The sequence below is a fragment of the Hoplias malabaricus genome, chromosome 17 (genome assembly GCF_029633855.1).
Source record: "Hoplias malabaricus isolate fHopMal1 chromosome 17, fHopMal1.hap1, whole genome shotgun sequence".
Taxonomy (NCBI): Eukaryota; Metazoa; Chordata; class Actinopteri; order Characiformes; family Erythrinidae; genus Hoplias; species Hoplias malabaricus.
In genome coordinates this window covers 11,875,245-11,997,273 of record NC_089816.1, presented here as the reverse complement: position 1 = coordinate 11,997,273, position 122,029 = coordinate 11,875,245, and the positions used below count along the sequence as shown (strand labels likewise).

General features: G+C 38.2%; 11 protein-coding genes across 15 annotated transcripts in view; 6 read left to right on the top strand and 5 right to left on the bottom strand.

Annotated features, from left to right (window-relative positions):
* The first annotated feature begins 4,506 nt into the window (after positions 1–4,506).
* On the top strand, positions 4,507–9,297 carry ubxn1 (UBX domain protein 1). Its single transcript, XM_066649173.1, has 10 exons — positions 4,507–4,582; positions 5,689–5,751; positions 6,105–6,158; positions 6,242–6,360; positions 6,938–7,013; positions 7,105–7,296; positions 7,405–7,456; positions 7,550–7,672; positions 8,147–8,324; positions 8,958–9,297. Exons 2-10 carry the CDS (start codon positions 5,693–5,695, stop codon positions 8,996–8,998), a joined length of 894 nt encoding a protein of 297 aa, XP_066505270.1. The 5' UTR covers positions 4,507–4,582; positions 5,689–5,692; the 3' UTR covers positions 8,999–9,297.
* A 180-nt stretch (positions 9,298–9,477) lies between these two features.
* Positions 9,478–18,370, bottom strand: si:ch211-114c17.1 (pre-mRNA-processing factor 39). Its single transcript, XM_066649172.1, has 14 exons — positions 18,304–18,370; positions 17,246–17,484; positions 17,005–17,130; positions 16,042–16,160; positions 15,691–15,858; positions 15,152–15,338; positions 14,884–14,988; positions 13,484–13,696; positions 13,264–13,390; positions 12,562–12,833; positions 11,802–11,986; positions 11,613–11,687; positions 11,195–11,363; positions 9,478–11,055 (listed from the first exon to the last, which is right to left on the bottom strand). Exons 1-14 carry the CDS (start codon positions 18,359–18,361, stop codon positions 10,981–10,983), a joined length of 2,118 nt encoding a protein of 705 aa, XP_066505269.1. The 5' UTR covers positions 18,362–18,370; the 3' UTR covers positions 9,478–10,980.
* Positions 18,371–18,806: 436 nt separating this feature from the next.
* ganabb (glucosidase II alpha subunit b) lies at positions 18,807–31,473 on the bottom strand. 2 transcript variants are annotated; one of them, XM_066649255.1, is made up of 24 exons: positions 31,300–31,343; positions 30,268–30,369; positions 30,005–30,113; positions 29,619–29,746; positions 29,261–29,440; positions 28,205–28,277; positions 27,784–27,865; positions 26,417–26,513; positions 26,065–26,245; positions 24,952–25,105; positions 24,545–24,780; positions 24,307–24,433; positions 24,063–24,142; positions 23,781–23,921; positions 23,118–23,214; positions 22,842–22,943; positions 22,408–22,651; positions 22,141–22,205; positions 21,973–22,049; positions 21,717–21,791; positions 21,508–21,621; positions 21,218–21,330; positions 21,033–21,133; positions 18,807–20,118 (listed from the first exon to the last, which is right to left on the bottom strand). In XM_066649255.1, exons 2-24 carry the CDS (start codon positions 30,366–30,368, stop codon positions 20,012–20,014), a joined length of 2,784 nt encoding a protein of 927 aa, XP_066505352.1. In that variant the 5' UTR covers position 30,369; positions 31,300–31,343; the 3' UTR covers positions 18,807–20,011. The 2 variants fall into 2 exon arrangements, with proteins under 2 accessions (XP_066505352.1, XP_066505351.1); XM_066649254.1 differs by lacking the exon at positions 31,300–31,343 and adding an exon at positions 31,370–31,473 and having other exon boundaries at positions 18,808–20,118.
* Positions 31,474–32,524: 1,051 nt separating this feature from the next.
* Positions 32,525–36,975, bottom strand: ints5 (integrator complex subunit 5). The gene is made up of 2 exons (XM_066650067.1): positions 36,706–36,975; positions 32,525–36,003 (listed from the first exon to the last, which is right to left on the bottom strand). Exons 1-2 carry the CDS (start codon positions 36,777–36,779, stop codon positions 32,982–32,984), a joined length of 3,096 nt encoding a protein of 1,031 aa, XP_066506164.1. The 5' UTR covers positions 36,780–36,975; the 3' UTR covers positions 32,525–32,981.
* Positions 36,907–38,930, top strand: LOC136674092 (phospholipase A and acyltransferase 3-like). The gene is made up of 5 exons (XM_066649957.1): positions 36,907–37,006; positions 37,503–37,651; positions 38,002–38,110; positions 38,320–38,419; positions 38,624–38,930. Exons 1-5 carry the CDS (start codon positions 36,907–36,909, stop codon positions 38,769–38,771), a joined length of 606 nt encoding a protein of 201 aa, XP_066506054.1. The 3' UTR covers positions 38,772–38,930.
* A 1,459-nt stretch (positions 38,931–40,389) lies between these two features.
* On the top strand, positions 40,390–43,401 carry rarres3l (retinoic acid receptor responder 3-like). Of its 2 annotated transcripts, none has more exons than XM_066648613.1 (5): positions 40,390–40,487; positions 40,905–40,966; positions 41,373–41,481; positions 41,709–41,977; positions 42,478–43,401. In XM_066648613.1, exons 2-5 carry the CDS (start codon positions 40,952–40,954, stop codon positions 42,598–42,600), a joined length of 516 nt encoding a protein of 171 aa, XP_066504710.1. In that variant the 5' UTR covers positions 40,390–40,487; positions 40,905–40,951; the 3' UTR covers positions 42,601–43,401. The 2 variants fall into 2 exon arrangements, with proteins under 2 accessions (XP_066504710.1, XP_066504711.1); XM_066648614.1 differs by lacking the exon at positions 40,390–40,487 and adding an exon at positions 40,541–40,819.
* A 42-nt stretch (positions 43,402–43,443) lies between these two features.
* On the bottom strand, positions 43,444–55,346 carry scyl1 (SCY1-like, kinase-like 1). Of its 2 annotated transcripts, none has more exons than XM_066648612.1 (18): positions 55,144–55,346; positions 52,615–52,755; positions 51,791–51,913; positions 51,291–51,511; positions 50,920–51,010; positions 50,298–50,453; positions 49,792–49,950; positions 49,265–49,372; positions 49,032–49,145; positions 48,511–48,666; positions 48,052–48,240; positions 47,801–47,876; positions 47,509–47,697; positions 46,248–46,345; positions 46,024–46,104; positions 45,501–45,866; positions 45,149–45,230; positions 43,444–44,375 (listed from the first exon to the last, which is right to left on the bottom strand). In XM_066648612.1, exons 1-18 carry the CDS (start codon positions 55,249–55,251, stop codon positions 44,251–44,253), a joined length of 2,583 nt encoding a protein of 860 aa, XP_066504709.1. In that variant the 5' UTR covers positions 55,252–55,346; the 3' UTR covers positions 43,444–44,250. The 2 variants fall into 2 exon arrangements, with proteins under 2 accessions (XP_066504709.1, XP_066504708.1); XM_066648611.1 differs by having other exon boundaries at positions 43,446–44,375; positions 46,248–46,387.
* Positions 55,347–74,763: 19,417 nt separating this feature from the next.
* Positions 74,764–77,397, top strand: si:ch211-276i12.4 (uncharacterized). Its single transcript, XM_066650097.1, has 4 exons — positions 74,764–74,833; positions 74,998–75,064; positions 75,475–75,582; positions 75,728–77,397. Exons 1-4 carry the CDS (start codon positions 74,772–74,774, stop codon positions 76,424–76,426), a joined length of 936 nt encoding a protein of 311 aa, XP_066506194.1. The 5' UTR covers positions 74,764–74,771; the 3' UTR covers positions 76,427–77,397.
* Positions 77,398–78,910: 1,513 nt separating this feature from the next.
* Positions 78,911–83,522, top strand: rom1b (retinal outer segment membrane protein 1b). The gene is made up of 5 exons (XM_066649997.1): positions 78,911–79,060; positions 80,471–80,746; positions 81,408–81,562; positions 82,271–82,517; positions 83,277–83,522. The coding sequence occupies exons 1-5, from the start codon at positions 78,911–78,913 to the stop codon at positions 83,520–83,522; spliced, it is 1,074 nt and encodes a 357-aa protein (XP_066506094.1).
* Positions 83,523–85,410: 1,888 nt separating this feature from the next.
* ccdc88b (coiled-coil domain containing 88B) lies at positions 85,411–104,734 on the top strand. Its single transcript, XM_066649189.1, has 29 exons — positions 85,411–85,747; positions 86,939–87,090; positions 87,183–87,291; positions 87,973–88,042; positions 88,228–88,286; positions 88,383–88,466; positions 89,084–89,224; positions 89,827–89,969; positions 90,187–90,268; positions 90,497–90,655; positions 91,190–91,336; positions 92,606–92,789; positions 93,073–93,194; positions 94,032–94,121; positions 94,748–95,404; positions 95,609–95,788; positions 96,117–96,457; positions 96,682–96,808; positions 97,075–97,461; positions 98,720–98,881; positions 99,612–99,889; positions 100,411–100,554; positions 101,246–101,432; positions 101,934–102,079; positions 102,331–102,435; positions 102,576–102,718; positions 103,404–103,688; positions 104,193–104,267; positions 104,358–104,734. Exons 1-29 carry the CDS (start codon positions 85,688–85,690, stop codon positions 104,390–104,392), a joined length of 4,854 nt encoding a protein of 1,617 aa, XP_066505286.1. The 5' UTR covers positions 85,411–85,687; the 3' UTR covers positions 104,393–104,734.
* Positions 104,735–109,543: 4,809 nt separating this feature from the next.
* The window catches only part of macrod1 (mono-ADP ribosylhydrolase 1), an 84,939-nt gene continuing 72,453 nt past the window's right edge, over positions 109,544–122,029 (bottom strand). Inside the window, exons 6-11 of one of the 2 annotated variants that reach the window (XM_066649576.1) lie at positions 121,008–121,129; positions 119,070–119,100; positions 116,167–116,240; positions 113,308–113,389; positions 112,544–112,579; positions 109,544–111,348 (exon numbers count right to left, since the gene is read on the bottom strand). In XM_066649576.1, coding sequence (XP_066505673.1) covers positions 112,572–112,579; positions 113,308–113,389; positions 116,167–116,240; positions 119,070–119,100; positions 121,008–121,129 — 317 coding nt within the window. In that variant the 3' untranslated portion in view covers positions 109,544–111,348; positions 112,544–112,571. The remainder of the gene's footprint in view (positions 111,349–112,543; positions 112,580–113,307; positions 113,390–116,166; positions 116,241–119,069; positions 119,101–121,007; positions 121,130–122,029) is intronic. The other variant, XM_066649575.1, reaches the window with a different exon arrangement.

The window sequence follows — 122,029 nt, the reverse complement described above, 5'->3', positions numbered from 1 at the left end:
AGTCATCTAGAAAAATAGTGGGAGTGTTTCCATGTTCTTATTTGGCTTGAATAAATGCCAGATTTAACAATAAAATGTAATTGCACAAATTTTCCAAATTTGTGTATAAATAAATGATTGATTATGCAGAGTGTCATCTGAGCTTTTATATGTATTGCAGATTATTGTAAAACAATCATAAGTAAGGGGGAATTCATTTGGGGATTTTTATATTTATTTATTTATTTATGGTACCACTGATCACAGAACACAGTTTCAGGCATCAAACAAACATTCATAGAATTTCATTAGTAACTTTCTGTGTGGCCAGTTTTAGAGACATGAATCTTTTCAGACTATGGTTCCTATCACCACTACTATGAAAAATTCTGACTCAGCAAGCATTTCCAGAATGGTACGTGTGCAGTATAATACTTTTATAACACTGGGAACTTTCTTTACAATCCACAGTACCTGTTTATTTATTTATTTATTTAAAACTTTGTTTTTATTTATTATTTATTTTGGGGGTTATTTAAAAGTCTAAGAATGCAAATGCATTGTTTCAAAAGGTGGGTTTAAAGGTTTTTTAATATATTAATACAAAGCATCAAATTTCTAATACTTTTGTAATTAAGTATAGACATTGTCAACACTTTTACATCATCAGGTCCTTTACAGTGTGTATATAAATGGGCCAAAGATACTCATTACATTGTCATACATTCAAGTTACCCAGGTCTCATAACGTTACTGTATATTTTTACCAGCAATGGTAAGTACCCTTATGTTGGATTCCTCTTTTTCCCTGTGATGTTTGTGACGGTTTGCAGGTGTTTTTCTTGGTTTTCTGGAGATAAAGTCTACAGAAGATGGGGCCAAACTGGAGAAGCACAAGATGCTGTGGTGAAAAGAGCTCAGAAGGACTTTGAGCCCAGTCAGCCTCTTGCATGTGTGTAATATCCTGCCTCCATATGGCCATCAGTGGTAATACAAGTAAATGAGACTTCCACAATTCATCTGCCTTCATTTAAAAAACTAATTCTTTATTTTTCTCAAATGTGTTTTGATCTGCTTTAAGGTGAGTCAGTAAAGTCTCAGTTAACTGCTATGAGTAATGTATATGCACGTTGCAAAACACACAACTTGAGATATTCCCTGTATGACAAGAATACAAGAAGTTGATTTCTTCATTACACAGCATAATTCATCCTTGAATTAACACAGAATTTATTTATTTGGATATAATCAGCTAAATTTGATGTAACGATTGAGGTTTATTTTTTTAAACTATATAGTGGTATATAAAATCATTTAAAAACAGTTCTACTGGGTAGTGTCCAGCATTTTATCCAACTATAGAAAATATCAATTAACTTGATTTCACATAAATCCCCAGCTACATTTTATTATTTGGAGATTTAACAATTAAGAAGAATGCATGAGTTTAGCTTGCTGCTCTTAGTGACTCTCTGCAGGTAACAGTTTCTCCACTGGCACACAGAGCTCTTCCACATGGAGGAACTGTTACACCCAGCGAGCACGAGGACCACCAGGATCTGCATTTTCCGAGTTTCATTAAATTTGTCTGAAAAGAAATCAGATGAAATCACATACTTCAGAATTACTTCTTGTAATGATTTATACAAAAATCCATCAATGTGAAAATTATGATTTCTACACTTAAACAGAAGGTCATTTATTACTGTGCTTCTTTTTCTTTTCATAATGTTACTTGATCTTTGGTTTTAAGTGATAGTCAGCACACCCTCTAAACTGTTGAGGACTTTGAGTTAACGTGAACTTTACCCATTTTTCCTCCTCCCTTCCTTGAAAACAACAATAAAGCAATTACAGCTTTGGACACTTTGACCCCAGTCACAGGCTGAATCATAATTGGCACCCTGCTCCCTACATAGTGCACTACATAGGTCATGAATTTATAGTTTCTAATCCCAAACAGAGTAATAAACGTTGAAGTGCAAGCCCTCGAAAATGTATGCATGTAATTGCCTTACTCTTTCACTTGTAATTGCAATACTTTTGATTAGAAGCCATTATCTCATGACCTACATAGTGCACTACAAAGGGAGTAAATAGCTTCCTGAGTTTCAGGCAAAGTGAGCCTCAGTGTAACTAAATATTATACCTTAGAATTATGTTCAGGAAACTAAATCTTGATTCATTTAATGGACACTAATACAAAATAAATCATTGGTGAACCTCTATAACACTTCTGCAATTGTATTGTTTAAATAAAACTGATTCAGTTACTGGGGCATAGATTTAAACAATTATAGTAATATGTGCTTCAGCTAATACTGGCAGTGTCCAATAAAGATAATTATATTTAAACATATTAATACATATCAAATGTAACTAACACACAATTTATTGGTTGAAAATAGGTAGTTGCCTTTAAAAATATATATAAACAAACAGTAAAATGAAGAGTATTACCTCTGTGTTATACCTGACAGGCGGTTTGAGAAGAGTAGATCAGCGCTATGCCACTGTAGTGAGTTCTTTGCAGTCTGGTCAAACTACCTGTGGCTGGTCGTTTATTACGCTTCTGTTCAATAAGTAACACACCCTCCCACAGTGTATCCAGAATATACATCTACTTGTGTTGGGTGCAATTTATTACTTGTGGTAAGAAAAAATGTGATCCTTGGCCTTGTAGACAGTCATGTGACCTCTCAATGCTCCACCCACAAATGCATGTGAAATGCTTGTATAACTGGGCAGGATAAAGTTGCTTTCATAGCAATGGCTGATAGGTTGGACAAGCTTTAGGAAATACAAAATCTCATGCAGCCTAATGAGAAATTGTAGCCACAACACAGTTTCAGATAGACTAATATAGATTTTTACAATGTATACCATTGTTGTCTGAAGGAAGCAAGGTATCTCCTTTTTCCTGAATTTAATTTTTCATTTAAACAAATTTGCTGAGCAATAAAATGCTCCAGAATTACTTGGAGTAGCATTTCCTTACATTAATGTGCATTCATAGATAAGAATGTTTTGTCTTCTCTTGTAAAGTTATCCATTTTGAGAGACAGGCATTTGTTTGAACAACGAAGATAGATGTCTGAAAGGTTATAACTGCAAGGAGGAGCTGTTAAGAGTAAAATTATTTAATCTTGTACTCATACTAGCATGGTGATTAATCTCTCATCATTTACATAGATACAATGCATGCAATGCATGCATCTGATTTAGTCATAGATAATGCCACAATTCCTCAGTCAGAAATTCCACTAGGCTTGGAGTGCAAAGGTAAAGCACATGCTTCTTTTGAGATGTTCCTAGTCTCCCTATATCTTTTCAAACGGTTACTAATGTAACATAATTAAACAGGTCAACAGGCTTGGAATATACTGCCTTATATTGTTATCAACTAACAGATGCTGGTTTTTATATACCTTTGTGGTTAGAGAAGAGAGAGAGAGAGAGAGAGAGAGAGAGAGAGAGAGAGAGAGAGAGAGAGAAAGAGAGAGAGAGTGAGAGAGAGAGAGAGAGAGAGAAAGAGAGAGAGAGAGAGAGAGAGAAAGAGAGAGAGAGAGAGAGAGAGAGAGAGAAAGAGAGAGAGAGAGAGAAAGAGAGAGAGAGAGCGGGAAAGAGTACTTATGTGCTTACAGGGCCAGCTTTTAGACAGTTGAACAACACTAGCAGTACTTTGTGGGAAGGGGTTATTTTGACTCAAATGCAATATAATTTCTTTCAGTTAAAGCGACCTTTACCCACTTTTTATTCTGCTCTTCCTTGAACACAACAATAAAACAATTACAAGTTTAGACACTTTGACCCCTGGCAAAGTCAGCATCCACATATTCAACTACTGGTCCAGTATGAAGTCAAATAACTAATACTTGATTAATTTCATAAATGCTTAATTTACAATAATACAATAACAAAATGCAAAATTTTATACTTATATAACAACTATAATTATTTATGTTATATGCAACAGTTAAGCAGGTTTTACTCACATACTAGTAATGTTTTGGAATTCAAATATCTGATACAAATTGAGAATAATGAAATGTATCAATATATACAGATATGTTTAAAATTATATTTACATTAAATTTGATCTTTCCATACATTCTGCTCTATATAACTGTGGTTATACTGTAAAAAATACATGAAGACTATGGAAAATGACTAGAACCGGGGAAAATGTATATAAACAGATCAAAAGAAAATAAAGGAGAAACATCAAACCTTACATATTTAAGTTTATGCTCTATGTTCCTTATGGCATGAAATGAAACAAATAATTTTAAATCTTAGCTAGTAATGTGTAAAAGAATTGGGACAAACCTATCTCATGGCCCCCTACTCTATATGTTGTGCATTATGTAAGTCATAAATTACAGAAACCGCTCACTCACAGTTCAACAATCAGGACATTATTTATTTGGGCGTATAAACCATAGATTCGTGGCCTAAGTAAATAGTGTACTATGCAGGGATCATAGTGTCGATTGGGATTGAGCCACAAATGTGCTTCAATTTGTTTACCTTGTTTTTCTAGAATTGTCCAGCTGTAGCCACCGTAGAGGAGTGTGGACTGGAGACAGTGGAGCCCTGATTTGTAAGTGTATGTTATGATCATCATTGATAAAGGTATCTTTAAAATGAGCCAGAGAGTTTTATTACATACAGTACCCATGTGGTCCGCGCCTATACATTTTTATCTTTCTCTCATGCAGAATTTCATAAATATAAATTATGGTTACGTTAAAACCACCTAGCTGTTAGCCGAAGTCCATGTTGACAGCGCAGAATCTATGGGGCTGAAGTTGGCTTCTTTATCGAAATTTCCAGTCCTCCTTAAATGCTGCAGCATATACACTACAATGCTGACATCCCATAGTGCTTTTGCTGCAGCATTTAAGGTGGAACACAAGGTTCATATAAGAAGTCAAGTTCAGCGTCTTACAGAATGTACGCTTAATGTAAACCTAAAGAGCTGCTACTGTTTTGCTTCTTTTCAATTACTTGGTGACAGATTGGCCAGAAAAAAGGATATTCTTCAACACATTTTCCCTCAAGCCTCCTTCAACATTAACGTTAGCTTTTTGGTTAGCCGCCTAGCAAGGCAAAAATGTGTATATTGCTGGCTCGATCTAATATAATTAGCTACATTTTATTTGCTAGTTATAAAACCTAAGAATAATGGTAAATGATTAAATAGCACGAAGATTAAACAGTTGCGATACAAATAAAAATGATATTTAGCAGGTGCCAGAATCTCTACCCAAGTTCAGAGATCTTTATTCAAAGTAACGACACGCGGTTTGTGGGATCATGCGTAAAAACAAGCACGGCTGAGCCTTTCTGCTTTGAAACTGCAGCATTCCAAACGGGCAGACTCAGACCCCCAGCGTTTCTTACATAATAAACCTAACAAACCAATCACGTCAGCTTCAGGCCAGTGGTGGAGGAGTAGATGGAGAAAGAGGCAGGGACTAACTGCATAGATCTGCATGTATGGAATGAATGAGAATGTGTTACACTTTTAAGGCAATAGTGGATATTATTTTTAGAAATATGACGTTCTGATGAACAGAGATTGTAGATATTTAGTCAATGATTAGAGGGTACTTCATGTCATTTGCATGCCTTTATTCACTTTCAAGAAATGTCACCATCAGGGCTCAGTACATATGACTGCATTTTCTTAAAAAATATTTTCAGCACCATGGCAGAGTGCACGACATTAGAAAGCCTGTTGGAGATGGGCTTTGACAGGAACAGAGCGTAAGTAATATTTTTATGTTTCAGCAGAAATTATCACAGGTGTCTGGTTTGTGAAACTCTGAACAAAATGCTGTTTGTTAAATAAGAAATAATTGCCACATTTCTGCATCGACCAAACAAATTTTCTGACATATTAATGATTTGTTATTTTATGAACCTAGCCCCAGCCCTTAAAGACATTGCAAATCTGTAATATACATTTTTTAATGTAGCTGGATTATTTACTTGTTGAAGGAGCCCACATCTTTTAATTTTGGGACTGCTTTCAAACTTTTTTTTATATGCCCTTTCTCCTAACTGTATTTTTTCTGAATAATCATGACCAAATACACTGATATGTTTATTCCCCAAAGGGAGAAAGCTGTTGCACATACTGGCAACCAAGGCATAGAGAGAGCTATGGACTGGTAAGTCCAGTTATTTGACTGAAAGTAAGTGCCAGTAACATTGCAGGCAAGTTTGGTTTAGTTCTTACTGATTTCATTTACAGGCTAATGGAACATGAGAATGATCCAGACATAGATGAACCCTATGTTCCACCAGCAGGGAATGTTCTAGACTCATCAGAGCAACAGAGCCCATCCCTGCCTGCTACAGAGCCCACTGAATGTATGACCTTTTCCCCTTGTTCTAAAGCGTTTCATTGTTGTTAGGGGTTTTTGCTGTTAGTTTGGTTCAGTGACTTTATACCAAGTTTGGTTTTGCATTAAATGGTGCTTTAATGTCCTGCCTTTTTCTGTTTCATGCCATTTTATGTTTTTGTTGTGTCTTTTAAAGAAAAATTAGGTAGTATTTTACAATAAAAATATAGCTTTAAAATCATTGTGATTCTTCTCAGAGCTGTAACAGGAAGAACTGAGCCTTTTTCGTTGCTACTCCAGGCTCAGCAATGCAGAAACTGCACTATGTAACTTTTGGAGGAGGATAGGAACATCCTGTAATTGATTTCAGGACAGTGCTGTAAATGTGAATTACACTCCAGCTATTGGGGGAGCCCAGAAATAAAAATATAAAATCTTACCTAGTGTTCCTTTAAAAGGAATGTTGACTAAAAGTTAGTTTGGAAAGTCACATTAGTGAAATAAAAATTTTGAAAAACGGCTTAATTTCTGTAATTTTTGTAAAACTACATTACAAAGTATTCTGTTGTTGGTTTTTTTTTTCTTTCATTTTACATGAAAACCAGCTGGTGATAACGAGATGGTAGAAGAAGATAGCAGACGACCAATGACAGAAGAGGAAAGGAAAGAACAAGTTAAGAGGTTTGTATTACAGCTACATTGAGTAGGGCTGAATGTTAACATGTTTTGTTCATTTAAATGAGATAAGAATAAATTTTCCCTTTGACTCCAGACTTGAAGAGTTGATGAGGGTGAAACAGGAGGAGAGGAGAGAGAGGGAACGGCAGGAGGAGGTGGACAGGGAAAAGCAGAGAAGGAAACAAGGCCAGGAGCTACAGCAGATCCGACAAAAGCTGCAGGAGGATGAAATGAAGAAGCTGGCCGATGACCGTAGGAAAGAGAAAATGGAGGACAGACTGGCTAAGTAATACAAGCACTATAGGACATAGTCACAAAAACCTGTAATTTTCCATTTACATTTTCCATTACATTAATATTTATCTCTTCTCATATACTTATTGTTATTTTTCAGGCAGCGGGTCAAAGAAAAGATTGCTCGTGACAGAGAAGAGAGGGCACGCAAGGTATTTGCTTATGGATAGTTTTTTCTCTGCTTTGTGTTCTTACTCTTAAGATGAAAATTGTTTTCAACCACTATTTTCCATGTCTTTTCCTAGTTTGGAGGGGGATCCTCAGGTACATCCCTGTCATCTCCTACTTCTGAAACCACTTCACAGTCTCCACCTGAGAACCAGGGTCCTCCCCCTGCCAAGAAAGACTATGATGAATGTCGGATACAGGTAATGCCCCTCAACTGTCAACATTTTTAGCATTTCTTTTTTTTCTTTCTTTCAAGAATGTCAGTATTTTGTTACTAGAAATCTCCTACCTTTCAACATGCGGTATTTTATTTGTAAAACACACCAATAACTAAATAACAAGAAATGTCATGTGTGTGGTACATAGAACTTGTATTCTGCAGTGACTCACCCTGTGACTAAGTTTAGAAGAGAAATCTGAATTTAGTTGCATTAATTACTGTTATAGTCTGTCAGTTTATGGACTGCCATCTTTTTTAATATTACGGACTTCAGTTTGAATAAATGGTATTTGTAAAATCGGATGAGAAGTAAGAGTCTAGAGTGTTGTTTGTGTACAGTCACCATTGGTTTTCTAAGCTAATTGAATGGTGCATTATAATAATCAGGCTAAGAATATATTTAAAAGAATTGTCATCTTGGATTTGTAGCATTGTACCTCTCTATTCATACTAGGTGCGTCTCTTGGATGGCTCCGCACTGACAGCAGTTTTTAAAGCACAGGAGCCTCTGGCAGCAGTGAGAGTATATGTGCAAATGAATAGCTCAGAGAGTCAGGACTTCACTCTTCTCTCTCCTTACCCCCGGCGCGTCTACACAGACCTCGATATGGAAAAGCCTTTGAGTGAACTAGGTAAGAATAATTATATTTGCTTTACTGAAGCCTTGTTGGTACCCTTATATAGTAGATATGCAACAATACACTGACAAAGTATCTGTATACATTTAGGATAAATATATTTGTCAGGGCGGCACGGTGGCGCAGCAGGTAGTGTCGCAGTCACACAGCTCCAGGGGCCTGGAGGTTGTGGGTTCGATTCCTGCTCCGAGTGACTGTCTGTGAGAAGTTGGTGTGTTCTCCCTGTGTCGGCGTGGGTTTCCTCCGGGTGCTCCGGTTTCCTCCCACAGTCCAAAAACACACATTGCAGGTGGATTGGCGACTCGAAAGTGTCCGTAGGTGTGAGTGAATGTGAGTGTGTGTGTTGCCCTGTGAAGGACTGGCGTCCCCTCCAGGGTGTATTCCCGCCTTGCGCCCAATGATTCCAGGTAGGCTCTGGACCCCCCGCGACCCTAAATTGGATAAGCGGTTACAGATAATGGATGGATGGATATTTGTCAGATTTGGCCATAGATAGCCTACATGTACATGTCAATTTAATATGAACGGTTCTAGAGTCTGCTAAAGTTCAGTCCATTAACACTTGCAGGCTTTTGCTAAATTAATGACTTTTTAAATTAATGATTATCCTTTTTTTTTTTTTTTTAGGTTTGGTGCCTTCAGCTGTCCTTGTGGTTACGAAGAAGTGAAGAAGGGCTAGAGTATCCTCGTTCTTCCATCAGCAGACCATGAAGTGGATTAATCACTGGACTGATTTGATTCAATTGATCAATATCAAATTATATGGTATCTTTAAAGTAAAATCAGTAACACTGACAGCAAAAAAGTGAACTGAATACAAGAAACTGAAGGAGATCACTGTTTCTCATCTTCATTTTCACACTGCATACTTTTTTTTTTAATTTTATTTTTTTTATATGTTTGGAATAAACTTATCTGGCCTTTGGCTGTTATCGATAAATAAAAAGGCACTAAACCATATTTGGAACAAAAATATTTTCACATAATTTATTACTTATGTCCTTGGTGCTGTACATTAAAGCAGACATACATCTTTATTCAGAAAACAGAAGAAAATGAATAATTAAAATAAAAAATATTTGCTATAAAATTATAGAACACCTTATAGATACACCTGAAATTGAGTCTGATGTGCATAAATGCATGGCATGTCTATTAGAAATGAAAACATAATCCAAGTTCAAAATCTGTAAGGCCAAGACTGTAAGATTTTCTGTGATGGCTAATTACGAAAATTCATATTTAGTCCAAGTAAAATCAGGGCTGGGAGGCACGGTGGCACAATAGACGAGAGTCTGTGAGGAGCATGTTCACTCCATGTCCCTGTGGGTTTCCTCTGGGTGCTCTAGTTTCCTCCCACGATCCAAAAACACACATTGGTAGTTAGATTGGCTACTCAAAAGTCTCTACAAGTGTGAATGTGAGAGTGTGTCGCCCTGTGAAGGACTGGTGCCCCCTCCAGGGTGTGTTCCCGCCTTGCACACAGTTATTCCAGGTAGGCTCCTGACCCACCGCAACCCTGAACTGGATAAGTGGTTACACACAGTAAATGAATGAATGAAAAAATCAGCACCAGAGAAACAGGCATTTAGAAGTTTACACTGTTAAATGCCAAAGCATTTGCAGTAAACAATAACTGTAATATTGGTGAATCAGCTCAGTGAAATGTATAATATGAGGGACTTGACTAAAAAATGTATGACTGTACTCATATCCTTTTTAAATACTAATGGGTCTTTACTGTGTACATGGTATACAATGTCCACCGTTACTCTAAAAAGGTAATGCTACAATTTAGATTATTTCAATCATAGGTGAGGTATACCAAAAATCTTCATTGCACAAAGTTGACTGTGAAATGGCAGAGCAAGGGTCACATTGTACCGTTCTCTACTAGTTAAGATGATCTTAGCGCTAAGATGCATTTGGGAAGCTGGGCCATGGACGGTCAGTAATCTCTAAGGTCATTTAATCATATCCCTTCACAAAAATTATTCTCCTAGATATTCAATAAGCCAGTTTTCAGTTCGTTGTGGTTACATCATCAAGTAAAAATGGTAACGGCATATTAGTATATGAACAGATTAAGATTGGATAAACTGAAGAGAATAGCCACTTTAAAAAAGCATGGTAAAAAAATTACTATATGAAAACATCACCGTGACCAGTGCAATTCCAAATTAGTACCTTTTAAATAATACCAGTTTAAAGTAAAAAAGTTTTGTGCACATTTAGTGCCCCCTGTGGGCAAATTATAAATTAATTAGAGCGGGTTTATGTTTGGAATAGTAGTTTAAAATGTAAGGCTCAAAAATGTATAAAATAGTCATAATACAAAATACAGAGACAATATTTAAACCACTTAGCTGGTGGGCATCTAAAAGAAGAATTTAAAAAGCACAAAAAAAGAGTTTAGGGCCAGGGCAGTCATTAATGTGTGACCCAGATTTGAAAAGAGTCATTCTTCAAAGCACTGATGTGAGCTGACCTGTGAGTGAGAAAGTGCACCTTGCACTTTATATGCACCACTTACTAGTCAACAAGTCCTAGTCTAGGTCTGACTATACCAACATCCTGAGTGGCCTGTGCATTAAAAATAAACTCTGCAGCAGTACCAGATGCCTTCAGCGCTGGTTAATGATTCTCTGCTCTAACTGGGAGGGTAATATTGACTGTACTGGTTCCATGGGTTGGGGTAACCTGCATAGCCCCCATATTGCTGTTGCTGAAAAAAGACAAATGAAAATCTTACATTATTGTAATACAGAATAAAGTAATCCACCCACTGCAATGAATTATATATATATATATATATATATATATATATATTAGATATATATATATCAATATTAAAATCTACTTACCTGATACCAGTTACTATAGCCTCCATACCCACTCATGTCTCCACTCATGACCGGGGGCGGTGGTGTTGTCATAGGCATGGGGGGCATAGGAGGGACACCTTGAACAGGAGCTGCCACAGCAGAGCCATCATCCATTTTACTCATTTTCTCAGGGTCATCATTATTATCACTAGAACAACAAAAACAGTCCTTACACTAAAACAACAGCAAATTTTTGTTGATTATTATGTAGTAAAAAGCAGACCAGGACAGTTTGTTGATTTCAGGTTTTTGAATTGGGAAATTAAGCAAATGTTTGATTTTGTCCATCTAATATTTAGCTCAGGAATATTGTTTATTTGCTGTTTCTCAAATGATGTAATTTTAGGGTGAACTGAAACTAATTTCCATTGTGAAGTGAGTGTGTTATTCCTCCTACCCATTCTCTGCTTCTCGCTTTTTCCCACCAAGCTCATTCAATAATTTCTGGTGTTCTTCATAGATACTCAAAACACTGAGGAGGAGAAAATGTCATGAACTAAATTACAGTGCTCACTGATTCTGCAATTAAAAAAAAACATTTTAGATCAGGATATGGCATTGTATTAAATAATCTATTTTGACTGACCTTTGTACTGAAGTCCCAAAGTCCTCAGCGAACTCTAGGCCTCGTTGGGAAAAAAGTATTTTGGTCTTTGGTGAGAGAGGTGCAGCCAAAGCTTTGCTCACACACTGCTGTACTCCTCCTCCATTGACCCGCAAATCCCCCGATACCTCCAGCTCCAGTAGATTCAGATAGAGCTTACTGTTCTCCTGGACAGACACAGTGTTGAAAAGTACAACAGGGTGAATCTGATTAAAATTAGTGCAGATGTGAATGGAAATGATTAGGCTACATTACATTATCAGGCTTAAGTGTCTCAAACCGGATTTGTTTTTGCCTTAAATGTGGCAGAAATGTAGATATAGATCAGACACATATCCGATTCATGGGGACGTGACATGAATATGAACTGTCTGATAGGATTTCCTATTGCCTGTACACATGTGCTATATGTGCTGTCATAAACCAGCACCAGCAGTGCAGTAAAACAACAATGAAAGTTGTGAACCATCAAGATAACCAAATCTGATGTGAGCCAAAAATTGATAAGTAATGCCTGTAATGTGAATGTAGTTTTGGTGAGTTGAGATATTACTACACATCAAACAAAAACATTAGATAGAAAACTAAACTAGTAACCTTGTTCTGAAGCATTCATACCCAATACATGACTTAAATTTCTCGGAAAAACACGAGACAAACAAGAAATAAGTAAAGTAAATGTCAAACCAACAAATAAAATCTGACAGTTCATGAGATGGAATTTCCATTTTAAATTCCTTACTGGACTAAGCTCAATGGCTTCCTGTAGTACAGCACGGGCCCTAGAAGGGTTTTTGCCTAGTTTAAGAAGGAAGCGGGCCAGTTTAATGGAGAAGAAAGCATGAAGATTAGGTTTGTCTTTGTTTTGCTCTAAAGCTTCCCTCAGCAACGACTCTGCCTTGTCCAGATGCCCCACTCTTCTCTCTAGTCCTGCTCGCCGTAGGCGTACCACAGCCAGCCCAGGCATAACCTGCTCTAGAGACTCTAGAATTCGCTGGGCTTCAGAGAAATTACCTACAATAAAAAAGAATGAAATGTGGTAAAACGATTCATGAAATATTTTAAGTTTGTCAAACTCTTGCCAATGTGTTTGTAACAAATGCTTAATTCTCAGCTTATTAACAATGCCTCTCTGTAATGAACTTTTGGGATGAAAGTGTTGCCTGAAGGGTGTGTGCAATCATCCACAAGTTTGTAAAAACACTTGCGCCATCATCTAAAACCACATTTACATGTGATTGAGCAAAAAATAAATCCTTCTTTTCAAAATAAACATCATGACTTTAGCTGACATTTTGGCTAAACAAAAACCAATAAAGCCTAATTCTGATTGTAACCTGTAAACTAACACATTTCTAAGGACTTGCAGGGTGCTAGACAAGTCTTAAGCTGGTAACTGGTAAAGATGATTTTGTTCATTTTACCTACAACAGTTATTACTCACCATGTCTCTCCTCAAAATTTGACCATTGAAAGTGGAAACTGTGCTTGTACTGCAGGTGAATTTCACAAGCCCTCCGATACACACAACGTGTTTCTTCCAAACTACGTGGCTCAAGGTAATGCACATACTACAAAACACACACACACACACACAGAGATAAATATGGCGCTACAACTGAGACTCAATAAACTATTTAACTGCTAAACCTCTCCTTTCCTACCTTATCCCAAAACTCTTCATATAGTGCACAGGCAATGAGGCAGCGCTCAAACAGGATCAGCACCCTCTTGTGCCCAGCGACACCTTCCACAGGTGTCCCTTCATGGAGCTCTTGTGCTGTCTGAGCCTCAGCCATCTCCCAGTCCAGATAACTATGCCAGGCTTTGAGCTGGGTCCTGTCCAAGGGCTTCACATGGAAGTATGGCCTTTTAATCTGCGACAGAAAGAGAATATGGTTAAAATGTGTGTATGTATACAGTGGCAAAAAGCTTCAATATGATGGTACAAAAACACTTTTTTACACAGTGATAATAAGTAACACTGAACATCAGTAACAATCCAACATGTAATCATGTAATCAATATGTAAAACTATTTTTAATTAAGAACTTAAAACTGTAATCTGTAATCATACAGTTTCTAATAAATAAACTGTATGAAACTGTTTAAATACCAGTTTTTTCCAACTGAGTACAAGTATGTGTATTTTTGTGCTTGCCGATAACGATACTTGCTTAGAATTAAACAAGAATGAGCATTGCGTAAGAGTGTAGTTATTAATTAAAGCATATTTGTTTAATTAAAAACTTTATTGTTCTTTTTTTTTTTTATTTTGCATTTTCCCACATTACACCACCAATAATTTGAATTTCCCTCTGTGATCAATAAAGTATCTATCTAATATTTATTAAATTTGCGAGTGAAGAAAATAATTTTCTTTGAGAAAAACCACAAGGCAACAAAAAGTGCTCTTGCAAACAGAAAAAAATTTCCTCCCACCTTGTTCGAGGACAGTAAAGACAGTACCCCAAACTCACTCTCCCTGTGTGCGAAAGAAAGTTTCTGCGCTTGTGTTCTAACTGGGGGTCACCATACCAGACAAAATATACCCCAAAAGTCAGTGAACAGGAGACTATAAAATATTTAATATATATATTTAATACCTTCACAGAAGCACTTGAATTAAACGTATTATAGTCTTGCTTACATTCTCATGCCTTTGTGGTCGCCTATGTTAATTTACCGTAAGTAATAATAGCAGCATAATAGTAGGATTATACGTGCCTCATAGTGTGGCTGTGTTAACCAGAAATTAAGGTTTATTGAACTTGTGAAATAATTCCTGATTGCAGACATTTTGAGTTGTCTGCTCATTAGCGCAGCAACGTGCACTAGACACAGGGTATTGGATTTGGGAGTCTTGTTTGCGATTACGAGTACAAGTAAATAAACATGGTACCGATACCAGTATCTGTATTCATACATCTATATATCCATATAGTTTATATACATGTCATTTCAGGCCATAAGACTGGATTGGATTTCAGCAAATGTATGCAGACATTAAATCAATATCAATACAACATCTCTAGGGACATGATAATTCGATGTGAACTCTCACCCCATCTTCATAGTTCCATCTCTTCCTGACTTCACACTCATTCAGCTGGTATGCTACTTCTCTGCTTGCCAGAAGCAGCTCTTGCATCTTCTGCACTGCCTCTTCCTACACAGTAAAATATGAATGTCTATTACAATATATTATCTCACAATGCAGTTATTAATGTGGTCTTACACAATAACAAACACATACCATTGAAGAGTATGTGTAGACACTACTCTCAGGTAATGTAATACTGTCTTATTAGAGCCAACTGCAAGTTATTTACCGAGGTTTTGGCACTGTCATCAGTGTCCTCCTCCCCAGGTGGTCTTTCTTCTTCTTCACCAGCTGTAATATCTGAGCCTTCTTTTTTTGCCTGGTTCTGAATGTTCTTGTACTCAGCCTGGAGTTTTGTGTACTCTTCAGGACTTAACACATCATGAAGTGCATGTGAGGTTAAATGACTCTTCAGCCTGAGAGAACAGAGACAAAAATCGATCTCATATTATCCATGACAGTCTCAGTCACTGCATTTATTTTCTTAAGGACTGTGAAAGCAAAACACAAATTGTGATATTTTGGAGATCTGAATTTTGTGCTGAATTGCATGTGTTTGACAGTTTACCAATAAGGCTTTGGGTGATAAATTCAGCTGCATCTATATATGAAGGAGGGAAAAAAAGATCACAAGATATGATAGTGAGAAGAAGTATCAGCAAATTCTCACAAATCTGTAGACGGGTTTGCAATCTTATGTGTGTGTAAAACTGAACAGCTGTGCCACCAACCCCCTTAGACCCTAAGTTCAAAATGCTTTGTGCATACTTCTCATAGTGGGTGCTGTAGAGCTGAGTGGGCACTTTCATAGCTCTGTCATAGATTGAAGTCATGGCATTCAGATTTCCCTGTTCTTTCTCCCATTCAGCATAGAGGTCCCACATACGGTCTGAATGCCAATCCCAGCCTGCTGAATTCAAAGCCTCCTCAAATGTACTGGGGAAGAGAGGGGTGATGAGGTGTTTGAAAAATATATTTTCACTCACCAATAAATTGCTGCTACTACACAGAGTCTAAACAATCTGACATGCATTCCTACATTCATTATATTTTATTTCATTTTAATTTCAATTGGAAGCTCCAATCTTGCAGAAATAAAGTAGGTAAAATGTATGTTACCTTCGAATGCGTTGTATTGACTCTGGTAAATTCATGTTGAGTGTCCCAAGTAAGAGATTGATGTAATGTATCCACAAATCCACACTGAGTGGTATAACTTTTAGTCCTTTAACACACACCTACAAAATTGAACCAATAGTTAATATATATTGCAAATTTTTAAATGTAGTGATGGGCTGATGCCCATTTTTCACTGATCTAATTCAGATAAACAACCGCTAAATCAGATAGATTTTTGAAAACGTCAATGAGATGGAGTGAAATGTTTTAAAAAACATCAATTTTCAGTGAGAGCCACCACACAGACAACGACAACATTTTTTCTCACAGACTTTAGTTTCAATGGCTTCATGGTAAGATGTGGAATGGAATCTGAATCATTGACGTGTCTCTTTACTTTAGGTTTAAGCTGATTCTGGAATATGGATCAGGTTTTGGATAGCCTCTGTCTGTCTGATATCCAATGAGTGAATGAGGTCAACATTTGACACAACACAGGTTTGGATCTGACCAATTGGTATATAAATGTACACATATATTGATGCTGATGGGCACTGTGCTGCAACAGGTAGTGTCGCTGTCACATAGCTCCTGGGAACTGGGGTTGTGTGTTCGATCCCCGTTCCAGGAGAATGTCTATGAGGAGTATTGCACAGTTTCCTCTCACAGTCCAAAAGTAAAACACACACTGGCAACTCAAAAGTTGTCTAGGTGTGAATGTGTGGTTCCCTGTGATGGACTGACACCTTGTCCAGGGTGTGTCCCTGCCTTGAGCCCAGTGATTCCAGGTAGGCTCCAGACCCACTACGTCCCTGAACTTGATAAGCGGTTGCTGACAATGAAATAACTGTGATTATATACATTTTTTCTAAACTATATCAGGTACATCTTGAAGCAAGCTAATCCTAACCATTAAGTGTGTTAAATTATTCAGTCTTTCAAACACTTTACAACATTCCATACTTCCTCAGCTTTGCTGTTGTGGCCTGCTCGCCTCTCCAAGTCAGCAAACTTCTTCCAGTAGCCATAGCATAGTGGGTATCTGGCCAAGAATGCATTCAGGGCCTGTCTAGATGCAGCTATATGACCCTGCAACAATGTTTATGAAAAGGTTGTAAATCTGGGGTAGAATATAGTTTCGTTAAACATTGTGGTGCAGTGTTAATTTCACAAACTCCACTGTGTCACGATTAATGATCCTTACCTCTTGTTCACAGTACTGCAATAAATCTGTCCAGCCATTGAAATCCTGGGGGTTGTTGCTCACCACTTTCCACAGTCTATCAAAATCTACTGGAAAATCACCCTCCTCCTCTTCACATTCTACTGGATGGCCACCATAGGTGGCCGATAGGTCTGCCATTCCAGTTCTGCCTCCACCTTTGTCCTCTAAAGCCCCTAAATCTGCCTGGGTAAGGTCAGCAACCTCAGGGGCTTCAAACTCTGAAATATGGAAATTGTAAATATACAAACAACCGCATTAACACATAAAAGTCTATTCACAAGTCACTTATTACTTCTATACAAATTATATGTGCAAATATAATTATATGTGCAGTATAATTAAATGCTCCCACCCAGTGGAACCATACCCAATTCTACTCAATTGTAGAAGCAAACAAATGCTTTGTAGGAATGAAAATCTGCCAGCATCCTTTTATTATATATATTTTTTTCACGACCAAATATCAACTAACATGTTTTCTAATATTTTAAATGTTAGCTATGTTACCATGGCGAAATAGCCAGTTTGAAAATAAAAGTTTTCATTGGGCCCTATTTTACATCAACCTGTGCGTATATTAAAACAAAGCAATTCATATCAAGCCACACTGATTTTTTTTCCAGTGTAAGACTTTACACAGAAACTATGAAATCCCTTGAATCTATCACTGTCCACTAATTATAACACCCGCCTGTTACCTTTGGACAGGCAGAATTATAAAGAATTTGGCTCGTTCAGCTTTGACACGTCTACGTACGCAAATTAAACTGGTTCTACAGAAAATGACGAATTGGAAAATCTTTTTCGAATTTCCAGTGCCACCTTAAATAGGGCAGCATTTGCACCAGTTAAGGTGGAACGGAACATTCAAACAGGATTGGAGATGGCGTAGAGCCGGAAGACTAATATTCGCCGGAAAGACCCGAATTATTTCTACATACACCACAAACTAGACAAGCGACATACAACAAAATATGCACTTTATCGAACAGAGGTGCAGTAAACTAAAACTGTAAGAAAATATTTATCTGTTAAACCTGAAGCGTGTGTAAAGTGTCCGTTGTCGCTGAATTCTTCTGCACCGCCTGCCGCCATAATTAGATAACAAATGACGTCAGATAACGTTCGACAGAATTACGTCGGAACAGAAAGGATGCGTCTCAAACGGATCCTGCTTCCTACACAGTGCACTACATGTCAATTCTAACTTCTACACAAATTATGTATCAGTCAAATACAATAAAATGACCTCATCGTAGTTTATAAGATGCACTTACCACATGAGTAAAATATGTATTCCCACAATTACAGACTGTTTTCCATATATTTAAAAGAAAAAAAAAAAAACTAATTTCACCGTGCTTCAATGAGGACACCCACAGAGCATGTATTATTTGAGTGGTTGATGCAAAATGGTTAAGAACTACAGTGCACTACATATGAGTTATTCAACAGTCACTGTCCCGTAAGCAATCGTAATAAACATTTAAAAGAATCAAAGCCTTTTGAAATAATACTCGAAAAAAATACTTTACGCATTCGGTTCTCCTTTATTGTGATACACAACACTAGGAATATAAAAAAAAACGTACATCAATATATATAATGATTATAGGCTTCAAAAATCTAAGGGTTGTCGCAATATATAGCAAAATAAGGACAAAAACCGTTATTTATGACAAGGTACAATTATTTTATTCCCATCTTAAACACACAGTGATCAAATCGTTTATTCCATTATGTCAGTTTGTTGATGATGGCATGTGAGAATTACCATTTCATAAGCTTTTGAAAACAGTAAAATAAACTCCCCTACCCGAGCTCACAACTTTACTGGAGGAAAAAATAAATCTAATGCATTAACATCAGAATATAAGGCAGGAATGAACACACGCCCCATTGGTGATATTGCACCTGACCTTTAAGAGCTGGTCTGAAAAACAGCCCTAAAAACCCCTTTAAGATTTCATAATTACATATCCAAACTTGTTGCAATACTTGTAAACTTAGGACCACTGTGTAAGATGGAGGGAAAGAAGAAAGAAACAAATAAGAAGGAAACAAAAAGGTAATTATTCCCACCAAGTCAGTGGTTTAATCCCCTAAAACTATTCAAAGCCTATGGCTCATTTCAGTGTAAGCTGCCACCTTCATTAACTTATCTTTAGCCATCTATATATTGTAAATCACGTCTCTTCAAAAAAGGTGGCAATGAATGAAAATGAAAATTTCTCAGGGATGAGCCTACTTGTAGACTAAATTACAGTGCCAACAGTGAATCACCACTGGAAATTCATTTTAGTTAAGTATTAAATTTTATCTGGTTCAAAGAAAACAGCCAAATTGTTTCCAAATATGACCATGTGCTGTATTTTAAAAGGGGAATTAGAACTGGAATAATTAAGTGCATGAAACATGCTCAATTTAAGTGACTTTCAATGTCAAAAAATTGTTAGCAAATGGACCGTTACCTTCAAAATGATTTGACAACCGTACACAAAATTTCAAATTTGAAGTTCCCACTGACCCTTAATCTTAAATTATTTAATACCTGTATCTTCCAGCTTTTTTCTGCATGAACACAGTGAATGTATTCAAGGTAAAACATGATTGTGTTTTTCAGTGTAGTCTGGTGTTTGTCTAGTTTCTCTTGGTTTGTCTTAGTGAACGACACAAACCTTCAGGTCTTGTTCACTAATTTGTAGTACTTTTATTCTGCACCTACAGTCCCCTACCCCCCATGTTTTATTGCAACACTATGGTCCAATCAACTCCAGCATTCATTCCTGGTTTGCGAAGGGTAAGCACTGACATGGAGGCATCAAATTCAAACTCCACAGAGGTCTCTTTACCTGTTAGAGAGGGTGATGAAAGTGAAAAAGAGAAGGTATATAAAAGTCTTCTTGAATAATAATTTAAATTTGAAATCATTATTTTTTTACATTTCACATCATAAACAGCTAACATTAAAGCTGGACTAGGCAAGTTGTCTTTAAAACAAATTGTTAATACATTTTTTTAAAAATACATCCCGATGACAATCAGTAAATTAAATGCTATGATATAAATCTGATCACCCTGATCTCAAGGCATGTGAAAGTACACATGCATGGAATCACTTATGAAAGAGGGGGGTGCAGACACTATGGTTAACAAAGAAAAAGGACAGCAATTAAGAAAGCTTCCAATGAAACAAGGGTTGACAAAGCCAGAGGTCAAATCAGAGAAAACATAGATGTAACTGTTGGGTATTTTCTTACATGTGAATAAGACATGAACTATTAATTCATTCATTGTTTGTAACCGCTTATCCAGTTCAGGGTCATGGTGGGTCCAGAGCCTACCCTCAATCACTGAGCGCAAGGCAGGAACACAGCATTGAGGGGGTGCCAGTCCTTCACAGGGTGACACAAATTCACACGGACGAAGGACAGTTTTTGAGCTGCCAATCCACCTACCACCCAACACACAACTCCTCTCAGACAGTCACATGGAGCGGGATTTGAACCCACAACCTCCAGGTCCCTGGAGCTGTGTGACTGTGACACTACCTGCTGTGCCACTAGACATGAATTAGTTGGATGTTATTTGAAGACAAGGCATTGCCCACCTATCTGTGTGACTTAGCAAGCTGTGGCTTTCCTGTGTGTTTAGAGGAATGGCTTAGGAAGAAAGGCTGAATATAGGGGGTGGGACTTTTTCAGGTTTTTTTTTTTTTTCAATCATAATTTAATTAAAAGCAATCTGAAGACATTAAAATACATACCATTCATATGAAGAGTAACTTTGTTGGGCTTACTGGCTCCCAATATGAGAACCTTTTCAATCCAAGATTCAGTAGAGAAGATACACTCTGGACACAAATTCCTGAACAAAATGGGAAATTGTTTAAGACTTATTCACAAACTGCATTTGAAGAACTGCTCTGCAAAACAGCGTTGTGCCATATACCTGGATGTAAGAGCATTGTTGGCAAATGTTAAACTCCGGTGAATAAATTCTTTCTTTGTTTGGTAGTTAAAGGTGTGGCCATCATCTATGTAGAGTTCACCTTCAGCAGCTCTCTGGAAAAAGATGAGAAGTTTAGAGCCAGAACTCAAACAGGCTTGCATTGTCTTGTGCTACTGGTCATTTCAGTCTGGTATATTTCTTTAACATTGAGATCAATAGATGTGTAATTTTGTATTTAAATGAGTTATTGTACTACAATAAAGATAATAAAAATAGCATAAATAATTTACCTGGGTGTTGAGAGCAACATATAGGGTGTATGGGTCATTTTCCATGCATTCAGATGATCTTCGAACTCTGACCTTTCTAGGAATGATTGAGCCTCCACGTTGGAATACAGGGATCTGACAAAAGAAAAAGCAAACTATTCCTAAGTCATATACTAACTATATATTAACTAAGAGCTATATGTTGTATTTCAACGTAAATTGAGACATACAGAGCTCATAGTGACTGGGATGTAGAGGTTCTGTGCACCATTGTGTTTCTGGAATGTGTGGACATCAAACCAAACCTGGAGATCGAGATGGAAAAATATTAGTGCCAGAATAAAGAAAGCAGGCTAATACATTTAAAATGTTATGCTTCACTATAGCTTTGTCACACTGTTTTACATGTTCAAAAGTTTTTGGTGAAGTTTTGTTGTGCATTGTATCCATCGGTTATTCCTCTGAATCACTAAAATATTCCCTTACCTCCCCAAGTCCAGGCAGGTAGGCAGTAACTCCTCGTGCTCCTTCTTCAGTGACAGGGTGGACCAGCAAATCTCGTCCTTATTCAGACAAACAAATTCATTATGGAACAAGCAATTTATGAATTCCTTATCAATCTGCACTAGCCCCTTTAGAGAATGGGTAACTCACCAATCAAGAACTCATCATCCACAGAGAAAGTAGCTGTGTCCGTAGGATACTCAACCCATAGCGGCCTGATAAAAATGGAGAGGAGTAAAGAAGAGATGTAATCAGAAACAACTAGGTAAATGTTCAAATGTATTAAAAAAAAAAAATAAAATGTACAAGATTTTTTAGAGCTCATTTTCAGTTATCCACATAAACATACAGTTTCAGTTCTGGTTAAGTTTTATAGCTGAAAATAAATTCAGGCAGGAAAAACAGGCTTTCTCTGACCTCATAACAGGCTGCCCAGTCTTGTGTGCCTGGTAGAATTGCTGGTACCAGTAAGGTAAAAGAGCATAGCGCTGGCGGATGGCCTCACGGATAAGAGCTGTGTTTTCTGGGCCAAACAACCAGGGCTCTCGTCTTGGTGTGTCCAAGTGGGCATGCGCTCGGAAGAATGGCTGATACGCACCGGTCTGGTACCAACGCACCAACAATTCAGTACTTGGACTCTTAAAGAAACCACCAACGTCAGCTGTGGAAAGAGAAAAACTGATGATGTGATTGGGCAGATACACAGTGTTAATAATTAAGATCACTATAATGTGGTTACTTCAAAACACTTCACTCAAATCAATACAAAAAACACAGTCTACTTTTTTTCCTTGTAGGCTTCATGAAATCATCTTACTGAAAGGGGACAACAAGGGAGAATGGAGACTGACCTCCACAGAGAGATATGCCCACCAAGCCCAGACTTAGACACATAGGAATAGAGATCTTCAGGTGGTCCCACTCAGCTGCATTATCCCCAGTCCAGACAGCACCTGAGTAAACACACAAACGGGTCTTTTTCCTTAGTTTATTTCTACCCTTACTATTATCTAAAGCTACAAGTTAGTGATAGTGAAGCTGTTACTTTGTAAGTGCATCATGTTTTAACATAGAATAAAGAGATCGCTTCTGAGTTAATGTTTTATATATAAAATATATATATTCACCATATCTCTGTGAACCAGCAAAGAAGGCTCTGGTGAGAACAAAGGGCCTCTCTTTTCCCCCAGACCGTAGCAACAAACCATCAGCTGTGGCCATTTGCTGTTCAAAAAAAAAAAAAAAAAAATGTGCCAAAAAAAAGACTTAAAAATATATATTTGTATTAAGAAAGTTTTAATAAACGGTAAGTTAATATTAATTTATTTTTATTAGGGATGCGCCGATCCGGTATTAGAATCCCCAATGTCCCAATTTTAACAAAACGAGCTGGATCAGGCATCGGATAAATAGGCAGATCCATGAGACCGATATTTTGAATTGCACCAAAAATCTTTGTGCGACATCAGTGCTGGAACAGAGCACGCTGGCGTCTGTCTGGTGACTGCCGCTTCTGCACGTGTCTCACTCGTGTTTTTTCGTTGTGTTTATTTTAGTGACAAATAAATAGCATTTTCAGTATATTTGTGTGTTAATTTGTTATATTTTGTTAATATTTTTTGTTCGTAAGTCAATCCTTATGCCTTAAGTCTCTCCCACAAGGTGAGGTATATGGTTTATTGAGTCAACAATTGTATCTGTACTGAAAGAGTCTGATCGGAGCATCCCTATTCTTTATATCTGTACACCTCGTCCAGCATATACCCTATATGAGGCACAGTAGGCCTTACCACATAAAAGCCATAGAGATTGTGGACCTCCCTATGTTCCCATTTGCCATGCACAGCATCTTTGTACATCGTGACCTCTGGGCCATTGAACACAGATGGCTCATTCATATCATTCCATATGTACAAGTTCTCCTTTGAACCCTGGGGACAGTGTGAAAAATTCTACATTTAGAAATTTTGATATAACATAGTATTGGCACTGTTGGTCTCTCTACACAGCAATTTACTTTGTGAAAAGGGGCCCCTGTTAAAGGACACTAATGCTAAGATGAAAAGTCTTACCTCATACTGATCATATGCAAACATACTGGCCCACCAGGCTCTCATCTCTGGATTAGTGAAGTCTGGGTATCCAGAGTTGCCTTTGCGTTAGTAAAAGATTGAAAAAATATCAGAAAAGGATCATTTGGAAGATCCCAGTTACAGAATAAGGATCACTCTCTAAACAATACAGATAAATACAAATTATTCTCTAAACAAAATTTCTTTGAGTAAAAAATGCTGTATCATGCAGAAAATATTTTACCTGGCCAGCACCACCCCTCATAATCTCCACCATCTTTATTTTTGACATAAAAGTTTTTGGCACGAATCTCATTGTGGATCTTATAGCCGTTGTCCACCTTAATATGAGGGTCAACAATGGCCACCATCTACAGAGGAAAGGATTTCAGTGTGTGATCACCAGCGTCAGATTACTTTCAGGTTTACCAGTACCCTGTATCCATTTAATTAGAATAATGATAATAAAATTCATGACTAACCAATCGTCTTTTGTCCTTGATACCCTGCAGCATCACTTTGGGCTCAGGAAATTTGTGAGGGTCCCAGGTGAAGTAGCGCTTGCCATCTGTGTGCTCAATGTCCAGCCAGATAAAGTCATATGGAATGTCATGCTGATCAAAGCCTTGATCCACTGCCTTCACATCATCCTGGTCATTGTAGTTCCAGCGACACTGGTGATAAGCCAGACCAGCCAGAGGAGGGAAAGACTGGGTGCCTTGAATTTTTGGAGCAGTGAGAAATAAGGGCAGAATTAATACACAATAAAACTTTATAATTGTTACACTTAGCACTGCAGAGCATGAGAACACCCAGTCTATTACCGAGGAACCAAAATAAATTCTAGGAGTTTTGACAGGAACCACAACCTCTATGTACATTTGTATACCTGTAAGTGAGGCATACTGCTGGAACACATCAGAAGGTTTTGGTCCAAGCATGATGAAGACATCAATGATACCACTCTCAGAGATCCAACGAACATCAGTCTGAGGAGTTTCACTAGAACCCTGTACAAAGTCCAGCATCTTTCCAAACACTGTCTGTAACAAGCATGAAGAAAAACAGAAAATAAGCAGAGGTTTTTCAGAATGTGAAACATTACAATGCTAAAGAGCTTTCTGCCTTAAATTAAACAACCACCAAAGCTACATGGACTTGTGTGCTTTTCCAATTATTACAATGCTCCATTCTGAGACTCAATACTCCTGTCTATCATTTGGTTTGCACATAAAACTAAAAAGAAGAAGCAGATATACAACTGATGACGGTAGTAATTCTCCCCGTTGTTCGTCTAGACCCCCATTACACAGTACTTTAAAAGATTGCAGATGCTTCCTCCAAGACAAAAAGTAACAAATCTTTTCAACCTACTGCTAATGTAACAACACTGAACAGCTCAGCATGCATGGAAGAGAACCCTAACCGCTAATTAATTATGTTGATAATTTTGTTAGATTTCATGATAGAATTCAGATGCTTTGCCAATAGACAGAGTACTCTAAGACTGCACACCTGCAGCAACGCAACAAAGCAGCCGGTATTAATGAATTTTAAAGGAGAGCCACCAATTTGCAACAAAAGGAAGCAATGTTGGTGACGTGAGGCAATGTGGCAATAACCAATGAGAATCATGCCTGGTAGCGTCAGATTTACTCTGCCACTGTAAAATGTTGCCCTAACACTTCTGTTTTGTACATTGCGTCTTTAGAGACTTATCGAGACATAAAAGAAAAAGCTGAAACAGCAACTGTGTTTTAGCTGTAAATAAACATAGTTGTCCTCTCGCACCGGCTGCACCATCATTTCGCACTGACCGCATCAACAGAGATTGAATTTATAGGAAAGGGTTTTTCTTTTCAGCAGAAACACATCTTTTTGTGTTTGTGGTTTTAATGGGGGGCTGCCAGTGTGAACATAATGTAACTTTGGTAGCAAAACAGCTAAAAGTCATGCTGAAACATTAAGAAAACAAAGATTAAAAAGAAACTTATCCTCTTACTTTGCCAGCAGTGTTGGAGCTGATGTCCACCCAGGTCTCTGCTGCATTGAGCCAAAAGATACCCATGGTTCTCTGTGTATTATGGGCCAACATAACTGGCACAGCTCCATATAAGGCCATAGGGTTATAGAGCTCATACTGGAACACATCCAGATTATACAGCCTGTACGGTTCTCCTCCACTGTGGAAAAAGAGCTAAAGCTAAGCAACACTCATAGGCCAGAGAGAGAAAAACGAACAAACTAAATAATATGTCCACATTATAAATTATTATTGAAAAAGCATGAATGCATTTTAAAGAAACTAAATTACAATATATTTGCACATATATTGTTTTACAATGTACACTTACTCTGTAGTTTTGAGTTTAAGGTTGTCTGCATGTTCTGGAATGCCATAAACATGTTCTACTCCAGGCAAGGAAAAGTCTAAGCTAACAGATGTAGGACCTGAAGACAGAAGAGTTTTATTTATTTTTTAAAAATCTGAACAATTTACTTATGATAAAAGAGAACAACAAAATGAAATTAGGGTACAAACAAGTATGGTTGAATACAATTTAGACTGAGTACCTGCCACATTAACTTCTATTTGGAAATTATTTGAAAAATTCCATATAGTCCATACATTAGAATGGACAAAAGTATTGCACATTCATCCAGAAAAGCATTTGTAAGGTCAGACACAAGGGTGTGATGTTTGACACAAGGGTCTGGCTTAAAATCTCTGTTCTAGTTCATCCCAAAGGCGTTTGATGGGATTTAGGACAGGGCTCTGTGCAGGTCATTTAAGTTCTTTCACATCATGCAATGTCCAAAATGTCTTAGTATGCAGAAGCATTCAGAGTTCCCTTACTGGAACTAGGGAGCCTAAGCAAGCCCATGGAAAAATACCCCACAGCTTTCTCTTTCCTTCACTAAATTTGTAGATGGCAAAATGTAGTCAGGCAGGTAACAATCAGGTATTTCCACTACTTAAGAGTCTAGTGGCAGCATGCATCATCCAATGCTTGGCAAAGCAAGGCTTAGTAAAGAAGCTCATCGATGGAAACTCATGCCATGAGACTACCTTTGCATATATTTGTGATGTTAATGCCAGAGGTTTGAAAGTCTGCAGTTATTGAGTCAGCAGAGCACTGACGACTTGTATACAGCATGCCTCAGCAACCTTGTTCTGTAACTTTTACGCGGCCCACCACTCTGTTGCTGTGACTCCTAAATGCTTCCACTTATCAATAATACCACTTACAGTTGATTGTGAATTGTCTAGAAGGGGAAGATATTTTAAAAACGGATTTTTGCCACAGTGGCATCCAATTATTTTTTTTATATATTGACCCATTTGTTAATTTATGATTCCATTTACTCCAATAATAGCCGGGTGCTTGATTTTGTATACCAGTGGCAATAGGACAGAATGAAACACTTTAAATCCATGATTAGGAAGTTTGTCCCAATACTTTGGTCCATACAGTGTACATAAATACTATACAAGTTAAACAGTAAGGTGTGGTAACTTACAAAAAGCTTTTAGTAAAGTTTAGAGAAAGTGAGGTCTATGTTTACAAGTCTACATTCAATAAGACCTGTCTCTAAAACTGTCTGTAATTAATAAAAAAAAGAGAATATTGCACTTCTTTGCTGCTTTCTGGCTTTTTAATGCTGTGTATAAATTCTGAACAAAACTGGTTTTCCCATCAAACAAACTGAGCCCACGCACCGTTTGGTTTACTGTCTGTGTGCGTCTTAAACGACTCCTCCCACAAACCGTCTTCCTCTTTCTCTTTCTCTTTATCTTCTGCCTGTTGACACAGAAAATGATTAAATGGCTTGTGCATGAGTGTCAGAATAAAAGCAGGTGAAAATAATTAAATTTAAGGCAGGCAAAGAATGAGGATTCTATTGTCAATGCTGTAGTAATATGATAACAAGTAAATCAGGTCAGGGCCATTTCTCAAGCAGATTTTAATTCATATATCAAGGTAATATAAGGGTGAGAAATAGAACTGACTATTTGCAGGTATAGCAACAGTATTTTCTGAGGATCATCATTCTCTCTTTAACAAATGGCATTATAACTAAAGTGAGGACGAATACACAAGAGCTTTGTTAGTAAAATAAGTGTAATTAGAGCAACAGACCTTCTCTTCCACGTCCTGCTGTTCAGCTTCATCTATATTCTCCTTCACCTCTGCACCCTCTGGGTCTGCTTGCCTGAAAGACACAACATTGTGAGGATGAAAAGAATACATTCATGAGAGAGAGATGCCTTTTAACAGAGACTACTCTCCTGCAGTCAAGTCCCTCTTCTGCAGGAAATGTGCAGCTGTGCCTCCAGTTACTATATAAGCCTTCCCTTTCTCCTTGTTTGGGGGTGATGATGGGCCATTAAAGCATGACTAGACCAGTCAAATTACAGAACATGCTTAAAAAAAAACTACAGGAGGAAAAGCATGTAATAGCTACTACTTTAAACCTGAACCAAAAATAGCATGTTCTGAAAAGGTGCCTCAGAGAAAGGTCCAGGGCAAAGGGCAAGTAGTGTAGTTTTGGTCCAGCCCAAACTGAAACAAGGTGTGTTTGTATGAAAACGCTGTTTTGGATGGATTGGATTTTCAGACCAGTTACAGAAGGTTGAGGCATTATAAATGACATAAATGTGACCATGAAAGTAAACTCTGAGTTCAATCAATAAAGTAGAAAATACTTAAAAACATTTAACTGTAAACTGGTCATCATAACCACACCATGTAGCCTTAAGTGAACACAGTATGTCATCAGTGAGGAGTGAACATTATTCCACATTAAATTTCACATAACCACAAAGTTTTATGTTCATAGTTGTACATGACATAAAAACATCTCTCCAATCTCACACATCAATTGTTTTTATGTTATTCCCATTGTATTACTTCAGCTTTAAGCCAAACAGCACACTCATAGGGTGTGAAAATACTGCAACATTATCAGAAGTGCACTCAGTAGTCTAGACAGTAAAGTGCACGTTGGTGTGACTTGGGACACAGCATTAATTAGCCAGGTGTTGGATGAGATGCTTGTATATTATTGGTCTTTGTCTAACTTTTTGCAGTGAGTAAGTGAATGTAAATGGGACTAAAGAACAGGATGGATTATGATATACATTAATATTATGACTACATTGGGGTTTAGCAGAAGAAACTGTGGTGAATACTCACGTGTACTTGCGGTGCTGCAAGTGCTCAAAAGCTAACAGGCCACGAGAGTTGAGTGACAGAAGCACTTCAGGACCCTCCATGATGTCCAGCCTGAATGGACGAGCGCTAACTATGAGCCGTTGGCTCTCTGCCCCCAGTGACAGAACCACACCATTATCATCTTTAGACAACACTGAGAGACTGACAAACAGAAATGCAGACATTAAAATATGATTAGGCACCCAACAACATGCATATTACAAAAAAATAAATGTATTAAATAAATTAAATAAAAAAAAATAATAATAATAATACATAAATACTGTGACTAATTTCACTGCACTCTTAGCCTAAAAGCTCCAGTCTGGGTGACACTCACGGCTCAGTGGGTGGATCCCCTATCAGCACATCTGGCACCTCAAAACGTGGCTTCAAGGGTTTCAGCTCATTTATTTTCACACGAGTGATATTCCCTTGCAGCCTGTACAGTTCTAGAAGCAAATGCACCTGCCAGAATATACAGTGTTACATGTGTAAGGGCAAAATTATAAAGACGCTGAGCTGAAAACTTTTTTTTTTTTTTACATTTTACAACAGCAATCTGGCTCATAAATCAATAAAGATGTTATGTGTTATTCTCTGGCAGTCTTTTAATTCACATAAATGTGAAATTCATACAAACAGCAAACTGAGGTAACTGCAGTGCAAATTTCTACATTTTATAAAAATGAATTCATTGCTGACTGAACGCAGATTTTGACTGACCTTGTTGTTATCATTGATGAGCTGCAGGGTCAATCTAGAGTCGCTCAGCTCCAGAGTGTCTAGTAAAGCTCTGTATGGAGACTGACCAGGCTTCAGTGCCCGCTGACGCCTAATGAAAGAAAACATGAAACTTCAGCAGATGTAGCTAAATTTGTTCTAACAACAAATGCAAGAGTCTATGTTCATTAATCGTCTATCTCATTTGGTAGTGGCCCTCCGGCATGTAGAGTACTACAAACACATCAAAATTGGCCATCACTTACTTGCAGAAGGCACTCTGATTGCAGGTTTTGAAGTTCCCTCTGTCTACAGCCCAAGTGCCTCCAAGAAGCAAGGAGATGCAGAGACCCAACAGCAGCCCCATTCTAGAACAGGGGAATTAGACAAGATGTTAAAAATTGTTCATTTTTATGTGACCAATTTACAAAATATTTTTAACCATTAGAAATACCCAATATCCATCCTTTTATCCATTAGAAATAAAAAATAATTCAGGTGTAAACATTTAAGTTTTGGAATGTTACAATATTGAGTTCAGTTTGAATCATTTCTGTTAACGTAAAAGGACAACAAAGAATTTAACAATGTTCACACACAATATTTAACTCTTATTTCTCTTAAGATATTCCATAATGAGCCCTTTAAGATGAGATGTTTATTAATATTCTATATTTGAAAATAATGTTAGTACATATTCCAGTTAAATATCTACTCAAGTCAGTTTTCTGGTTTATACAGCCTAGACATAAAGAGACGTAAAGAGACAATTCACAACACAATGCCCAAAAGGAGCTAATATCCTAATGGAAATAGAACCAAATCGTCAGTGGCAAAAATATAAAACTGGCATGTGCTGAAAAATGTGCTTAATTCTGGCAAATACTTCTGATAAGAAACACTGCTGAATTAACCTCAGTTCACGAAGAAAGCTCCACAGTGTTCAGGTGTTACCGAGCGATAGAGATCAGTGACAATGAACCCCCAGGAGGAGGATGGCAGTTAAGAAACCGAAGAAAATGTGTTGTCAGTAAAAGCTGCGGTTGAGTATACGTGACTAACCGGAGCAAATAATTAGGGCTAAAGGGGAGACATTCTATGTAGAGGATATTTGGATACTCGCTGACGCCGAGCGCCAAATTATCTCTGGCTCGGTGAAGTGTTAATGACTGGTGTTAGCAACAAATCCCAAATCCGCGCATTCATCCGGCTCCTGCTTCCTCATTGTAATAAAGACCTCCAGAAAACAGCCCGCGCCTTAGAGAAAACAAAATACTCTCCAACTACACATTACTCACACTGAAGATGTAAGGAAGTACTTCTGAGAACCCTGAAATGAAATATGAATAATAACGACTTAAATCTTACCTTTCATTGAAGGCAGCAGCCATCTTGCAACGGCTGTGTGTTAAGCCCGGCCCCGGAGCTGAGACTGCTGGGTAACCTTGGATCCTCCAATCACGTCTTAACAAGCCGACTTTACTTTTCCCCAAACTCTACTGTAATTATGCATTGTAAATACAACGGAAAAAAACAGAATTGCGGCGTATCCGTGATGGTTGGCCCTAATACTGAGGTATAAGTGGACTAAAATATCAACCACATCGCATACCTCTAAGAGCCATGCACAGCTACAGCAACCAAACAATGAAATGATCCAATTGTCTAAGCTACTGGTAAAATTACATCTGTTCGTAGCTGTACAGCAGCTGGCTGTTGATATGCTACACTAAGCATTAACACATAAACACTGTTTTAAAAAACATCAATTTCAGCTTCAAAACTTAATTTTGTTTTATAATCAAAACTGAGCCATAATCGTATAGACTATGTGAATCTACATATACATTTCGGATACTTTGGTTTTTGCATCTTCTTAAATTAAACATTTTATTTTAGTAATCTTTTATTTTAGAAAATTGGTGTGGATGCCAAAAAAATTACCTGTATACTGTGCCTTGCTAATAAATAAGAGAAAGTTCTGATTTCTGAATGCTACACACCCCAGGACAGGCACTGAACAAACTGATCCGTTACCTTGAATCCGATGTTGCTTTTTCAATATTAAGAACAATGTTGATGGTAAATCCAAGAAAAATAGTTTCTAAGTGAACTAAAATAAAGTGGACAAATTAACATATTACAAATTTACAAAACAACTTGTAAATATGTAACTAAATTTGCTACAGTATATTTACAGCATACAAATATATACATTGAAAATATATTGAACTTATGATATAAAATACTGTTGATAATTGTTTAGTAAAGAGGTGATGCTCCAATATTTTTTTTTATAAAATATGTTTGTGGGGACAGTTTAGTTTGACATATTCTGATGTGATGCATTTTCTAACCTATAGTTAAAAATATGAAAGATGACAGACTTTAGAGTTTCATATGTTTAAAAAAAAATAAATAAATAAAAAAATAATAGAAAACCTTTGTTATTCTTTGGTAGTTTGCACAAATTTGACCAAGAATTAACGAAAAAAAAAAACACGGATTTTTACAAGACTTTTATTTTCCCAAAAAGGAACATCAGCATAATGGGGAAAAGTATATAGCACAATATTGTGTATTTTGTAAGTATTCAAATAATGTGTTCTAACAAAAGATTTAATATGGCTACCTCAACAACACACATTTACTAAAATAAAAATTAACCATAAGAGGTTAAAATGTTCATGGTCTAAATGTGGTACTGCCTTTAGCATGTTTTCTTTTCATGTAAATGCAAATATTCTCTCAAAGAACAATAACTAATGGACAAACAACAGCGTAACTAAAACACTGTAACTGACCATTTAGTATGCCATGACGTATTTGGTTTGAATATATAAAAATTTGACCAATTAAGAGATAAACACTAACAGTAGACTAAGAATACAAAAAAATAAAGAAATACAAATACCACCCTAATCAATCTTTTAATTTTCTCTTTTTTTTTTTTGCAATTTCTTCAGAATGCCTCCCATCGTTATATCTGAAACCTCCAACACAGGTGCCCAAGTCGGTCAATGTTCTTGTGAAGGACACTGTGGATTGGTGCAATGTAACGTGCCACATCACCATCTCGAGAGAAATCTCTGAAAAACACTCCTTTGTCCGCACTAAAGGTGAATTTCTGTGGCATAGGGCTGTTCCCACGCATGTACTCCCACACACCCAGCAATAAAAGCCTGACTTCAAATGGGGTGAGGTGAGGGAAGACCTCATGGATGTTGCTCAGCACTGGGGGCAGAAGCTGACCTTCTCCCATACAGGAAACTAGCAGGCAAGATGCCTGGAGGTGCCAGGGGGAATCTAACACTGAAGGCTCTCTTGAAGCCTCCCAGTGGGCCAACAAAGTGGCGAGGAGACCCCTTAGAACAACAGAGCAATAACAGAGAGCTGGACGCCCAGCTGCCACAACTCGAAGGAGATGAAACAACACAGGATTTGATTCAAAACAGCGGCGAACATGAATGTCGCGTTCAACCGTGGTCTTGGCATGTTCCTCAGGTGGCCATGACAGTTCTCCATTAGTTACATCTGGACAAACATTCTCTACCAGAGCTACTGCAATAACTTTGGCAGCTTCAGCATTGATTGGGGCAAGCTCATCTGAGATGGAATCACCAGCAAGATTATAGCGACCATTGCCAGAATTTGTGCCTGATCCATTACTACAGCTTCCTCCTCCACCAGAGCTGCAGCACTGAACAGTGACTGCAAGCAAAGTCTGCATGTTCTGGGCAACCTTATCTGGGTCAGACTGCAAAGGCATTTGGGGAGGTTTAAGTCCCTTTCCGATCACTCCAGCATGGAACACAGACCACACACTACCGGAGAAGTTCACCGTGGTGCCAAACTTACAGTTGATATCCAGCAGCGACACACCCAAGTCTCTGCCCAGAGTGGGTGAGGGAACTCCATCTTCACTGGGGCTTTCTTTGATACCACCAAACAAGTCTCTGTTGCCTTTGTGCAGAGCTCCTTCCACAAGTTGCTGCAACACAGCTTTGAGTGTCAAGGATGAATATCCTGCCAAGCGGGACAACAGACGCATGGAATAACCCACCGCCTCTCCACAACCCTGTCCTCCAATTTTCAGCCCCTCACCTCTCTGTCGCAAAGCTATGAAGAAGTGTGCCACTGCAGCCCGTGAAATTAGTAGCAGATGGGCCGGTGAGCAAGCTCTTGGAAGCTGGCTACAGGACAGCAGGCGAGAGGCAGCTCTGGATACCATAGTGTCTCCATGAATGAGCAGGGGACAGAAATCATGAAGGTGGCTGGATACAGCAGCTCCAACTTGGGCTGCCATTGATGAATGAGGTGAACTTCCAGCTGTGGCACCACCTGATTTAGAGTCCTCCTCTTGGCTTTGCACAGCTGTGGCGAGGTTGTTTAATAGTTGTGCTAGCTCTCTACTATTTAGGTTTTGAGTGTGGATCTGAGCAACACAACGGGCCACAGCTGCTGGAAGCAGCCCTGGGATGGAGGTTGAAAGAGGAGAGTGAAGCTGTGAGGCTAATGCAAGCTCTTCTGGGTTCCTAGCTTGGGTGAGCATCTGGCACAGGGCTTCAGTGGCTATGCTAGGGCCACCATACACAGACAGCAAGCACAGGAGCTGATGCATCCATAGATGCCTTTTCCGCTCCAGCCTGAGAGTCTCAGCACAAAGCTCTCCGACATGAGCCTGCAGTTCCTCAAGGAAAGGAATCACACGTGGCATCACAGTAGAGGAGGTTGCATGTGAATATGGTTCCTCACTTTCAGGTCTATTGTACACAAGCTTGTGGAGATGCAAAAGTAGCATTTGAAGTAGCCGATCACAGGCTTCACGTACACCATCATGCGGGGAGGGTGTGGGGCCTGAAATGATAACAGAGGCTGGTGTTGCTGTATCAGCAAGAAAACGTAGAACCCTAGATCCACCCGCAGGGCTTTGACTGATGAGGTGCACTGCCAGACCTAGCATGTTCTCTAGCTCCTCTCTGGGAAGACCCTGGAATTGAGCTTGAAGTAGGAGTAGTACAGGTGGTCGAAGAAACTCCACCAGCTCTGCTGAAACTGCCCCAAGGAGATTTGGGGAGAGGGCGGCGAGCTGGAGCAGGAATGGCACAGTGGCCCTGCGAAGATGAGGTGAGTTCTCCCAACCTGCAGTGCCTGAAGATGGTGCATTTTGTGATGGAGGAGACAAACTATCCTGGAACATCCTGAGGAGTTCTCTCTTAATGCTGTCAGAGTGCCTGGAGGCCAAATGTCCAAGGATACCCACCACAGATCCAATTTTTGGTACCCTGCTGCTTTTGTCCATTACTTGCTGCTGGGTGGCTTTTTCTCCTGAAGGATATCCATGTGTATAAAAGTCCTTAAGTCCACAGGCCAGGACTCTACTAATGATGGTCCCAGGGAAAGCAGAGCCAATGTGAGCAACCACCCAGTCAAAGTGAGGAGAGTGCTGCACAGAAGTATCCAACAACGCATCCACACATGCATCAGGGCACCAGGCCAACATTGCTGCCAGACACTGGGAGTAGCATTCCATGAGGGAACGGGTGGCTGCACATGACATCCACAACTGGAGGAGCTCGTTCAGGCTGGAGGACTGAGGGGCAGCTCTTCTCCCTGCATGCTTACTGCTGAGCTGGCCAAGTAAATCTACTGCCCAGGAAGACACAAGCGGAGCCCAAGCTTTTGGGTTAAGCTTGATAAACTCCAGCAAAACAGCATGAATCTCTTTAATCACATCCTCCAGGTTTGACACATTGCTGTTTGTCCCTCCAGCGGTGCTGCTGCTTCCGCTGTCACTCTCTGCCTCAAGATGTTGGAAAAAAGCTGCCACATACTCATCATATACACCCCTCAAGTGCTCCAGGACTGCACCTCGGCATGCTGGGACAGTACGGAGGAGACGCACAGCACAGCGTGCATGATTACGAACGCTGAGCTTACGTCCCTTAGTCTGGTCAACACCACTGATGAATGCTTTTATTTCCAAAGCAAGTTCCTGAGGGCTAGAGGAGGAGCACAAAAAAAAGACTTAACCAAGACAAAAGGGAATAGGATGGAAAATCTTTAACAATATACAGTAAAGAAAATAACTTTAAATGCAAACTGCAAAATATATTATTTTATATTTTATCACTTCTAATATAAAGAAGTTACACCACATGTGCCTGCCAAGTCCAAGTCATGTGTATGTGTAAGAAAATCAGTGGCAATCCTGTTTTCAATTCGTTGTTTAATTTCAATTAGTTGTCATGAAAGCCAACAAAATTTCATATATCCACTTATTCAGTCTATGGCCTCTAGCATTTTAGCTCTGCTCTATCAGGTTGAAGTTCAAGGAGTGTTTACTTTCAAGCCCTAATATATACCAATAAATTTAGTTAGTCCTGAAACTACATTGAATGGTATGAATATTTCCAAAAGCTGTTTTCTAATATTTCAGAAACTGAGGCAAGTTGTTCAGTTCCAGGATTTTAATTCCTCCCGGGAATTTGTTCCGACTCTCTTGTATCTAGTATTTGCCACCAAGCAGAGAGCAGAGACATCCTGGGAGTTGGAACTAAACCATGGGGAGGATATTTACCGGGAACAATCCACAGCTGGTTATGGATATTTGGTCTACTGTTTTCTGCTTTCTTCTACTATTTCTCTGCTAAAGTAGAGTCTCTGTGATGGCAGTAGTTGATGGCGTTTGATGGTTCACAGACCTGTAGTTGTTGTGACTTTGGCAGTGAGAGCTCTGCACCGCAGATACAGCGTTCCCCTCGAACACAGCAGACATCCTTCAGCACCGCTACACTAACACTACATTAATTATATAAACTACTACTACTACACGGAACTTATACTGTTATATAAATACTCCCTGTAGCGTATTAACCTTTAAATTAACCACGCAATAAACGACAATGCTAAAACAGCGGAAGATCATGCCCAAACTCTCTCTCTCTCTCTCTCACTCTTTATCACTGAGCACAATATCGCACTTCTTACTCAACATTTCCCCCTGTCGGTAAACACGCTGTCCTCGTGTTCTGATATTATTTCTGTCAGAAATGATAATTAAATAAAATTAACATATGATTACTTCTGAGAATTTTGTAGATATTATTTTGCGCCCCCCCCCCACACCCATCAAAATAATGATAGCTATAGAATAAAACAAAGGTGTCGTTAAAATAGTTTGTGGTGAAATGTTTAAGTTAAAATTAACGATTCATTTAGTTAATATCTTGCATCACAGCTAACAATATTCTGATCAATTTATGTAAACAAATTGATCTGGTATTTGTAGAAAGACTAGGCAAATACACTCGCTGTTAATTAATCACGCTGTTGCACCGCAAGGTGTAATTAGCAAAAAATAACGGACTTCCGTTTCACGCATTTTCTACTAGAGAAGGACAACCAGACAGAGTCAAAAGAATACAAAGAAAGAAAAAAAACAGATTTAAACAGTTTAAGGAGCAGTTTGAGTGCACTGTTTGTTTCTAGCCATAATCAGACTTACCCAATAACTTTCATTCAGGCTATAGTGTACATAGTAGGCTATTTGTAGAGAATAACTTTCTAATATTTGTGTTCTGGTGTCACATATCGAATTTTTCCGCTCCTAAACATAGTCCATCTGCCAAGACAAGTTTGGGCTCTGAGGTTTGGTTCTTTAATTGCACATATGAACTAAGACTAATATAAAATACATTTCCAAGAAGTCACAAAAGACTGCTACATGTTAGCTGAATAAATCCAGTAGCTCTAATGTTCAAAATAAAGACCAATTTCAGTAATTATATTCATGGATTATATACTTCAGGTGTTTGCCTGTTCTATGTTGCTGTCATGTGAAATGAGTTTTGATCTATATGCTCTCTGTTTTTACATAGTTTGAAACAGTATTTAACTTAGAGTCAGTAACATTTATAGACCAATTTCAGTGTTAATAATATATATATATATATATATATATATATATATATATATATATATATATATTTATCTTTGAGTTGGAGGTGAAGCCAGAGCCAGGTGATCCAATCGAAATCTTCAGAGGCACATACCAACATTGGGCTATTTATGTTGGAGAGGGTTATATCATTCATCTTGCACCACCTTGTAAGTTTTTAAATATAATTTTTTCTGTAACTGCTTTGTTTGAGTGTAATTGTGACCATGGGGATTAGGCTTGAAAATACTTTCCTTTTCATTTTAAACCACTCCCTTCCCCATACAGCGGCTAGGCCAGCAGAGTGGGCACTGACTATTGTCAAGATATAGGCAGAACATAACCAGTTTTCTATTTCATCTAATTTTTCTTCCCTCAGCTGAGCATGCTGAAGCTGGTGCCTGCAGTATGATGTCCATACTCTGTGACAAGGCCAAGGTGAAGAAAGAACAGCTTTGGGATGTGGCAGGCAATGACCAGTACGTCATCAACAACCTGCTTGATGACAAATACGAGCCTCGTCCCATCAGCATGCAAAAGCAAATATTTAAACTTATGAGCAGTGACCTTCCCTTTAATACAACAGACTTATTGAAAATTGATTTTGACAGACTTAAAAGAATAATTAAACATATTTTGATTAGGTTTTCAATTTCATCTCAGCTTTTCTGTGGTACTTGCAGGTACGGAAATAGTGGAGGTTGGTATCCTTCTGGGGTCTATTGGTGTATGTCTTGCTCTTTTCTTAAACTTATTTGGCTCCGGGAACAAGGAAAAGAAGAGGACACACTGAGCTTGGCGACATGGAGGAGCTGTAGGCACAATCACTAGCAAGCCTTTTAACAGGATTTAAAACCTCTATGTAATATTCAACCTGCCGTAGAAAGAACCTTACAATTAAAGTTGATTTGGTTATAATCACAATTTTAGAACTTCTTGTAATGCCACACACACACAAAAAAACTCACCTTAAAGAGATTAACAGATTTTGATAGTTTTAGTTTTCTAAAGCATTTTGGCCTTGAATTTCAAATTAGAGTAATGTTGGGTGCAACAATACTCTATATTTATATATATATATATATATATATATATATATATATATATACTCACACTCTCTCTCTCTCATATATATATATATATATATACACATACTTTTTAAATTGTTTATTATATTTAATTAATCAGATATTCATATATTTTATATTTTATGATGTATTTTTAGCTCTTGTTCAGAACCAGTTCTTAACCAGAAACAACCTTTGATATATGTAATCTGTGCTCTTTTGCTTTGTTTTGTACTTATGTTAAGTGTGTGCTTTGACAATGTTAACTATAAATAATATTGATTAAATGAACCTGACTGTGGTTGCTCGTACTTTTGCCTTTTAGTATTAGCCATTCTTTCTGTACCCTACTAATGCATGTAAGGGAAATGCTGTATTTAGGGCTTGTATTAAAGAGACTGCAGTTGTGTCCAGCACAGCTTGGAGAACAGAGACTTTTGTTTATGCTTACACAGTGATTGGGATCAAAAAAATAAAAGAGAAGGGCATTGCATTGTGGTTGAGCAAGAGGCAAAAACAGGGCACAGTAGGTTTGCTGAACCTGCCCCAAGGAGATTTGGGGAGAGGGCAGCGAGCTGGAGCAGGAAGGGCACAGTAGCCCTGTGAAGATGAGGTGAGTTCTCCCAACCTGCAGTGCCTGAAGATGGTGCATTTTGTGATGGAGGAGACAAACTATCCTGGAACATCCTGAGGAGTTCTCTCTTAATGCTGTCAGAGTGCCTGGAGGCCAAATGTCCAAGGATACCCACCACAGATCCAATTTTTGGTACCCTGCTGCTTTTGTCCATTACTTGCTGCTGGCTGTCTTTTTCTCCTGAAGGATATCCATGTGTATAAAAGTCCTTAAGTCCACAGGCCAGGACTCTACTAATGATGGTCCCAGTGTATATAGTAGGCTATTTGTACAGAATAACTTTCTAATATTTGTGTTCTGGTGTCACAGCTGGCCTTTTCCTACTTTTCTTAGTGTGGCAATTTTAAATGTATAATTTTAAATAAAATAAAACTCCATGCATTCTTCATTTTTGTGAAATTACATATTTCTCATTACAACTATTCAGACAAAAATTCAGAATTATTCATTTTTGAATAACTATATCAGGTCTAATTTTGTAGATAATGATTTGAAACAGTGTTGGCCAATTCAGTGTTATTTTACAGTGATATATTAATAAGAATTTAATAATAATTTAATTATACAGTACTATTTATGTTAAATTTAGAGCAAAAAGCTATTATTTTGTTTGTTTAATTATTGTAAATACATTATGTGTGTAAGATTAATTTTTACTTCATAAGACTATATGTTTTTCGTTAATAAAAATTAATAATCTCACAAAATGTCACTAACGCGATGGTAGTGGTCTCTTTAAGAGAGAGGGCCGCCGGGGTGACCGCACGCAGCCGCCGTCCCTGTTCTGTTTATATTCGGACCGTGAGAGACACACAGAACTACACACTCCTCTCTATTCGTCCGAGGGTAGGTGCTTCGTTATGTTGAGATTTAATGTGTTTCGTTGTGAAACAGGGGTACGGGGCTTCAGGCATTTTGTTATAAACATCATGAAGTCAGTGGATTTAGGCGGTAATAGTATTAACTCTGCGGCTTAAAACATCAAGCGCTGCCCTGCTCTGTGGAGCGCAACTGCGTAGTCGCTTCTGTTATCGTTTTTGAATCGTATTTAGTTTTAAGTAGCAGCTCCGAGGAGGAGGTTAATAGTTCGTAGTGAACACAAATAACAGTACTCCCGACTGACGTGTTTTGTATTATTTGCAAGTGTACGAGGAGAAACGATGGTCTTTTAATCTTCGGTAATTCCATACCAAATCAGATCTCTGTAGACAAGTCACTGTTAACTCAGTCTATCTGTCTGTTGTAATATATTTCTCCTAACAGGGCTCAGGAAGGAAAAGGAGAACTAAACAAACACTGACAACATCAACATGGCCCCAAACCAAGTGAGTGTCTTTCTGAATGTTTCACTGAATATCGAATTTTTCCGCTCCTAAACATAGTCCCTCTGCCAAGACAAGTTTGTGCTCTGAGGTTTGGTTCTTTAATTGCACATAGGAACTAAGACTAATATAACAGACATCTCCAAGAAGTCACAAAAGACTGCTACATGTTAGCTGAATAAATCCAGTAGCTCCAATGTTCAGAATAAAGACCAATTTCAGTAATTATATTCATGGATTATATACTTCAGGTGTTTGCCTGTTCTATGTTGCTGTCATGTGAAATGAGTTTTGATCTATATGCTCTCTGTTTCTACATGGTTTGAAACAGTATTTAACTTAGAGTCAGTAACATTTATAGACCAATTTCAGTGTTAATAATATATATATATATTTATTTATCTTTAAGTTGGAGGTGAAGCCAGAGCCAGGTGATCTAATTGAAATCTTCAGAGGCACATACCAACATTGGGCTATTTATGTTGGAGAGGGTTACATCATTCATCTTGCACCACCTTGTAAGTTTTTAAATATAATTTTTTCTGTAACTGAAAATCCTACTCGTGCTTTCCTTCTTTTCATCAGTGTGCTTTGTTTGAGTGTAATTGTGACCATGGGGATTAGACTTGAAAATACTTTCATTTTCATTTTAAGCGGCTAGGCCAGTAGAGTGGGCACTGATTATTGTCAAGATATAGGCAGAACATAACCAGTTTTCTATTTCATCTAATTTTTCTCCCCTCAGCTGAGCATGCTGAAGCTGGTGCCTGCAGTATGATGTCTGTGCTCTATGACAAGGCCAAGGTGAAGAAAGAACAGCTTTGGGATGTGGTAGGCAATGACCAGTACGTCATCAACAACCTGCTTGACGACAAATACGAGCCTCGTCCCATCAGTGTCATCCTCAGAGACGCACACAGCCTTCTCCGCCAGGAGCTGCCCTACTGTGTGTTTAGTGGCAACTGTGAACATTTTGTCACTGAATTGAGATATGGGAAGGCAGAGTCTCGACAGGTACTAAATCAGTTTGATTTGGTGTTTTCCAAATCTAGTGGGTATTGCTTCATCATAGAATCCAACTGATACTTTTGAGTATATGCCAATGGTGAGGCCTACATTTGTCTTCATATGTTTAACAGCTACATAAATTCAGTGGCTTACATTAAGCTGTCAGTTAATGCACATTTAATTGATTTTGTTTGTTTTGGCCAAAATTACATTTATAAAATTATATATACGTAATTTTGTATTTTTTAGATTTGTGGGCAAATAAGGCTAGCTGCTTTATGGAAGGTTTCATAGCTGATATTTGGGGAATCAAATTTTCCCCCAGCATATAAAATTAATTTGTAGTGTTTAGCTGACATGCAAAAGCAAATATTTATACTTATGAGCAGTGACCTTCCCTTTAATACAACATTATTGAAAATTGATTTTGACAGACTTAAAAGAATAATTAAACATATTTTGATTATGTATTCAGTTTCATCTCAGCTTTTCTGTGGTACTTGCAGGTACGGAAAGTAGTGGAGGTTGGAATAGGCATTGGTATCGCTACTGTGATTAGTGTTGGAGTTTTTGCTGCTGCATCAGCCTTTTTTGGCTCCAGGAACAAGGAAAAGAAGAGGACACACTGAGCTTGGAGACATGGAGGAGCTGTAGGCACAATCACTAGCAAGCCTTTTAACAGGATTTAAAACCTCTATGTAATATTCAACCTGCCGTAGAAAGAACCTAACAATTAAAGCTGATTTTGTTATAATCGCCATTTTATAACTTCTTGTAATGACAGACACAAAAAAAACCAAACAAATAAATATATAGACACACACAGTGGGTCTCACCTTAAAGAGATTAACAGATTTTGATAGTTTTAGTTTTCTAAAGCATTTTGGCCTTGATAAGTTACATTCAACTTCAACTTAAATTAGAGTAATGTTGGGTGCAACAGTCCAATTGTCTTAAATGTGTGTGTGTGTGTATATACGCTGATTTTTATTAATTGTTAATTAAATTGAATAACTTAACTAATCAGATATTGTATATTTTATGATGTATTTTTAGCTCTAGTCTAGAACCAGTTCTTAACCAGAAACAACCTTTGATGCGTCTGTGCTCTTTTGCTTTGTCTTGTACTTGTGTGTACTAAGTGTGTGCTTTGACAATGTTAACAATATTGATAAATTAACCTGACTCTGGTTGATTGTACTTTTGCCTTTCAGCATTAGCCATTCTTTGTGTACCCCACTAATGCATGTAAGGGAAATGCTGTATTTAGGGCTTGTATTAAAGAGACTGCAGTTGTGTCCAGCACAGCTTGGAGAACAGAGACTTTTGTTTACAGTTACACAATGATTGGGATCAAAAAAAAAAAAAAGGCGCATTGCATTGTGGTTGAGCAAGAGGCAAAAACAGGGCACCGTATGTTATTGGAGGCAAGCTCCCTTAGGCTTTATTATTTCTTAAGTTTGTATTCTCATGAGTGCATGTAATACATGATTTACCCTTCTCAATATATTGCACCAGATCATAAAAACTGACATTCAGACCAAAGGTTTTCATAAAATAATGTTTAAAAAAACAAAAAAAAACAAAAACAAAAAACGCTTAAACATCCGAATGCCCATACTAAACAGTACCAACCAAAAAGATAAAAAGGCACGAAGCAAAATTAAAAGGAACAGCACTCTCCTTGTCATTAGCCCTGCAATAGCAGACACTCTGTCATAGGTTTTTTGTACCAAGCTGATGTTCATGCAAATAGAATAATTATAAAGGTCTACTGGGGAACAGTGATCACATGTCAGGGTTTTAACTGCAGAAGCACTTGAGTATTTGTCATCCATTATATATCAACTCAGGGCCCAAGCATTCAGCATTGAGTGTATATTCAACATACACACATACCACAATATTTAGGTTGAATTATACATTTTTTAATATAAAAAAAGTCTTTGACTTCCAGTGCCATTCTCCAGCAAATGTGTCAATGCATGTGAAAAACAGATACTGTAATCAGTATAAAAAGGACCATGTTATTCTAACAGCAGAGACAATGTAAATGCCAAAGCTGAGGGTGTTGTCCATTGCTCAAACATAACTAGGTGATAGGTGCTAATGGTGTCATTTTAACCTCACCCCATTCAACAGACACTACAGCTCTAATTCCTCTGACATTTATCAAGGATCATGGAATGTTTTCTTAGGATCAAGCTCTGATAAATGACCTTCTGCCACTCCCTCAGGGCCCTAAGATGATTTGCCTCCATTCTGGATACAATCTCTTATCAGTCCAACTTGCGTACACCCAACTTGAGAGGGCCTTTGGCTGCCTTCCTCTCTGCCCGTTTGGCCTCCAGTTCTTTCCTCCTGTCCTCGCGCTTCTTCTTGGCCAATTCTGCTTTACTAAGACCTAAAATGGAGCAAAATTCATCTTTAAAAAAAATAATAAAATCTGTACCCTAAAAGCAGTAATAGCTAAATTTACTGCTTCTTTATGCAAATGTGACTAATTGCGTATGTATACGTTGTAAATAGTAATCAATTAAATACATTAGGTATATTGAGGATGACTAACATCTAGATCAAGACAAGAATATATAATATTATAGATTAGATATGCATTCCAGAGTGAAACCAAATTACATTTATTTATTTGATTTCCCTTGTCATAAAACACTGTTTATTCACACTCTACACTACACCAGCTTGCCTCCCAAATGAAGGCCACAGGGAGTCAATACCAAAAATACCTATACTTTGACTCAGAACGTGTCTAGTTAGACCATCTGAGTGTCTCTTCCCAACACAGAATAATTTTAATATTTTACATTTAAAATCTTTTTTTGTTTTGTGTTTAAAAACACTGTGGAAAGATATGTAAGTGCCTGTTTACACCAAGTGGCATTTGTATTTATCATTTATAAAAAGTGTCTTTCTTTTATTTTATCTCTTTAAAAAGCGGCAATATTTTTTTAATTTTTCTTTAAAAGTCACTACTCGATAATTTGATCAATCTGACAAATTAAAAAAATATATAATCTTCTGGTGCCTAGATTATAAAACACTTCGGTTCTTGCACAATATTAGAAGAAATCCATCTACGAATATAAAACGCAAACGCAAGCATGGAAATAACTGTGCTATTTCATAACAAACCACAGTACTTTTGGCAATGAAACTAACCCTGTTCACCATCCAAAGACTCCCAGTTCTCTTCTGTTCCCCAGTCATCCACAGCATTTGCTCCCCAGCCATCATCGGCTTTCTAGAATGAAACAACAAAGACGGTCTTGCCATACAGGTCCATCAAAGATTAAATGGCCAACAAGCAGTATTTTAGTACAAATATTAATCAGCAAAAAACTAGATAAGTTACTGGTAGCCTACAAATAATTAACATATTTCCATACTTTATTAATTTGTTTAAGTATTTTAATTGCAAATATACTGTTTTAATAAGATTGCATAGATTTTTTAAATATATTTTAACTGCCAATGAATATCAAAATCTCCATCATCATCTCTTGCTTCTCACCATATTACCAGAGCTAGTCCTCTGGGATACGCTGGAGAACAAGTCAGATGTTGTCCCTTTCCCACCTGCACTCTCCCAATTATAATCACTGGACAATCGTACAGATTCCTGTACAGAGCTGGCGCTGACACTCTTCGGGAGGGAAGCTGAGGAAGTGGAGGGTGTAGTATTCCGTGGTGTTGGTGTGAAGCTCTCTGCCAGAGCCCCATCATCTTCCCAGTCATTGCCCCAACCCTCGTCTGCAGGTGAACTCTGACCTTGTCCATCTGTGTCCTTCTCATTAGACCAACTATCGTCAGCATCCCAGCCAGAGCTGCTCCAATCAGAGCTCTGTTTTTTCATAGCTCCAGTGGAAGCCCGGCCCACCTACAACAAAATACAGGGATAAATGACGATCAAAACCTAAAAAACACCAACTGCTCTGTAGATTCCAAACTTATATCTAAATCTTAAAAAGAAAGATGATCCATTGGGGTTACACAACCATATTATCCATGTACTAATATGGGCATAGTGTACGTACACTGCTTTTTTTCTGGGTTGATGACATAGCAGACCAATCAGAGTTCCAGTCATCAGGGTCTGTCTGTGCTTTCTCAGGATCCTGAAACCACAGAAAGAAATATCAGAAAAGCATCAATATTAAAAACTTTAAAACAACACTGAACTCAAAATGAGTTCAAAATGAACACTGAAATGAAAATGAGTAACAACTGAATAATGTATATGCCAAAAGTTTTTAATCACCTCAAGGCTTCCCCAATCTTCATCATCCCACCGATCTCCAGCTGGTTCCTCTGCTTTGTCAGTAGTATTTGAGGCTTCTGATGGGTTGGAAATAGTACCTAATGTGGAAGAACTTGGTGTGTGTACTTTTGTATGTGGGTCTGATATAGGAGGAAAAAAATAATAATATTGAAGTATAAAATAGTAAAAAAAAAAAAAGACTAAAACAATTACAGAACAGTTGAAAATGTAAATATGACATACATATTAAAATCTGTAAACACTGAGCTAGTTGTGTAATAGATATTCTGTTTAAAACATTTATATCTTTGTCACAATGGCACTCGTAAAGGTCTTGATATATGAGGCAGCAATGAACAGTCAGTGCTTGAATTTGATATTTTGAAACTAGAAAAATGGTCAAATGGTGATGTCATCTTTTTTTTTTTGTAAGAGCATCACCAAAACGACAGGTTTTCAGAGATATCCCAGTATTCAGTAGTTGTTATTCAATGAAGAACAATCATTGAACAGAATACAGGTGATATGTCCAAAACTGCGTACTATTCACTATATAATGCATTATTTTGGTGTTCTACCATTTTGTAGTAGTGTCCAAATGCTTATTGGAACATTTTCAGTGCATTTAAACGACACCACAACACACAGCAAAAGTACACTAGTGCATAATAGATTCCCATAATCAACTGTATTGTTTGGTAAAATGAGGTAGTGTCTGAAATCGTTTGCCACCCTCTTGAAATCAGTTCCCTATGTATAGTAAGTAAAATATGGAACAGTCAATGGGGAACCATTTCAAAGTGTCAGGGGTCCCCAGGACACATTAAAGCACTAGGGGCTTGCAGGCTAAATTGTCCCATCGAAGAACTATTCTGGCACAAACTTTAGAAAAAAATAAGGCTGGCTCTGAAAGAATATTTTTAGAACTTCTGCTGTCAAAATGTACATGTTAACACACACGGGATTTTAATACATTCATAATTTTATGCAAATTAATCCCAATTTAGCAACAATTCCTGCCATAATTTTTTTTCCAAGTGACATGTTAGCTGTTTTATTTAGAGATGTAAACATAGTTTGCATAGTTGCTACTGTTGTTTTTAGAAGGTAGACTGCACTTTATTTGTGCTGAAATATTACTACACATCCTCCTCTCTCACACACACACAAGGTGCGAATGTAACTAGATAATCAACGTTGTTCACTTAACCTTTCTTAATCCTGTGACTGATCTGTGTATGTTCCAGAATTGCGTACTTACCTGCTGCATCTGTTGCACCTGTAACAGCTGCAGGTTGAGCAGTGGGAGCATTTCCAGCCACTAGTCCTTCACTGCCAGCGGGGGCATTGCGGATGAGTTTGGAAGTGAGAGAGGAGACGCCTGTCACTGCCCAGCCTGCCCACGTTGCTGCAGAACCACTGGCCTGTGCAGAAGCTGTCACATCCTTCTCTAAAGGGAGAGGGAAGAAGCCATATACAAACATAACTTCTAAAACAGCTACAGTTAAAGTTTGAAATATTTTTATATTATTATAATTAACTAAAAATTTTACCTATTTCAGCTAATTTGGACGGGTCATCAGAAACAGTCTCCAACTTACTCAGAAAACTTTTAATGGCTTTAAATGCCTAAAGGATGGCAGAATAGGGCATACGTCATATGTCTTTTACTCCAGTTTACATCAACTGAAATTATTATAGATGTAAATGATAGATATGTAAGTTATAATCTAGAAATTACAGCAATGCAAAATGAGAGGAACTTGTATTAGAATACTGCATAGATTGGTGAGTAGTGGGTCACCTGGTCTCTGACATTCTTGTCAGGGTCCACAGTGAGAGGGCAAAGTGTTGGCAGGATACGTGTGGCACATTCACCGACACTATAATAATGATGTGTAGCAGCAAATCCTAGAACCCCAGCTGCCCGTGATGCAGGGAATGGGTCTTTAGTGGCTCGGGAGAAGGCAGAGGTCAACACACGCTGACGCATCTGATCCAACACAGAAACACCCACAGGTAGGACAAATAATATTCTTTAAAATATCACCAGCTTTTAGGCCATTTTAATATTAATTCATAAACATTTGTTTGTTTGTGGGTGATTACAAAAATGTTTAAAACAAGCAACACTGTAACATAATTAAAAATATGATGCAATAGTATGATTCAAGTTAAGTGATTGCACTAGTCTTAGTTTGCTTAGAATTATGACAATATGTGACAGCAAACAATATTGACAGTTGGTGTTATTGACAGTTACCCCAGCATTAAGATAGGGTGCAATTTTGCCCAGGCAAACAGTGGTGTTGCAGCGGATAGGACCCTGATCGTCTCTTGACTGCAGTCTTGCAAAATGTCGCATTAACTCTTGGTTCAGGTTGCTTTCATTAAGCTTAGGAGCTAGCAGAAGCATAGACTACATGGAAGAATAAAAAAAGTATTAATAGCTGGTCAAGAATTTCACACATTCCTCTAACCCACATAAGATTCACAGCTCTTCATATTTAAACTATATGCAGTATGCCCTGATTTGACTGAACCCAAACAATAAACTTTCCAAAATGTATTTTAGCTTGAAAATGAGCTATAGCTTTCTAGGACTTAAAACTGCAAATAAACTCTAAATGACAATTTGATAACACAGTATAACTATTCCAAACAAATATTCTTAACAGCTATCATTAGGAATCCCTCTGAAAATTTAAACAGTAAATATAAACCTAACTGATATTAAATCATAAAATGATAATCCAATGAGATAATAACTGAAGAAGTAAATACCTTAACAGTTTGTTCTCTAATTGCTGGGTTTGTGTCTGTGAAACCATGGACTACATGAGGAAAGATTTGAGAATTGACTGCTGCCTCATTCAAATATTGAATAAACTGCTCCATCTGTTCAAGAAAGATATAGATGGAAAAGGCAATGAGAAACAAATGGACAGTCATTTAACAAAGCTACTGTTAAGTGCTATACACCTATGTTCACTAAGAATATGTATGACAAGTGTGACCTGCTGCAGAAGTCGTATTCGCATTGCTCGATCAGTAGAGGAGAACATCTTCACTATTACAGGGATGATTTTCTGTTGGTATTCTTCAGCAGATAAATACTTTCCCACCTTAACACAACCATAAACAGAATGTCTTGTTTGCTTGCAGGAAACACTTCAAGACACTATCATGGCATCCTAAATTACACTCATGTAACCAGTAGTGGTGCAACAGCTGCAACACCAGAGGCACTTGAACCATGGACTATTTTGCCAATGTCTAACCATAAGTGCGAGTAGCATGATTTTACTGTTACTCTTTTCAATAGCTGAATGCCCCGTAAACGAAGTGTGTGAATAAAACTGTTAATTTATGTAAACACTGTGCAGTGAGCCATAAGGTAAATATTTCTGTATGTAAACACAGACTATTAACTGATTATCACTAACATTCAGTGTCAAATCATTATTAAAAGCAAAGCAAAATCCATTTTTTTTCCTTTTTTGGTGATCGGAAAAACAAACCAAAAAGGTCCACAGCAAATTACCTTAAAAAGTGGTGTAAGGACAACAGCACCAGCATTGCCAAACTCAAAAGCTGTTAGAAGCTGAGGAAGAACTTTGTGTTTGCAAAAATCTTCAGGGAAAGAGTCCAGATTGTCACTCAGATCCTGGAAAAACTGTTGCTTCTCTGATGGCTCCTTAATCTACATGCACATATATGTAACATCATAAACACAAGCACAGGTTAATAACATGACAGCCAGATGATATACAGTAATAATAAATGCAAAAGGCAAACTGGAACAATGCCCAAACAAAAAGGTCAAAGTAGTAGGCTCTAAAAAATACACAGTACACTAAAAAAGATTAATCAATGAAATAGCGTATTAACTGATTAAGTCTAAGCTAGCCTTAGAAAATAAACCCAAGTTATTTTACCTGATCACAGATTCACAACAAGTTCATTATTAGCTCACTACTGAATAGAGCTAGCACTGTATTGCATCCTTTTAGTGAAAACTTGATATGCACACTGATGGAAAGTATCTACCTGGATCTGCTCCAAAAATAAGTTAGTCTCCACAAAGCTGTTGCTTAGAAATCCTCCAGGAGAGCAGCAATTCTGCAGGAAACGAGCTGGGTTTGGCCGAGCCTTCGGGTTTGCCCCAACCAGCTCACAATAGTGCGGTACCAGTTTTTTTGGGATCTGTCACACACAGTGGACAGACACAATTCATACAATTTGAAGTATAGCTGTTGTGTACAAATGATATAGTAAACTAAACATTGACAAAAATTGAGATACATGTTATTCAATGGACAGCCACAATATTTTTTTTTCACCAACTGGTTCCTTGTGTATCATAAAAACTGATAAACATATTTGCTTGTTGCACCTATGCTTCCTTCTTTGAGAAGTTCTGCAAGGTCAGTGCTAAAGGTCTCCCTTTAAATCTATAGCCCTAAAAGCCTGAAAAAATGTGGTATAATAACTTTTGCATAATGTTTTTATATTATTAGCCATATCAAAAAATTATTTACCCATTTATTTCTGAATGTGTATATACAAACACAAACACACACACACACCTCTTGTGGTGTATGTCCAGTATTAAAACGGTCTGCTATGTTTCAATCTGCATTGGTTTAAAGATGTTCTTGTGATACATTACCTTGCCAAGAGATCGCAGAGACGAGGCACGAGGCAAAGGTCCATTAAAAACTTCCCAAATTAGACAACCCAGTCTCCACACATCGCCTGACCTGAGTAGACACAACAAACACATGAACATACAGTTACAGAAACCATCTTCAATTATGTGTCACAATGGAAACTGGAATTTCTAAATACAGCAGGCCAGTTTTACTGGGTTAGGGTTAGGGTTAACAGCTTTTATCACCTTGAGACTGCAGAAGCATCTCAATAAATTAGATCATCAATAAGTTAATTTATTGCAGTAATTAATTTCAAAAAGCAAAACTCATCTAAAATATATATTCATTACAAACACGGTGATTGCAATATTCGTGATATTTCACTCACCACTTCTCTCCTCCACTACTGGGGCTCTCTGGGGGGTCATACTTCTCCAAGTCAGGATTCACCACTTTGGCTGGAGGTAAAGATGTGGGGTCACCCTGTTCCGAGGTCACATGATCTAACCCTCCTAGTTTCCATTCACCCGCTCGATCCACAAATATTGCCCACATTCCAAGGTTATTATGAAGAAGATGACAGTCATTCACCAAAAAACTGAGAGCTTTCTGAATAGAAAAGGTGGGATTTGAATTGAGATTGAGAGATCACATTTTTGCCAGTGGTTGTATCAGCACCAACTGTTGTGTTTTATTCACTTTATTGCTTTTGTATAACAAATAAGTCTTTACTTCAACAAAGCTAAAATTTACAAACTAGTGCATACTTATTAATATATAAAAATCAGTGAGGCACAATATTTGCGGAAAAATACAATATGTAAAAAATAATTCATTAACAAACCAATGTTGCTCTCATTCTGTAGGTTCTCCATTCCATCTACTCACCACAATTTGATGAAGGCCCCAAGAAATCTCCAGCTCCCCTGAACCATCACTCTCTGTCCTGGCTTTCAAATGTGTAGCAAGCAGAGTAACTGGCTCTGTGACTATGTACAAGCTTTTATCTGTCTGCAATGAAATCAGACGAAAAGGCAAATTTTAAAGTACCTACTTATTTTCAATGCATAATGCCCATCCCAATATTAAACAGCAATTATCTAAACCGACTGATTATTCAGTTGATCACAGACAGTGGTGGACAAAGTACACAAACCATGTACTTGAGTTAAAGTACAGATATTCAATGTAAAATATTACTCCAGTAAATGTAGAAGTCCTTGATTTAGATATCCACTTGAGTAAAAACACAAAAGTATTTACCTTCAAATGTACTTAAGCCTCAAAAGTAAAAGTACCATGATTTATTATGGTCCTAATGTCCTATTACAATTTTTATAACAAGGCTCATGCTTGATCAACACATTGTAGGCGAAAAGACTCTAGTGTCACTCTTGGTTCACTAATCTTTTAATAGAATGTCATTAATCAGTCTGACACTGATGAACACAACAAAACACAACTCCAAACCAACAAAGGTCGCTGTCTCCTGAGTAGTAAGGCAAATTTATGATTCTGTTTCAAATCTATGCTGTAGGGCACACATCGAACCCACCCACATGCCGTAGCTTTGTGAAAGACGGTGAAATAATGTTATAGGCTGCAATTGCAAGATGATGCACTGTTATTCCCATAGTATTAACTGTATTCAGTGCACCATCTACAATTCATACTTTGCTTTTTGACTCATCACAAATACATGCTCTCCTAACCTCTAGTCCATCTACATAGGACAGGATATTGGGATGCCTCAGGGTCTTCATGCGTTTGAATGCTGCTTTGGCCAGTTGCGTCTGCTCTTCGGTTCCCTGAGATACTTCATACAAAAAGACAGACACTGTCTCACCAGTTGTCTACAGAGTAAACAGACACAAAATGAAAATCAGCGGTAAAATCAAACAACTCAGAAAAAGCTTATCTTCATCATGATTCATTGATTTTCATACATTTCCACAAGTATTACAAGGATATATTTTTTTAATCACATGATAAGAGCGTGTGAGAATATGCGGCTTCAGAACAAGACATGTCACATGTGATCACATGATATGTCATGATTGGCTTTGCATGATGTTACGTTTTAAGTTTAAACACATCATATAATGATCATAAAGCAAACCCACAAATTTAGGCTTATCATAAAAGGAGTTTTAAAGCCCTGACTGCTTTCTGCATGAGGTGTGATGGGCACATACCGATCAGCCAAAACAAAACAAGTGACCTCTTTGTTTCTACACTCACTGATACAATTACAAATACGTAATTGCAGATTGCAGTCCATGTGATGCTCTGCCTATGTTGTTAGACCCCTTTCAAACTGTTCTTCAAATACTCCAGACCCCCACAGAACAGAGTTAATCAAAGTCATTCTCTAGTTGCTGACATGTATGTTTTTGCTGGTACAAATGCAAATAACAAAACTTCATAAAGTAAATACATTTAATTAATATATAATATAATGTTATTATATATATATATATATATATATATATTTTTTTTGTTTTGTTTTGTTCAATAGAAATGTACAGTTTTGTATGAATTACAAATGTTTTTAATTGCCAGATTTGGGGAGCTTGAAAATATTCTCATTTACAAAAGTGGGCACTGCATAAAATGTTTGTGAGCCACTGGACTAGTGGATGAGAAATACAACCTCTGCAGCAAAACATGATCTGCTGTCAGTACTGTATCTACAAGATGTACCTACAATGAAAGTGTTAAAACTCATACAAGCACAACACACATTAACACATTAACACATCCCCAGGTCAGTGTCACTACAGTGCTGAGAATGACTCCCCCACCAATATATAACCTGCTCTGTGGTGGTTTTTGGGGGTTTCTGACCACTGAAGAACCAAAGTGGGGTGACAATGTATACAGATCAACGCACAATCGACTACAATTTGGAACTGAAAAGACAATTTTTGTGTGAGAAATTATCCTCTATTCACTATATATAGTGAACAATTTTCAGTACACTCGCAATCCCACAGTGCGCCACACAAATGGTATTGTACAACCCTTGTACACTAGCAGATATTAGTGGATAGTGGACACACAATGCACAATGCTCTATGGTATATGATAGTGTCCGAAATCGTCACTTCCCTCTTGATTTCCGTTCCCTATAATAGTGCACTGAATAGTGAGTATAGGTGATGGTGAATAGGGACCCATTTCAGACACAGGGAAAGAGTGTAGAAACATTGAGGTCATTGTAATGCTATATCTGATTGTTGTGTATCAATTTTAAAAAGTAGCCTATATAAAGAAAAAGAAAAAAACATACAAACAAGCAAACAAAACACCACATTTTCAGGTATTAAGACAGTTGGACGTGGATGTCATTACTGATAAAATAAAACCAAAAAATCATAGTTGGCCCTCAAGGAAAATAACAATACAAAAAAGAATGTATGATGCAACCTGATGAACTAATTAAAACTACAAGCTATAATTCCTAGTTATAAATAACTCATCCTTATATGTGAGAACTCCAAACGTAACCAGTGCCTTGTTTTTGTGTAACCAAACAGACCTATGCACCATCTCTAACACTGGTTCTCTTAAGTAATCAATTGTAAATTGATGTCAATCATGACACTCTCACATAAATTACACTCTCCACAGAGGGACACCCCAGCGTTAGAGTGATTCACTGACGGATTTAATGCGGATGCTGACACGTAAAGGAAAAGGAGACGCTGAAAACGCTAGCCTTAGCCTTACAAGAGCTAGCAGCTAATTTTTCAGCCTGTGTGGACAGACTGACGTGGCGAAGATGAGGAGGCAGACGCTGGCGTTTTAATCCAAATTCCCGTTCCACATTAAATTGTGCAGCTTTCGTTCTAGCGCTTCAGGCACCGTTTAAAGTGGAAATGAAGATGTGGAATAGGTAGCTCAACAAGAATCCGACTTAAGTTACGTGGTTTCTATACACCATTATCATGGGTGCTTGAAAAGACATCATATCATATTGTGCCCTCCCCAAGAAACTTTGTGTCAAAACATCTAGACATCAGTTATTATGAAACATCTAGACATCAGTTATTATAAAACATCTAGACATCCGTGTTAACATGAAAATAACTAAGCAACATTGGTAACATGGACACTGTTTTGTGAGCTAAAGGGAGCGATAAACGGCTGAGAGCAAAACTACAGACCGAGGACGTAGGAGGCGGCCTTGAACTGACAAATCAATTTGTGTTTTTCCAAGGAGGCCGTTAAACCCTTACCTTGCGTTTTCCTCGATGTAGAGTCCATATGCCTGACTTATCTTGGCTGTCCGGTAAAATTTCGTAGTTAAAGTCTTTAACAGGATCCCTGGCAAAAAAAGACCACATCCTTCCTCGGGTTCAGTCTGCATCAAACACCGAAAGCACACCAAACACGACAGCAGAGGGAGCCCAGCGCTCCTCTTTGGCACCCCCGGTCATATTACAGGTTTGTTTAGTTTGTTTTGTTCTCATATATTTCTTTAATAATCTTTACTTCCATAAATTACTCCAAACAAATAAAATAAATAAAAAACAAATATGTATATATAATGCACAAAATATACTATAAATAACGTATTATAAAGATCGTATGATTTTCGTGGACTTTGCACATTTGCACACAGATGTACTGCACCAGCATAGACTAAGAATGGGCAGAGAAGCACAATCTTGATTCACTATGTACCTATATATATATATCAGTGGCGGATGCTGGTCTTTCAAGGAGGGGAAGCTCAATTTCGGCCTACATCATAAAATGTGTACCCTCCGTTCCTTTTCAAGAAAATGATCTGTGACCCTGTCGTACCAACAAGGGGTCATTTCCAGGGACTTGACTAGTGTCCTCTCAATGGCCAGCAGAGCTAGGCTGCTTAAACGGTCCTGGCCCATGTGAAGTGTGTCCGCCTGTGAGTGCTTTGTGACGGTGGAGGGGCTCAGGTCAGAAAGTGCAATAGAAGTCAGAAAGAGTGATAGAAGTCAGTCTCCAAACACAAGCAGCTACAAAAAACCCACCAGAAATAGAAGCTCGATTTGTCGCTAGTCGTTTTTAACAAAGAAAATCTCGCTGAGAGGTTTCGGAAAGTCTCCGGTTCAACTCAGAACAGAATGAAAATGTAATACTCCCACGGATCTTTACACCAAGGGATCGCTGATTCGCTCATTTCGCTGTCAATCAAAAAGGGATTCAGCCTCAGAAAGATCATCCAATCATTATGCAGAAGCTGAGCGTCCGGGCCAGCCGAGGCCAGCCCACTGCCCCATAGACCCCCAGAGACGCTGAGCGTCCGATGGGCGGGACAAAGCCCAGCATTTATCCAATGACTCGTCTCGTTTCACTGCACTTCGCTATTGAACTGTTTAAATCACTGTGAAGCTGCAGGAATTATTGAGAGGAAAGCCGCGTCTTTACCAGTGATAAGAAGCTGATTCTGAACAAACGTTGAGTGCGCTGTAGAGCACATTTATTTAATGACACGTACACACAACAGTATATATATATTCATAATTATAGCCATTCTACTACAGGGAGTAGTAGAATGGGTAACAATGATGCATATACAAATGGCTTATTATTGGCTACTCTAAAACTCTAATGGTGTACGTGAAAATTAATGTGCCCAGATATGGATTGGCACTCTGTGCACGAAGTGAGGTTATGTTTAGAGGAACACCATAAGTGCCCTGGCAAAATCCAGATCATAATCCAACTTCACAACTTCGGGGATGAATTGTAACTGACTGTGAGAAAGGGCTTCTTGTTCAGCATCAGTTCCTGATCCCACAAGTAACAAGTGTTTTCTAAAAACAGTATTCCAAAGTTCACCCTTGTCAGAAAAAAAACAAAAAACAAAACAAAAAACATGTACAGGTGCATCTCAATACATTAGAATAGCAACAAAAAGTTCATTTATTTCAGTAATTTAATTCAAATAGTGAAACTCATTTATTATATAGATTCATTACAAACATATTGACCTATTTCAAGTGTTTTATTTCTTTTAATGTTTATGATTATGGCTTATAGCCAATGAAAACACAATGGTCATTATCTCAGAAAATTAGAATAATCAACAAAAACACCTGCAAACGTTTCCCAAGCCTTTAAAATGGTCATCAAAAAGACTGCTTACTTGTCCAGATGTTATTGTCACCGTCTTGCTGTATCCAAGCCTATTCATTGAAAGTTGAGTGGAAAGAAAAAGTGTGGTAGAAAAAGGTGCATAAGCAACAGGGATAACCGCAGCTATGAAAATATTATCAAGAAAAGGCCATTCATAAATTTGGTGGAGATACACAAGGAGTGGACTGCTGCTGCACTCAGTGCTTCAAGAGCCACCACACACAGACGTGTCCACGACATGAGCCACAACTGTCGCATTCCTTGTGTCATGCCACTCATGACCCAGAGACAGGCTAGAAGCATCTTACCTGGGCCAAGGAGAAAAAGGACTGGACTGTTGCTCATTGTTTGAAGTCTTGTTTTCAGATTAATGTAAATTTTACATTTCATTTGGAAATCAAGTTCCCAGAGTCTGGAAGAAGAGTGGAGAGGCACACAGTCCAAGCTGCTTGAGTCTAGTGTGAGGTTTACACAATCAGTGATGGTTTTGGGGAGCCATGTCATCTCTTGTTGTTGGTCCACTGTGTTATATCAAGTCCAAGGTCAGTGTAGCTGTCCACCAGGATATTTTAGAACATTTCATGCTTCACTCTGCTGCCAAGCTTCCTGGAGATGTGGATCAAGTGCATATACTGGACATACTTTTCAGTAGGCCAACGTTTCTGTATTAAATTTTAAAAAAATTAAAAATTATCAATGTAAATCAAAATTATCCCATGGAGGTTGGGATTTGGAATCATACTCAAAATAAAAGTGGAAAATCAAATTACAGGCTGATCTAAGTTCAGTGGAAATTCTTCAAGACAAGTTAAAATGAGGCTCAGTAGTGTGTGTGGCCTCCTCGTTCCTGTATGACCTCCCTACAGCTCCTGGGCATTGCTACTGATGAGGTGGTAGAAGTTCTCCTGATGGTTGTCCTTTACAGTCAAAATTAAGGTTCAAGATGTGTAGCCCACCAAAATGAGGTTCAAGATGTGGTGCATCATGCAAAGGCAGGTTCTGCGCCAGGGCATGATGTTGTGTCATTTCAGGTGTACAAGTATGCACCTAAAGTCTTGAAGGTTTTGTGGAGGTTGATGGTCATCGTATAGAAGAAAAGGATCATTCCAAAAGTGTGGAGGAGAGCAGGTGGTATCCTTATCCACAAGGAGAACTTTGCTGTGGGTTTAGAACAGTTTCAGCCTATAAGTCTTATTAATGTGGAGGGTAAGATTTTCTTTAGTGTGATAGCGCAGAGACAGCTAACAAATTTATTGATACATCAGTACAAAAGGCAGGGGTTTCTGGCTTTGCAGGATTGGCATTTGGCTGTACAACACAAACTTACTTAGGTGCCAGACAAGGTTGATATTTAAAACATATTTTGGGGATATTCTGTTTTGCTTTAGTACAGGGGAATTTGTTAAATCATGGCAGCGATGAGAAATGGGTATAATGGCTGGATGTACAATTTCATCATTAGCATTTACTATGGCAATAAAGGTAATAATTAGGGCTAAATGAGTCGGAGGGGTTGCGTGATGGTTTTTGGCTCCCCCCAATTAGGGTATGCATGTACAACATGACAACCCTGATGACTACTGTGCCTTGCACACAGTAGCTGTTGGGGAAATTAAACAATAATCTAAGGTTGACTAGGCTTAAAGATAAACAGCAAGTTTGTCGATTATCAAAGGAAAACATGTGCAAGAAAATTTTGTGATGGAAGAAATGGTCCTTACTGTTGTGGAGAGACCAGGGAAGAATTTAGGTAGATGGTAGGACTAAAGGCTGAATTGGTGAAGGCTATTAATACAGCCTAGTAATATTATAGTTATTATTTGCCAGAGAAGTTGAAATGTTGTTTGGCTTATTGCCTTGTATTAAATGGCCGCTAACAGTTAATGATGCTCCAATCACAGTAGTACAGAGTGATAATAGTAGCAGCACCAGTCACAAAAACAGGAAGTGGATTCTGCAAACGGCAGTGCAGATAGCTAGGAGTTCAGGGATCTGAACTCCTAGAGCTAGAGCTAAGGGATGTGACTGGCCAAGTGGAAGAGCATGCCATGAGTCAGGTGATTTTGGAAAGCATTTGGTAAGGCCACATCACCAGAGAGAAGTGTGATGAAATGACTAGATTTATTTGTGTGCAGGAAGGAGGCACAGTGTGCAAGAGCAGCGTCACAGGCAAAACAAGGCCAGTGGCTTTGTTGGGAGAATCTAGAGAAGCAGGTTACATGGCAAGAGCTGTGGGCGATGGAGGCAAGTCTCATTAAGTTAGTGGTTAGGTGTAAGAACAATGGGTGATAACAGGACCCTATGTGAAGCTCTAATGGATTGGCATATGATATTTTACATCTTGTGTATGATTATGATATTGGCCCAAAATGTACTCACTTTGTATAGATTTGATCTGCTTATTATCACATCACAAAAATACTTATTTCAGTTTCTTTTCTGGGAGGCATGCTGGATCCCCAAATGAAATGTGAAATATCAGAATATATAAACATTAACATACCAACATACAGCTAATTTCAATGTATTTTAAGATTTAGTGGAATAAAGGTTTCCTGAGCGGAGAGTGAGTCAGTGTTGTGCTGAATTCTGTTCCATGGTTTCAAAGCCAGTCCAGCTGCATGTGCATGTTACTCATGCTCTCTGAAAAATCTGCCCAGCTCCACGATTATTTGCCGAGAGTTAAGTCAGTGCCCAGCCGCACACTTCATAGAATGCACAAACTTTTTTTTTTTACCTAATTTATATTCATTGTCATTTCAACATTAAATGGTGGAACTCCTTGTAAATAAATAACTGATTAAGTAGGGTTACACTATGTAGTATTTGGTTTGGGTTATAATACAATGCAAATGCTTCTTTTCTTATCTTTAATTTAGATTCACTACAGTAACCTATAAATCAAGATAATCTGTGTAAGGTTGGTGAGAGGTGTTACATTCTTCCATTGAACACAGACCCGCTGAAAAAGTATAAAATTGTCACTGGCATTTAACTTATAGTAGCTTTGTATGAATACAGTAAAGTATTTACAGTTAATGTTTGAGGTTTTCTGCATTTTCCAGCATGAAGGCAATGAGAAATTTGCCTGGTCACATCCAATCCCTTTTTATAGGGCCTCAACTTTGAGTAATTGGTCTGGAACTTGATAGTGAATATGAAGCATTTGCTTTGGTCAGAGATTCTTATGCTCCACTAAGACAGTTACTTAATGTTGTATACAGCACTTGATTTGGTAGTGCAGTGTTTCTCAGTCCTGGTCCTGAGGCCCCCTGCCCTGAACATTTTAGTATTTTACACACCGACCACAACTGGGCACAAGGAACTTTAAATTTAATTAAATCAGACATTGGAGTAGGGAAGGCAATAAACATGGTAAAAAAAAAAATGTAAAAAAAAACATGCAAATTTTAAAATTTAGTTGAAAAATATGAAGAGGCCTTTAGTGTTACATTTGTATACACAGAACCAGGAGAACTTTATGGCATATGGTTTATTCCAGCTTGTACAAAAAAAAAAAAAAAAAAAAAATACAGAATTAGTCTTTAAACTACAGAAAACTACCTTTCATAAGCAGCAACTCTTCAAAGTGTTCAACAACCTAGCATTCATATGGCATGCTTGCCACAGAAAGGAATAGTTATGTTCCATGTTTGATCATGACTCATTCTTAAGCGAAATGTAACCCGTTAAGCTGTAAACCAAGGAAACCCACCCAGGTCACTTAACCAATTTTTTTGCTTGGACCTCTTGATACAAGCTTCCCCCGGGTTTTTTTTTTTTTTTTTTTTTTAAATAAATGTCCCAGGTGGCAAAACTTATTAAAAACCTGTCATAGTATACTAGGTAAAATTTCATTTTCCTGCCTTTAAAGACAGTCTAGTTAGGCCAGTTTATCCAATAAAATTCAGTAACATGATAGAACTGCCTCATTATATCCACCAGACATTGGATGTCATGAGTTTAACACTTGCACTCATGTTCAACTATAAAATGTGTCATCTTTGCTTTTTACTGTCCGGCAAGAACCACCTCACTGAGTACAACGTAATGAGCAACTTTCACATTAATTTAGTGCTTAGCGTCAACATACTAATGCATGAATTGTCCTTACAGAGCAGCAGTTTAAAAAGCAAAGACACCGCAGGGAATTGAACCCCATCCTGGAAACCAGGAGTGCCACCACCGGAGTCTTTTGCTTTTTTTGTTTTCATTTGAGGGTAAAAGCAAAACCTGAAGGAACAAGCCAAGGATTGTTCCCTCAGGAAAAGAAAAACCTCAACCTGCTGCACTAAAACTTGGGCTTTTTCCACTGGCTTCTCTTGCCTGAAACTACACAAAAAGTCTGCAGATTTCCCCGCCCATTCCCCATCACATTTACAGCATCCGTGAAACTTGAACTACTCAGCTGACCACATTTAAACTTCGAGATGTTAAACTTAAATTTCTTGCCAACAGGGTGGACAAAGGCTCTGCATTTAAGGACAGTATCCCGTTCTACATCAACAGCTGAAACGATAAAGAACAAAGTTTTATCCCCCCCACCCCCAGAATATACAATGCAAATGTATTGAATGTCATTTACCACCATTCAATCCTGGGTGAGGTCAGATGAAATACACGCAAACACTTGATTCAATCTTGGTCCGTGACTTTGCTTTTCCCTGCAACTACACAAAAATGGCACACTCCCCTCCCAGACAAGTCCCATATAACCATAGCCAATTTAACATCAAGAGGAATCAGTGTAACTTATCAACTTTTCCAGAGAATCTTTACAAGCAGTTTTGCGAGTGTCATTAAAAGACCTGCAACGAGAAAACAAAGGCAGGTTTGACAGCTCCCCCACCCCAATTCCCACAATTACTGAAAGTAACCAAATAGAATCTACATAAACAAGACATTACAACTATTGATGGTAATCTTCAGCACAAGTTACTTGATCACGCGCATCCAACCATTCGTGTTACAGGACAGTTAGTAGGATCATGACAGCATGTCTGAAAAAGAGAGAGAAAGTGTTGTCCCACCCCTCCCCAGTGCTCCCCCCCCCCAAAAAAATTGTAATAATAAATTCTGGCAAAGCTAAGTGTGCATGCAGTAAAAAGATTGAGTTACGCGTACCCATAAACAAAGAACCAAATTACTTAACTCCACATTATCATGTAGCAGCAGAGTGATGCTCAATTAGCAGCAAGACAAGCCCGAGGTTGATCAGAGTGACTGGATTTCCCAGCGCTCCATAGTTAAGGCTGTCCAAGATGGCACACTCAAGTCAAATTTGTTCCCTATGAAAAATCAACCTGGGAAAAATGGAAGGGAAACAAGAGAAGAGGCGCACGCACACAAGAACACAGCGGAGGACGTCAAAGGCCTTCTGAGGTTTGGAATAAGCTCTCAAGCACACAGGTTGGATCGCCATTCAGTGAGGACAGTCATTCATTGGCCAACAGCTCCCACAGACAGCTAGGCATTCAGATGCTGTTATGAATCGTTGACAGACGAGTGATCTGGAATAAAGAAGCGTCTACACACAAACACTTCCACCACACTGGACGCAACACTAACATTTAACTAGCACTAAAGTTAAGAAATGCAAAGCAATTTAGTTTGCCATAAAGGCATAAAAAGAAAGAAGTATTTATAGATGTGTTACTCATTTGCCATTTAAAAGATTGTCTTGGAAGATTAGCAGAGACCTGGTTACTATGCACTCCATGACGACAGCACATGTGCTTGCACCAGACAGCTGGCAAAATTTCTGCAGAAGACAAAGAGAATTGCAGAGCACCCCCTCCCCCCAACCCCAAATTTTGGAGTTTTGTACAACATGAGCTGCACTGCATATGTCCAATTAAAGCTGCACAGTTGCACAGCTTTGTACAGCCACTTAATTTGGTCTGAAGTACAGTTGCACATCAGCTTTTATGCTGTACATTTGCAAAGCATAACTTTACATTTTAACACCTGCACAGTTGCACAGGTGTAGTGGCTGAGCACTAACAACTTTACCCACAAATAGTAAGCCAACTGTCCTGCCTGTAAGAATTCAAGGAAACAGATGAATCCTGGACACAACGCCTTGGATAGATGGCATTCTTCAAGGGCTTTAAGATTCTGAAAGACCAAAAAGGCAAAAGAGACCCCTACACCCACCCCTCACAGCATTCAAAAACAGACGTATTTTGAAATGCTTGGAAATTTAGCAAATAGATTCTCTTAAGTTGGGCCAGTTCCAAATACTTCAAATGTCAACAGTAAGATTGAAAAATTCTTAAAATAATTTTTCACATAAACTGAACTGAAATGTTTTGCCTTTCCCCTCATGGTTCTTTCCCATCAAGAAGTAGGACTGGACCTTCCTGCCTTCCTTCCCACCTTGAAAAGAGTTGCCATCAAGCCCTGGGATCATCCCCGTGTTCTAAAGCAGCAAGCGCAACATTCACACCTGAAAAAGCACAAGAAATACCCCAAACATGCCCCCCAAAGAAACAAATGCATACCAAGGTTTTCCACATCATTATATGCTATGCTTTTATTAACCAGTAATGGAATTTACAAAGTCAAGCATTCATACAAGTTATGATACTGACAATTACCAACTACCTTGGATATTAAGCATAAGCACACTCGTAACCCACATTACCAAGAGGCTAAAAAATGTCAGCTTGTATATAGACCTTCAGTTAATCTTGAGCAAAAACATTACACACTGAACTAGAGAGAAGTCTACAACCATCTCCCCATCTGATGAAACAATTACTTAATTTTGGCAAAATAACACCAAACTAACTTACAATACCAGAGAAACGTGATTTCAAGTTTCATGAATACAATTACTTGCCGTAAGAAATGGTTAAAACCATGTAGAGCCTGCAAGCAGCAGCTTTGATCCCGTTCGTGTGTGGACCGTTAACAGATGAGTACTGAGGGTTTGGGTTTTATCTGCAAGAGTCAAAATTAAGCAGTCCCCAGGCCCCATAACCCCACGACTCACAATATCCAATGAAACCAATAGATTCAACAATCCAGACAAATCCATCTTACTGTACAATTTCAGTATTATGTTTGGGCTCTCCGCTGTCACACGCCTTGTTACACCAGATGAACGTGTTGGGTTAGCTGCCATGTGTCATGTCCACGGGTGACTCTGTTCCCACACAGCATTATTCAAGCCATAGATGTCTAACTAGTTCTGAAAAGCTGTAAAGTCTAGAAAGAGATCTGGATTAACAACCCAACCCCCCACCCCCCCCAAAATGCAACTCCCAAAATATAAATACAACTTTTAACGTGTATGACAATAAAATTGGTCAGAGACCCTACAAATGCAACTGAATTACTTTAACAAAAAAAAAATCCAATGATTTGTACCTTTCCAAATCCAAAGCAGAAGATTCGACTGTACCCTTACAATGTTTACTTTGTGCGCAATCTGAACCTATTGATCCACACTAGGTCTGGGAATCCCTTTGGCGCTATGGCTTTTGAAACCTGGGCCTGTGGAAGAAAGCACTCGAAAAACGTAGTTGTTCGCCCCGCACCCACCCCCACAGAACCACAAAGCCATCATTAAACACGAGTTGCAGACTGCATTTACATATCTATAAAAAGTTTATATTAGGAAAGTTACTCCTTTCAATCTTTAAATCTCATGCATCATTTAGATTTTACCAGTAAACAACATGAAGCAGCTTCGACACCAAATATGGGGTTGCCAACGTAGATGAGTAGAAGAGCAGTAGCAGTGCAGGGTAGAAACACAGGAAACCAACTCCAAACAACCTTCAAACGAGGATCGCCTCTTGAGACAGACCTATTGGATATTAAGTGGAACAAATGGACGCCTTTTCCGCCTGGAAGACTACATCTGAACGCAGCACTGGTGTAGAGTTGATTAACCGGCACTCATCTCAGTGGCAATCAGACTTGAACAACAGGAGGGGTGACACGGTGGGGAATTTCACACTCACACATCGCGCCTGAAAAGAAAGAACAGAGCTGTGCGAGCAATTGTTCTACAAAATAAAACTAGGTGATTCTATGACTTAAAATTGGCACAGGAATACCGCTACCCATACAAACCAGACGCCCTCAAAATGACTTTAGATGCTACGATGATGGCCCTTGTTACTGTCTGCAATCCCTCTCCCTCCCTCTGTGCTGCTGGACCCATCATTTGGCTCCCTCTTGTGGCCGCATGCTGTGCTGCTACTCTGCCTGTTGTTTCCTTCCCTCTCGACCACGACTTCTTTTCCCAGCTCGCCTCTCTCCTCTTCACCCTGGCCTGCGCTCTGATCCCTCTGTAGCTTCCCTGGCTCCCCTCTGGTCCTCACGACTCCCTCACAGCGATTTCTTCCTTCCGTAGACAAGACTAATGACTAAGTCCTTTTCATGACGAATTAAACTCAGTCCATCCTCCCAAATTAAAAAATAAAAATTCTTCTCAGAAAAAAAAAAAAAGCCTGCAGCTCAGCCTCAACTTTGTGGCATAACAGTCCAAAAAAAAAGTTGTAATTTGCTATTAGCTGTACTACTGCTCAAACCTACTGCTTTAGTAATTAAAAAAAAAAATAAAAATCACATGGCTCGAAGCCATTTTCAAATGACTCATTCCCAATGCCACGTTACCAGTTGATTTTTTTTTTTTTAAACTCACTAACCATTTAGCAAAGAACCTGAAGCAATAATTCCGTCTTTTTATTAGGCATGTTACTAAAGCATATAAATATAGAAAGCACAGCCAACAAACGTTTTCATAAATAGCTGTAGTACGTGTTAAGACTGAAACTCATTTAATTAAATGGGATAGGCTATTTATCAGCTTTTATCATTTAAAGCATCTATCCGCTACTCAAGGTATCACTATCCTGGTCAGGTAACCATGTTAATCAATACCGCTGCCATAAACATACATTAGTGCTAACACGTTCAGTATCATCTTTATTAGCTCTACTGACGGAAGCTTAACAGAGTGTTTAAAGCTACTAAAAAGGCAAAACTGTTTTGCAGATGTAGTTAGTAATGTGCAATTACAATTAATGTATTTAATTGGCACAAAATCTGCATTAGTAGCGTACACCAACATCAAATTAACGGCTAATTAATGGCTGCATTCTCTCAATAAAACGGTGTCCTTACTAAGTGTTTGTCTCCGCTTTTAACGGGACTAATACCTGGCAAAATTCAGCCTTCGGAAAGCTTGTCTGAGTGGTCTACGTAAAGACAACAGACCGCCTCTAATAACTCAAACTGAGCATATCTAAACCGTCCATCCCATTTTGGATGGCGGCCATTTGCCAGAAGCGCCATTTTGACTCTGCCCGTGACTACGCATTTGGGCCTGTGATTTTTGTTCCCCGATAAATGCTTTTTATGTGACCCTCGACATAACACTTTTAAAATGTACGTGCTGCCAACAAGTCACTACTCCTAATTGTGATAAAAAAAGAAACAACTTAAAATCACTAAAGAAACTGCAAAGCCTTAACGTAAACTCCTCGCTCGCGTAACGTTTTACGCCAGAGCCTAACTTTAAAACTCACAAACACACGTATAATTTGGTGTAGGTCAGCGCATACTATTAGTAAAACAAAGAAAAAAACAGCTATAAAATCTTTAGTGAAGCAGTAGGCCATTTTTTCTACAGAAATGTCTTCCCGTAAACTACTTAAAAGAACGATAATGACCATACGTCATAAAAAACTCAATTTCAAACATTATCACGAAAAAAAAGAACCTAAATTATTTCTAATGAACTAAGTCAACCAAAAAGAAAGACGACAAACCAACTCTCTTCCAAGAAGCGTACTGAACCTCCCTTCCTACCACAAGCGTCGCCCGAGAGTGGAATGCGGTTCATTGCGTTGTCCCTTTTATCGTGATGTGATGTGGCATAGGTCATAAAAAATTCTTCCGCCTTGCAAAAGTTAGTTCCACCGAGTCATTAAATGTTTAGTCATTGTAAAAGTTTTCATCACATGCCATTATTTACACTATATATGTGCTAACATCAATGTGCATTAATGCTCTTTATAAATAAAGTCATACAAATAAGACCTATGGCAAGCCGTTTTAACATTAAATCGTGTGAGTGGATTTACATGCAATTCATATGACTAGACATAATTCTAAATTAAGATATCTATAATTATATTTTGACTAGGTGAAATAACAATTTGAGATACCTTTGATTACATTTTGTCAAGTGTAAATGACGTCAAATTTACCATTAAATTTGGAAATTCCAAGATAGCTGAAATTAATTATTGACTTATCTTAAATGTACATTTCATAGATCTACAATACAATACAATACGAGTCAAAAAGTAAATTAGAGATATCTTGCCTTTTGTTCTATTTCATTCCATTTAAATAAATCTTAAATTCCCACCGTATTAAAGATATCTTAAATATATTTAAGACATCTGAAAATTAATAGTAGGTATCTGAAATTATATTCTAGATATCTTGAACGAAATGTATAGTTAGAATGTATGTAGTGTTCTAAAAGTGTAGTTGCCTTTTTTGTGATTGCCCAAATATTGACTTGAGTTAAATATTCCAGTGTTTTTCCATATGTTGTATTTTTTCTGTATTTCCCCCAGGAAATGAATAAAACTTATCAAAATTTCTCATTCATAAAGCACCAGCTGGTGTTATTATGATTAGTCCTGATGTATGTGGAGAAGGGTAGGAGAGAAAACGCAACTTGGAACTAATATTTGTATGCAACTTTATAGAAAAACAAGCCCAAAACTGGTTAAAATGAACACACTGTAGCAGCAGACTGGGGATTAATGCACGCAATGGCTAATTCAGCTATCTGAAAATGTCTTTTTTGCTAGTCGAATTCGAATTTGAGATATCTTTAATAATTCAGAATTTATGACTCAATTCACTGACATCACTAGATATATCTTAAAAGACGTTTTGACTAGTTAACATATAATGGTAGATAATTATTGTTGTTAGTCAGATTGTTAATGCAGATATTTTAAATTCTGACTAGTCAAAACTCTGTTGTAGATATCCAGTATTTAATTAAAGACGAAAGCTACTTAATGTTAAAACGGTTTGCCATACGATAACTTCCTTCAACAAATCAGTGGTTAATGTCACATCCCCCACGCGCTCGGAGCACTTTTCAAACAAAAACACTTACGTCAGAGGCGCAGTGCGGAAGGATTTGTTTTAGAGGCAATGAGGTCTTGCTTAGTCCGGTTGAAACCGGTTTTCTGCCCGGGACTACATTACGTTTTACCGCAGTGCTTCAATATCAAACAGCAACACTAGTCTGGAAAATACCAGAAAGTTTCAGCAGTCAGCAGCTTAGATGAATCAAAAGTTTATTTTTAAGTTTAACAGCTGTTACTTATCGTTACGTACACTTTCTTTGCTTAGTCAACCCATACACATACCTTGAAATACACAACGATTATCAATGTCTCCACTGTTACTGAAACTACACATTCAAAACACTAAGTAATGGACATTGTTTTTGATGTGTTACACGAGGGTGTGTTTCACATGCATGCGATGTTGTGTACGTGCCTTTTTTGGTCGTGTGAGGACGCACGTATTCCTTGCTCAGCTAGGGACAAGGATTTCTGTAGTGGGGGATGGTACTACAAAACAAAGGGGTTTGCAGTGTGAGGCTGTAAACAACTTGTCCTTGAAAGATATACCTAGTATCTACAAATTAAGTTATTAACTTTACTTTTTGCATTTTATTCTGTAATGTTACAGCTGTGTGATACATACCGTTAAGCTTGCTACAAGATTTTAAAACGAGCATGACTATATATATATATATATATATATTGTTGCTCTGAAGGCAAGTAACGTGTATTTATAGTGACATATTCAGACCTGGGTAGCTGCTCCATTCTGTAGTCCATGATAGATATAGCTGTATTTAAAATAACATTGACTGTGTCACAAAATCTAAATATTTTACCAGTAACTAAATATTTGAAGACAATGCTACAACAATAAAATCTGCAGAATCTTCTTTTTGAGCAGCACAATTTGACCTGTGTTTGCAGGCCGTCAGAGTGCACTGATCTGGGCCTGTGTGGGTATGTTTACTGGACTGAGCCTAATTAGCTACATCAGGAACTGGACTGGGGCACAGTTTGGGTGTTTTCTTCCTCAACACATTTGATTCAACAAAACAGTTTAAGCTTGTGTGTTTAGGCTGGCAAATCACCACACTGTGCTGGCAGCTGTTTTTCAGATCCCACCCCATTCTCCAAAGTTCATGGAAAATTCCAGCACAATAACATAAGCGTTATTCCACCAGAGGGCGCAAACTGCACAGATATGAATAATCAAAAAAGGTTCAGGGTGAATTTAGGGTAAAGGATGTTTAACACTAACTTGTGTAACCTGTTGTCGAAGACATGTTATTGGAGTAACACACTCAACAAATTCACATGTTCCTACTTTTATCAAGAAGGCTGACGAGCCTCTTTGTGAGAGAGCTGTGTATTAGGCTATAGCGGCCATTTTCTCCTATCATTGTCACTATTGTTTTTGGAAGACGCAACCTAACAAAAACATGTGTTTATCACCAGATATAATGCAGTGGTCTAGGAATGTTGTAGCATTGTATATGTACAAAGACTAATATTAGCACAATCCTGAATGTGTCTGTTGTGTAATAGGATATTGACCAAAAGGTGAGAATTGAGTGAAACTGCAGGAGTCAATGAGCTTGCTAAACCCACACTGAGAGGGAAAAACGAGCCCACTAGAGAGTGAAAAGCTTTAATTCAGTGTTTGGCTGGGTATTACTGAGATAAGTAATTAAGAGGTATTTGCTGTGGAACAGTGCTTTCCAGAGAAACTGACCAAACTTGTTCACACAGATTTGTTTTAGATAAAGAGCTAGACATTTATACTTAAAATACGTTTTTGTTATTTACTTCCAGAGAAATTGCTATTTGTTTTGTTTACAGTAATTACGTGTATTTTTGAAACTAACAAGAAAAGAAAAAAAAACATGATATAATATTCCGATTAATATGCAGGGATAATGATTGAATGTTGAGAACCAGTTTGGATGCAAAATGTTCAAAACACCCAGTGAACCTTCTTGATGCTGAATTGATAATGGTAAAATTGTCTTAAATCTGAAAGAAAAAAAAAACAACAACTTTGTTGCCTTATAACACTCAGCTTGTAAACTAACCACAATGAATTTGTTTTTTAAAAATATTTTATTAACTAATCTTATTAAATATTTATTTAAATAACCTACAATGTTAGTCAGTGAAATTTATTTATTCACCTATTTATTTATTTATTTGCCCCAAAACATTATTGATTTTGTCCCTACTGCTGCCTGTCCACAAGGGCAATTGTCGCATGCTCATTCAGCTCTATGTGGTATCATTACATCAGAGTCTATTGAGTGTTGGAGTATTCAAAGGCTAATGGGAACACTTCAGTTGTGTACTCAGTGCACAGGATTTAGGATGTACTGAAGATTGCAGCTGTACGTATTAATACTTAGTGTTGCCAAAATTAGATATTTGAGAATCTTGGCAGTTAAATTAGCATTACAATAACAATCTTGGTTGGTGCTACCTGTGATGACTTAACTGGAAGTTTGACAATTAGGAAAAGGGACAAAACGAGAGAATGGAAACATTTTTCACTCCTGTGTGTGGATCATCAGAAGATGAGCTGAAATTCCAAAAACATCAACAACCCGTTTCTCATCGCCATGTAAAGCATCACCATCCAAACCAAGTCCCCAGAAAACGACAAGGGTATGTTCTGAGCCTTACGTTTTTCTCCAAATTGAACAGTCAAATTTGAATGAATAGATTTTTTTAAAATGTAATTTAATTTAATTTAATTTATTATATTTATTTTTTTGTGACTGCCCCATGACTTTGTCCTCATTTAGACTACACATATTAAACTAAAAATATCTTCTTTAAAGGTTTGACCACACATTTGTTGTTATTTATTGTTTATGTAAGTATGGGGTGTTAACTGTAAAAATACGCCATATGGCCAAAAGTGTGTGGACACTTGCTTAACATTTCTGTTAAAATCAGGGGTGTTAAAAGAAAGTATGTGCCCCTTTTGCTGCAGATACAACTAAATAACTAACCTCTTTTCTTTCCAGAAGGATTTAGATGAGATGTTAGAACATTGCTGTGAGAATTTGGTGGCACTGATTAATTAGAATATTAGAGAGGTCACATACTAATGTTGGACGATTAGTTCCTTGACCACAAATATCACTCCAACTCACATCATAATTATTGGATGGAGTTTCTTCACACCAGATAATGCAGTTCCACTGCTCCACAGTCCACTGCTGGAGAGATTTATCCATTAAATACAAGTGGTGCATATATTCCTTTGGAAATCATTGTATGTGTGTTGAATTAAATGGTAAATGTAATGAAAGTTAATCATTTAGGACAATTATATGTCCCAGTAATTTTCATCAATGCTGCATTTTTCAGCTTGTCCTTATGTTGTTTGTTACAGTGCACAATCAGTACTGAATGCAATTTCTTCTAATAATATTAATTATTTTATTAGTTCTAGTCCTTCACATGAATATAGAAGATACAGTGATACCCATGCCCTCCATCATCAAGATTACCAAAATAACCCACGTCATCATCAACGGCCCCTCATGAGTACCGTACCCCACCAAAGCCAACACAACTCCCTCTCTAGGGCTTCTACATCCAGTCTTTCTTCCTCTTCTTCATCCTCACCTTGGACTTCAGAGCCTAGTCTGGACAACGAGAGGTATCTCCTGAACACCAAACCCCAGCATTCCCTTTCCTGCTCTAACATTCCAGAAGCAAGATGTAAATTCGAAGATGAGGAATCTGAGGATTTGGATTTTGATGAGAGTGACATGACAATGCTCCCACACCATCAGCACCAGAAGGAACCTCTGCAACATTTTGCTCATTTTAGACAATCACACCATGACTCAACTCCAGGGCCTAGGGCATCCTGTCTCAACAGGGGCCACAGCAAAAGTGAGGAGGGGCTGCTGCAGAGTCCTGCTGCAGATAAAAAACCCCAGCTTATGGAACCAGGCCCACTGTACAAGACAACCAGCTTGGGACAAAGTCTTGCTTTTAACAATAGCACTACTGGACCAAGAGGCATGGCAGGACCAAAAAGGGCCATGTCATCCATCCAGCTGCCCAGCAAAGGCATCCTGAAGAACAAGGATGAAGGCCAGATGCAAGGAAACTTCCGCAAATCCAAGTCCATGGAGGTGCTGTCTACTAGAATTCAAGCCCCTGGACCACACAAGCAGAGACCCATGGAGAATATAAAAGCAATAGTGCTGAAAGAGAAGCTTGAATTCTCAGCTTTCTTGGATGAAATCACCAGACAGGTCATCAGCCCTTCTAGGCTCAGCTCCTTCGGAATCAGCCTTAGCGCCACACCAGCATTGCCCAAATCTCCTCATGAAGATCGCAGATCACCTGCAAAATCACTTAAACCTGGACAGGAACATGTTCAGCCAGCAATTCTACAGCACGTTTCCACAAACAAAAGATCAGACATCCCAAAAGCAGGAAAAGATTCTATTTTGCCCTCCCACATCCACAGGAGAGCCCACCACAATAAACACCGGCAGCACATTGAGAGTCCCTGCAGCATCCAGCAACAAGAGCAACACAGCCATGAGAGGAGGTCCTTCACTGAGAGGTAATACTGCTTGAAATGCAATACTTGGCAGAGCATATTAATGCACATTGTACAAGGTTTGCTTTACAGAATGCTAAATAGATGCTATTAGACCTGAATAAAAAATTACCTACACTTTTTTTTTTGTGAAGTATCTTGCCTTTTTGTGTATGAATAAAATGCTTCAGAAATCTGGATCCTGTCACAACCCGTGTGAACCATTCTGAACAACTGGATCACTTACCTTTTTACACAGTGCCAATGAGAACAGGTTAAAAAATAAACAAGGCTGTGTTTTTGAGGTAACAGGAAGATTAACTGGAGTATATATCTGTCAGGATAGTGGCTTGCACATGTTGCATCTGTTGGTAATACATGCTACAGTCAGTTATTTACAGAAATTCATATTGTGAAGCCCTGGCAGGCACAAAAGCACATCATCACACAAGCAACTGCACAGGAAATACAGTCAGCTCCTCACCGATGGCACCAGCACCAGCCCTGAGCCTGTCCCGCAAGAGAAACATCATCACATCAAGCACAGAGTGGCTCACCATGGAGGCAGAGGTTTACCCAAACAGCTCCAAACTGGCCATGAGCATAAAGGATCTCCTCCCCCACCTGATTCTCCTTCCAGCAAGTCCTCCACAGCCACCAGTCCTAGCTCAGAGAAAGGCCACAAGCATAAACACAAAATCCATTCCAAGATACACCCCAAAAACTTACACATGGTGAGTAACTTTGTCTATAAAATACTCTCTCTCTCTCTTTATATATATATGTGCCACAAGGAAAGGGTAAGTAAAAAATGTAAATGAAAAAAAAGAAAAAACTATAGTTTCCTCAACTGGAGTTCAAACTTTAAGAAAATGAGACTCTTAACATCTATGCAGGACTTGCAAGAAGTACACCAAAAGATAAGCATCAGATAAACAGTATAGACAATCTTTGTTTCTGAGACACACTTTTGCTCAGGCCCCACACTTGCTTGTTTTACACTTGCACATGTTTTCTGTCTATTTTTACACAGATGTAGATGGAGATGTAAGATGGAGTTGTCACGAAGCTATTACAGAACACTGCATTAGAAAACAAACTGCTGATATAGATTTTATACATTAAATTTGCAGTTAAGATTAGTTTAAATTATGATAAACAGAAAATGAAAACAAATCAATTGTCTGAAAAATATAGGGCTAGACAGATCACTGAACTGAACTAAAAAAGTAAACATAGCTGTAAAAGGAGCTTAATATGTGATGTTACATGAAAATAATAGGTTAATTCTCTGTTTTGTTTTGTTTTTTACAGATAACTGTATATAATATATAGTTTCATATGTTTATTCACAATTACTTTAGATTTGTTATGTCAGTATTATTAGCCTATTAGTTTGTAGTCCACCCCAAAGAGACAACGTGCACTAAAATTGACCAGCAGTATAAAGGGATAACCCCCTTGCTGCCCACAAATGTTCATTAGTCTGGTGGAACCGGATGAGTCTGAATCAATGGTCTTTCCTGCAGCGTATGACTTCGAAAATCAATGTTCTGTTTATTTTCTTTCCCCTCATCCCCCCTAACCCTGACACCCCCAGGATTCAGCCAGCACTGAGGATAGAGCTGAGTGAGTGTTGTTCTTTCTGCTGTGTTATTTTAAACTATTGATCTGCCTGTTCCAGAGTATTCCTCTGCTTTCTGCTGCCTGCTACTCTCTATTCTGCCAGCCAGTCTAAAGAATTAATCATACTGTGCCAACCTCTCTGTGCACAAAAAATAGATAGATTGTGTTGTAGTTTAAACTGCTGTGTAAAGTATTATACATAAAAGCTGAAGGCTATTTATGAAAATTGAACAATTCTGAGCTGTATTAAAACAAGGTTGATTTCTGCTAAGTGTAAGTTCTGTGTAGGTGATTCAGGTAATGAAGCAGATAGTGTTTGACTTTCTGTTCCTACCAAAAATCACCAACTCCCATGATGCCTTGTAGGTTGTTGGATCAGTACAACAAAGAGCTGCATGAGAAACTTTTACAGACAGTGGCCTGCATTGAGAACATGGAGACAGAGCTGCAGTGTACCAAAGCAGAATTAAGTAGTTTTAAAGACAAAAACAAAAGGTCAGATTTCCCCAACACTGCATCACACACATCAAAACAATGAAATGTTCATATGCAGTAATTTTGTTTAAATGACATCACAAAGGTTGTTATGGAAAGCCAAATGAATCATGTTTTATAGATGAATTTTATAACTTAAACAAAAATGTCTCAATCCTTCACAGACTTCAGGAGAGCTACACTAGCTCCCAGCAGGCCAACAGTGTCTTAGAACAAAAGCTACAGTCTGTGGTGAGACACACACACACACAAACACACACACACACACTGCCGGAATGCAGAAAGTGCAGGAAAGTATCTGGATCTTATATAAATACACAAAGAATTGGATGATAAAAAAAAACATATGTTACTATATATATATATATATATATATATATATATATATATATATATATATATAATTATTATGTGTGTATATGTGTAATATATGTGTAATATATGTGTAATTATTTCTTATGTAAAGTTATGTGTCATTGTCACATGGTTCTAACTGAACTTCATGAAAAAATCAGCTGAGTTGTCACCAATAATATTACTGTTGTGCCATGCAATTTGTCAAGAGAACACTTCATGGAACAACTGTTGAAATATGAAAAACATTGCCAGCTTTTTTTCATTGCTTTCCATTGTGTTTTAAGGTGGACAGCATGAACTCAGAGAGGAAGTACCACTTACACAGGATTATGGAACTGAATAAGCAACTGGACACAGCTAAAAATACCATTATTTCACTGGAAAGCATCAATGTAAGTTCAAAGGCTAGACCCATGAACACATTATTACTGGTTTACTGATCAAAATACAGAGGATGGGAAAGTTCTTAGTACTTGTGACTTTCTTTCTTATGACTTATCACTTTGTAAATCTAACAGTGTTCCCTTCAAATTTCAGGTTCCTTCCTTGATTAAAGAGCTTCTGGACAAGCATTTTGACTCTCAGGAGGCTGTGAGGAATTTCTTTCTTTCCTCAAACTCACCTGGTCACCCTGAATCTGGCCAATCAGGCAAAACTTCAGGACTCAGAGAAAGCCAATCACATGGGAAGGAGGAGGAGAGAGTTTCTGGTTGGCTCTTCAATGGACAGAGAGGACTAAGTGAAAGACATCAACATGTGACAGCTTTTTTGCCTTGGACAGAAAGTCAAGACGCTTGGACAAAGTCAGAGAAGACTTTAATTAAACAAAAGGAGACATTCCCACCTGCTGCTCCTGAAGCAGGGGAATCAAACATTCCTTTTACTGTGGATGACATTAGCCAGGCCATATATAGTAAAATAGCAGATGGGAAGGCCACAGGGCATGACACTTTCTCAGAAACAGAAATACACTCATTTGGCATGTGGAGGACAGGTGATGTTCCAGCTAATCCATACAGTCTGGAGGAAATAGGTTCAAACAGAGTGGCAGGAGCACACACACTAGGGGACAGTTCAGGCAATACTGAAAAGAACCCAAACCAGCTCACCTATATTTCAGCACAGAAGTTGCTGGATAATTTTATGAGCCAGATTCCTAGCCCAGCACAGGAAGGACAGTTAAAGAAAGATCACATGTGCAAGGACTGGAGCAGAAGACATGAAGAGGGCCTTTAGACTGCTTTAAAGCGTTAGCGCCACACAATGTGCTAACTTGGCTAACAATCAATGGAGTCTAATAAACACTAATTAGCATGATGTCATTTTCATAATACTAATTGATGGCTAATTAGCGTTTATGACTGAACTATCCTTTTAACGTTGTGTTTCACGCAGTGCTATTTTCATAAAGGGGCATGATGGAGAAATGATAATAGAGGTTCAGTAGCACTCGATTTTCAGTCTCATAAACACTATTACAGATTAAAGGGGAAACCTAAAGAATAAAGACAGTACAGAAGTTTTCCTTCAGCCTTCTGCATCCAGATTTCTTTCTGTCTAGGAGCACATAGAGTTGTACACACCACATAGAGACAAGAACACTTAGAATTGTACACTTATACAGGGTAATAACAACGTAATATAGGAGTCCTATACACTTCTGTAACCCACATCTGTAACCCTGCCCTATTTATTCTGCTTAATTTATTTCTTCCCTTGTGCATTATGTATAGTCTATGATACTGCAATTTCCTTCAGGATCAATAAAGTATTATCTTAATATGGGAGAGTGGGCCAACATCTAAACCGTTTAGGTTTATGCTTAACAACTTTAAAAGTAAAGATAATTGATATTATGACACTTAAACATTTCTGCTACAAAATAAACATACATTTTTTTCAGCACATACCACTTATAGACAACTGTGCTAAAACAGTTAGTGCAAACATTACATCTTAGCACATAAGCTGAGTTAATTTGTGAAACACATTACAAAGTCAGTTGTTTGCTTTTTCAAAAAATGTTTTTTACAACCAACAGCCAGTAAGATGGTGATAAATTCAATTATTATATTTTTGTTTTGACTTTGTCTTTTTGTTTTACTTATACACTCATTAAAATCTCTTTGATTGTATCAGAATAAAATTTGAAAAACATTTGTTAGAATGTTGCAAAAATCCATGTTTTGCCTTGTGAATGATAAGGTGACTATTAGCGAATTCCACCTGTTTAACTATAGTCTGTTTAACTATATAAAATGAGGTCCAGCAATGATTTGGGGCTAAACTCGTTTGCTCTAATTAAAAAAATATTGTGGTTATGTTGTCTGTCTTCTGTTCATGATTGGTTTACATCAAACTTTTTTTCTTCAATTATATTACATCTTGAATAAAATTTAGAATCTGGGGACATGTTCAGCCCCCCATTACAAAAATATAATGTAATGTGGATGCAGCTGTTATAATGCAGAATACTTCTGTACTTTCGCACAAACTAAACTAATAATCCTGTGTACAAAAGCTCAGTTTATTATGTATCTCTGGTTTACATTTACAATTATGGCATTTGGCAGACGCATTTATTCAGAGCAATTTACAAGGTTACTGGTATTATGGGTAGGTCAGTGCATTGTCAGGATTCTTGCCCAAAGAGTCTTATTGGTATAGCACAGACGGGTTGCCCAGACCTGGAATCGAACCAATGGGAGCCAATGATGTTACCACTGTATCACACCAACCACTAATTAGTCCATACTGATTGACACTGAGTGACAACTTTCACTCCCATGTCACTCTTTTTTCTTCCCTCCTTTCACTCCTTCTCCTCCATTGCTATCATGCAGACACCTGGGACCCCCTCCCTCTACTTCTTTGGCTTTGCAGTCCAAGGGCAGGTGTGCTTAAAGGACATTGGCCTGGATTCCTATTGGCTGGGGTTAGTTTAATAGGATCAGACTTGAAGAGAAGGGATTATGGCACCCAAGACATAATAATGTCCCATATAATATTTCTGAGCCCTCGCCAAAATGGCTGCGGAAGAGTAGGAGGCTTTCTGTAGGCTCTGGGTCCCAAACGAAAGACACTGAACCATCTTTGAAGGTAATCAATTATTTAAATTTCATTATCAACTCAAACAAAACATTGAACTTTTTGTTCAATTTCGGCCCTGGGAATTTAACTCTTAATTTATGTTCTTGTATACTTTCATAACCAAACACCCTGAACACTAGATTTTTAGACAGTTATTAAGCTAATAATGTTAAAACCGAATGTGTGAAAAATATGAGATTATAGTTGTCCCATTATCAGAATGAGAAATACAAGTGTGGGCCCACATAAAAGCTCCTGTGGTTTACGGGAATAAGGTTGTTGTGAATGAGTAATTGGTAAAATGTGGATTAACTGTGTTGAATAAAATTTTTAAATATTTTTACTCTGTATTTTATATGGTAAAATAATAGCCTTACTCTTAAATGGTTGTTAGGATGGACATGTTTACCTCTCAAAGCCCCAAATCCTTCCCCTCATACTTTGTCCTCTCATTAATAAGCTAGGCTAGTTATTTATAGGTTATATACGTTTATATATAATAACAAATAATGATTAATAGCATTTTAAATGAACCTTTTTACAATTATTTGTGTTTTCTTTCTCTTTTCTAAATCTGTTGATAATCCTCTCGATTGTAGCCTCACTCTTCTCAATTCTTCTTTTTGTAGCATGACACTCCTGAAGATAAAGTTCTCCTTCCAGAGGAGAGTACGTTTGGCCCAGGGCCTCTGGCTCCTATCATGGGTGGCCATGGTTTCTGGAGCCATCACAGTGGCCACGGGGGTCTTCCTCAAGACTGAACTGGTTCGCAGGGCGGAGGTAATAAGCCTTAATTACTCCTAATGCCAGCTCAACAAACAGTACATAACAGTGTCCATACAACAGCTCAGCCACATTGTATTTCACTGAACTCACAATGTAAATGAAACATTTTGGAACGATTTTTGAAATATTGTGGATTTACAAATATTTCACAAAAAACTGACATTATTTCACTGCTTTTTACATAATATATATTTATTTTTTAGTTTGTTGTTAATTGTAAGTGATTTTTAATCAATTAACCTGATTATGGCTAAATGAATTTAATGCAGCCTAGAATTTTAATGAACCCATATAATGGCAACTAGAATTCTCAGTTAAATAAATAAGTTTGGATGAATAAGGTTAGGTGAAATAAGGGTTTTATGTTTCAAAACATTAGTTAATTCATTCATTATCTGTAACTGCTTATCCAGTTCCTACTGCCTGAGCCTACCTGGAATCATTGAGCGCAAGGCGGGAATACACCCTGGAGGGGGCGCCAGTCCTTCACAGGGCAACACAGACACACAATCACACATTCACTCACACCTACGGACACTTTTGAGTCGCCAATCCACCTACCAACGTGTGTTTTTGGACTGTGGGAGGAAACCGGAGCACCCGGAGGAAACCCACACAGAGAAGAACACACTCCTCACAGACAGTTACCTGGAACGGGACTTGAACCCACAACCTTCAGGTCCATGGAGCTGTATGACTGTGACACTACCATGCCACCCTGTTTCAAAACATACCATAAAAAATAATAAATAAATACATTTAAAAAAGCTTCAAAATCAGCTTCAAAATCAGTTCATTCTGAAATTGTTTTTGTGATCTCTTAAAAACAATCATGGTTCCATTACATACAACATCTTGAGAGTGATTTAGACCCATTCAGCCTGGATCAGGTAAATTAAATATTGATATACAAAGCCACACAAATATAAATAGCAAAGCTTATGTAGTAGTGGAAATGTCTGGGTCTGAATTATTATTTGGTCCAATCCAATATAAATAGAACAGGCAAAGCATATATGGCAATGTGGATTGCAAATTTCACACTCTTTAAATGGACAAAACTACATCATAATTCCCAAGACCCAGCATGTTCTGAACGTTAAGCATGTATTATATGAACAGCAGACCATTTGTGCAGATTCAACACTACAACTGAGAGAACTGTGATGTCATTAATTTCAGTTTCCACAGGAATCAGAAACAGCCTCCAATATCATCACCACTGTACAAAAGAAAATTATTTTTCTTTGAAAATTCACAGCTCCTTCATGTACAATGTTCAGCTCAGGCTGTTAACTATGTAAGCTAACAATGTGGGAAGCCACAATCTCAGTTTGTGTTCTACTGCACTGAAAAACTGCAAATTCTATTAGCTTTAACTTTAATTCTCACTTTGCTTTGTAGGTGATGCACAGCAATGACATCCACATTGTGCCCAATCTGCTAATGTTAGTGGGACTGGCATCTGTGGGGATCAACATCTTCGCTGGGAAGGTGTGTCAGGACTCTCTGGATGCTACACGCTTTCCACGCTGGAAGAACGTCCTCATTCCTTACTTCTGCATCTCTCTCTTTTTCACCTTCTTGCTGCTGGTATCTGTGATTCTGAGCTATGCCCTGCAGCCCAGTCTGGAGGAGTCTCTGAAACTGGGCCTGAAGAATGGTATTCGCTTCTATAAAGTGAGTGAAAAATTTATTTATAGGAATCCCTTAAAATGCAGGCCTTTTATTCTATAATTCATCTGCCTGGTGGCATTCATAAGGCTACATACATAAACCTTTTATGAAAACTGCACTGTAGCCAATTTACTATCAGAAAGGTCTACTGCATTTCAGAACCACAAGTTACCATAGAATAATAGTTTAATTAATCCCATTTACTTATGAAGGTTTATAAAGGCTTGGGCACATATCATGCACTCTTATGAACAGTTCCCTGCAATAACATTTTACCAGAATTTTTTTATACAGTAAAGGAACACTATGTAAGATTTGGGGATCATTTTTGGCTTTGGTCTCCCCTAGTGGTTTCCTACCCTCCGCCAAAAGTTACATAGTGCAGTTTATGCAGCACTGTGCCCAGAGTAGCAACGACAGATACTCTGTTCTCCTTATTACAAGTCAATGGAGCAAAATATTACAGTGTTCCTTTAGATCTAAAGTAGCACACTGCTGTTTCACAAGGATGAAATTTCTTACTTTAAAACATTTAAATAAAGTGCCATATGAGGCAAGATATTTTACTTGTGAGGCCCAATCGGCCACATTTATTATAGTAAAACAATATGCTGGAAAACCTTTCCATGATGTCTATTACTGTATTACACATGTAATTGCACAGGACACAGACACTCCAGGCCGCTGCTTCCAGAAAGAGACCATTGACCATCTGCAGATTGAGTTCCATTGCTGTGGAAACACCAATTACAAGGACTGGTTTGAGGTGCAGTGGATCAACAACCGCTACCTGGACTTCACCTCTAAAGAAGTGAAAGAGTGAGTCAATAAAACTAGAGGAAAAACTTAGCACATTTTATACTTTTTCTTTATCACATTCATTGTGGGAAAGGGACTATGTGTTGCCGGCAGATGAAGTGCCTTCCAGTAGTTCCTGTAAACATCATTGACAGTCCCAGATTCTTGCTTTAAAAATCAATGAAATGTTGTTTTTGGAAAGTGCAAATCAAAAAGGTCACATGTCATCATGTCAGTCCAGTTGTTTCACATTGATCGTCACTCAGAATACTCACATGCTTGTATAAAGAACAATGGATTAGCTAAAAATCAATTTGGAACATGTGAAGAATGATTTTCTGGGTAATATCTACAGTGTAAATGGTAATTAAAAAACATGTGTATGCCTACCCTTCTGTTCATCCTACACTGTGAAATATTCAGCTAAAAGCTAAAAAGTTCCACAGCTCCAAATGGTAAGCATAGGTTTGTGCCTAAAGAACATTTACAAGTTTGCTTATTGCATTTAGTAGACACTCTTTTTCAGAGTGAGTTTACATGTTTTTAATGTTAAATTGGTAAGCTTTGAAGAGCATGGTGTTCCTGTCTGAGTTGGGATTTTAACCCTAGTCTGGAGGGCAGGTAGTAAAGGGCGGCAATGGTATACCAGCAGTTGTAAAAGTTAGGTAGCTAAAAACATCCAGAGCTGATTTGATATTGGAGTAATCTCTGAGTCTTTCTTCCATCTAGTCGTGTGAGGAGTAACGTTGATGGCCGTTACCTGTTGGATGGGGTTCCATTTAGCTGTTGCAACCCAGCCTCACCAAGGCCCTGCATCCAGTATCAGCTGTTGGACAACGCAGCCCACTACAACTACGAACACCAGTCTGAGGAGCTAAACCTGTACAACCGTGGTTGTCGCCAGGCTCTGGTCAACTATTACATGAGCCTGATGAACACCATTGGGAGTGCAGTCCTGTCTGTCTTCCTGATTCAGGTACTGAGCACAAAGATTAGACTTCATATAAGGTGTTGTTGTATGAAAAACAATAAACTGATGAGTGTTAGCTATATCCCTTCTGATCTGGCAGGTTAAAACATGAAAGAATCAATTATTTAGATGGAATCTGACAGAGAAACTGGGAATATTTATGCTCTAGAGCACTAGTGATGATCTACCTAGCCCATACATGAAGAGCATAAGACATGTCTGAATAAGAGAACAGATCATTTATATAGTATACTAGACTGAAACTCACAGAAACAGCTTTAAAGAATAATCTATATTAGAATAACCTCATGGGACACCACATTATTTAAAGACTGTCCTAGAATAACATCAGCTGTGTTATGTAATAAGCATGCCTGCACTGAACCATTCACACATAAGCTGCACATCAGGTATTGACGAATTCTGGTGCAAGTAGTGCTATAGACATCTAATGATATGAATATAATCTGGTGCAGATGAACCTTTTTAACCAATTGCATTTTGAGTAAAAATATTATTACTTTTAAAATTATTGACTGTAGTAAAATAAAGGATCCCACCACACAGGAAAGTGCAAATACGTGCAATTTAAGTAAAAATAAGTTACTTCCCACTTCTGCATATACAGTCTTCTACATTCAGTTGTAATGTTTGTGATTTCAGTCAAAATCCTACATGCAATGTATTGACAACTATTCAAAATGCACATAAAACCACTGATATAAATGTAACTGTTGACACATCTGACCTCCCTCTGCGTTGTAGATGACTGTGCTGGTCAGCCTGCGCTACTTGCAGACCTCAATGCAGGCAGTAGAGGGGCAAGAAAACATGGAGATCGAGACGGAGGGCTATATCCTAGAGAAAGGAGTGAAGGAAACATTTAAGGAGTTTCAGGAGAAGGTCAAGAACTTCTACAAGCAAGTGCAGGGGGATGTGAGCCCAGCAGACGAGGAGGCGGCAGGCGATGCAGCACCAGCTGAAGAAAAGGAGGCCACACCCACCAGTTAAGAGACAGGGACTGGTTCCATAGATGATTCAATAAATGTCATAATTCAAAGAAAGCCAAAAAATTACACACACCCCTTATCTACGATTTAATGTCTTTACTAATTATCACTGACTTGCCAATTACAGCCCCAAAAGTTTGGATAGAAATAGACCATTTAAATTATACCACATAATTTTCTTCAACATTGTACAGTGAATTAAAATCACATGTATCTCTGGAGAGTTGTAGAACCTGAAGGAGACCTAAATGTTTCAGAGTGGTACACTGAGATTGTATATGAAACTGCAAGCTGTTTGTAGTCCTTTTGTTCTGCTTTATGCATGGCTATAAAGATATCAGTATAGAGCAAATGTAAAAGAAGAGTGGAAAAATAAAGATTCAAGTTTGTATCTGCTTTGTGATGTTACTGGGTCAGTTTTTCCAGCATGTAAATGTGAATGAGTTTTTCATTTGAAAAAATATATAAAGGCTAACAGCCCTTCACTTCTTCACTCAAAAGATTTCTAGAGAGTTGTCTTACTTCTGTTTCATTCTTCTGGAACACATCTTCATCATTATTGCAAGTTCAGCCAAAGTTGCTTTAGCATTCATTCATTAATGTGTAACCTGTTCAGGTTAGTCTATATAGGACTGTGTGTCAGATTGATGGAGGCAGAGTTGCATGCTGTCCCATATTGTGACGCATGAAATCTCTTTATCCTTTTGATAGCTGCTAATACCATAACTGCTGTCAAAGCATTCATCCATAGCCTACATTCAGTCATTCATTCATTGTCTATAAATGCTTATCCAGTTCAGGGTCACGATGGGTCTGGAGCCTACCTGGAATCACTGGGCGCAAGGCAGAAACACACCCTGGAGGGAGCCCCAGTCCTTTGCAGTGCGACACACACTCACACACTCACACCTAAGGACACTACTGAGTCGCCAATCCACCTACCAACGTTTAATTTTTGGACTGTGGGAGGAAACCAGAACACCCGAAGAAAACCCACGTGGACACGGGGAGAACACACCAAACTCCTCACAGACGGTCAAAATCAAATTGTGATCAATTATTTTTATTTTTTTTATTCTAAATATACTCTAATGTTAGTTAAAATTTGATACCAGATGTGACTGAGACATCGTGACATCTCAGAGCATTAGCACTGTAGCCTCTCAAAATTATTTTGTGAAACAACCAAGTGCATGCAGTTATTTAGAGTTTGTTTTTAAAAACCTGAGATTACAAAAACTGATCCCATTTTAAACCAGGGTTGTTTCATTGCCTGTCATCCAAAGTTTGTCAATAAAGAGGACTCATTTGGCCAGATAAATTATGAGGAGAAAATCCCCATCCCTCTATTTTTCACATACAGGAAAATTCTGGCATGGTTGTGCATTTGTAGCTAAAATTATTCAATTTCCAATATGTTTTTGAAACACGTGTCTATTTTAGACTATATCTCTTCCCCTGCCCTCAATTTTGACTATATATCGTACCATTGAAATAGGTATAAATCTGGTCTTGTATGTTTTAAATATATTTATATTGTCGTATCTGTGTGACCATCAGCGAACTTCAAAATGCACTTTGACTCCAGAGGTTTGGATAGGCTTTGATTAGGCCTTTATTAGTTTCGCCTGAGTGCACCACTGCAGATTACCACGTGATGGCGCTGTAAGTTAAAGTTTGCTACTGACTCACACCTCGCTCTAACGGCTCTGGAGTGTCAAGTGTCTTGTGGAGGTGTGTTTTACACAAAAAGAGATAAACCTGAAGTAGAGATTTGGTGACTTTCCACGGAGTAAGATGGAAAGTGAATGCTTATTACTGGGGGATTTCCCCTGCCCTCAGCGCTCTCCTCTCCTCGGAGAAATGTGTGAAACTTCGGCTTTGAGCTGTTTCAGGAGCCGCTCTGAGAAGCAACAAAACCAAATTGATGTAATGACAGACTTGGTTCCGGGGCGGTTTCGAAGTGTTTCCAACGTGACACACAAAAGCAGAAGGGCAGTGGCAGCCACTGAAATAACGGCCATACTTCAGCACACCAACTCTGAGGGGAAATAAGTGTGGTTGAATAAAACTAATAATGAACACACACCGTTAAGCTAAATACCTGTACAAAGTTTTCATATGAAAGATTTCGCAGAATTAACTAGCTGCTGAGACTCGAACAAGATGGAGGCTAACTTCACGGAAACGTTAGAAGAATTTATGGGAAGCGCACTTGTTACGTGGGTATGTGTTAATATGACACTTAAAGCATTTGTTTTAACTTAATTTGTTTTAGCTTGCTGTATTATTTCAAAACCTCCAATTAGAGACGGGTGACGCATTCACATGAATTGGCTTTTTGTTTGCAGATAGAACATAACTTTTTGAAGGCTTTGAAATGGGTTGATAATTTATTATGGTTATTAATCAGGTTATAACGTAATTAATACTCAGTTATCCATCAAAAGTAAATGCCTCAGTAAATATTTATATCTGATAAAACTGACAGATAAAATGCTGACTGAAAGACTAGCCAATGTTATTAAGATAGCTAGCCAAGTAACCAGGAAGATTTGAGGTTTAACAGTAGATAAGGCAACGGTTCACTGTTGAACGAGTTAGCTACTAATGTTATATATCTAACTACTTGTAAAATACTTAAGGGAGTTATGTCCAAAATTATACAAATAATCTCAAAATTGTCATACTATATTAGTGGAACTAATCTATCATTGTTAATTGTAGATTGTTGTAGCTCCTTTAATTGATTTAATTAAAACAGTTAAAAAAATAGCATCCTAAATTACAAAGTGAACAGACACATTTCCTCAAAGTAATGGTAAATCATCAACACAAATTTTATTTTTAAATTTGGCATATAACTTGTGGTGTTATGTCAAAAGTATATGAGAATGCTAAAAACGTTTACTTGATACAAAATACACATACTTTGTTGACACAGAGACACACCGCACTAGTGCCACACGTAAAATCTGCTGTACGCCTGTTTTCCAATTAAACACAATATCCTCTTTTATAAATCAAACATGCAGCTGGTCTTTAATACTGAGATATCCACCATATACTCAGAGAAGCATATTGTAAATCATGCTAGCAAAATTTGTAATAATAATAATAATAATAATAATAATAATAATAATAATATAATTGCTTTGTCCACCCCTGTATTTTACATCTGGGCTCAACTTTAAGGTGTCTATCATATCCAAAATACACCAAAAAACCAATACCAAAGACTGTGAACATTGCTCCAATCCAAAAATGAAAACTCATAAATGCAAAAAGAAACAATCAAAAACAGGATCCAGAAATTCTGCCTCATCCTCTGGGCCCAAGCCTGACGTGAAGATGAAAAGGTCCAACAAATCAAAATTTTAAACTATATTTGGACATCATGGATATTCTTTTCTTAAGGTGTCTCTTTTTGTGGACATGGTGGATGATGATGAGGAAAATGGCTTTTTCTCCCAAGACTACATGGAAGTGAACTCCCACTCCCAGAATGCACTTCGGCAGTACATGCGCCTCACAGACGGAGTCTACCTCAATGAAGTCATGAGAATCATGTAAGACACTGGCTGGCAGTTCAGCAAAGAAGAGTAAAAAGCACAAATTAATTTTTGATTTGTCATTTGTTTATTTGTTTAATTTTCCACAGTGATCCAAATCCAAAAGTAGAGCAGATCTACCACAATGTGGGTGATGACAAAATTCTCAAAGTTCAGAATTTCTCCATCCTCAACCGGCACCTCACATCCTATTATAAGGTAACTGAGAGGGTTCAAAGGTAGGGAGTTCTCAGCATTTCCTTGTTATACTTCATTGCTTGTTAGCAGCTTAACACAAAGTTTCACACATGGAGAGTCCAAGTTAAAGCTGATTTATATATTCTGCATCTCTGTAACCTGCAGAAAAGGACTAATATATTTGAAAGAACTTGAGAGGTTGGAAAAGCTGCTTTTTCAATAATGCCTAGATTTCTAACCCAGCCGTCATATGCTCTTCAGAAATGTTCAATATACTAAATCTGTATAGAAAATTGTTAAATATGGATTTATTGTGTTTTCAGTAGATTATTTTATAAAATCAGAAACTGGGTCACCTGCATGGATATTTGTTTACCCAAAACAATGGTTTAAATCAGATGATAGTCCACTGTGCACTAAGTCATATGTGTAGTTGAAAACAGAATGGAACTGTGGTCATCTTGTTGTTTTTTTTTCTTCAGTGGTTTCACTTCTTGTTTTAAGTGTCCTAGCCAGCAATAGGAGTGTGAAATAACAGCACTTATTTTGAAAAGTTTAGAAAGTTTTCTTTTGTTTTTCCCCTGTTGATATTATACTTGAACCCAACCTTTAATTTTTTATTCTTCAATTAATGAAAGGATCAATATTAGTAATGTTACCACTTATCCTCCCACTCTCCACATTTTCATCTGCAATTTCTAGGAAAACCTTCAGCAGCTGGTTCTTATGCCTCTTCCCAATGTAGCCGTTTTGGGGCGGGATCCATTAACAGGTGAGTTAATGCTGATGGTTTGATCATATCACGGAACATGTCTCTCTTATCATATCATTGTGATATTCTGTTTTCTTTTTTGAATCAACACTAAGCTACACTATGCTATTTGATAGTTGTGATAATCAGAAAGTTAAAAAAAGTTGCCTTTGTGTATTGATTTTGTACTTGTTTGTATGTGATAGAGGGTGCCATAGAGGAGCTGAGAAGGCTGTTGCTGCTTTTACTTGGTTGTGCTGTACAGGTAATAACCATACATTTAAGGAGTTATTTCCAAGCTTATTCAAAGGTGAAATACATGACATAAAAATGTGTGTTATATCTATTTTTTTTTGTCTAGTGTGAGACGAAGGAAACGTTCATTCAACAAATCCAGTCACTCAATATTGAGACTCAGGCAGCTCTCGCCCTGTGCATTCAAGAGGTCAGTATTCAGCAGTTTTCATTACACCAGAGCCCATAGGTGTTGGAAATGTGTGTAAAACGTTTCAGTGGTCAGCAATTCTTAGTCTTACCATATGGTTTTGTTCTTGAGGCTGAGCATATTTGTTTGTTAGTTAGCTGGACAGAATTTAAATTGTATTTCAAAAACAGGTGTATATACATAAACATGATGTTAGAATACTTCCAGCCATTTCCTTGAGCCATGTTGTGGATCAGTTACTTTTTTTGAGTTTTACGCTAAAGAAAAAACACAGCTCTATCTATTTTTAAAATATTATCAGTACCTAGTGTGAATGCAGTAGTGTTATTTTGTCTTTTACGAGACATGCACTTAACCAAAGGCTGTCTGACTAAATAATTGAGATTAATCATGAGTCCATATTTTTATAGGCAATTTTAAGCTTCATCAAAATTGATTTATTACTTTCAACAATTAATAATAAAAAGAGCAGAGCTAGTGAACATAAGCCGTTTACAGAACAGTTCGTTAGAGGAAATAACTCCTCACTTTTGTAAGTAAAGCTAATTCATGAGAACAAAGAAAGCTTTTAAGATAAATTTACCTCGAGGTTATTAAGTTGATGTGTTCTCCTGCAGGTTACTCAGGACCCCAGCACAGTCCTGCCACTGCAATATGGAGAGGTGTGTGTGCTGGATGGAGTGGATATTCAGGTTTTGCTGGGATCTCTGGCTCGACAGATCCAGAGCCTCCTGGCTCAGCGAGACAAACATCTGGAGGTGAGAAGGAAGCACCAGCAGGTCATACACCTAATGTAATATTGGTATCATAGTTTCATTTTCCACTGTATTTAACAATATTTCCTGGACAAGAATAATTCCAAGTCCTTTATATTTAATGTAAAATAAATCTCCATCTATAATGTTGTGAAGTGCTTTGTAGTGCAGCACTAGGTTTAATTGTGGTTTAGGAATCTTACCTTTAGACTATTAAATTTATATTTTTAAACTCCTCTTTACCCAGAACAAATTGAACGCACTAAATTCCTATAGAATGGAGAACCAAGCACAAGTCAGTCCTAGTCCTGGGCTAAAATAAAATGTATTCTATTGAAAAAATGCTAAATAATAGAATGAAACAGGGAACTTTAACAAGGTAAAAAATAAGAGGACGAGAATAACTGTTAGTCTGATAAAATATTTAACAACATTTAAGAAAAAAGCAAAAAAGCTGTTTTTATGTCCAAGTTTAATACCAACAATAAAATATTTTAAACTGTCATATACTATATGATTCAAGAACGTGTAAAACAAGGCTGTATTTCCAAACACATTCAGAACTCACTGTCTGACACTGATTGAACCTTTTTATTTGATTTCAGAGGATAGCAGAGCTGTGTGTCCAGCGTGAGACTGTCCCGTCCCCCACAGCGCCATCTACTGGGCTATGGGACAATGCTCCAGAAGGATTGTCTATACAGCTGGCGGATAGCAAAGCCAAACTACGCAGACTCAAACAGGAACTGTGAGTTTGTATGAGTGTGTGTTTTGTGTTTGTGTATGTTGTGTGACAAGCTGGGCTCAGCTCACTGTGGTCAAGTTAAGAGATTTATTTTAAGCTTGATATTTATACACGTGAGTGTATATTAATGTGTTACTAAGAAGCGACTTAAAGTACTAAGCAGCAAAACTATACCGTTATACCTATTAACACTGTGTGAACATTTTGAAATCAATTTCAGGGAAGATAAAGAGGACCAAATATTGGATTACAAACAGGAAATACAAACTATGGAAGAGGAGCTAAAGAGACTACAGTGTGAGGTGTGTTTACTCTAATAGTACTTCTGTACGTGCTAAGAATTTTGAGAGCATTGAACGCCTTTTTTTGGTATTATTTTGGATTTTACTGTTACTGTTCATTTCAGTGTTTTTGCATGTAGTTACATTCTCATAAAATATTACAGTAAAATAGTAATTTACATTTAATCAGAAAAGTTGGACCTATATTCTCTATCATGATGCTATTTTTAATGGATTATGTTGGGTCAGAACCGGGCTCTGCAGGGCGAAGTCAGAGTGAGTCGAGGGCTGCGAGATGAGCTGGACTGTCTGCGTGAGAGGGCAGCCAGAGCAGAGCACTTGCAAACAGAGCTCAAAACCTGTACACATCGTCTGCGAAACATGGAACTTTACCGCACTCAGCTAAAGGTAGATTTTTGTAACATTTGCAAACAGCATAGTTTCAAACAGTTTAAAGTAAAAGAAGGCTGGACAATTGTCAGAGTTGTTCATGAGATATTTATAATTTTATCAGATAATTCCAGTTATTTAAATGTTTCTGAAATATGTTTAATTAAAGAGAAATATTGAAATTCACTTTAACATGACTATTTACTTTTGCTATTTATGTTCCAGGTATTTTTATTTGTAAATATACATGTAAATGGGGATTAAAATTGTAAACAACTGTTCTGAAAGCCTGGCCTGTGTTGTTCATTGTACAAAAAGCAATCAAGGCTTAATTACACCTTATAACATCAGTATGAATGGGTGGAACCAAATCCTTTCTGTAGGCCTGTAAGAAAGTGTATATTCTTAAAATTTAACAAATTTACATATTACATCAAACCTATTTATTTAAAAAAGGCAAGGTGAATTTGCAAAACAAAACAGCTACAGTGACCAAAACATTAGCCTTTAGAAGCTACTGTGAATAATCCAATCCTGTGTTTTTCTCTATAGGAGCAACAGCAGTATTGCGCCTCACTGCAGGAGAACAGGGCTCTGCTGGAGGAGCAGCTGGCAGATGCAAGGGCACGCTGCTCTGCTTTACGTGAGCTGGAGAAGGAGAATCTTTTGCTCCGACAGAAGCTCATGGATATGGAGGGGGTAGGAAATCACCTTAGAATAGCTGTGCTGTTCGTTATAGCTTTTGATCAGATATAGAGGACTGAATAAATGCAAATCCCATTTTCAAAAATGTATGATGTGATGCAAATTGTAAATGACAAAATATAATTTAAATCCTATATTTAATTAAAAAAGTACAAAAACAATATTTTAAATGTGAAAACCAAGACCATTTATTATTTTCTAAAAATGATTTGCCCATTTGAAATTTTGATGTCAGCATGTTGCTCTAAAACACGTATGTTATTAAGCACAGATGTGGAAATCACCCAGGCCATGTGCACTAACCCCCTTAACATCACAGATGCTGAGTTTTGAACTGCACTTATAATAACCTGGAAGGTCCCATTCCTCTTTAAAATGAGGACATGACATCCATGATGTCCAAATATAGTTTAAAAATTTGATTTGTTGGACTTTTTCATCTTCACATCAGGCTTGGGCCCAGAGAATGAGGCAGAATTTCTGGATCCTGTTTTTGATGGTTTCTTTTTGCATTTATGAGTTTTAATTTTTGGATTGGAGCAATGTTCTCAGCCATTGGTACTGGTTTTTCGGTTTATTTTTCTAGCATTTAAAAATGTAGTAATCTATTTCACCACTGCCTTAAGTTTTCTGGAATGTGTTGGAATCAAATTCAAAATGGGCATATGTTTCAATATTTGTTATATTGTCTTTATATTTTCAATTAAATATTATATTTAAATAGCCCTGTGAAGGACTGGCGCCCCCTCCAGGGTGTATTCCTGCCTTGCGCCCAATGATTCCAGGTAGGCTCTGGACCCACCGCAACCCTGAATTGGATAAGGGTTACAGATAATGAATGAATGAATAATTTGCACCAAGTTGCCTTACATTTTCACAGCTTCCCATCTTTTCTGGAAATGTGGTTTGTATTAATATTGGCAGTTTCTTCTGATCAGAGAAATTAGAATGTTACTGGAGCGCCATTTAAAGTGCAATGGAAAGAAAATAATAAAAAGCTGGAGATTTTTAGTTGTTTCTCCATCACAATCCCTGATATAAAACTACAATTTTATTGTACTAAACTGTTTCATCACTTACATTTGCCTTGCAAGAAAACTTATCTAATTAGATTGTGTGGTCAAAATGAACTGACTCATTTAATAAATGTATTTGATATAATATGCTTATTAATTCAGATATATTTGAAGCAAAATATTGTTTGTTCTGTGCATGAAGCCAGAAGCCTCATGTTGTGGGTGTATGTACGTGTATGTTGTGTAGGAGCGAGATGTGGAGAGGCAGAGGGTAGATGAGCTGTTGGAGATGAATATGAGTCTGCAGGTGGAACTGAAGCGCCACTCTCACTCTGCTGATGTCACTCGGAGTGTGACTCATCCTCACATCCTCCAGTCAGAGCTGGAGTCTGATGAAGAGCATCAAGAGGTCAAGAGTCCTCAGACACCCGGTAAATATAATGTACATGACACTTAGTTTCACTGTCACTGTTTGATTTTATGCCATGACTTCATACGCTCTATTAGACTTTTTGAAATTAGTTCTTTTTTTCTTGTACCATATTTTTACTCCCATGCTTTTCCCTCTTCCCCTCTTCTCTCTCTCTCTCTCTCTCTCTCTCTCTCTCTCTCTCTCTCTCTCTCTCTCTCTCTCTCTATATATATATATATATATATATATATATAATATATATATAATATATAATATATATATAATATATCCCTCCCTCTCAGAAGGGGATCTCAAGCCTCTGAGTGTAGAGGTGAATGAGGCTTCCTCGCTGAGGCTTCTGGGAGCTGAAAATGAAAACGCAGAACTGAGGAGACGACTAGAGCTTTTGCAGGCTGAGCAGGAGGTGAGAAGTTAAAACATACTGGCCAAAGCTTTCTGAGATAACAGGCTTTAAATATAAACTCTAATCATAAATGATCAGCACCTGTATTTAAATTAAACAGACTGCTGTAATTGAAGGTGGCAAGTTGTCTGACATCATCTGACTCCAGATGGATGACACCTTAAAAATGTTCATGTCGTAAAGAGTATTGCATTAGTTGTCATGCTTGCAGTGCTGTAAAATACACTCTAAATATAGTATCTTAATGAGGACCAGAATAATACCAAATTCTCACAAGTATTTTTGTATTACGTGAACCAGTACTGAATCAGGTTTATAACTTACATACAAATGTATTTGTATAACAGATTTTACAACCGTCACAAGCAGCTTTAGAGAAATATGGGTCCAAGACCCTAAATGAATATTGCAGAATGCAATAGTGCACTGAGCAGAACCCTGATTTAAAAATAACATCCTCTGCTAAATTAAAGTAATCAAATCATTATGACTAAATAAAGTGATTAAATATTACATGAAAACATTTAGATTACACAGATTACAAACAATAACTAATGTTTGACATTCTCAAGCCTTGGTTATGCTTTGAAAAGTTTGTCGGACCCACAAAGTCAATGAACCTGCGTACTAATTGGGAGGATTAAGGAACTAAGGCTCATAAAAAAGATAATAGATGATATGGCTTCCAGTTGTTACAAAGCTGCCTGCTTTAAGGTGTATTTGTGTGATGCACCTTAATTACATTCAGACATGTGAGACAGACAGGTTGCCTAAATCTGTTTTTTTCCCCTTCAAACTAAAAACTGAATTTACTGTTTGATGTTGGTCACCCTACAGGCTAACACCCCTGAAGTGAAAGAGGCTCTGCAGAAACAGACAGACAGACTGACACAGTTGCAGGACGATCACCAGAACACACTTAGGGAGGTGAGAAACTTCAGCTTAAACCAGACTCTGACACACTCTCACTCACTCTCTCTCTCTCTCTCTCTCTCTCTCTCTCTCTCTCTCTCACACACACACACACACACCATCATTCCCCTTACCTTAACCATAGCTATTAGAAGAAGCAGCAGGAGATCTCCTTTATTAATCCCATTAGGGAAACGCTTCTCTGCATTTTACCCATCACAGGTAGTTAACACACAAAAACACACACTCAACACATCACCACTCAGGGAATTGTGGACACATTGCACAAACATCCGCTGTCTTCTTATTGGCTAGATGCATTGCATTAGCCAGATATAGCTGCATAAGTTTGGTCTCAGACATCCCATTGCAAATTAATGGGATTCAGATGCACCACAGCAGTGTAAATGCAACATAACTGTAATCTTACCAAAATACGAAATGCAATAATTTCCATTGTCACTTGTTCATGTTGTCATAATGTGTGTAATGTAGGCTCTGATCTCCACTGGGTGATATATTTCTGATACACACACGCACGCGCACACACACACACACAGAGACTACAACCTATTTGATCTGCTGTTTCTGCTGTCCCAGTTGTGAAAAACTATTCTTTCAAAGTATTCTTCACCTGTCAGTTGCAGAACCTGAAAAATGAAAATGCCAGTCTGAAGATGAGCCTTGAAGAACTGAAGAAAACCCAAAGACTCCAAGAGAAGGCGAGAGCGAAGGAGAGGTCAGCCAGGGAGGTGGAGAGAGTAATTCTGAGAGGAGAATGTGAAGGAAAAGACATGGCTAGAGAAAAGGAGGCAGACAGCGTGCAGGAGAGAAAAGATGATATGAAGAAACTGCTGAGAGAGGAAGGAGAGGGGGAGGAGGTCAGACTCAGGGAGAAAAAAGAGGAGGCCAGCAATGAAGCAGGAACAAAAGAAAGAGGGGAAGCCGAGGGAGAGAAAGAAAAGGAGAAAAGAAAAGAGAAAACAGAAGACAGGTCAGCAAATGTTGAAAACACACCAGAAGTCCAGCAACCCACACAAGCTGAAAAACAAGAAGAAGAGCTGAAGGAGCTGCAGAAGAAGCTGAAGCAGGAAACTCAGGATCTGTCCACTCAGTTGCAGCAGGCTGTGGAGGAGGCTGACCGGCAGGCCGGTTTGGTTCAGGAGCTGCGTTCCAAATTGGGGGACCAAATCAAAAATACCCAGGAGGCTGAACAGAAGGTGCTTCTTCTGGAGGCTGAGAGCCAGAGACTAAAGAAAACATCGGAGAACCTAATAGAGGCCAGGAAACAGATAGAGGTATTATTGAAAAGTTTTATTTCTCATCAACTTTCATTGCTCAAGTTCAAAGGAGATGTACATTTTGGAAACAAAACTTGAGATGTAAATTGTCATAATAAAATGTATTATTCAGCATGTCAGTCAAAATAGTGGAATTAACAGTTTTTAAAGGTTTTAAAGCTGTGATCTGTATTGGTTTAAGTATGCTTGTGTGTATGTTAGCTTTTGCAGTGTGAATCCATGCACCAGGAAGAGGAGCTGATGCGTTTGCGGAGTCAGGTGGAGCTGCAGAAGATGGAGGCAGCAGTAATTCCTCAGTTAGAAGGCGAGAGAGCTGCACTGGCGCGAGAGAGGGAAACTCTGAAAGCTACCATAGATTCACTCAGGGCTACAGTGCGCAAGGTGAAATTACTCTGTAAACCTGTATGACTTAATAATCATATTGAAACAATTAATAAAAAATGACTGTTGATCTGCCCAGGGTGCCCAGACCTACCTCATTCCCATTGATTAATATGAAATGAATGTATGAGTAAATAAGCTGTAGAATACTTGTATGCTTTGTGCAGTTTTTAATTGATGATTGCTAAATGAATGCAAGATAAAAAATATTAACAATAGACGAGTTTGTACTGCTGGTTATGTCCACAACATTTATGAGCAGCTAGTAGTCTGTTAAAATACCTTGAAAACCATTATTCATTGTTAATTTTTGTCTTTTATCTTTAAGGGGGATCAGCTTGAATTGACCAATCAGACTCTTAAGGCAGAGCTTGAACGCTTAGGGCGGAGCCTAGAATCCGCTCGACGAAGAGAAGAAGAGTTAGAAGGTGAGCTGAAGGAATCTGGGCTCGAGGCGGAGTCTCTCAGCAAGGGGCGGGATCAGGCAATGTTAGAGGTCACAAGACTGGAGCAGGAGAAGGAAGTGTGTCAATCAGAGCTGGACAGTCAGAGACGAGAGCTTAGGCAGAAGGAGCGAGAGATGGCCCGACTCCGCCAGCAGCTGGAGAGCACTACCTCGGCCCTGGAGCATGGTAATCAGAGAGCCTGCAGCCTGGAGCTCCAGCACAGGTACTAGCCAAGCTTGAGTGACCAGACAGTAATGCTGATAAATTTTGAACTTGAAATTTTGATATGAGGTTTATATTTATGTACATTTTTCCATTAAACACTGTATACTGCAACCAGTAGCATGCCAGATTCCTTTGCCCAATGCCTTTATGAATAAGTGGCTCAGTGCCGTACTGTACTCCTGAAATGATAAAAACTGATTCCTTCACCTTATGTTTCTGTAGACGTATATGTCAGGAACTCGCCCAGCTTAAAGAGACCTGTTCTCAACTAGAGGAATTGCAGAAGGAGAACAATAATCTCAAAGTCCTGAATTCTGAGATCAATACACAGATCACCTCTCTAAGACAGGTGGGTACTACAGGGCTTGTGGTTGTGTTGTCTGGGATTCATGCAGTCTACAAATATGAAAGTGTATGTCATCCTTTTATAATCTTTCATTGAATGAAAGTTTTTTTTCTAATTGAGACATGAGACATTCAGGTTAAACATCTGCATAAATAAAGTCTTTTATCAAAAATATACATAAAAACCAAGCACAAATTTGCAATCTTTTAATTTTTTTTTTATTTTTAAAAATGTTAGAGCTTTTTTCTTTCCCCTTTCAAAAATTTCAGGATCTTGCCGATGAGAGACTCCAGTCTCAGAAGCTGTCCACTCAGGTCACCCAGTTGAATCAGTCTGTTGAAGAGCTGGATGCCAAGTTGTCAATGGCCACTGCACAACTTCAGCAGCAAACTGAGTGCCTTAAAACAGGATCAGAGGTGCTTGAGACTGCTTCAGACTCAGGGGTGATGAGAGAGTCACAACAAATAAGGCATTCTCCAGTTGAGAGAGAGAGCTCTGAGGTGGTGGATGACAGCACTACACAGGTCTCACCCAGTCACAGCTCTGTCTTTGTCTCAGAACACACAAATCTCCCTGCGGACAAACTTGAGAGTGCCGGTACTTGCAGGGAGAAACATGAGCCTACTAATGAGAGACTAATAAATCTGGAGAAGGAGGTATGTGTCATGTATGATATTGCTTGTTTAAGAAACCATGAGATTTGCATTTGCCTAGATTTGATAATTGGCGCAGCAGGTAGTGTCACTGTCACACAGAGTGCTGGGGTTTGGGTTCAAGTGTCTGTGAGGACTTTGGTGTGTTCTCCCCATGTCAGCGTGGGTTTCCTCAAGGAAAGTCAAAAATCTCCGTAGGTGTGAGTGTGTGAGTGCTCTGTCGCCCTGCGAAGGCCTGGCACCCCATCCAGGGTTTGCCAGGTGATTCCAGGTATGCTCTGGACCCACCTAGAAATGGCCTAGAAATTAAGCAATCCTGACACTCCCCGAAAAGTTATTAAAAAAAGTTATTAATATGGTATTAGAAAACACTGAACTAGGGCAAGGGTTAATAATTTTGGGACCCTTCAGAATCATGTTGAGATTCCTCAAGGGATTTGTGAAAGTGGGTCTATAAGTAATTAGATACAATACACACGGAGCTCTCCCAGGGTGGTGGTAGATGGAGGTGTTGTTGGATGCCATGATACATGATTATGCTGCATTCATGTCATCCTCAGAAATTTCTCTCTATGACATGGTATGAAAGGGCTTTGTCTGGTGAAACATGGAAACTATGCACAAAAAACATTCTTTTTGCTTTTGTTTTTATGATCTAATTAAATAAAAAAATTAAATTTATAATGTACGCTGTATAGTACTACTATAGCACTGAAACTACTGTTGTCATAAAATTTTGTTGTTGACATGCTCCACACTGAGAAATCTGGAGCTCAGTCCTGCTAGTATATACAATATTGTGTTGGTGTTTCTGTGAGCATATATTCTGATATTTCTGACAGGACTTGAATGCAGCATAAGTTCTCCTGTGTGGATTTATAAACCATTCAGCATCCCTTATTAACTCATGACTTACACATATTTCTATAGCAGCAGGACACAGTAAAATTAAACTAAACACTGTGGTTTATGCTGCTTCATGCATTCTGTTTTTGATATGCACAGGAAGGTTTGTGCTTATCTCTTTATGTATTTTAGAAATCGCTGTAGCTTTCCTTCATTAGTAGATTTTGGCTGATTTGCAGTAAATACATTATTTCTATGGATTGTGGATTTTCTCCATAATGTGTGTCTGTCATATTTTCTTTGTGACTGTTCCAGATTTCCATGAATTATTTATAACTGAGAAGAACTGACAAACACTAAAAACTAATATTACTGTATCTGAAATGTTGATGGCTGTTTTTGTGTTGAATCTCAGAATGCAGTGCTGCAGCGGGAGAGGGATGTGTTGCTGTCACAGCTGGCTCAGTGTCAGGCTGCCTGCACTCAGCTGCGAGAACAGCTGGACACACTGCAGCGTCACTCCATCTGCCTGCAGGAGAACTGTACGAAACTGCAGGAGCTCAACACCAAACTACAGGTGCTTTTTATTTGTGTGTGTGTGTAAATGCATCTAATTCACATTCTCTTTGCTGCATTGTAAACATATGTATTTTCTGTGATGAGAGTAATATATAATAAGTTTACACATCAAAAGTTGAACAGGGTGGTTACAGTTTAAAACAATTAGAAATAAAATAGATTGCAGGTTTATACAAAATATAGAGGATTTAATATTTTTTTTGTGTCTAAAATATCACTGTGCATCATATACTGTGCTTCCTTATATCATATTTTTGTAGATAGCAATTAAATGGCTAACTTCAATGTCTGTTTTAAACCATATGAAAAAAAAATACTATTTAATATTCAAGTTGTCCATGTAAATTTCTTTGGGGTCACTCGACATTGCTACTGCATGCCATGTTTGATGGTATTCCTAGAGCCACATTGGGGGGGGGAAATCATTTGATCATCTCTTTGCCATTCTGCCAGTACTTCATGACTAATGGACCAAAAGAAATTGTCCCAAAATAATTTTAATAAAATGTTGTTCATGTTCATTACAGCTATGAACAATTTTACTGCTTATAAATCTACATTTGGAGATGCAACATTTTGATGTGTCAGTGACTGTCAAAAATCAGTTCCTTTTAAACAAAAGCACTGTCTCTGCTATTGGCCAGTGTTTAGTTTAGACCAGTGTAAACGACGGGCAGTTTTGAACTGGATGATTGTATTTATTCCTGATGAATGTTTTACTCTTTCAGGTGGAGCAGGCTGCTCTAAGCTCCCAGCATACCTCACTGTTGACTCGCTGCAGAGAGAGTGAGGTGCGCTGTGCCAGTCTGGAGGCGGAGTCTAAGGTGTGGCAGAGGGAAAGGGAGGAGTCAGTTGTACGTTCTGAAGGTTTAAAGCGGGACCACGAGAGACTTACAGCTCTGCAGCAAAAGCAGGAGGTGGAGCTTGAGGAATTGTTAGCCAAACACAGTCAGCTAAAGAGCAACTGTCGCAGTGTAGAGGCTCAATACAGAGAACTGGAGGCCAGGTAAGGGTTAACGTATAACAGTGAAATAAACTATAGGGCCCCATTCATGAAAAATTGAGCCTGTTAACAACAGTGAAAGAGTATGTGAAATCAGTCTCTACCATAGAAGTTGAATATTTCCAGAATGGGTTTGGTCCTGTTCATCAAAAATGCTGTTTGTTAAATGGCAGCTACGAAAGAGAAAGATTGAGTGGATACTAATTTTCAGAGCATGTTTGCATGCTTTTTTTCATCCTGATCATAAGCCTGCAGTTGTTCAAAATCTCACATTCCACATCTAACAACAGTGGCCAAAATCTTTGTGGAAAACTAATACAGAACCATAGAAACACACAGACTTTGAAAATATAAAAAAAGCATGGATGACTTCACTATCCAGGCTGTAAATACTGGGACTTCCATTATCATACCACATGAAGAAGTCATTAAAATGGAAACGCATGAATATTTATGAATAAGAAATGCACATTTGTATTACTTTGTCCCTTTTTTGTCTGCTTAATTGTGCTGTCCATGTCCAGAAATAAAGAGCTGATGGAGAGTAAAGCTCAGCTGGAGGAGGCAGACAGAGCAATACAGCTGGAGAGAGAGAGGATGGAGAGAGCTGTACAGGAACAGGCAGAGAGAGAGAAAGAGCTGGAGAGGCTGAAAATCGAGAATGAGAGGTAAGTCTGAGGACTTTAATGAGCCATGAATAGTTGTGACCAATAGGATAAAATGACAGGAAGTGATGCAAGTAGCCACAGAAAAAACCAAGAGACCTGTCAGTCATGTAAGTAGCTAACAGTCTGTGGCATGGAGGCTGGGGGAGTTTCCTGTCACTGAAAACTGACTCATATCTCATTTCCTACTGATGTTTTTTTGTGATGGATAACTACTGCTTAAACAAAGCATGTAAGTTTGTGCACAGACCATTCTATGCTGCTGGACTGTGTGTTAGTCGTTGTATTAATTGATTATTTGCAGCATGCAGTGACAATATGTTGACAAATGTATTTTATTGTCGGTACATTATCAAGAAAATGATTCCGTGTTCAGCTCCGTTCATGTCAGGATCTTCAGTGTAGTCTAATGCCAGTTAACCTGTTAGATGCTAGAAGCAAAAATTTTTTTTTATTTATAATTTTCATACGTTTTGCCTATTCACAACTTTGCATATTCAAGCCTTTGTCCCCTCCCAAAAACCCTCCTTAACGAGGGCAAAGTAATGTCTGATTTGGGCACATTAGATACAACTATTCAAGAATTGTCCATGTCAGTGTTAGTTTTTGCTGTTTGGCACCATAGAGACATGTACATGCTTCCTTAACACGTACACCTCCTGTTTACCTTCACTAACGGCTGGTTGGCTCTTAGATACATGAACCTACAGAAGGAGTGGATCCAATTGCAGTCAGAGCTAATGGCACAGGTTTCAGTTCTGCGTGGTGAAATAAGCTCTTCTCAGCTGGAGCGAACCAGACTGGAGGGCGAACTCAACATGCTGAAAGAACAGAACCAGAAACTGGACCTCAACAATGTCCGCCTCAACAGCCAGTACCAGGTCTGAATGGACAGCACTTAAAGAGCATTTTCTCCAATAATTCTTCTCTGCATCATAAAACTGCAATTGCACTCACGTTTAGGGGCCAAAAGAAACCTGTTTTAAACGTGGTCGCCTTTATGTGGAGCACCCGATTACAGACTGGTTCATTCAAGCTTTACAAATCAAAGATAAAGAAGATAATATATACATTTTCAGCTGTTCTATGATACAGAGACAGTATTCCAAACTTTTTTATATTTCAGTGTTTCTAATATGTATAATTAACATCTAAGATATGGCAAGGTATATGACTGCATTATGTGTGTTATTATTATTCCAGTGATTAATAGCATTGACAGGTGTGATCAACAGTGGCATTAAAAATGATTCATGGCCTATAATGTGCATTATGGTGCTAAAGCCAGGACATTATGCACATTATGTTAATAATTATGAGCATGTAAATGCATGCAGGTTTTGAAGGAAGTGTGTGTGTGTGTGTGTGTGTGTGTGTGTTAGCTTCTTACTCAGCTGAAAGGGAATATGGAGGAGGAGAACAGGCACCTGGTAGAGCAGAACCAGTCCCTGGCCAAAGAGAACCGTTCCTTGCTGGAGCGTAGCCTGGAGAGCAGAGATCAGCACCACATCCAGCAGAGAGAGTACCTGTATGTGTCACAAAAATATATACATACATAACAAACTTGATATTGTTGGTATTTTTTATTCAAAGTAATTTTGGAACATTTATACTCATCATGAAATGCTGAACCAAATATCTGCTTTGTTCAAAGGATGTAGAAAAAAACAAAAACAAATGGAGATACATTTCTGGCAGCCATGATATGTTTAGTTTTCAATAAGTATTAATCACACATGACAGTTCTGTTCTTTCTCACCTTACTCTTCTCTCTCTCAGGGATAAGCTGAATGAGCTGCGTAGAGAGAAACAGAAGTTAGTGGAGAAGATAATGGACCAGTATCGGGTTCTGGAGCCTGGTCTGCCTGCACCCAAGCAAATAAAGTCAGTGGGATTTAAGTCTTCTCTGTTGAGTCTGTTCAACTCATTTCATCATCTTCTACATGCCACCCAACTTTTTCTTCTGTACACCCAAGTTTTTAAACTTTTTCCTCCTTTGCCAACACAATCTCTGGTCTCCACAGGAAGTCCAACTGGATTGCAGATCGGATGAAGAAGCTGATAAAGCCTAAAGGAGGCAAAGAGGGTCGAGCTATGTTCGCCGCTGCCGGTAGTGTAGAGAACCTGACAGACACGGGAGACGCTCCTCCTCCTTCTCCATCTCATAGTGAGACACTCAGCAGCACTTATACACCACACACAAAATAAACACACAGATCCGGACTCGGATATAGACGTAAATGCTCTACAAAGCCCAATTCAATAAGAGGCGGCTTGCATTCAGTAGCAGACTTGCTTTAATTCTCCCTCTTGGACTTCTACCAGTTGTCTGACCTTAATAGAGCTATGGAAATCCATTCTGAATTTCTATATATATTAAAAAAAAAAAGCTAATAAGCTCTTAACTGGCACTTTGATGAAGCAGGTCTCAAAATAATCATACCTCAGTATTCCGTAATACATTTAGTAATATGTTATGAGTATGGTGAAAGTTTATCATCATTGCTGCCCTAAGCTGTTCATGATTAAAATTTCTACAAAGCAGGCTTTTTAAATCACACATGTAATGCTTTTTTAATGTATAGCTTTAGCTATTTCTACCTCTGGTTAAACTTATTTCGATTTGTATTAATTGTCAATGAATTGTCAATAAGCTTTTCTTATTGCTTTCATTCTGTGATTCATATGAAAATAATCTCATTTTGATAACATTTGATATTGCATGATACACTGAATTATTTCTTAAAGGCAATATCAAACCCTACATCGCTAATCACATAACACGTTTTTTACACTTGACCCATAGTGAGAGATTTTATTACATCAGCAGTGTGTTCCTGTAATGTTTTCAGCTCAGGAAGTGGACCCCCGCAGTGCCCCGGTTTCCCCAACCCCACTACGCAGAGTGTCCTGCCAGGGAGAGACAGATGAGCCGAAAGTGATGTTGCGGAACCCCCGCCGTAAACTGGGTTCCAGACATGGCTGGGGGCTGAGCCGGAGCAAAGAGGGGGGTGTGTCACAATCCTTCAGCCCTGGAGACCATCGCCAGTTGCCCCGCAGCCGCCTCCGCACTCCCTCCTCTGCTCTGTGGGAGAAGGAAAATGACAGCAGCCCCACGCCTAGTGAAGAGGGTAGAGGTGAGAAAGGGGCTGTAGAGATCACCTGTGGCAGAAGAGGCTGGACTCAAACAATGTGTTGTATTACATTTATTCAAATGAATTTCCACACATTTAAAATATCTTTTCAGTTAAAGCCAAAAGTCAACTGATATGCAGTCATAAGTCAGAATTGACAAATGAAATGCTGATACAATTCATGAATTATGCAGTTGTCATGGTCAAAATGATAATCTGAAAAATTGTCTGATAACTATATAATTTCTAAATATATATTCTATACTTCTTGTGTTGGGCTTTATGCTCCTCGTCGTTGGCCAGGGTGACCTTAGTCTTACACTTTGCCACAAAGCATTGCACCCTGTTGGCAGTAATTCTATTGAAAATAAATGTTTGCATCAGCAAAGTATGCACATTAAAATATCTTTTCTAGTAAGATGGAGTGTCTGGAAATTCTCTGCAGTGTATACAGAGTGTAAAAATACTTTTTTTTCTTTAAAATATTTTATTCTTTCCTTGAAACAGGTATTTCAGGAGACAGTGAAGAAAATCTTACACCAGAGCACTCTGATGTTAGCCGTGTTTCCTCAGGAGCTGAAGGTCAGTACACACACTGCTAGACATTAATTACCCACTCAGGATAGGTCAATCCATGTAACATAACCACTCTTCTTTTCTGTCTCCCTTCAGATTTCCATTCCAGTTTTGACAAACCCATGGATTAGAAACAGCAGCAGGATCCACACACCTGTATTATGATCATTCAGTATTGCTTACATTTTAGGCACTTTTTTACGTTAGGATTTATAAGATGTACATATTTTAAAAGCGTATAATTTTCCAGCTCAGTGCTGGGTGTTTTTGCACTGTAAGTTAATACATACATTTTTAAGTAAAGCTTGAATAAAATGTGTACATTGAGTATTATCCCAATTACAAGTGAATTATTTACAATACTGTCCACAACCTAAAGACTGTTGAACCCTTCATTTATTGAATTTCAAGTTAAAAACGGTAATTGGTTGTTTCAGTTTCAAACGTTTCCAGTACTGTGTTAAATATTTGTTTATTACACAGCTATCAGTGTTTTTATTGGGTGACTTCTCAGTCTTTCAAGGACACCTACAGGGAGATTTTTTTCACAAACCTTTACTTTTCCTGATTCTCATATTCCAACTAATTTCAAGCACAGCTACTCGTGCTGAGATCTGGGGTCATCTTGTGGCCAGTCCATTGCTCTGAGAACAGTTGTAGCTTCTTTGTTGATTTGCAGATTTCAAAAGTAATTGATGAGAGCCCTAACACATCTCAATAGTCACGCTCCAGACCTTCACCACTAGGTGGCAGCATGTTGCTCTGTAGCTGGTGAACAGGGTCTGTGGCAGTTCAGTGAATGTGAATATGAGCGTCTCCCACAAAGTGATGCTAACAACATATTTATGAGGGAGAATTAATTCTGGCTGCCTCACACTGTAGCAGCTGACACTTTAGAGACTCTGACATTTGGGAAGGGAGTGAGAGGAAGTGGTGGTGGGGGGGGAGTTAAAACATTGAGGGTGTGAGGAAAGAGGATTTTTTTTTTGACAAATCCTGGGCTGAATCATAAGTCAAAAATGACAAATGGAACGCTAATACAATTCATGAATTATGCAGTTGTCATGGTGACATTAATCAAAATGCGTCACTGTGCAAACCATTTTGTTTATGAATTGATGATATACTGGATCTGACAATTGACTGACAATCAGGGGCTGTCATTCTGTTGGCCCTACAATTGCAACTGAGTCAGAAATACTGGATTTAAAAGTTTTACAGGGTGCTATTGAGAATGTTTATAGAAGCACAGGTGCTTTGAAGTTCACAGAAACCAAAGTGTGTTAAGAGTTTTGTCAAGGTTACATTGCTGTGTTGTTAAGATGGATTGAATTACCTAGTGAGTAGCAAGGCAACAAGCCATCACTCAGAATTTGGCCTATTATTACAGTTAGTGTTGGCATGGCCTTGGCGCAGAGAGAGAGCGAGAGAGAGAGAATTTTATGTGTGGCCCTGGGGCCTGTCCCTGTTGTGTTTGGAGCTTAAAAAACCCAGAGTGTTCCGAGGGTGAGAGCAGAGTGACACGGCTGCTAACAGCGCCTGATGAGTTCTGACCTCTGACCTCCTACATATTCATTAGAACTGTACACTGTCTACAGGCCTGTTCTTATATAGCCACCAATAATATTACCCATCTCAGCCACTCTCATCTAACCCCTCCCACCCTCTCTCTCCTCACATCACCAACTCTTGTCACCCCCCCCCCACCACTCCTCCTTCGCTACTTCCTCCCTCCCGGTTTCGCCCCTAGTGTATTAAAGGCTTTGACGCTCTCAGTAAAAAGCTGATTTATTTTGTGCAAGTATCGATCGGTCGCTGCATTAAAGATTATAATTCATTACCCCAGCCCTTTTAATACATTAAACACTCAAAATAAAAATAAAATAAAACCAAATCGAGCTGGGTGAGGGGAGAGCACTCAAACGCTTGCTCTCTCTCTCTCTGACACACACAACCTGTCCTTTCAATCATACTTGTATAAGTGCGCACACACACACAGTCAAGAAGTACATTAAAAAGGACAAAAGCCACCTTCACTCCTTGACATTTACATACATGAGCACCATCACATGAAAAGAGCTGAAGCCTCTCACAGGCCACATTTACACTCAGTTCAGCATTAACAGGGTGTGTGTGTGTGTGTGTATATACACATAATGAATTTGTGTTTACCATCTAAGCCTTTTTATTAACATCTATATAAGATGGCGGCATTGGAGAAAATAAACCTAACCCAACAGGTTCTTTCAGAGATTGAAATATGTTTCTGTTAATTATGAATAATACATTTTAACATTAGTGCAGCTGTATTTGTGTCTGAATTTGACCTGTCAATTAGCAAATCAAATTCACACGTGGACACACACACACACCTCTCTGCAGCTTTATGCTTCATACCATACTGTCACTTCTGAACTCTCTCAGAATCAATTTTTCTGTGGATGAAGATCCTCTTTGTGTGACTTTCACCTTCCCCAACACTCCACTCGGAGAATAACTAATTGATTTATAATTACAAAAGAAGTTTAACCCTGAGCAGAAGTTCCAGCATTTATCCTCCAAATGACACCTTTGAAAGAGCTCTAAACACACTCCTCATTTAACACTGTATAAAAGCAGCATCTGTTGTGCTTGTATGATCCACATTCACAAAGCTTCTTGTCACGTCTGAGCTTTAAACACTTCACAAAGCCATTCACGCTGCTGTTGAGGTCTCAGTGTGAAGTGCAGAGAAAAAAGGCCCACAGCTCTCCGCTGTCAGATTTACTTTCAGCTAGGGAAACAGGAGGGGACTGACAAGAAATTTAAAACAAAGTAAAGACTGTATTTTAATATCATTTAAATTCTATACTTGATTTATCTTGAAACTGCAATACGAAGTCAATAATGATCAATATTCCAAAAACAAGTAACAAACCATAAATCAGCTTTTCTTATAATTATTAATACTCTAATAGATCATGATTATGCTGTTAGATAAATTTTCATATTTATTGAAAAATGCAAATATTAATTTATTTTTCTGTAACAGAAATAAGAATAAAACACTATATACTACTAATAATAAACCACCATCTAGCACTTGAAAGCATTGAACTCGCATCTCTTTGCTTTCTTTGTCCATTAAAAAAAAGAAACAAAAAACAGGCAATCAACTGACTGAAGTTTTGTACTAAATTAAAAAATAAAACTCCACCTGGAAAACCACCTTAAACCAAAGCCGTGTTAAACCCAGGAAGTAAACACAAACCCAAAATCCTTACACTATTGCAGCACAATAACTACTGCCAAATTCCTTTATCACAGCTGTACACATCTGCATCGCAGCTATAAGAGAAGGCAAGAACGGCTTTATAAGATGGATCACATCATGTGTTACGGAAATTATATGGTAGAAATTACAGTGCTTTCTACTTCAAGTTAGCCTTCAGTTCAGCCTCAGTGCACCAGTATATCAGCTTCAACCATTCAACTCCCCTCCTTAACATTCATTCACAAGAGAGCAGCGTTGTGCTTCTGTAAATGAACTCATTGGGTGGGAAAATGCCATTTTGATAAGAGAAGTCAAGGCCCTGAGAACAGTTTGGATTCCGTACATATGTGCTTGAGTGGTTGAGAGAGAGAGAGAGAGAGAGAGAGAAAGGAAGGACGAGGAAGAGTAAATCTATACAGCTTTTCTGAACATAGCAGCTGTACTGTAAACATGATGAATATTTTAGCAGATGCTCTGCAGGGTGAAGTACACACAGGTAAAACATGCAGAGTTTGGTCAGGGAGAGACACTCCAAGACAGTCAGTGAGTCAGAGACAGACAGACACTGCTCTGTTGGTGGGACAGATGCATGTGTGTTACATGAAATTAGAGTTTATATAAAAAAATCATCAGTTTTATTGTCACTGGATCATAGTGGTCCAAAATGACTAGGAAATATTGTTCCACCATTTGTACATGTGTGTACAATATATACATTTATATGTAAATATATGCAAAAATACAAAGTGGCAAACTGTCATACAAGTACTTATACGACTTTGTGCATGTTACATATAAATGTAAAGGTATATCCCATTTGTCACTACGATACAATATATACCACGTAACTGTAGTGACCCACGTTGTACAGGTAACATATACAATTTTGAATAAAACCACTCAGAAGAGAGGAGAAACTAACTTTCAGTGTAAATTAATGCAACAAGACTGTATTAAAAAGTTGGGAATCATAGTTAATTAACTTGAGAAAAGCTGATCACGTAAATGGCAGCTGGTGGTACTGTGTTCTTACACGTTTGTACTGAAAATGTATGAAAACAATCATTCACGCGTGCGCACACACACAGACCGAGAGAGAGAGAGAGAGAGAGTGTACTTCTCTCTCGGTTTGACAGGCTTTCAGGTAGTAAATCAACACATTGATTGTGAGGGGCAGCAGTGTCCTGGCTTCTGCTAAAGAGCCATTTTCATTTCACTAGTAGTTTATCCTCACCACCCCCCTCCAGACCACCCCACTGCCCTCTCCATCAGCATCCATAAACATCACCACCACCTTCACATACACCAATAACCCCTAGCCTAGACAAACACACACATCTGCTGAGACTGATCAAGTCTGCCTTTTCCACGCTCTCTCACTTTCTCAGCCTGGTTAATTAAAGCTGGACCACAGATCCCATTCTCCCACTCTGCAAGTCCCCTACATACAATAACAGATTCAAACACGTCTGACTCGACTCCTCAGATCACAATCGTGCTTTTTGCCTCTGCTCTTCATAAAAATATTGAGATAAAGGTAAAGAAAAATAATTCATTTTATAAATATGGTTTGGTAATTGTTGGTGATAACGAGAACTGATTTTCTCATCACTACAGTTGGTTGGGTGTGTCCTAGAGAGGAGCATTGGCCTTTGATTATGTGAAACAGTTCCACTCTCCCCCATCTCTCTGCTCATGGCGTTGGTGAGCACAGGCGTGTCAGCAGGTAGCTTCCCCAGACGGATGGCATTGTTCCTGATTGAAGAAGACCAACATGTGGAAATGAAGACAACTAATTGTTAAGGAGAAAAGGGCTGGATAAGCTGTTACAGACAATGAATGAATCAATGAAAACTGGTCATGAATAAAGCTAAAGCAACCTTTAACCAATAACTGCAGTCTCATTCCCTCACCACAGCTGTACACATCTGCACCACACTGCTTTATATGCGGTAAGACCCACGTAAAATATGCTTCAGGCTCTTACACTCTGCGTAAATAATGTTTTCTAAATTATTACCGAAAAGAAATGTATGTTTACCCGCTGCTCCAGAAATGTGTTTATTTAAACAATTTTGTACAGAGAAAAGTAGAGAGAAGAAGTCATGGGGAGAGAAAGGACAGAGAAGCAGCCATTAACCCAGGGATCATCTTCACATCATTTGAGTGCTGTACCCTCATCTCCTATTTCTTGAATGAGAAAAGGAACAGGAGCCAAAGGATGAGAGCGCAAGAGGGAGAGGGAGAGAGAGAGAGAGAGAGAGAGGGGGGAGAAAAAATATGAGAGATGAGATCTTTCTAAAGAAAAGCTTTAGAGGGCATGAAAAAAAGCAAAAGGTTGGAAATCTAGTCTCTCTCTCCCTGTATCTCTCTTTAGATCTGCCTCTTTAGTCAGAGCAAGAGGGAGTGAGAGATTGAGAAAGAAAAATGGACGAAGCAAGGAAAGCGAAAGAGCAAGAGAACACAGGGATTGAGAGAAAGAAAAGAACGAGAGATGTTATGAGAGAGGGAATTAAAGACGGAAAGAGGGATGGAAAAGGAAACAAGATGAGAGAGAGTCGGGAGGGAGAGAAAGTGCTGATGGGACAGCGATGAAGTCTCGATTTAGGATAATTACTCTCCGGCGCTTTTTCCTCTTTCATTCCCTCGCTCCCTCCCTCCTTTTCTTCCTCACTTCTCTCATTACACACTGCTCATCTGATGACAGTATCCGAGCTTCCCACTGCTTATTAAAAAATGAACATTACTGCAGATGAGTTCATCAAACTCTCCTCTCCTCCCTCCCTCCCTCCCTCTCTCTCGTTCTCTTCTTGGGGGAGGGGAGAATGGAGGAACTGGAGTGGTCAATTGATGATAAAGGACATGCCATTTTGAAAATATCCAAGACCTAAAGCAGAGTCAAAGAGAAACACCGATCACTGCATTAACAGAATGACTCTATTCAGACAGCTGCTTTGGGTAATGTGTATTCAATCCCAGCTCAATATTTCAATACGTTTGCTCTGCTTTGAAGCGTTCTGTTGGTTCTATATTGCCTCTTGCTACTTCACAGGCTCCGAGTGTAATTAATGAAAGTCGCATTAAGAGCAGAAAGCGGCCATTCATTCAGCAGGAGGAATGGGCTTTAATGAGTATCCTTCATCATAGCGACAGACAAAGTACACTGGAAAAGAAGAAAAAGTGCAATTTCATTGAAGGTTAAGTGTTACAAGCATTGGCCTCTGCTTCAGAGAACTGCTGTGAATGGCTTACAATATGGTTGATCCAATTTCAAACTGATTTCCGATGGCTGCGAGAGCTATATTCACATTTAACTTCAAACTCAATTACAGTAATTCTAATGATGGCATGCAAATCATATCTTTGGCTGTAACAATTCTGTGCAGCTACATTTGGAATAAAATGAAGAATAGACCCTGTCAAATACTCACTGTTCACCACTGAGATAGGAAGAATCGGAAAGACATTTTATGGATTCCTGATTTACAGAGGAATAATCACTAACATTGTTACAAATCATTTAGGAAAAGTGGTGAAATAAATGACGTCATGCTGGTGGGTAGAGTACAGGAGTTGGCAGTTTTCTTCAGTGCAGACCATATTTTGTGCATCAAAATCGCAGTTCCGTGAAAGCAAGGTCTTTACTAAGAATTGAACCAAGGACTTCTTAAGTGTTGAAGGGGGGGAAGAGAAGAAAAAAAAAAAAAATCAGTAGGTTCAAAAATAATCAGTAGGTGTTGCTTGCAGGGCAGACGCTGGGGACCCAGGAGCAGAGGAGCACTTCAGAATCCACAGCAATTAAATCCACTCATAATTTGCTCTTCGACGACACATCTGCAAGTGAGGAAAAACGCGAGCTGAGACACTGCATAAGAAACAATCATCACACAAACTCACACTCATCACCCACACTGAGAGGCAGCAACAAAGAGCAGGTTTACTACGGCCTGTTAATCAATCCACTCAAAATAGGTGACGGTGTCATTTCCATAAAATAAAGAATTAAATAATATTCGTGTTAGTATAGGCTTAAAACATTCTAGCAATTAAACTTCCTTTTTAATCACATTCTATTTGTGAGACACAGCTCACTGTTCAAATGTTAATATAGTCAGTGTTAGTTTGTTAGCACTGCAAACTATTAACATACAATTATCTGTAAACACTGCAGCTAAAATACTGCCAATGCTAAGCATACATTTTAAAATCTAAAGTACTGTGCATATATCAGAGACCACCCTTTATTCACATCAAGACCACCACTAAAAAGCATAACTAACAAAACATTAACAGCTAACGCATCCATTGGGGTTTGGTTCCATTTCATCTGCGACTGTCAAAATCTGTGGATGCTCACGTCACTAATATAAAATGGTGTAGTGTTTGCTTTTAAAGTATGCACAAACCTTCTCTATGCTTAAGATTATTTCCAGACTAAATATAAAACTTTATAGATTGTAAATATTATATGACTTATTGTTTCATTGCATTGTTTCTGGAATAATAACAAGAAAGAGAAGTCTGTACATATTTAGTACGCAACACAAGTAGTGAATGAAGGAGACACAAAGCGAGCAATGAAACCAATTTAATTTTCACTCGCATATTTCCAATATGCAGGAGGTGGAATCTGCAGATGTGCAACCCCTGCTTCCAGAGCCTCAAAGGTTTAAAGTTTCTTGTGTGTTATTATTTTGTCTTTTTACAGCTTCCATTTTTTTCTGGAGACTCTCTCTCTCATTCATTCCAACACATGACAAAGACAAATGTGAAATCTTTAAGCAATATATATCTAATATCAGCAGGATTGGTGGTGGTGTACTAGGTCTTGCCCCAGGTGATAAGAGTTTGTTTCTTTCTTTCATTAATGTTCCAGATTTTGAGCAATTTTCTGGTACTTGATCATTTCTGAAAATTAAATCAATGAAGGGTGGTCTCTGACTTTTTCCACAATACATACTCTAGTACTATACTTCTGAGACAAACACGAAATTCAAAAACAGCCATTATTGCACACCATGCCAGTTACCTGTCCTCAGAGCAGTCTGTCTGATTGGTCAGCCGGCTGAAGGGGGTGGGGACAGACATGAGGTTTTGAGGGGAAGCAATGCTGATTGGCTATAGTAGTTATTCACTTAAATAACCCTGTTTTTGCCGAAATACACTGGTACACTGAACGCTGTTCTTTTCTACACCACAGAGAGTGTGGGATTTATTTAGAAAGCAAAAAATAACCATGGGTGATTTCTAATGGACTTACATTATGGATGATTACAAGTGACAGCTCTGTCCCATGGCATGTAGTATGCTTGATCAAAATAGATTAATGTTGACAACAATGAGAAGATGAAAAAAAAAAAAATCAATGCAGAGAACAAAAAGCCAGGTCTTTTTTTTGTGATGTAATGGACGTGGGGCTGAGAGTGACTTTTGGCTGGTGTCATTGGAAAAAGGCCTGCAGCAGAGATACTGGGAGCACAGCGCATGTGTATATGTGTGTGTGTTTTAGATGATGAGAGAGACAGGGTCGTGTGTGTGTGAGAGAGAGTGAGAAAGAGAGCATATGTGACTGTGGGAGGCAAAGATAGAGAGCGAGAGAACGAGCAAGTATATGTGACTATGAGAGAAAATCTCAGAAGTGAGCTAATGTGACAGAACGACTGAGAAGAAAATGCCAGAAGAGTAAGTCTATGTGAAAGTGGGCCTGAGCCTGTGTGAGGGAGACAGAGAATGTTTATTAACAAAAGAGAGTGAGAAAGACAGAGAGAGAGAGAGAGAGAGAGAGACACACACCTTTTGCGAAGTAGGCAGGCAGCCTGTTCTTGTACAGCTCCTCGTCCGACTTCAGGAACACACAGAAGATGACCCTGTCCATCTGAGGAGACACAAACACAAATCAACAGCACTGAGAGAGAGAGAGAGAGAGAGAGAGAGAGAAAGAGAGAGAGAGAATACTAAACAGACCTTCTCCAATAACACTCTCAGCCCAGAGATAAATGGAGTAATATAACCCAATTCAAGCAAATGAAAAGAATAATTTAATCTCATACGACTACCTCAGTTCAGCAGTGAACTGCAGGAGAGAAGTGTGTTCTGCCTCCACACACTCGTGTGGCTGTGAGGAGCAGACGGAGAAGAGTAACAGAGCTTTGAACTCATTTATTCCAAACCTTGTAACCCAAGAAAAACCCTTCACCCCTGCAGTCTCTGACACAAACAAACACGTCTAGCGGCTGGGCCTTTGCATTTTAATCGCAGTGTGACCCACATGTCCTTCCCTCAACATCAGATTCCAGAATTGTCGAGCTGGACCTTAAGTGTGGAATATATACAAACACAAACAGGAACTTCTGTAGTTTGAATTTTCTTTAGTTAGAACAGAGTATTATCTCAGCTTTGAGTTGAGTGTTGGGTTCATTCAAAACATTCTTCTTTATCTTTGTCTTTCTCTTCTTAATAATAACACTGTTATTCACATTTTACAACTTAATGACAAGTTTATAAATTACAAAGGTTTCCATCACCCACTCATATTGTAGCATCCACTCTGAAGAACATACTGGACCCTGAAATAAATAACTTATTCTGGTCGATTTGTTTTTTTCTGTGTCATTAATGTGATTTAACACCACTCTTGTTGGATGTGTTGCTTATGCTTTTCTTCTACAAAAATATTCTTCTCAGATCCTCACACTGTTTAACTCTGTGTATTCAGCACTGAAGATACTTGTCTCTTGTAACTGCTTTGCCTCTTAAAATATAATTTATGTATATCTGTGTAACTGACTCTGAGAAACTTTTGAAATTGTAGATTACTCTCATGTATCTGCTATCGCTCTCTCATAGCACTGGTCAGAATTAAAAAAAGGTATTTAGCTTCTATCCTTATTACCTACTTGAGATCAGGATATTGTGCATGTTGCCTTTAATGCATATTTGAAGAGATTTTTTGATGTATGCCAATTACTAGATATTTCACAGTGTGAATCCACTACCAGCTAAACACTAAACCGTTCCCATGCTGGACTGAAAGGTTCATCAGCCATAATAAGAATAACTAAGGCAGACTGAGCTTAGAGAAAATCAGTTTGAGCTTGGTTTATTTAGAACACTTTAATGCTGTACAGAACTAACCGTTTCTCCTTGCCCTGTTGACCATGTAAAAGGCTCACAGCACCAATGACTGCACCAAGGTACTAATTATTCAAACTTTAAACCATTGCTGCTAAAACTGGTGAATCTAATGATATAATCCTTTCATAAATGCCTCATGTGTATATCATTAATATTGAAAACCATTTTTTAATTTATATTCATATCTTCATTGTATGATTACCAATCCCTAGAACAAAGACTTTGTATTTGTACCACGCCAGCATTCTGAAACCCCCATCTCCATGACAACAGCGTTGAGGGCAGGTGGGCTGCTCCCGTTTCTAATCATAGTTCTGTTGCCCAACACTTCAGCCTGCTCTGCTCTTCGCCAGTGGAAATGTCGTATGTGCTTTGCCTCTCTTCCTCTACTGCCATCTCTGCTTCCTCTCCTTTGGCAAATAACAACCCTCTGTTTCTTTCTCTCCTCTATTCATGCCGTCTCTCTCCATGCCCTTCTGTCACTTCCGCTTTCCCTCACTTTTTTCCCTCTTCCTCAGTAGCTAACACTCCTTACTTCCTCCCTCCCTAACCCCTCTTTCCCTCCCTCCCTCCCTCTGTGTGTTGTGGTGGAAAGGGGCTGGGGGAGAAGAAACTGGTTAATTAAGACTCTGTAATTAGCTTGTCTCTGTCACTGCACACGTTCTGAAGCATAAGAGGAGGTGCCACCAAGTCAGCTCACACACGTAGACACAGTTCATCAGCGGGACAGGACGGGTGGGGTGGGGGGGGTGAAGAGAGAGAGAGAGAGAGAGAGAGATGGCAAAAAACAGAGAGAGGAAATATCATGCACAGTACCTGATGCTTCATTACCTGTTAAATCTACCTCACTATCACTTTGCCTCCTACTCTCAATCTCAAGACTCATCTGTTGGTGTGTGTGTGTGTGTGTGTGTGTGCGCGTGTGTGTGTGTGTGTGTTCAAACCAGTACATATACTAGCATAGGTCTGGTTATTTATAATTAATTCATAATACAGTATGTATTCCATTACAACCATCAATGTTACAACACAGAGTAATTATGATTTTTTAAATGAGTGTGAATCTTCTGTATGATTCCTAGAAATGCAATTAAATAAAAACTGCAGTCACCACAAATAACCTCCTTCATTAACCACCATACTGTGTGGCAAAGAACTGTTCTGTTGAGTGATTTCCATATTAGTCATCAAAATTCTGTGTAATGTTAATCCTGAAATGTAAACATGTACTTTAACTATATGAAATGGTTTGCTGCTATGGTAATTATACATTATCAACATTGCTTTGTAAAATTAGAATGCAGTAGTGGCTTTAAATCGTACATTTGTAAAATCTGTGCATTCAAATACACAGACAAAGCCCTATTACTTTTGTGTTTTTTTATTTACTGTGTATGTGCAGATGTATTGACTGATGACTGAAAATATTACGTCCCTTTGTGAGTACCATCACAACATTATTTAGTGTTCAACAATAAACAATAACAGCCCCTGCTAAAACAATACACAGACACACACCTGTGCATGGTGTTTCTCCAAGTACTCTCTCACTGTCTTCAGAGCCACTTCCACTGCCTGCTCAGGTGGATATCCTTTAACACACAGAAAACACCCCATAAGACAGCCCTAATAACATCACACATTAGATTAATGGACCACAACAACACCCAATTACTCATTATATACAAACGGTAACTTTGTGTAAATGGAACTTCATAACATTCTTCAAAAACATTCATAAATGAGTGCTGTTAGAGCTATTATGAAGAAATAGGTTACAGTTCACTGCTTGAAAAATGAGTGGGAAATTTGTAGATCTAAACATGGCGTCTTATTCACAGGGAGAATCCTGCCCGTCGGTGAAGAGAGGCAGTCAGCCACAGGAGGGAAAAGTCCTCTTTTATTGTGAGGATATGCACAGGTACAATAGCCCATGAAAGCTGATAAAATTAGTTCTTCATGTGATATATAACTTTTTTTTTCAGGTTCTTGAAACTTTTAACATGGCTTTCAGTTTCCATTTAGAGTTCTCATTTCTAAGAGTCTGGTCTTGGATAAGCGAGAAAAAAATGCCCAGAAGGCTTGGCCAAAGTAGCTGCAGAGTGTACAGACACCCTATAATGATGGATGTATTTCTATTGGTCCATGCATTACAAAAATTCTAATGGAAATTTAACTTAAATAAATTTAATTAAAACAGCATAGGGTTTTGCTCTTACAGTATATAATGGGTGCTTATAAATAAATCATGCTCCTTCACATCATCTTGGAGGAAAAATAAATCAAATTGTGTTTTTGAAGAACAGTGTGTCTGACCTTAATCATGACACGTAGAGATTAAAATCCCCTGACATGCTTTCACTCCTAATCTCTTAATCTGAGTGTCTAATCCCTCTCTTAATCTAAATAATCCCACATGGTACCGCAACTGATATACATTGCTATTATTCCTGAAAGAAATTAGGTCTCACTGTACAGAAATGCTATGGATATTCGGTCATTAAGAACAAATGTATGCACCATATTACAGCTATTACCACAGATCTCATCATATGTATTACAAAACTATTACATCAACCAACTGGACATAATCTTCCAAAAGTACACATTCTTAGATTTCATTTGATTAAGTGAACATTGCTAAGAGTGCTGTTGTACAGACAGCATGTTGCTTCAAAGGGGGGGGGGGGGACCTTTAACTTTTAATTCCACTTTTACCTGACATACACAGACATGTCCACGCACATTAATCAGATATATGTTATATTACATATCACACTGTATATTTCAGTTTTGTGATATTAGCTGTGCTGTTCACTGTAAACTCCCCCTACTTTGAGATGCTTTTGAGAAAAGCACAACAACGCAGTTTTGATGGCTTATTGCTGTAGAATATCCGAAGACATAACAAACCATTAATAAAATGCACAAGCTCAGTTTAGACAACCGATTAACTGTTTAACTGATTAAGGTTTTTTTTATTTGAAAACTTCATAATGAAATGTATTTAATAATGATCTGTTTAAAATAGTGAATATAAATGATAAACACAATGGCACTTCTCATGGACAGGCACTTGCGCTGCTTTAGACAATGTTCTGTTTTAAACTAATTTAGAATTTAAACTATTTAAATGATTAATTGTAAATGCATTAAAACAAAATATAAAATGCAGTTTCATATTAGCCAGCACATTTAATTAAATATATCTTTTATTAACAAATTATGGACTTGGAGTTGCTCCATGCAGAGGTTCTTAGTTTATAGTGTGCAGATGATAGAGAAGAGCACTCCCACCCATTTCTCCTATCCTCAACTAACCCTTCCTCTATGCAAAGGACTTCTTGTCACAGAGAAAAATGTTAACATGTCACGTGTTCTGGGATAAGGCTGGGTTTTGTTTTTGAAGGTATATGGCCTGCTGTAGAGGTGCTCAGATAGTGTTGCTGTGCCAGGGATACACAAGTAGAACCCAGAGTGGTGAACAGAATTTTCTCTTCGGCTCTGGTTAAACCTATATAGATAAATCCCAAATCTAAGAATGGCCTTTTTTAGAATCAACATTCCATTTCGTTCATTTGGGAGACCAGTGAAGCCAAGGCACTTTGTTACTAAGCACTTTATAAGTGCTTTATAAAGAAAAAACTCCAAAAAATAACTGTAAAATCGAATTTATTTCAAGGATATAAAAGCTCACAGCATCGAAAATTCACTTAGATCCAGCTGCTTTATACAGCGAGTATCACTGTTTTGTCCATGTAGAAGTGTCTCTCTGCTCACATTCTTTCACCAGCGTAAACCAAACCAAGGTCCATTTCTCTATTGATTGTGATTAAAACAAGTCCCGAAACTCAGAGATTGTATTCTTTTCTGTAGACACCTTTCAATGTCTAGTGTTAGATTTAGTTAGGTTTAATGCAGCAGCTTGTTTGAAAGCTGAGAAATAAACTTTAGGAGTGCAGATAGTTTGATTCTTGGCAGTATTTTGCTGCTCACTCATGCCACCCACCTCAAAGTTTGTAGATAGTCCACAGTATTAAAGTACTATTCACAACTTCTGTCTGTTCATATCCCCTGGAACACCTCATCAAAATATCTGCCCAGATTTTCAATGGGGATGACTAACAGATTATGTTTATCTGTGTTACTATGGAATTAACAAGTGACCAAACAGTCAATTCGTCGAACAGAAATTCAATGCCGACTATTTTTTTATAATCGATTTGGAGGACTAGTTGCTCTAGTTTAGTTAGGTGCATTTTAATTCTATACACATCAGTGTGAATGCTATGTGAACTCGACATAGAGACCATGCTAAAAATGCAACGCTTGATTAAAAATAAAAATAAAGGCCAGCAGGTAACAATAAAACATTCAACATGTCCTGTCAATCAAGTCTTTGTGGTATTTTTTCCACTCACCATAGACTCCAGTGGAGATGCAGGGAAAAGCCTGAAAAACAGATTAAATAGAAAAAGATACATGGATACATATTAAAAAAGTTGCAGCTACAAAACCCATACAGACAAAAATGTGCAAGTGCAATTAAATATTCAGAACGGGCTGATGTCTTAATTACACCCACAGTTAAACATCTAACACACAAACACAACTGTGCACACATTATTTACAGCTAAAACAACAAACAGTTATAATTAAGCAATTCTCTTAAAAGAATGTTTACAGATCATGCATTTGCTCAGTTGTATTTACTTTGACAGAGCCTCTGAAAAATATGGATTAATGTAGATGCATGATAAATATTTTGAAGGGTTGGGGTGTGGTTTGTCACACAACTCATGGGGGTTTGGTTTCTTCTGATTGGTCAAACTCCTCTACAGGCAATTCACAAGCTGTATGTTGCTTTTTTTTATATGTGAACTGAAAATTGTTTCTTCCAAATAACCATATAAAATCTTTCAGCACTTTCTGTAAATTCAAAAGGTGCCACATATTACACAGAACCACAGAAGTGCTGAGCCCCATTCAAAAACCTTTCTAACTTTTGGAATGACTTCAGTGGATGGTGTTTAAGTACATAGTGACCTTTGAAAAGGCTTGCCTGTTTCTTCATGATTCAATAAATAAAATGGACAGAACCTACACCTCAAAGCTCAGCTGTAGAGCTGCACTTTTGCTCATGTGATTGCTGTCTGCTTGTGTTTTCTTTTGTTCTTGTGTTTTTTTTTTCCTTTTTAAACACATGCTGATATATGCGGTACTGAAAGGTTGTTAAGGCAACAGTGTCTGAGTGACGTGTTTTGAAGGCGTTTAAGCCATAGAAATGAGGTGCGTGCTGAAATCAAGGATTAGGTATACATTCTGTGTGCATGCATTTTCCTGAAACTGGAAACCATATGTTAGCTTATGTTAATGTGTTAAGCCCTGGGTGGAGGTCTTTGTTCGGACTCAGATATGGTGATGAAGCCCACTCTATAAAATGAGCTCAGTCTGAAATGTCTTGAGTGAGGCACTACAGGAAATGTACGGGAAAGTTATTCAAGTGTTGGCAAAATGATGGAGAACAAGTAACAGAATCTGTTATGGTAAAAAATATATAAAAATATCAGAGGACAACCTCTTCATACCAAATATGCATCATAATATTTGATTACCTAAAGTTTTACTAGTGCAACAAAGTGGGCAACAATTGCAGTAGTGCAACATATTCATTACCAAAAACATGTTTATATTACTCCTTTCCCACAGTGCTCTAAATTGAATGTCTTTCATTTCGTGATATTTTACATTTGTTACAATTTAATGCATGCATTTAAAGCTGGAGTAGTTTTTTCTTTCCCTTTTTGTTTGCAAGCCTTCTCCCACTGTCCTTTTCTTTGTATGGCAGTGCATGCAATTGTAACGCTCTCTGCCGTTCCCTAAGCCTTCAGGTGTCTCTCTTCAGGTGCGCCTCAAAGCATTTTTGCAGAGTACCTACCTGGGGTCAGGGTGATTTTATACACAAGCAGGCAAGCCATCCAATCATTTCATTCAACCCCAAGTGAAATGATTGGATGGGTTTTTACAGGCTTGTTGCCTGTATAGACACGGAGGCTTTTTATTTTTCCTTACAGCATCTGATTTACTGATTTTTAATATAAATCAACTACGCCAGAATCTTGGTGTAACACACTAACCCTAGATCTATTTGATAAATTTTAGCTGCTCCTTAAAGGCAGAAAAAAACTAAGGCGTTTAATAGACCTTCTCTATGACGTCAGAACAACTCTAATCAAAGCTCTCAGCTGGTTCTGTGTGGTTCTGTATAGGTATTAATAGTTTCATTGTGTGATGGTTTGTGTGTGTGTGTGTGTGTGCACACGCACAACATGATTTCGAAAAAAGCGTTTTCCTCTCACCACTGTCCGGAGCTTGTTCTCAGTTGCTGTGTGCAGACAATTAAAATAACAGTCTTTGAGTGCTTGTTCCTCTTTCTCACCTACAGAGCCATGAGCAATTGGCCCCACAGTGTGAATCACATCTGAGAGAGAGAGAGAGAGAGAGAGAGAGAGAGATAAACTGTAAAAATGATCACTTTCTATACTGTATCTGCATAAAAAGAGACTATTATAATCAAGACTTCAAGCTGTAATTGTAAAACTACAAGATGTATCCCTAGGATAAAAGGACTAAACCTGTGGAAAACCTAATCCCCATAGTCTTTTCCTGGACCCTGATATTGTCTTTAAAATACCATCATCCACTAACATTACACTGCCCAATGTCCCAGGCCTAAAATGAACAATGATTGTAGACAGAGGTGTCTATCACAAGGGGTATGTGACAAATGATGTTAATTCATATAATAATACCAACAAATATCAAAATTAAAGATAAACTCTAATCCTAAGAGACGGATTGAATGAATGATGAGTGGTTAAAGGAAATCTATTTGCAGACTTTTCCTTCACTTTTTTTTATGCTTGTACCGAGTTTAAATCAGTGACTGAGTGTTCCCTACACACATTCACTCAACATTTCACCTCTTACACTTTTGCAGGAGTCTCCTCTTCCCTCAGCACTCTCTCTTTTTCTCAGTAACCACTCTCCAGAGTCACTTCAGTTTGACACAATGTAAACAAACCGCTAAAGTGTATCACTCACACATTCAGCAGTTTTAAAACAAGGACAAGAGGCATACTGAAGGGAGAATGGAACAGCAAAAATGTATTTCACAGATCCGCTCCTGTTGTTTCTTCACACTTTTCTAGCAGACACTAAAACATCCCTTCAGTTTGTCTAGACATCTCTCTCTTCAGGTCATCCACTTCATACTCTTACTTTACACTGATCTTTCTCTCTTTCCACACTTCTCCAAGTAGTGTTGTACAGTACTGAGTAGTTTCCACATTGCAGTATTTCTCAAATACATCACTGTACT

Excerpts from the sequence above, each read along its gene's own strand:
- ubxn1 (XM_066649173.1), top strand. The coding sequence starts at position 5,693 with ATGGCAGAGTGCACGACATTAGAAAGCCTGTTGGAGATGGGCTTTGAC. Across the intron at positions 7,014-7,104 it reads AGGAAAGAACAAGTTAAGAG|ACTTGAAGAGTTGATGAGGG; the intron begins GTTTGTATTACA and ends CTTTGACTCCAG. Across the intron at positions 8,325-8,957 it reads AAAGCCTTTGAGTGAACTAG|GTTTGGTGCCTTCAGCTGTC; the intron begins GTAAGAATAATT and ends TTTTTTTTTTAG.
- ganabb (XM_066649254.1), bottom strand. The coding sequence starts at position 31,392 with ATGGCTGCTGCCTTCAATGAAAG. Across the intron at positions 30,114-30,267 it reads AATCAGAGTGCCTTCTGCAA|GCGTCAGCGGGCACTGAAGC; the intron begins GTAAGTGATGGC and ends TTCTTTCATTAG. Across the intron at positions 22,050-22,140 it reads GGATGATGAGTTCTTGATTG|GACGAGATTTGCTGGTCCAC; the intron begins GTGAGTTACCCA and ends TGTCTGAATAAG.
- rarres3l (XM_066648613.1), top strand. Across the intron at positions 41,482-41,708 it reads CATTCATCTTGCACCACCTT|CTGAGCATGCTGAAGCTGGT; the intron begins GTAAGTTTTTAA and ends TTCTCCCCTCAG. Across the intron at positions 41,978-42,477 it reads GGAAGGCAGAGTCTCGACAG|GTACGGAAAGTAGTGGAGGT; the intron begins GTACTAAATCAG and ends TGGTACTTGCAG.
- scyl1 (XM_066648611.1), bottom strand. The coding sequence starts at position 55,251 with ATGTGGTCTTTTTTTGCCAGGGATCCTGTTAAAGACTTTAACTACGAA. Across the intron at positions 51,512-51,790 it reads GGGGCCTTCATCAAATTGTG|AAAGCTCTCAGTTTTTTGGT; the intron begins GTGAGTAGATGG and ends TTTTCTATTCAG. Across the intron at positions 47,877-48,051 it reads ACAAGAATGTCAGAGACCAG|GCATTTAAAGCCATTAAAAG; the intron begins GTGACCCACTAC and ends GCCATCCTTTAG.
- ccdc88b (XM_066649189.1), top strand. The coding sequence starts at position 85,688 with ATGGAGGCTAACTTCACGGAAACGTTAGAAGAATTTATGGGAAGCGCA. Across the intron at positions 98,882-99,611 it reads AGCTCAACACCAAACTACAG|GTGGAGCAGGCTGCTCTAAG; the intron begins GTGCTTTTTATT and ends TTACTCTTTCAG. Across the intron at positions 104,268-104,357 it reads TGTTTCCTCAGGAGCTGAAG|ATTTCCATTCCAGTTTTGAC; the intron begins GTCAGTACACAC and ends GTCTCCCTTCAG.
- rom1b (XM_066649997.1), top strand. The coding sequence starts at position 78,911 with ATGACACTCCTGAAGATAAAGTTCTCCTTCCAGAGGAGAGTACGTTTG. Across the intron at positions 80,747-81,407 it reads ATGGTATTCGCTTCTATAAA|GACACAGACACTCCAGGCCG; the intron begins GTGAGTGAAAAA and ends GTAATTGCACAG. Across the intron at positions 81,563-82,270 it reads ACCTCTAAAGAAGTGAAAGA|TCGTGTGAGGAGTAACGTTG; the intron begins GTGAGTCAATAA and ends TCTTCCATCTAG.
- LOC136674092 (XM_066649957.1), top strand. The coding sequence starts at position 36,907 with ATGCTAAAACAGCGGAAGATCATGCCCAAACTCTCTCTCTCTCTCTCT. Across the intron at positions 37,007-37,502 it reads CTTACTCAACATTTCCCCCT|ACTTACCCAATAACTTTCAT; the intron begins GTCGGTAAACAC and ends AGCCATAATCAG. Across the intron at positions 38,111-38,319 it reads CATTCATCTTGCACCACCTT|CTGAGCATGCTGAAGCTGGT; the intron begins GTAAGTTTTTAA and ends TTCTTCCCTCAG.
- si:ch211-114c17.1 (XM_066649172.1), bottom strand. The coding sequence starts at position 18,361 with ATGGCGGCAGGCGGTGCAGAAGAATTCAGCGACAACGGACACTTTACA. Across the intron at positions 16,161-17,004 it reads ACAACAGCAAAGCTGAGGAA|GTGTGTGTTAAAGGACTAAA; the intron begins GTATGGAATGTT and ends TCAATTTTGTAG. Across the intron at positions 15,339-15,690 it reads TACAGCACCCACTATGAGAA|GCTGAAGAGTCATTTAACCT; the intron begins GTATGCACAAAG and ends CTGTTCTCTCAG.
- ints5 (XM_066650067.1), bottom strand. The coding sequence starts at position 36,779 with ATGTCTGCTGTGTTCGAGGGGAACGCTGTATCTGCGGTGCAGAGCTCT. Across the intron at positions 36,004-36,705 it reads CAAAGTCACAACAACTACAG|CCCTCAGGAACTTGCTTTGG; the intron begins GTCTGTGAACCA and ends CTCCTCCTCTAG.
- si:ch211-276i12.4 (XM_066650097.1), top strand. The coding sequence starts at position 74,772 with ATGGAGACAGAGCTGCAGTGTACCAAAGCAGAATTAAGTAGTTTTAAA. Across the intron at positions 75,065-75,474 it reads AACAAAAGCTACAGTCTGTG|GTGGACAGCATGAACTCAGA; the intron begins GTGAGACACACA and ends TTGTGTTTTAAG. Across the intron at positions 75,583-75,727 it reads TTTCACTGGAAAGCATCAAT|GTTCCTTCCTTGATTAAAGA; the intron begins GTAAGTTCAAAG and ends TTCAAATTTCAG.